The sequence below is a fragment of the Emydura macquarii genome, unplaced genomic scaffold, assembly GCF_026122565.2.
Source record: "Emydura macquarii macquarii isolate MOO-44397 ecotype Brisbane River unplaced genomic scaffold, CSIRO-AGI_Emac_v2 contig_729, whole genome shotgun sequence".
NCBI classification, from domain to species: Eukaryota; Metazoa; Chordata; order Testudines; family Chelidae; genus Emydura; species Emydura macquarii.
The window spans coordinates 763879-900524 of NW_027130866.1; the positions used below are offsets into that span (position 1 = coordinate 763879).

The window sequence follows — 136646 nt, forward strand, 5'->3', positions numbered from 1 at the left end:
CCGTCCATCCCCACGCTGCCTTGGTCGCTGGTGTGGGAGTTGCTCTGAGGAGAAGCGAGCGCTGTGCCTCTCCTCCCCCGCCCTGCAGGCCCAGGACCCCGCTGGGACGCACTGTGGGCCTCTGTCAACGATAGGAACTGTGAGCAATAACGGTGATGATCTGGTGAGGCTGAACTAGGTGACTTACTACTTAGATTTTCCCACTCCCTCATTTCCACTACACAAAATAAAACTAAAGAACAACAAGAATAGATCAGGGCTCTCCTTATCCCAGTTAGAAACAAAATAAACGGATCTTACTGGCTTTGAAATAGTGACTCTAGCAAACAGAGAGGCATTCTGGGATGCACAGATGCTTGAAGAGAGAGCTGCCAACATCTGATGAAAGTGAAAGCTCTGGGCACAGGCTGGGCCAGGGCCAGGCAGTCAGCCCAGCCGAAAAAGGATTCTTCAAATGGACTTTAATAGCAGCCATTGCAACAGATCTAGACCAAGATGAGAGTACAGGGTAAATGCCTAAACAACTTGACCTGCTCTTTTGCAAGGAACTGATTTATAAGCCATTTCTCTTGTTATGTTTTCTGGACTGAATCCAGCCATTAGTTACTGCCCCAGAGTGATGTGTGTCAGAGATTATGCCAGGTTCACCCCTTGAAGGCACAGTCATTGGGCATGCGCAGGGGCCAAGCTGTTTCTTAATGTTGATCATCGAAAGCACGCCAGGATATACATCTGGCAGGTCAGAGTGCTCTCAACTCTCAACATACCAGGTATGACTGTGTTATAAAGATATATTTCTTCCTTTCCTTTTCCTTTAAATAGTGGGCAGATGTAGTACAGGTTTCCCAGAGGACAGCTGTGACTTGCAGGAGCCCCTGCTGATCTGGTGTCAGGTTCCTCAACCACACAAAACAGCTTTCTTTCATCTCTCCCGCCCCCTGGAAAAAGCAAAGGCTGCTTCTTCCCAACAGAGAAGGAAGAAAGAGAGATCACTGTTGTCATTTTACTTAGGGAAGGTGCTCAGACAATAAGGTGCTGGTCCATAGGTAGCTTTGTATGGTGAGGTTTAATTTATTCATCTTTGGAATAAGCAATTTGAGGTCCTTATGTGCCAATGAAGGATGCTGTATTAGGCCAAATTATTCATTTGTATATTTCTTTAATACTTTGGTTAAAAATACACTCCTTTCCTGGCTTCATAGTCAGCAGCCAGAACACTGACACATCCACCAGCGATTGCTTCACCAGTTGTATCTGTAACTCAGATATCAAAGGCATGCACAATCCAGGAAGCAGAAGAGAACCATCTTCCAGCTGGCCAGCTCTGAGGCTGTGCAGAGAGAGGAGTAACTCTTTAACCCTTGACATGGAAGAATGGCAATGCAATGTATCATCCACTCCTGGGTTCTTCCTTTAACAATGTAGGACAGAACACAGAAGAGCCCTGGGACCTAGGTCATGGTTGCTATTACACTGCACCCATGGCCACTCTAGGATAGAACTCAGCTCCTCCTGCCCCAAAACCCCAAGTCCCTGCCACGTCAGCTGAAGGAGAATCTGTAGCAGCAATCAGCACAGTAGGGCGGATGGCACTAGTTGAGCAGATCAGATTCCACCCAGTATAGGGCAGTGGTTCTCGTTCTCTTCCCCACACGCCAGTTCTTTACAAGTGATCATAAATATTTCAGAACATGCAGAGTCCATGGAAGGTAGTGCATGAATTATAAACATGTATCTGTGACTGTGTGAGAAGAGGATTTAGTGTCATTTAACTTTGCAGCAGCTTCTACAGCCCTGCCAGGGAAGAGCCCCATTGTGCTAAGTCTATGCAAACATATGGTAAAATACATTCCCTGCCCCAAACGCTTTACAGTCCAAGCGTACAGCAGCACTTTGCTCTGGAGGGGTAATTCCCAGCTTGAGGAGACACACCCACAATGCTCTGGTCATACACAGCTGCTCTGAGCACATACCCATCTGAGGCCCTAACGGGGGTAGGTCTCCTCCCACTGTAAGTTACACCACTAGCTTCAAGTGCACAAGTAGCCTAAAAGATGAGATGACAGTGGACGAGACAAGCAGACCACGGTGGAATTGGGGGAAGTCAGTTAAAAAAAGAATAGGATGTGCACAATCCGTAGCCAGTCTGGAGTAGTGATTACACCTGGCCACTTGCCTAGCCATTCTCAGACTGCAGGATTCTGTGCACATCACAGAACAGGTGCGGTTGGAGGAGTGACATGAAGAGGGATGAGGTGAGGGCTTTATGGATTTTGACTGGGAGCTTTCCCATGCATCATCAATTTGGGAAAATTAAGGGTTTCCAGAGACCTGGGCACTGCCAATATTTATTGCATTGTATATTACGGTTGCTGGAGAATTGCCTGGAATTCTCCCTGTTCTTGCTGCAGAAACTGTCCTGGGGGCTCCATAAATAATAAGAAAAGATTTGCATTTCTCAGCAGCAAAATGTACCAGTGTGCATTGCTTTGGGCAGAACAATTACAGTGTATATGCAGGTGGGATGACCCATCTGATAGAGATACCGTTGTCTTCTGCAGATTCTTAATGGCATTGTCTATTTTTCTCTCAGTTAGTTGTTTACAGACTCTACCTGAGCAAAATGTATCTCTTTTAGCTTCCCCAAAGCACAGCAATCCCATCTTCTAATGCAAGTCTGGCTGTGAATGAATGTAATGTCTGTGAGACGTGCTGATTGACAAAGAACAGACATTGTCAAAAGAGCTGTATGCAAAAGAGTGACTGTATAGATGAGTGTGTGGTGATAGCTACAGCCACTGAAGAGCTTCGTCTACCGACAGGATATGTAGTTTTGCTCATATGTGGGTAGGTTCAATAAAGTTGTGACATTCAAATGGCTTCCAGGCTGAATAGCTGTTAACAGGGTGCTAAAAGCAAACTGGATTTTAGTGGTCGGTCTCGTTTTTACAACTCATCTAAAAGATGGCATCTCAGCGGCTCGGCCCCTTTAACACTGGGCTTGGGTTCGCTGGGATGTGACAAGCCCCTGCTGAATCACAAGGCCCACTGCCCATAGCACCTTTTATCTAGCTGTGCATTTCTGTGGACTCCCTTCTCTAATTCAGTAGCCATCCCTCAGACTGCAGAAGGCAACCATACCAAATGGCATTTGCATGTGCAAACTATGCTGAGTGGTAGATGAAGAACAAGTCTGCTTCTCTTATACTGCAGTGGGATCATCTATCCTCTCTGCTTGGGTCAAAATGACTGGGTCACTTTCCAACTTATTTTGCCTTGGAGCAAAACCACTGCTCCAGTTTTTATGCAAATCATGAGAATTATTTAGTAGCAGCAGCTCATTTTCAAAAGCCAGGGACACCAGTGCATTTTGCCTAAAGGAAACATTGTTCTTTGCAGCCAACATTTCTTTCTCCTCCAGGGCGGTGCTGGGAGATCTCAGTACTGTGCTTCTAAAATATTCATGTAATGACTGTTGTTTACTGATGCAGATTCGCATTGCCCAAGTCAATGTTATTGGCAGGCCTGTTAGGTACAAACAGATATATTAAGAATCCCCACATCACTTCCCCACAACCAGAACTCAAAAGATAATTGAGCTCTATGCAAAACTGCAGCTGTTTTAGTTCCAGCCAGCACAGCAACTTTTCCGTGATAATCAGAGAGAGGTTTCTACCAAAGGCTATTTTTACATTTTATTAAATGTGTCAAGGCAGGAAACTGATCCCCAAAGCCTGTGGCCAACTCAGATCAGATTTTGGTCCAAAGAGTTTATCAGAGACAGACAGGATGTGCATTGATAGTATGTATGGGCCACACTAGTTGTTCCTCCCAAGTACCTAGCTGCACTCACAGGCACTCCTGAGTAGCCACTGTGGTGGAACATCACTGCTTGGAAGAGGATTGTTCATATGGCTCCTCCGTAGAAAAATCCCACAAGTGACAGCAAACTGTTATAAAGCTGCCTGTCATTAACACTTATCTGGGGGTGACCAAAGCCCCGAATCCAGCCTGCAATAACACTCCCCCACATGATCCTCTCTGGAACAAACAAGCATGGAGGGCACAAAACAAGTTCAGAAGCACTGCCTGCTCTCCTCTGCTCCTCAGAACCGGCAGAGGTGTGGGGCAGATGGAGGTGGGGCTGGGAATGGGGGGGCAGGGTGTGACCAAGCCCCCAGGCTCAGGGATCCTGGCCAGCTGCATGGAAGCTCTCTCTCTCTCTCTCCTGCAGCCTGGCTGATGCTCTCGGCCAGTCCCTGCTTGCTCTCTATGACTCCTCAAGATAGGGGAAATCACAGCACGTGCATTGGGCGTGGTTGCTGTGCATTTGCCACATTGTTGAGGTCGGGTGGGGAGGGATCATGCTGCTTAGAGGGTCTCCTCCCGCGGCCACCTCCTCTGGAGTCCTTCGGGTTTGGCATAGAGGAAGTGCAGCTATGCAGAGACATGAGGCATCCTTCACAGACACCTTCCTCCCTCTGCCTAGCCCCACTGGCTTTCTGGGGGTTGCAGGGGCCTGTTCGCTTCCTGATTGCAAAGCAGGAGCAGTGGGGCCAGTGTTACCCTGTCGTAGGGCGGCTCCTGGCTGCAGTGTCCTGCTGGGGTAGGGTGCAGCATGACAGGCATGCCTGCCTCTGTTGCCCATTTTGGAGTCCCCAGTAACCCCAGACAAGCTCTCTTGTCACAGTAACACCCTCCTGGGCTCTGGTTTATTGTGCAAATGGTCCAGCACATAAGCCCCACACACATATAGTTCATTCCTCACCCAGTGCAAACAGTTATCATCTGCCGACGTCTCGGCCCACGGTGCCCCACAAATCACACACTGTTATCTTCAGCCACAGCTCAGCTCTCTGGCAGTCCTCCCCAGTCCCTGTATCAGGACAGCCACTCCCGCCCTTCCAACTGCAGTGCAACCCCACTCGTCCCAGTGGGAGCTTCACAGCCTCTCCGCTGGGAGTATCCCACACTCAGCCCCCTCATGGTTCTTCTGGGTCCAGCTCTCTGACCCTGGGGATGTCTGCGAGTCAGTTCCTCCCCTGCCTTCAGCCCTCTCCAGCTCCCCATCCCTGGCTCTCTGGATTCGGGATGCCAACCAGCAAACCCCTCTTCTGTTCTTCTGCCTTCAGCTTTCTCCTGGTCACAAAAGTACATTCTCTAGCTGCTTCACCTGCCCCTGCATCCCGTTCAGGCAGCTCTAATTTACTGGGTCTCTCCGTGTCTCTGATTCTCCCTGGTCCTTTATAACTGCAGGGGCTGCCTGTGACCAGGTACCTGGGATGGACCACACTCAGGGCAGATGCAAGGAACAGGGCAGACAATCCCCCAGACTGTTGGTTTACTCTGTAATTAGTTTCACCAAGCCAGTAACAAAACTGCTTCTGCAGTACCACACTGGTTAAACAGAAGCCAAACATAGTCCCCTTTTGGTATTCCAGCCCTTGGCCCCCATCCAGAAAACCAAGTCTAATATAGTTAGAGGTTATTGAAAATCCATCCCACCATATGTGAGGTTCTCACTGATCCCAAAGGATCAGACACTTAATCCAGATCAATCTGAATCTCAGATTTTACCCAAATATCACACTGTCAGCCAATCCTTAGTAAACAAACTACATGTTTATTAAGAAAAGGAAAGAAAAGAAAAGAAAAGAAAAGAAAAGAAGGTTATAAATGGCTAGTAGATCATATACATGCAAATGATGGCAAAGACCTTATGTCAGGTTTGTAGCAGTGATGGAATAGACTGCTGGCTTGCAAAAGATTTTCTAGTAACTTCCAAAAGAGGAAGATCCTCAGTCCATTGTTCAAGATGCTCCTTTTATTTGTAAATTCATTGCCCAGAGAATCAGAGCAGGAAAAGAGGCAAAATGGAGATATCTCAGAGGTCTTTTATATCCTTTGCCACGTGTCTGGAAATTTACTGTCCCAAACAAAGCCCACAGCCCAGGTGCATGGAGAGTTACTGGCCCAAAATGGAGTCCAGGGTCACATGAGCATATCACATGGCCCTACACGTCTGGCTGACTCACAGGGCAGCCATTGCCATATTCTTTCTGAGGCGTCCAATGAGCCATTGTGAGAATGGATTGTCCTTAATGGACCATCATTAAAGCTAGCTGGCTAGCCCGGATGTAAATCTACCTGGAGGGTGTCACCCAGGAACAAAACACAGGTTTAAGATACAAGCACATGGCCAATAGTCATAACTCCAGATTCAAAGATGATTCATGTGTGTGAACTGGATGGCCATGCTTAGCAATTCCTAACTTTTCCATTGACGCCTTATGTGAGGCACTTTGCACCAGATTTATGGGCATTGTGTAACAGTGGTAACAGCAGTGATGGAAATGGTCACCTTTCTTACACACAACATCACTCTGCCCCACCCTCTTAGCACCGGGCACTGGACTTGCTTCATTCACAGGGCCCAGCCACACTGGGGCACATCCCTGCAGCACGGGGCTGTTTCCTCAGTAAGAAGGTGGGCTGTGCTCTCAGTCTATGGGGGGTTGCAATTTATTGCTGGGGAACTTATATCTAATGGGGGGCAGACGATGTTTCAAGCTAGTGAGTGCCCTGTGGATATTATTTATTATTTGTATTATTGTAGTGCCCAGGAGCACAGCCACGGACCGGGAACCCTCTGTGCTCCGCACTGCATGGACACGGAGCAGAGGCGAAGGCTGTTCCCAGGACAGTCGATGGGATGAAAAGATGTTGTGGCTCACGTCTCTTTGGGCTGTTCTTATCCATTGTTTTAAAGATGACATAGCATCTGCCTAAGGAATGGTAAGCGTGTGTGCAAATCCCTGCCGGTGGTGCGGTGTGCAGGAGGGCCGTGTGATCTGTTCAGTCACTCCCACGAGCTAGAGAGGCAGAAGTAAGCACAGGGCTCTGCCACCGACTCACTGGGAGCCCTCGGGCACGTTACTGAAACTCCCTGTTTGCCTCTAAGCGACATGGCGATGATGACGCTCGCCTGGCTGGCAGGGTGGTGTGAGGGCTAATTAGAGATGTCTGTACAGGGGTTTGAGGATGCAATGTGTCAAGCAGCAAATTAACACAGTTTTTCTCTAACCGCCAGACCTGCCAGCTCTGCCTAGGCCCAGGGAACAAAGCCGTGCCCTTTCACTCCGTCTCCCACCAATGCTACCAGAAAGACAGAAGCTGCAGTGGAATCTGGCAGACCATTTGCTGCTGATGCAGGAGCCAGAGTAGAATCCAGCTCTCTGGCCAGAGCCGTGTAAACTCTGCACGGCGCACAGAGAGTGATGTTTGTCTGGCAGTGAGCGGGTATGACTCAGCAACACAGGAAGGACGGGTTAGGTAGCAAGGTGCCATTTCCCCCAAATGTAAATACACAAGACCAGTTCTGCCACCCCCCCTTGTTGTCTCTAGGACAGTCTGACAGGAGGAGGGGGTCAGAATGTGCCTCTCCTCCCACTGAGCAGTGCCAAACTCAACAGAAACTGCACGGGGCTATTCGGGGAGTAAGGTGCCAGACAGCGGAAGTACAAGTGGCAGGATCTGGCCCACACTGTTCTGAATATCAGCGAGTGGCTGTTCTAATTATAGCTGTCAGTGCAGGAAACGCCTCTTGGACCACTCGAGAGAATCCCCGCCGCACAGGAAGCAGGGTGTGCCTGCGCTTGGTGATCAAAAACAAACTCAGAGGATGCAGGCAGCAAACCTCGTGGTCTGGGTCTGATCTTACAAAACAGCACAACCAGGTGTCCCAGTGACTGTGGGTGCCACAACAGCACCCCTGTATGTATTACAACAACACCCCAGTATGAACCACAACAACACCCTGTGTGTACCACAGGCTGTATGTGCCACAGCACACTTCTGTGTACCACCTATTGTATATACCACAACAACACCCCTGTGTGTACCATACACTGTGTAAACAACAGCACCTCATGTGTGCCACCTATTGTATATACCACAACAACACCCTGTGTGTACCATACACTGTGTAAACAACAGCACCTCATGTGTGCCACCTATTGTATATACCACAACAACACCCTGTGTGTACCATACACTGTGTAAACAACAGCACCTTCTGTGTGCCACCTATTGTATATACCACAACAACACCCCTTTGTGTACCATACACTGTGTAAACAACAGCACCTTCTGTGTACCACCTATTGTATATACCACAACAACACCCCTGTGTGTACCATACACTGTGTAAACAACAGCACCTCATGTGTGCCACAGACAGTATATACCTCAACAATTCATCATGCACCATATCTTGTATGTACAACAACCCCCCGTGTGTATCACAGACTGTGCGTATCACAGCAGCTAAGCCTTTTCCACATTGTACAGATGGGCAGGACAGATGAGACACAGTGAAGTGACATGGCCAGGGCCAGCCTTTTGCAAATGGGGGGTCCTGACCCAAGAGGTTTGCAAGGCTATTGTCGGGGAGCTGCGGTATTGCCACTCTTACTTCTGCGCTGCCTGCAGAGCTGAGTGGCCGGAGAGCAGTGGCTGCTGGCCAAGCGCCCAGTTTTGAAGGCAGCGCTGCCACCAGCAGCAGTGCAGGAGGAAGGGAGGCATGGTATGGGTGGTGGGCTCATCATTTGGGGGGGAGGGCCATCACAGCCTGAAATATCTTCAAAGGGGGGCCCAGCCAAACAAAGTTTGAGGATCCCTGGCCTAGGCCATACATCCCCTGAGCACGGCGGGTCGCAGCTCAGAACATTCATTCCGAGGGAAACTGGACACTGCGAAACTGCCTTTTTCTTTTCAACAAGAGTTGAAATTTCTAGATTGAAGCCAGTGAAGGAGCTGGGATTAGAAGCTCCGGAGTCTGGCTCCCAGCCCACAGCACTGCCTCTGGCCTGCGGGGTGCAGCTGCACAACACGGTGACAGTAGCGCCTCACTCCCCTTTGCGGGGTGTGATTTTAAACAGACCGAGAACCATCCACTCCCAAGAGATGCAGTCATTGCACTGGGCAGCCTGCTCCAGCTGACTTACAGCGAATGCCCTAACCCACCACCTCCTCCAGTCAGAGTTCCTGTCTGCTTCAGCCGGACAGCGTCCAGCAGCTCCAGCTCCACCTCCGTCACCGGGAGCTGCCGGAGAGCAGTGCCTCGCAGGCCCAGAGCCTTCATCTTATAATGTGCTTGGTGTTTAATAAAATAGCCAGCACTAACAAATCCCAAACACTTACGGACAGTTTTCCCCAGAGTGATAATTAATTATTTCATTTTTCCCCAGAAGCCTGGCTGACTCATTTCATGCGAGGCACTGAACAGCCATCAGCGGGAAGCACCTGTCACTCACTACAGACGGGGACTGGCGTAGAACCAGGGGCTTGGAGGTAAGAGGCACCCTAGCTCATTACTGACCAGGCCCTGAGCACAGCTGGTCGCAGCTCGGAATTTCCATTTGGTGGGAAATTTCAACTTTTGGAAATTTCCATTTATCCTGACTCGGGGCAAAGAGTCAAAATGTCTAAACTGACGGAAAACCTCCAGAACATTTTCATGTTAGAAGTATCAAAATTACCTTATCGAAGGGCTTTCTTTCAACTTTATCATTTTGATACTAATCTAACATATGGTGAAATGATAACATTGAAACATGTTTCAGCCTTATTGCAATGAAATGTTCAGTAATTTGTTGTTGGAAAGGTCGATGAAGGCAGAGTGTGCCATGAAACATTTCAGTTTAGTCAAATCAGCATTTTCCAGCAGAAAACTGTTCAGCTGCAACACTTCTGACCAGCTTCACCTGAGCAGCTTCACGGCAAGCGGTGGTCATGAAAATACCATCTTAGAAATGCAGACTCTCTATCTCGGTTTTGGCCTTTCCCCTTTAGCAGATGTTGGTATTTCTTGTGTTCCTGCAGAGTAGAAGCCAGCCTGGCTACCTTGTATTTACTGCTTTGTCTGTGCTAGCGCTGCACCATACAGTAAGCAGACAGCCCCAGAACTAGCATGTGTGGGGAAGTCCCCACTTCACACCAGCAGGGGAATCACACACCCTGGCCACATCAGCCTTGCCCGTATCCGGTTCTTGTTTTCCCCGTCTCATTTCATGAACATAGTGGTTACTTCAGTCCCACTGAAGTCCCTGGGTGCGTTTCCATTGCCTTTCCTGCGCCTTTGCAGAGTTTCTACTTTGGAAAGGCAGAAATCAGCAGAAAGGGAGCAGAGGCAGTGGAAAGGAGGGTGTAGCGGAGTAGTGCAAGGGTGTGAGCCAAGTGTGGGCTGTGACGCTGAGCTGTGCTGCCTCCAGAGTGAGTCAGTTGAAACATTAGGGACAGATTATATCTTACAGATGTTCCCACCACGCATGAAAGCTCTGAGGCTGCCTGTACAGAGGCAGGTGATTTTCCGTTAATAGGGGTTTATTCATGACTGGAGTATGAGCTAGGTCGCATTTCAAGGGCAGAAAAAGCATTAACGCTGCTGGCTGCTCTTCCAGCAGCACACCGTCCTTCGAGGCAGGAGTAAGCCTGGGCATCCAGCACCCTGCTACAGCCTCGCTGTGTGACTTTGGGCAAGCCTCTGCCCTCACTGTGCCTTAGTTCCCCCTCTGTAAATGAAGAATTAACACCCACAGCATAGGGAATCCTGAGGCGTAAACCAGTAATGTTTGCAGAATGCTTTTATTATCAGCAGTGATAAGACAGTAGCACCTGGAGACGCCATCTGAGATGCTAGCTCCATTGTGCTGGGTGCTGTGCAAACACACAGTGACAACAGACAGTACTAAAATCTTAAGTAGCCCTGTTACCTCCCTGTTACAGATGGTGAACTGTGGCACAGGATATGTGATATAGCCACAGGCACGCAGGGAGTCTATGGCTGAGCCAGGAGTTACCCTGAGGTTGCCTGAGTCCTGGGCCAGTGCCTTCGCCATAAGACCCTCCTTCCTTTTGCCAGCGTACAGGAACCGGGTAGAATCCCTTGAAATAATTTGTGAGCCCTTTGGTGGCACTCACTCTGTTCTTTCTTTCAGTAGCCAGCCGGCTCATCAGGGTGCATGCAGCAAGGCCTGGCATGTTGGGTATTTAGTAAACATGGTTCTTGGGAGTCCACCACGTCCATGCAGTTCCTTCCTCTCCAGGTTGCTGTGGGAAGGGCAGAAGACAGCTCTCTGTTCAGGGAGGCACAGAGCTGCGACATGTTATTATTTCTCTAGGCTGGGGAGTCAGTAACATGGCCGGCGGGGAGGATGAACCTCCCAGAGTTGCTAATCCAATTGTGCGGGTGCAAGCGCTTGGATCGAGTACTACAGTGCTAGTTGCTTGAGGCCTGGTCTACTCTGAGAATGGAGGTCGACGTAATGCAGCTTACATCGCCCACACAAAGTCTGCGTCTCCACTGGCATGTCAGTTCTGCCAACCTAAATCACAGTAAATTTCGACTTAGTAAAACCACCTCCGCAAATGGCATAGCACTGAAGTCAAATTCTGTGGGTCGAATGAGCGTCAGTGTAGGCAGAGGGCAAGGTAAATCAACATCATTGGCCTCCGGGAGGTATCCCATAATGCTCTGTTCTGACCGCTCTGCACATTTGCAGTCTGCTGCACTGTGGCCATGAAAACAGGAAATAGCTCCTCTGCGCAGGCCCTGGGAAATTTTGAATTCCCATTTCCTGTTTGGTCAGCATGGAGAGAGCTTGCCAGCACAGCTGATCATGGCGACTGCACGCCCCAAGCACACTCCAGCCTGGAGTCGGCCTGAGGTCTTGCATCTCTTCGGTCGGTGGGGTGAAGAGTCTGTTCTGGCTCAGCTCTGAGCAAGCAAAAAAAATTGGGATATCTATGAGAAGATATCGCCCGGCATGTTGGAGAAGGGGCACAACACGGATGTGCAGCAGTGCCGCATTAAGATCAAAGAGCTGAAGCAGGCTTATCAGAAAACTAGGGAAGCTAACATCCATTCTGGCTCCTCACCCAAAACATGCCGCTTTTACAAGGAGCTGCATGTGATTCTTGGCGGAGACCCCAGCACTATGCCTCCACACAGTGTTGATACCTCGGGGGAATCTGAGGCCAGGATGAACAAGGACAAGTCCATGGATGAGGAGGAGGATGAGGAGGAGAACAGGGGGCAAGTGAGTGGGGTATCCCTTCTCCCTGAAAGCCAGAAGCTGTTTGGAACACAGGAGCAGCCAACCCAGATGCAGAAAACCATGACTGACCAATATGCCAGGGAAGGCACATCTGTTGAATATGTACTGCATGTCTTTGATTATATCCCTAGTCCGGAATCTTGTACCAGCGGGAAAAAGTGATGTGTGTGGCGGGGCTGTGCTTCCTCGTACTTGGTGTGCGTAAGCAGTGGGTTTACCCCGGAAAAGATTATTTATGTGCACAGGGTTGCTCCGAGAATCCTCCATGCATATCTCCAGGAAGCTTTCATGCAGGTACTCTGCAATCCTTTGCAGAAGGTTTCTTGGGAGGGCAGCCTATTTCTTCCACCACGATAGGACACTTTCCCCAACCACTCTGTTATTAATTGTGCAGGCATCATCGCAGAACACAGCACAGCAGCATAAGGGCCAGGCCTGTAGCCAGATGCTTGCAGCAAATCCTCCTTTTCCACCCCTGTGACCCTCAACAGGCTGATATCACTGATGGTTACCTAGGGAAGATGGCGCATATTTACAGTACCTGCCCAAGAAAGTTTTTTGAAGTGTGTCATTGCACAGCCAGGGATGGTTTCTTGGTTCAGCACACCACAAGTCCCTAAGCAGGATGTTGTTGCTATGGCCCTTGAGCATCTGCAAACAGGTTCCCATTTTTTTCCTCCAGAGACAGTTAACCCGTACCCACCTCTAACCCTTTCTACCACCTGTTAAAAACCTGATCAATTGGGAGCCTGACATCCATGCTGCTCTAGGGAGCATGGACTTGTGCAGCACGGGCACTGGGGATTTTCTTAACATAGATGCACTAGCCCTTTACTTACCATGGCTGGAACGGCACTCCAACCCCTGCAAGAGTTAGGCAACGGTATGTGGTTCTAGACTTCCCTCGGGAAGGCTAAGGGGAGTTATTTATAAATTGTAACATTGCTTTTCATACATGGGATGAATTAACAAGGGGTACCTTGTACTTTGCTTCCCTTACAGTGGACTACCTGGCCTTCAACACACTGTCTCATACTCCTGCAGAGCGCCTGTCTCAGATAAGGCAGCAAAACCCCTCCGTGGGATGACATGTTTAATGAGATGATGAACGCCTCTGTTGCTGCTGAAACAGAGCTAAGAGCATGGAGGATTTCATTATCTGACAGGCTGACCATGGACATGAACAACAGAAAGATAGCACAGGGGTATGAGCGTTCAACACAAGATGAGATGCTGCGTATAATGCGTGATCAGTCAGACATGTTGAGGCATCTGGTTGAGCTTCAGGAAGCTCAGCGGCAAGACAGACTCCCTCTGCATCCCCTGCAAAACTCTAAGCTAATGCATTCTTTCCTAGCCCTCACCCCAAAGTGGTCTAGGAGGAGGTTAAGCAGGGTGCAGTATATGCTACACTCCTCACCGGTTGAGGGGAACAGAAAGAGGCAACAGCCCCTTTAAGGAGTGGGGATGTGTGATTCTTTCGTGTGTGCACAGCCAAAATAGGCTCTGTATCTGCTCTCAGGTCCCACACAATGCATGCAGAATGTTCAATTATCCTTCCATTTCCCCCCTCTGCGAAGGATCACCAATAAAAAAAGGACTGCTTTACAGTTCATTTCTGTGTATTTATTGATTACAAGGGAATAAAGGGAGGGGGAAGTTGGGGGGGAAATGGATAGGTGGGTGAGGGGAAAGGAGAGAACTGGATCCATGGGGGATGGGTAGGGGATGTGAAGTGAAAGCACAGCACAGATAAGCAATACACATTACTGTTGTGTCTCGTTGCAAAAGCGGTTTTTCAGTGCTTCGCTGAGGTGCAGCGCTCCGCGATTGGCTCTCAGCGTTGCAGTGGCATCTGGCTGCTCAATATTTGCAGCCAGCCTATCTGCCTCCACAAAACAACCCAACATCCACAATGGGAACTTCTCCCCCTTTGTCTCACAGACATAATGGAGCACACAGCAGGCAGAGAGAACTACTGGGATGTTTTTTTCACTGAGGTCTAACCTAGTGAGCGGACTGCACCAGCACGCCTTTAAACATCCAAATGCACATTCCACCACCAGTCAGCACTTGCTGAGCCTATTATTAAAACGCTCCTTGTCGCTGTCCAGGTGCCCAGCGTATGGCTTCATTAGCCAGGGGAGCAAAGGGTAAGCAGAATCCCCCAGGATCACGATTGGCATTTCAACCTCCCCAATATTTATTTTTTGGTCAGGGAAGAAAGTGCTCACCTGCATCTTTTTGAACAGACCTGAGTTTCTAAAGATGCGTGCGTCATGTACCTTTCTAGACTACCCTACATTGATGTTGGTGAAGCGTCACCTCTGATCTACAAGGGCCTGCAACACCATTGAGAAGTATCCCTTTCGGTTTATGTACTCTGTGGCAAGGTGGTTCGGGGCTAATATAGGGATGTGTGTGTCATCTATCGCCCCCCCCACACACAGTTTGGGAACCCCACTGTGGAAAAGCCTTCCACTATGTCCTCCACGTTTCCCAAAGTCACTACCCTTCTTAGCAGAAGTCTGTTAATGGCCCAGCACACTTGAATCACAGCTGCTCCCACGATGGATTTACCGACTCCGAATTGACCCCAACCCAGAACCACATGTCAGCACATAAAGAGCCCCACTGAGTTCAATGGAACCATCCATGTGTGTAAGTGCATTGCTGGATCAGGGCCAGCATGTTCAGTCCCTCGTACAATCAGGTCTTGAACTGCTGTATTTCAGCCTCCTTTTCTAGGAAATGGGGTAATAATACCAACCCCACCGGGACCTTGTGAAACTGTATACATTTTGTAAGGTGTGCTGGGATCCTGACAAATGGCAGCGCTGTGAACAGCCAGTGTGATGCATTATTATTCCTACCCACCCCAACTGATTCCCCAGGAACTATGCCCAGTTTATAACACCCTTTGCTAGGCCAAGGCGGGTCCAGGAGATTGTCAGAAGACTTTACAAAATATTAGTTTTTTTAACATAGACTATATTGAAAGAATGCTTGAGTTTAATCCTTTTGATGTCAGTGAAGGGTGGGTATCTGCAGTTCCAATACCATCTGGAAGATGGCGCAGTGTAACAAAAAAAGAGCTTGGCTTTAGATTTGTTTTAATGGAAACTAACCTCTACAAATTATTTGGCAAATGATTTAAACATATGCATGTTTTTTCTGTTTGATTGGCTAATATTGCTCCCCTTTTGTGGAACATTTATTGAAGTACTGGGGAGCTGCTATTTTCTGCAAAAGGCTGTTTTTCTATCTGGGGATTTGATGCATAACATGAAAAACAGTAACTATTATATAAACAGAGCGTAACGGAATAGCTAAAACTCTCTGTCTCTCTGTATATGTGTGTGTGTAACCCAAGAAAAAAATTAGAATTCAGCTTTTTATTCTGCTGCTGCATAACAATAAGAAACAAAGCCTTACTCATACATAACCGCATTTTTACTTGCTGCAGGACTTTGTGATCTGAGAGTTGCATTAGCTAAACCCATTAAACCTATATTAGAGGTCTGAGATGTTAAGCCACAGTAACAAGAGAATCCACTGTGATGTGCCATCTTTAACTCACCCTGTTGGTGCTCCCTTGACGGGCATGGGGACCGATGGGGAAAACTGCAGGAATCTGCAGCATCCCACAGAACCAGACTCCACACTGGATTTCCTCCCCTGCAGATGGGTCCCTGAGGCTGCCTCAGAAGTTTATTAATTATTATTATTATTTTGAAAAAATTCTATTGAGGGAATCTAAGATAACAGCCACATCCCCTCCGGGATGAGGCCACTGCACCTCAATTTACTCCTCCTCCTGGCTGTGAAGGATTAATTAGGTAATGCCTGTGAAGCACTTAGAGCTCCTTGGATGAAAGGTTATACGTAAGCGTTAATTATTATTCAAATTACTGGTTAGGCAGACTTAATGAGGGTTATAACAATGCAATGCAGGACCTGATCTCACAGCCACTGAGTCAATGGGAGTTGCTCACGTGCAGCAGAACTGGGCCCAGACTGCAACAGTCCAAGCCCAATTCGACCCCCACTGAAGTTTATGGAAACACCCCACTTGATTTCAGTAGAAGCAGAATGGGGGTAAATTGAAAGCCAATCGATTCCAACACCCGTGACTTCCAACCCATACAGAAAATACTTCTCAGGCACCTGGGCTGGTTGCAAACTCTCCCTTAGGTAAATATTTTGGCCCGTCTCCTTTGAGCGTCTTCTCTTCAGCAGTTTGTGAACAAGACCAGCCCATGAACACTACAAGGGACATCTGTTTGTCTGGGGCCTGGTAGCTTCCCTTCCCTTCCATGGACTCTGAAACACTTTGCAAAAACGGCCTGTTCAGTCCTAGCTGTATTGTTCTTTGCCTGTGTTCAGAAGATGGTTGGTGACACCGGGTTAAGGTCACCTCCTCTCTCAAACATCTTTCCCTTCATTTGGGCATAGCCAGCCTCTGGGGGGAAGGGGGCAAGGAGGAGGAAGAGTGGGGAGGTACTTTTCATCTGTCAGTTTCAGCGGTGGATGGCGTTCACCCTGCTTTGGAGTGCAAAGATCCAGCCTGTGACCTGAATAGTCTGCAAGGGGGTGAAGCCTGACGGCAGCACCTTCTTCCAGGCACACGTCTTGAAATGGAATTCTTTTGGTGCAGTCATAGAGCCAAATACTCCCTCCTCCAAACATCTCCATTAGGTGGGGATAAAATCCCTCCCGCCTGGAGTAGCCAAAGAAGGGCCTGAACTCGCCAGGAACAGGACCATTCTCCACCCATCCCTTATTTACTGGTCCCATTCCTGTGAGCATTGGCAGGTGCAGCCCCTGGCTTTGCTCATTTTGCAATAACATCACTTCCCCCTCTCCCAGCTGTGGAGTAAATACAGCCTGTCCACTTGACTCCCCCCAAGTCCTCTGCTACAGCCAGGCAGGGCAGATCCCAGTCTCACATAGGGCCGGCATTAGCTGGACACCCAAAACATGCTCAGGGGAGTTCTTCTGACCCTAGAGATGAAGGCAGCCGAGGTGGCGGCTCACAGGGAAGGCTGAATGCACACTTGCACCTTCTCTAAACCGGCTGGGGACTCAGGCCTGGCCAGCCGAGCCAGGGGCAGGGGCTCCCCTCCCACACAGCTGGGAGCAGTGGCTGGGTAACAGAATTAGTGCTGAGTCAAGCTGCAGGCGGGGATCCCCTGGAAAAAACAGAGCGTTCCCCATACACCAGCGAGGGCTCACTTCCCCCCTGCCCACTAGCCTGACACCCTTGTCAATCAAATGCAGACCTTCCTTGTTCCTGCCACCAAGTGCCAGCGGGGGCGGGGAGGGGAAATGTGGCTATAGCTCAGAAACGCACCGTGCACAGGGCAGCAGGTGACCCCCCCCCCCACACACACACACACGCCTGCACATATACACGCACACACACACACCGCACACACACACACCCCGCACATATACACACACCCCTGCACCTACACCCCCCCACACACACACACGCTGAATGCAAACACTCGGCGCTCGGCGGCAAACACAGCGAGGTTTTACTCATCAGAGCCAGGGGTCCGAGCCGGCAGGGGCCGGGTCCGGGGCTCCCCCCGGGCGGTGACTGGATGCGGGGGGATGAGCTCGGTCCGCCCCGCTGCCCGGGGGGCGCGGCCCCGGTAACCCGAGCGGAGCTCGAGCCAAACCCGGGCTGCGGGTCGATCCTGCCCCGCCCCGCAAACTCCCCGCCGCGGGGGCTGCGGCATCCCCGGACTGCGGGTCCCTGCCGCCCGGCCGGGGCCGCCGGCACCGCTGCGCTGCGCTGCTCTGCGCTGCGCTCCTCCCCCCGCGGCCGCTCGCTCGGAGCCGCCCCTGCGCCGCGCCGCCAATGGCTGGCGCCCGCCTATATCTAGCGCGGAGCTGGCCCGGCCCCGGCCCCGACCAGCACAGACCATGCCAGGCGCAGGCGGGCGGCGGGGACGCGGCAAGGCGGCGGCGGCGGGAGCTGCAGCGGGAGCGGGGCGCCTTTCCCGGCGGACGCCCGCCCGGCCGGCCGGCGACTGAGCGCGGGCCGGGCCGGGCCGGGGCGCGGCCGGGGCGATGCTGCCTTGGAAGCGGCACAAGTTCGAGCTGCTGGCCGAGGCGCCGCGGCAGCCGAGCAAGCCGCAGGGCTACGCGCGCAGCCTGCGCCGGGCCGCGCTGGGCTCCCTGGCCCGCGCCTGCCCCGAGCGCGCCCTGCACCGCGTGGGCAGCATGTTCCGCTCCAAGCGGCGCAAGTTCCGCGTCAGCAGCGAGGACCCGACCTACACGGCGCTGTACCTGGGCAACGCCACCACGCTGCAGGCCAAGGGCGAGGGCTGCACCGAGCTGGCCGTGGCCAAGATCTGGGCGCGCAGCGAGGCCGGGCGCCAGGGCACCAAGATGAAGCTGACCATCGGCGCGCAGGGCATCCGCATGGCGCACGCCGAGGAGCGCGAGCGGGAGCGGGCGCTGCGCCGGCCGGGCCACCTCTACCTGCTGCACCGCGTCACCTACTGCGTGGCCGACCCGCGCCTGCCCCGCGTCTTCGCCTGGATCTACCGGCACGAGCTGCGCCACAAGGCGGTGACGCTGCGCTGCCACGCCGTGCTGGTCTCCCGGCCCGAGAAGGCGCGGGCCATGGCGCTGCTGCTCTACCAGACCTCGGCGGCCGCGCTGGCCGAGTTCCGCCGCCTGAAGAAGCGGGACGACGCGCGGCACCAGCAGCCGGCGCAGCTGGCCGGCGAGCAGAGCGCCCCGCTGCGCAAGCTGCTGCGCGCCCAGTGCTGCTACAAGCCGCCGGCCGAGCGCAGCCGCGGCGCGCCCAGGCTGGGCCCCATCACCGAGGACCTGCTGGGCGAGGAGCAGGAGGAGCGGGCGCGGCGCTGCGAGTGCCAGGACCTGCTGCAGGCGCTGGGGCCCGGCGGGCCGGGCGGGCCCGGCCGGCTGGAGGGCCCGGAGCTGAGCCAGCTGATCAGCGAGCTGGGCGAGCTCAGCCTGGGCAACGACCTGCAGACGCTGCGCGCCGACCTGCGGGTCACCCGCCTGCTGTCCGGGGAGAGCACGGGCAGCGAGTCCTCCATCGAGAGCAGCGGGCCCGGCGGCCAGGAGGAGGCGGGCGGCCAGGAGCCCGACACCGGCTGAGCCGGGGGCGCCGGCTGCCCGGGGCGCGCGGAGATGGGGGGGTCCCGCCCCCCCGGCTGGTTTTTGTTCTCGCCGAGAAGCCGCCGGCGAACAGCCCCGGGCTGCCCTTCGGATGCAGCGGTACTGCCTGCCCCGGGGCCGGGCCGGGCCGGGCCGGGCCGGGCCGGGGGTCTGCACAGAGCGCGGCCGGCCCCGCGGCGGGGGGAGGCAGGAGAACAGAGACAAAGGACGGCCGGCTGGGCTGGGAGCGAAGGGGAGATTCGTGCAATGCGCCACACTCTCGTGTGCACTCACAAGCCGGGGTTCGCTGGGGGGGCGCCGGCTGCCTGGCCCCTTAGCGGAATGCCCCAGGGATCAGTCACAGCAGCGGCCTCCCCGAGTCCGCGCCAGTTCCAGCTCTTTAAAACAAATCGGTTTTTCCCTTTTCCAGTAGGAGCGAAGGGTTTGGCTGTCTTGGTGCATGAGCCTTGGCCTGTTAATCTGAGAGCCGGGGAGAGCTGCCAAATCCTCTGAGAAGCCGGCTTGAGGGGAGAGTGCTAGACAGTGCGTTTTGTTTACAATGAAAGATTTAATATTCCAGAGGGAGTTTTCTTCCTTTTTATAGGTTTTTAACAAGTCATTCCATGCCGTGCTGTTGGTAAGAGGTGTTTGCACTGTTGTGAATCTTTGCAGCCCTTCTTCTTCTTGTTGTTGTTGTTGTTGTACCTGATCCCCTCTTTTCCTCTCTCAATGGTCTATATCTTTTGCTATGCAAAAGACAAATGTCAGTGTGGGTGTTCACGTGTACATATGGGGGAAATGTATAGCCAGTACATTTGGTTATTTTTAAGGACACCACCGTTGCGACCTTTTCTGTTTGCACACAAGTGGAGATAATAAAGATGACAGTAATTTAACAGCACTGGACAGGAGACGGCACTTTGGCATCTTTTGTGTGTGTTCTTGTAAAGAGCAGGGCAAAGGTCAGCTCAGCTCAGAGCCGCTCTGAATACCGCTGTAGTGTGTGGGAGTGTGGACAGGCCCTTTCCAGGTTTCTGCTGAAGCAATGCAACGTTGGAGCAAGGGGCAAGTGCTGCACGGTCCGACGTGAGGTGCCTTTTACCTGCCCCTGCCCCTGCCCCGTATTTTATCACACACTCATAATGGGAACGGTCTTTACCTACACGGTCATAAGAGGAATGTGTATAAGGCCTGGTATCCGTGCAGACTGCTTCTCCTCCTAGCCTTACCGCAGAAGGTTGGAGCGGTGGTGGACTTTTAACCATCTTAAAATGACTTTCTGGCTGGTTTGAAGACTTGTCACTCTGGCTGGCATCCGTGTGAGGCACTGTGTCAATCTTCGCTGCCCTGTCCCCACCTAAACACACCAGGATGGGAGGGAGGCCCAGTTTAGCACCGTGCTCCACCCCACGGGGGTCTCACAGATCAGAGGAACAGCTGCTGACCTGGGCAACTTCCTCCGAGCTGGCAAAATGTTTATTTCTGCTGTAAATCCCAAAGCGCTGTCCCTTGGTGGGGCTCCACTTGCAAACTGCGGTGACTCTGCCAAAGCAGCAGCCGGCTCCGATTCCTCAAACCCGGGCAAATTTCATAACCTAACACGAGATAAGCCATGAAGTCAATTAGCCAGATCCCTCCAGGACTGCTGGGTTATTTTTAGCTGTAAATCTGTTTGTAAGCAGCAGGTTCCCCAGGTAGCAGAGATCTTCCGGGTTTCATTTGTCCCAGAGTGGAGGTATCAATTAAGCAATTAATTAGTCAGACGTTTCCGATGTGTAAATATTTTCCACGGTGACTGTGCCATGGCTGAGGCAAACACAGAAATGCCAGTGATGACAGGAGCAGGCTGGCCATAAACGGCTGGTACAGTCCACAGTCCTTGTGCCAGGAGCCAGTCTGTGAGATTGTTACTACCTGGTTAAAACACGTTGCAAAACCCTTCGCCAGGCCAGTGCCCTAGAATGATCCAGTCCTAGGAAGGAGAGAGGGTGTCTCGTTTCTGCAGGAGGAATGACTTTAATGATGGGCGGAGGGAGACTGACCCCGGAACCGAGCTGTGGGGGTTGAACAGGTTTCATTCACAAAGGGACAGTGCATTCTGATGTCCTCCTTTTTTATAGGGACCGGCCTGGTATTTGGCGTTTTGTCTGAGATCGGTGCCTGTTACCCCCTGCCCCATCCTGGGTTTTCACACTTGCGAGCTACTCCCCCTAGACTGATCGATTGTCAAATACACAACTCATTGAAGTGAGTTGTAAAGGCATTTGATCATCACGGGGTAAGATTATTTAGAGCCACCTGTCCCTTAGGGCCCAGTCCTGCGGCCTTTAGGCAAAATTCCCCCATTTAATTTCCTCAGAGTGCTGCCTGAGTGAGGACTGCAGTGCTTGGACCATACTGTGAGAGAGAGAAATCGGGGTGAAGCTTTGAAAAATGAGGGGAATCCTGGAGCAGGGGTTAGGGGGCTCCTGCCTGCTACTCTCAGAGGTGGCTCTGAATTACCAGGGCATCTGACCGCTTTGGAGAATGTCTCTTTGAAATCTGACATGGGAGGCGCCACTTCACATTTCCCTCTGGCACGAAGGACACCACTGCATAAAGAGATTCTTGGAGCACAAAGTGAACAATCAGGGAGAATCATTTGTATTTATTTATTCCAAATTTCTTAGACATAACCCTAGGTGCCTACCCGCTGCTGGGGGCACCTGTCCTGTCAATTACAAATGGCAAAATAAACAGGGCTCCCCATCACCATATCTGTCTCGGGCCACCCCCTCCACCCTCAACAGCCTACGAGGGGAGAGAAAAAAGATGGGCTTTGCTCTGTTAAAGCAGTAAGGGGGATCTGTTTCTTATTAGGTGTGTAGTAAGCAAAGCTCCTTCATGGTCTGATTTACCCTCCATCCAAACACCAGCTGCAAGGGACTGATAAAGTAATGTTTACTTTTACATAATCTGTGTTTGCTTCCGTGCACTTCAGGGCACCAGCTCCATCAGTGTCTTTCCCTCCGAAGTACAGCGTTGGCCTCTGCAGCAGTAGGGAACAGCTGTGAGTCTGCAGCGATGGGGAAGCCTTTTAATGAAATACGGTGCAGTGCTATCGCACTCTGCAAGGATAGCAGCACCAGAGGCATGGCCCGGTTCACACTGACAAGGATGGAAGGGCTCCCGCTGATCTGATTTCACTGGAAACAGGTCAGGCCCCGCTTGTGGATGGAATCATTTGCAATAGACAAGAGGCACCAATTTGTTATTTTGCCTGTGCTAAAACCATCTCATTAAAGCATTTGAACGGGATTTATAAAAACCTCACCAAAACCAAGGAGAGTTCTGTGGCACTTTGAAGACTAACACATTTAATTTTAGCAGGCGTACGCTTTCGTGAGGCCCAGCTGACTTCCTCAGCTGCAGAGGTAGAAATGAGAAACACAGGATCATCATACACATCTACAAGTGCATAGAGAACAATGGGGGAGGTGGATGAAAGCCGGGTACTTGAGGGCTAATGACAGTCATTGAGCAGGAGGTGAGAATGGGTGAGCAAAGCAATTTACCTCCTGTAATGAGAGCCATTCCAAATCTCCATTTAAACCCAGTTGGAAGGTGTCAAGTTTGCAGATGGGTTCTAACTCACAAGTGTGCTGTATGTGGTTGCTCTGTCTGCCTGTACTGGCTGTAACCCACCTGTGGGGTCAGGCACCCTGACTCTGAGTGCACTGCAAAGAGCTGGGCCAGTTTCCCACATGGCAGGTTTGAAGAAGCATCCTTGGAGCTCCGGGAGGGCAGAGGGGCTGGGGGAGGAAAGGAAGAGCTGGCCTTTCTTCTAGACCAGCATCAGAGAACACCCTGAGCTGCTAATTGCTTTGCTTTGCACATCCAGCCCTGAGCGTGTTGGGGTCCATTGGACATGTGCGAATTTAGAAGTATCTCTAGGTAGATCAAAGAATGTAGCTAGCCCCGGGGGTTACACTTGTAATGCCGAGGCAGGACAAAGGGCTCCACGTCCTGGCAATGGTCTCTGGACGAGGCAGCTATTCCGGTCTCAGGCTATGTACACACTGCACGCAGCAAATCCAACACACTAAACCCAGCCCGTCCCGCGGCGTGGCGCTGCGTCAGCGGGAACACGGTTCCCACCGGCACGACGCAGCGCCGTGAAGACACCTCGCACGGCGGAAGTCAAGAAGTCGAGGGGGGTACTCGGCGTAGCTGCACACCTCCCGTCTGCTGCTAAGTTCTCAGGTAAGTGTAGACCTGCCCTAGACGGGTGTCCGAATGTGCTGAGATCATTGGTGGTGATCAAGGATCTGACCCTTACATAGCACCCTTGGGGTTTTGGCACTCAGGCCCTGTTGCTTCGGGGGGTTCGCTGAGGCACTCCGGCAGGAACAGGTTCTCAGCCCTCTGCTAAGCCGGCTGGATACTCCCCCCGCCCCCCCGGTGCAGTCTTGAGGGACGAACGCAACTCCGGAGCATCAAAAGAAAATAGACACATACAGCTAGTTCCATCCCAGCCACTGGCTTCTCTCCCCTCCGAGGGGCCCTGGGTGGGTCCTCGTTCAACTGACAGGCCATGGGCTGCCCAGCACGGTTGTAGGATACAGCCCCTGGCCAGAGCGTAGGCGTCCAGGCCTCGCTGGGAGCTCGGCACTGCTTCCCTTCCAGAGCTACCCACCCTGGCACTGGGCTGCCTCCCTTCCTGGTGTGACTTGCAGAGGGGTGGGGTGGGGCTACTCCAGCCAGAGCATCACCTTCACCCCTTGCAGGCTGGGGCAGGGTTTATACACCCAGCACTGGGGGGTGACCGAGTGCAGTTCTGTGGTCTCCGTGCAGTGGTGACAGGACAGGTGCTCCCTGACACCACCTCACTTGCACCCTGGTTCTCAGCCTCGTGGAGAAGCCTAGGACGGAAGGGGGTGGGGTGGGGGCTCGACTATGCTGGTGCTTCCAGGTCTGAGGTGAGGCACCTGCCCAGGCCACGTGGGAGCATGCACAGGCTCTGCTTGTGCTGTACCTGCTCTGCAAGTAACCAGAGCCTGGCTTTCCACCTCGCTGGCTCCGGGCGCCTGCACTTGCAAAAACCTCCACCCCCCAGCTGGGGACTCAGGCTCTGACGCTGCTTATGTGTGCGGGCCGCTAAGGGAGCCCACTGCTCCCTGAGATTCACCTTGGAGACACAGTGAGGAATCCCACCCCGGGCCCGGCGTCTCAGAGGCCAATCAGCAAAGGGGAAGTGAAGCAGGGTCACTGATGTGTTTGGGCTGTGGGGTGAGATCACCAAATGGGGAGCAGAGGCCTGTGAATTTGCCAGTCGAGCATCCCCATTAGCTACTGGCATAAATGACTTCCCTGGCCTAGGATGGATCGTATCAGCCGCACGTTTGGTCTGACTTGCCTCCTGCCCTATCCATCCATCCATCCATCTGTCTAGCACTAACTGCGCTTTGACAGGGCAGACAGCATGTGGTCGATTGGGCAGGAAACAGCCCTATCAAATGACACAACGACAGACAGGACAGTGATCCTGGCCAAAGGACACGCTGGAAAGATGTGGTTTATAGATTTTCATCGGCCGGCTAGAGCATGTGACTAAGACGCAGAACGGCTGGGTTCTATTTTTGTTTCTGCCACTCACTCCATATGCAGCCTTTGGCAAGTCAACTTCCAAATTACACATCTCTGAATTCTTTTTACCATGTTCTATTCAAAACACTGCCTACGATGCCTATAATTGAAAAAGAAGAGACAAAAATAAATACTTGTTTCTATTTCTTCCCCTGTTGGGTGACTGAGCATTGTCAGCCTCAGTTTCCCCTGTCTAATAAGGGCAGGTCTGACCCTGCACGCACTTAATAGGTCTGAGTAAAGTTACACACATGCAGAGATGTTTGCAGGATTCAGCACTAGTTAGTTTTCCTTGTCCTGTGTATGGGTCCTTCACATGGAACAAGGGAGAACGAAACGTGACGTAAACCCACCGAAAGGGGCAGGGGGAGAAGTGACAGTTGGGGGGCCTTGACATGATTTTGAAGGTTTTGTGAAATTGGTTTCAAGGTTTAGACTTCAGCACGACCTCGATTTCAAGCTGCCGGTGTCCTTTGAAACGTGGGTAGCACGATTCTGACCTGCCTGCGAGGGAGGATGTGAAAACAAACGTTTAAAAGGCGCTGTAAGAGCATCGGATGCGAGGCTCTGTGTAAGTGCCTGGTGTCATTGCACTGCCAGTCACAGAGCAGGCAGGCAGGGGGGAGGATGTGACTGGGTAGAACGATGTACAGCGTTCACGCTGCACGTTGGTGAGAAATATGGGGAGAAGGGGGAACGTGTCCCCCCTACAGCCAGAATGGAAATGGCTAAGCCTCCCCCTCCCCTCCCCCCCATGGGAAGGCAGCAATGCAGATGCTACAATTCTTTAAATATAGGCCACGATGACTCAAACGCCCTAGCTGGCAGCCGCTTGTGCTGGAAAACAGACCATCTCTGGCTGCCCTTTGCCTGGTGTGGGTTGGTCCCGGCGATGTAACACAATGCAATCCTCCCCTTCTCCAACCCTCGGACATCAGCCAAACCAGCATTATTAAAAAAACAGCCCCCCCAAACCGTCTGAGTGGAGGCAACTTTCCTGCAGGGGAGCAGGCCGGATGGCAGCAGTAGGTACGAAAGATTAGCTTTACATTCTACAAAGTATTTGGCAGGTCCCCTTCCTGGCAGTGCTGCCGGTGTTAGTGAGCTGGTGCCACGGGTGCAGACCAAGTGTGCTAGCTGTGCACAAGAATCTGCTCCCTGGACTGCAGCACCCCGCTGCTCTGTCATGGCTATGATCGCAAACCCTGTGTGCGTGTGGCCGTAGGAGGCAGAGCGTACGTGCCGGTGGGTGTGGTGTACAGTTTTTATTGGCACTGATTGGGGTGACCTGCATCACACAGCCCTGGCTCTGCCACTCATGAGTTCTGCAGTCGTCCCAATAGCACCCGTGCCAATGAAAACTCAGGACCCTGTGCCGCGCCGCTTGCTCTGGGGCAGGGTTTGCTCAGGCCCCAGACTTCAACACAGGACAAGTATTTCAGAACATGTTTAAGGAGTTTTTAGAGTGGGCCTGGCTCCAGTTCCTGCTCCGGAGCCCGTCCTGCCAAGGGCCCAGCATTCGTGGGACCTGACTCCGCAGGAGAAGAGAACAGGCCACACACAAGCCAAAGCCAGATGTCCTGCGGAGCACTGAGCCAGCGCCCTTCTTAGCTCTCTGACCCACCCTATAATTCTCCAGGGCTCCCCAGCACAGGCCACTGCCAGCCAGCCGGGGGAGGAGGCCTGCAGCACAGGGTTCTGTGATAGTTCTTTTAACCTCTGTGTGACAGAAGGTGAAATGCCAAGCGGTGCGTGTGCTTGTTACCTGGAGCGTCAGGTCTGGCTCTGTGGGAGGATTGGGTAGGGGTGGGGGGTCAGAACTGTATATGGGGAGTTTGTCCAATGTAGTGCCAGAGGGGAGGTGTGAATTGTTACACAGAGGCCCTTTCTCCCCACAGTTCATTAGTCACTGGAGTTAAATAAGAGCATTAGGCCATAAATGCCATCCTTCCCAGGCTCCCACCCTTCACTCGCTGATCATGTCTCAATTGTGCTGCTTCTCCAGCACCCGTGAGTGTTCCAGGCCAGGACAGACTGGCATGTCAAAAGCCCTGCAATGTAAAAGCAGCAGAACCTCCCTGCATTGCATTTTTTTCTCTTTAAAAAAAAGTTGGTCAGCCCTTCTTTCTACATCCCAGAGAAGCTAAGAGAGCATGAGCCCAATTCCTTCTCCCTCTGCAGGTCAACTCTCATATCAATACGGCCCTCCCATGGGAAGAGGAAGATGGTGTTTGTGCATACAGGCAGCTGGGTGGATGAGCTGACCACACAGGAAGGGTAGAAGACACCCAGGAGGAGTTAGATGACTAGGCAGTGTGAGATTGCAAGGGCAGAATCAGGGCAGTTTATTCACTGGATTGCAGTTCATTTAGCATCCTCTGCCATCCTATATAGTAACAGACAAACCTCAGATGGTGTTTGTTCGTTGGTGACTGAAAAGGGGCTGGTGATGTGAGTAAAGTCATCAGGATTTGGCCCTAGTCTTTGAAGCGATTGGGATCTTTCAGGGTGAAAGGCTCATGGACATAAACAAAATCAGCCCCCTTCGTTACAAACAAAATGTAGATGTTCCCTCAGCAAAGAACAAGGCAGTGCGGGATTCCCGGCTTATCGCGTCAGCATGCAGACAGGGCAGACAGATTCATGTGATAGTAATCACCAGTGGTCACATGGTGATCAGGATGGTGGCTGCAAATTGTAAAAAAATTTCTTGCATTAAAATATTGCTAGTGCTGTATTTGAAAAAGAAAAGGCTGCTCCCAATCTGTGGTGACATCAGGCTGATTTGTCTGGGAGGCTAGCGCAAGATGAGCCCTGTCCCGTCCATCGACTCAGCCCTTCCCAGCCCTTCCCAGGTGCTCAGGCCTGACACGAGCCTGGGAAGCGTTTGGCTCAGAAAGGGGGTTTGGTTAAAAGCAGCGGGTGGGAGAAGGACCAGTTCCTGCTCCTCCTGAACTCAGTGGTAGAACTAGTGATGTCAGAGCAAGCGGGGCCGGCTTGCGTTTTCCCTAGCGCTCTGGATAATGATTGAGTCCTTGGAAACCCTACTTGTCAAACCGGCTGTCTGCTCCATTGGCAGCAGGAACCTCTGCTCTGCGACTGCGGACATGGGCCTGATCCTGCCTTCAGCCAGACAGCGTGACCCTGTCAGGGGCTGAGCACGCACAAGTCCCACAAGGCGAGCGGAAGGGACTCAGTATGGCAATTTCCTGCCCCACCCTTGGAAACCCTCATGGGGTTAAGTTTACGTATCTCTGGATCCATTCTATGAAATGGAGAAGTTGGGTCTTATTCTGGGCCAGGAAGAGCAAAGAGCTCCATCGAACAGGAGAGTCTTTGGGGACAATGTACGTGGCGTGGATTTCCTGGGAACGAGGGGGAGGTGAATTCAAACCTAGCCTTTTCCAGCTACGCCTGAGACAGGGCACGTGTCTGCCTGGAATCTGAGGAGAAAAGCCGGCAGCACGTAGGAGAGGCTAAGCTGTTCATGGGGATGCTTGTTCTGAGCTGCGGCTGTTCCCAGCCTGAACCCACAGACAAACCCCGGGGGTTTGCAGGACTGCCCCTGGGAGGTGTCAGAGTCGAGGTGATCGCTGGTAAGCTTATTAGCACGGGGGAAAGGCTCTTTTCTGGTTCTTAATGTCTTCTCGGGAACGCTTTCACTTTAGGAATAAATACGCTTGCGTCCACCTGCGTGGGGACAAAACCATCAGCTGTGCCCAGCTAGTTTTGCAGCCCTTCTACACGGGCTCGTTTATTCCCCTGCACACAAATACCAGAAATATGGAAAGTAAAAGTGACGGTCCTGGCCTGGACTGATACTGCAGGGTCCTTTAGACCCCTCAGCTCAAGGATCACAGCCCACCCTTCACCTTAGAGGGACCCAGGGTCTACCTCTCACTCAGGGGAGTGTGTAGGATTTACACAGCTGGGTTCTCAATGATACCTTCCAGCTGGGACTTGGAGCCAGTCACTAGCTGCTGCTTCGCTGATTCCCAACACCTGTCTGCTGGGCTGCTCCTCCGGCTGGGACTGGCTGTGCCCTGGCTCTGCAGACCCTGCTCCAGCTTGCTCAGCAAGGGCTGTTTGGCACCTCTGCTCCTGTCCTGCTGGGGCTACGCCAGCGTAGGCAGGGAACTGTGCGGCTTGGAAAACCCTCTCTCAGGAAGGAGCGAGATGTGGGTCTCTGCTGAGGAGAGGTGACATCTGAGGAGCCGGGAGCCTAGAATGGGTGCCTTGGAAGGACCACGGCGGGGAAGACAGGTGCAGTTGCCTGAACTGTGATTCTCGGCATTGTGTAGCAAGCTCAAAGGAACGCCCGTTCCTGGTATCTCTCAGGAGAGAGTTGGTAGACGTGAATGTGGGGTGGGGGAAAGGGAGAGACGAACTTTGGTGCTTTTTCTTCCTGTTTCCCTATATAGGGATTTTCCAGGAGCTGTTCTGGGGCAGGGGCTGGTCCTGCCATTTCTGCACTCAGCAATCTGCAGACAGAAAGCAAAGGCAGACTCCTGCCCTCAGCCTGCTGCCTGCGCTCCCCCCAGGCCGCTAGCTGAGATGTGCTGTGTGCACGCCAGGGGGAACTTGGCCGCAGTGAAGAGCTGAGGGTGCATCATTGCTGCTGAGGGGAACACCCCGGGCCTGAGGAACAATGCACTTGTGCGGCTTGGTTTGCGTTAATTAGCGAGTGCGCTGCTGGAAGGGAGCTGAGCGTCTCTTTAGCAAAGAGGTAATTGGGGCGTGTCGCAGAATAAGCCCAGACTAAAATAGCCGGGCGTAGGGGTGCACGGCACGCAGCGTCACCACCTGTCTCCAGGAATTCATTGTCCAAAACTGGGCCTCAGTTAGAGATGGGCCAAACCCCGGCCCTTGGCTCTGACCGATCAGCCATCCCTTCTCTGGAATTGCCGGGCACGCTTTCATGTCCGGCTGTCAATTTCCTGGCCAAACCCCTGCCTACCTGTGACTGTTCAGACAGGAAGTAGATCTTCGCGCTGGTTTGTAGGGGCACAGCTGGCAGCGCTGGTTTGTAGGGGCGCCGTGCACGCTCCCTACAGCCCTGTGAGCGCAGCACTCGGGACTGGCAGTGCCCAGAGGCTGCTCGGTGAGAGAAGAATCTGGTTTGGGAGAGGGGTGCCTCCCCCGCAAAGGCAGTGAGTGAGGTCAAGGTGGGCAGGAGAGAGCAAGAGAGTCCCAGTGTGCATGACCCAGTCAGGCCTGGATTTAATTCCCTAAACCAGTAGGAGCAGAGCCATGGACCCTTTGACAGGCGGGCAGAGATGCCCTGAGCTTAGAGTGTATCTTTCCCTCGCTCTCGCCGCTCCTGGCACTGGACCTATTATTTTACCACTGGGGGGCTGCCAGCCTCTTCTGCCTCACGCTTGGGAGCAGATCTTCCAGAAAGCCCACTGAGCTGGGTGCAGCAGGAGGAGTGCAGGACACGGTGCGGTGGCCTTTGGCGGACAGAGCTCACTTGAAATGCGAAGAAGGGGTGCAGCAGAGGAGCAGCCCGCCACTCTCCATGCAGCCCTGCCTCTGCAGCAACCCTCTGACCCATGGCCAGATCGGTCTCGTCAGGAATGAGATGGTAGCGCTTCCATCAAGGGGCTGTACAGCTAGGGCCAGGTCCCATTGACTTCTGTGGGCACCGAAGGCGCTCACGCCGCATGGGATCAGGCCGGTATCTTGTGTGGTGCAAGCCGCCCCGTCTCTCCGGGTGCCACTGTGTTACCACCCTGTGCGAAGCGACTGTTGAGGGTTTTCGTGGCTCATTCTGTTAGTTTTACTATGGAGGGAGCTGATAGTCCAGCCAAAAGTAACACAAAGACCTTCGAGGGCACCTTGGCACCCAGGAGATGTCCTGTCTCTTGCTGCAGTCCATGAGAGGGGAGGGGACTCCTTCCTCCGCAGCACACCTGCCCTGCACGTTCAGTAGCATGTCTTGAATCTCGCCCCTAGGACTGCAGTAGTGCATTTTATTTTCCTATGCAGTGATTGGGCTTTAGATGATGTCTGTTAATGTGAAGAGCTTGGCTTCTGTGCTGAGGGGAAAGTCCTTATGTGAGACCATAACAGGTAATGCAGCTGTTCCTTGGCTGCCGCAGATCTCTTAGTGACACAGAATGTGGAAGTCTGGGGAAACGCGGGCTATGGCAGCACATGCTCCGCTAGCAAGGCTGCTGCCCTGCTAATAAGTGCTCTCCAGAGTCTGTCTGAGGTGATGGGCAAGCAAGCATGTGCATGGTCATTTTTTAGGACGGACATTTGAAGGGTCTCTGATCTCCTCCTTTCTGAAGTTTTATGCTCAAACGTTACTTAGCTGGAATCCTTTCCAGGAGCTGTTGTCTCTGTGTGGTGGTAACGTACTGCCTTTTTGTGACTCTTTTTACTGAGGAGCAAAACTCAAGAAAACTAGAACCCTGTTTCCACCCAAATAGTCTGAGCGTGGCAGAGATGTGAGGGTCATTCCAGGCAGAGAGCGGTATTACAAAGCATTAGCGTCCACTGGCAAATCGGTCCTTTCTAAGAGCTCTGATCTTCTTACGAGACAGCGAGATTAGTGGCGATCTGGAGTGCGCTGGCTGGTTTGTGTAACAGTCATTCATTTCTGCTCAACTTCATAGCCTGTTGGAACTGCAGATGTTGTTTACTTCTTGTGTGTTCTTTGCCCTAGAGCATTTGTGTGTCCTGTGTAACACACCCCTTGCAGGCTGCTCAGTGGTATTTATGCCCGTTGTTCCTTGTTAGGATCTTGGCAATAGAGCGATTTCGGTACCCAGCATGATACTCTCAAATGTCAGGTCTAATTAGTTCTTTCCTACAAGAAAAATATATCCCCCTGGAACCGGCTCTGGCAGAACAATGCCAGTAAGCAGTGCGTGCTGCTCATCTTTGTTACATGAGCAAACTCTGGGAGCTAAACAGAGGCCCTGGAAAAGGTAAGGAAGCTATCGTTACAATCCACTGCAGATGATTGTTCTTAAAGAGGCTTGTTCCTGCAGGGGGGTCACTTCTCTTCTGTAATCCGACCTGCCCTTCATCTGCTTCTAAATATACTACGGGCCAGAGCCTTCCCCGGCAGTACTTTGTTGACTTCAGAGGAGTCACACCCAGGGATGAATTTGGCCTTGTGTTTGTAGGACCAATTTATCATCTTCGCTCCTGAACTTTCATCCTGATCTGCACAGCAGCAGCTAACTGGCTAACGGGAGCTGGCCTGGAGGGAGGAGGCAGGCTGGGATCTCTGTTAGCTTCATTCCCTGTTTCAAATGCCAGCCCTACGTTACTACTAAACTGTCCTTATTTAACAGCATGCTTTATTGGCCTGAGGTTGTTTCCTTGAAGTGATCGGGACTGACCACGTCCCCCGTGCACCCTGGTCAATGAGATCTCGGCTCCAGTGGGGTTTCCAGGATACAGCTCAGTCAGAACATTCTGGGCATGTCACTTTTTCTTTGTCCCCTCCACCCCTGGAATTATCATTCTCTAAATATACACTGAGTCAAAGACACAACAAACTCGCTGCTGCCCCAAAATAACCCAAGTGAGACAAATAAAGGAAGCCGGGGAGGGTGTGTCTAAAGTGATGGCTCAGCAGTTAGAATTAACTGTCCGCTCTGCATCAAACCAGATGTTTAGATCTGAACAATGGTGCTTTGCAGTGCTCTGGACCCGGACCTGGGGTTTCTATGGTCTCCTTACAGTACTTCCATAAATAGCCTTAAAAGCCTGTGACAAAATACATGCAAATATAAATATCAAGATGTTTGGGTTCCTGCGGATCCTGAATGCACAGCCCCAGGCTGAATCAAGACCCAGTGTTGCAGACTTTGTGTGTGTGAGAAGACCTCGCTCATGAGAATAGTCCCACTGACACTGTTGAAGTTGGGAAGGAGGATTATGAGTTTGTAGGTCTGGATCTTGTGATCTCCCTGGGGCAGGGCAGGGCAGGGCAGGGCAGGAAATGTTCTGCAGAGGTTTGCACTTATGGTGCTCTAAACATAGTACTGATGGATCTAGAAGAGATACCACAGAGACACTGTCAGCTGTGGGGCCCCTGCCCCGTGACTCGACTATCTGAAACTTGCCAGATGCTGATAGCGTCCTGTCCAGAGATGCTCTTCAGCTGTGAGTCCCATACTCTGCAAAAGGCTGGGAAGTGATTTAGCCAGACAGCTGTGGCTGGGTTTTCCTGCTGCCTGATACCACACGTTTTCATTTACTCATGTGCAACGTGGATGAGATGCTCCATTTTCCCTTGGCAATATCTTACCCTCCCTACGCACAGGAGAACCTGATGATACACTGTGCAAGCCAGCAAAGAGTGAGGCCTGTAGCACCTACCAGGCAGTCTGCCATCCGCCCACAGCAGGGGGATTCTTCACCTCTGGCTCCGTGGCATGAGGGGGGCTGTGTAGAATGTGCTGAGCTTCAAAAAGTAAAAGCATTTATTGCAGGCAGAGTTGATGTTGCCATCCCTAGTTAAGGTTGCCCGACATGTCCTCTTCTAAGAACCTGTTTTCAGTTGTTTATAACTTTGCCAAACTTTAACGGGCTGCAGCTTTCCTTGCCGGGTATCTGCCTCCTGGAAGGTTTGAGCTGAAACATTGCAGCTGTTTCTGAGGGCCAAATTAGGGGGAAATAGTGTTTGTTTTTTACCCATGTTATAAACTTCTCATCGCTATTTGTTTGTAGAGTTTTAGCATCCCCAGGTTCTGGGGTAGGGACTTTCTAGTTGGCAGAGGGTATTTGCAGGCAGGGGGTGCTTTTTGCTGCTCTTGTGACAAGCCACCCAGAGTTAGCAGTTATGTGGCTCTGGAAAAGTCCCCCTTTGCCTGGGCTTTGTCAGAGCTTGTTACGAGACTGGCAGCTAAAATCTGGGGACGTTTTGTCTGCCGTGGGCATTCTGCATCCCCACCGGGCACACTGAGCATGCTCCCAGCCCAGGTGCTACCGTCAACCCCGGCTCTCTGCAGCCCTCGGCTCTCCCCCACTGGCTGCCAAGGACCAGCTGGTCCCTCTATGTTCTCCAGGCCGACAGTCGCCTTGGGCCCGTAGACCATGCGTGAGGGGCAGGATCTTCCCCATCCCCACCCCGCTGTGCCCCAAGGGGGGCTTAGCTTCCCCAGCCCACTGGCGAGAGGCCTCACGGGGAGCTGCCCAGGGCTGGGCCGAGGGGAGGCTGAACAGGCAGCCCAGGAATCTTTGCTCCAGCACTGCCACTGTCTGGTGTCCGTTATCCTGGGCCCCTTGCACCCTGCTGCTGAGCATGGCTGACGTGGCGATCCAGGGAATCATGCCATATGAAGGGTGGCGTCTGGTTGGTGACATGGAGTTGTTGTACCAGGAAAGGCCTCCATGTGGATTCCGCCATTCGCTGACGGGCTGGTGCACGTCTCTCCCAGACCGGGGGCAATGGAGAGTCATTTACCTTAACCACCAACGAGCAGGAGCTAGTTCCTCCAACTTGTCTGCAGGGAGGGGGAACTTGAGTGACGCGAGTGGGAAATCCCCAGCCGGGCAAAGGGCCAGAGGTGACAAAGCAGGGATTTAAGAAGGACGTGCAGCGGGAACAGAGGAAGGCTGTCAGAGGGCCAGGAAGTATGGAGCAGGAGATGGAAAAAGATGAGTGTGGTTTGTAGCGGTGGAGTTTGGTTTAAAGGGGAGACCAGCTCGGGTCAGAGGATGCTTGGCTTCATGGTTCTGAAGAGAAGTCAGAAGCTCTGGGGAAGGATTCTGGACATCCCAGATAACTCTGCCCAAGCCCAAAAAACTCTCCAGGGGGGTGAGGAGCCTGGGGCAGGGAGATGCACACAGGTATGCTGCTTATTTTGTATAGCTATGAGCATTGCTCACGCTAAGTACAAAGCAATGGTGTGTTAGGATCCTGCGCCAATTCTGTCTGTGCAGCTGTTGGCTTCACGGTTGTGCACCCCTGAGAGGTGAGCTGTAAACCAGGAGGGCTCACACCTGTGGTGGGGATCTGGAGAACATGCCGAGCTGCTGGGTGGCTTGGGGGATACAGCAGTAGTTTCAGGGCCTAGCCATTTGCACTGCAGAGTCCTCACTGCCAAGAGGCGTGTCAGACCCCAGGTCTGAATCTGGAGTGAATGCATAGGGGCAAATGTCAGGAACCATGCTAAACTCTGCCCAACCCTGGAGAGCTAACGGCACGCAGGATCCCCTCATGACAGACTGGCAAGTGACCAGATCTGTGACAGCCTCCTCCTCCCACCTTGGGAGGCAGACAAGCGTCATTCACCCATTTTACAGATGGGCTAACAGAGGCTGCACAAGGTCGTATCAGCAGGGCCAGGTCTCTAACCTGGCAGAGCCCAGGCTCCGCTCTCCTGCTGTCAGAGTGAATGTGCCAAATCTATGTGAGTTTGGCTGGGCGCTTTGTAGCCATCAGACCACGGAAACCCTAACTCAGGCATTTCCCAACACTGGAGAACGTGACTTTTGTTGTCTGGCTATTCTTTTAACGTAGCGGTGGGAGGGGTTATGTAATTTCTAATACAATCTCCCTTTGACAGTGGCGGCGGCTTTGCTACATCGCATCTTTTGAAATGCAGTATCTGATGTTCTTTAAAGAGCTGTGCTGCGTGCACACTGTGTCAAAGGCTTCAGAAAACTCCCTGGGTTGCTATCAGGACGAGGTTTTCATGACTGCATCGATATTTCATGACCTTCTTTCTGCAGCTCCTGCCCTCTACCTGCTGCCTTCCTTCATTGCTGCCCCACTGGGATGGTTGGGGTACCCAGCTGCTGTGGGGAAGGTGGGCAGCAGGTAAGTACCAGAACAGATGGGGTTTCATGTGCCTTAAAAACAGGGCAATTTCATTTCATACCTTCACAAGCGAGCAGAGCCCTGCGCCAACGGACAGCTCTATTTCAGGAACATCTGAAGCCTCAGTCAAACCTGAATTCTGCTGAAATATTTAAGTGAAAATGAGCTGCTTCAATTGCAAATTTTCCTTTCAAAGACGTCGTGAAAGAATCAAAGGATGAATTAGCTGATTTTGGTGCATTAAACCGAAGCCAGGATCTGGAAATGCCTGCTACAAATGTTGTACGCAGTCCTGTTGTAGCCATGTCAGTCCCAGGATATTCGAGAGACAAGCTGGGGGAGGGAATAGCTTCTATTGGACCAACTTCTGGTGGTGAGAGAGAGAGAGAGAGAGAGAGAGACAGACAGACAGACCAGCTTTGGAGCTTCCACAGAGCTCTCGCTCAGGTCAGGCAGATGTTAGCCCAATAAAAGAGATTTCCTCACCCACCTTGGTCCCGCTACAAATGGCAGCAGCTCCACCCCAGCTGAACATAGCTGCAAGTGCCTGGAAATACACCAGCCTGACAGGAAAGAAGAAGAGGGCTCTGCCTACCCCATTTGTATACTGGATAGTGGACGGAGCAGGAACTGGCCCTCTGGACCCAGTGGCCCTGTTCTCAGCTCCATCGCTGACTTGGCACGTGGCCTTGGGGGAAGTCCGAGGTCAGCATTCTGCAGAGGAGTCGCTCACTCTGGGGGAGGTCTCAAGGTTGGCTGCCCAGGGCCTGATTCTCAGAGGTGCTGAGCTCTTGTGGCTCCTGTTGAAGGCGATTGGAGTTGTGGGCGCACAGTTCAGGAGTTTGTTATGGGGTGCAAAGCGATCCGTGGGCCTTGGACACGACGTATTCCCTAGAGCCTGCCCCTGCACTGTGATCTGCCTGGGCAGCCTCTCTTGTTCCAATCAGTAGGTTCCCCAGGAGAGCAGAAGTCTGCCTGTGTGAATCACGGTGGAGGAGTGAGTCCTTCGTGCAAACAGGATTCCTGGCGCTGAAGTGACGGATGCTCGTCCAGCAAAATAAAACGTTACCTCCCCAGGGAGTGACCAGCCGGTTCTCTCACATTTGAACCCTTTCGGCGACGTTAGAGAAGGAGAGGTGCGAAAGGCAGGAGTATTCCCGGGCACTGACACCGAACGCCGTGCGGCTGCACAGGATATTTTAGTAGCTGCTTTGCCTTGCAGTCTGACTCCGATGAAGGTTGGTCAGTGACTGTGGCTATGGAGCCCAGGGACGCTAGGTGTTATTGATGCTAGTCCATTATTTCTGTTACAGCCCTTTGGGGAAATCTATCAAGCAAAAAAGATATAATATCTGGAGGTGGAACACTGTAAAAAATGACCCGACGTCTCTTGGTCTGTTCCAGGGTTATTGCCCATCAATCCATGTTCCCGGAAGCGTCGTCTGGCTGAGAGCACACGGCTCTCTTACTGCGAAGCGCCATCACGTAGGTTACGGGGAAGTTGTCATTTCACAGCCCTCTGTGCTGCTATCCTCTACCAACGAATCCTGGTGAATAGCAGGACTCCTGGTATGTGAATGGGAGACCTCTGGGGACATGGGACTGGTGCTGAGGACTGGGTGGGTGGTGCTCTGCCTGATGCAATACAGACCCATCCCTCCAGCCTGGTGTTCCAGGGCCCACCATCTGCGGATGCTGGTTTTCAGATGAAGATGTAAACCTGAGAATCTTGCCAGCTTGTGGACGTTAAGGATCCTGAGTGTGAGCCTGGAGCCATGGCGCCCCGCCTGAGAGAAACCTTGGGAGGGGGTACGGAGGAGGCTGCCTTGTTCCATCCCTTTGGGAGTGAACCAGAGGCCTGACTCCCCTCCCCTGTGTCAGCCCCACATCCCCCAAGGCCCTCCTTTAAAGAGGATGGGGAGTTCCTCGGACAAACAATCAGTAAAGCTCCAGATTGGAGGGTGGAAGAGGAACATGGAAGGCCCCACCCTTAGCCCCCCAGTCCTTGTCCCTTTCCCCATGTTGATCTCGGGGTTCATTCAGACTTCTAGAAGTGGGGGCACTGCCATGGAAGTGGCTGACCTTCACCCCTTCCATCCAGGAGAGGAGAGATCCAGGTACAGAGAACCCCTCCCCACCGGGACTATGGGGCAACATCTAGCCCTGCGTTCTGCCTATTCCTGAATCCCTGTGTGTTGTCAGTCAGATACCGTGTTCCCTTCCACTTCCTGTCCTAAACGGCTGTGCTGTGCAGCTTACCCTCACTCCAGGGAGGGGCGTGTGTCAGTGCTGGGGAAGTGATCCTCCCCTGTACCCCAGACTCCTGTCCGTATGCTGATTTGCCATCCTTGCATGACCAGTGGTAGAGCAGGGCAAAGTTCATCAGCCCCGTTTTCTGGTTCCGCCTCAGCTCACAGCATGGGACTTAAAGGTGCATGAGAAGTACTGTGGGCCACTGAGATCTGGGGAGCATCTGCGAGGAATGGGATTTATTCGCAGCTCCTTAAAGATTAATAACTGGGATTGAAGTGGTGATCCTGTGATGAAACAGTTCCTCCAAGCAGGGTCCAAATGCCAGAGGGAGGGACGGCTCCAGTCCTTTCGTACAGGTGGGCAGAAATCCGCCTCTGCTTCGCATTGTGCAGTCACATCTGCAGCTCTGATTAGATGAACCCAAGACACAAAACCTGGATCCAGACCTTGAAACCCTGCGAAGTGCAGGATGTTTGGATCTGGGTGGGTGGTTCAGGCCACTACGGAGAGAGACTGGGGTGTCCCAGCTTCCACATGGCTGATGTTAATATTGAAAAGTTACACCAATTTGTGGAGCATATTTTAGGCAAATATGAAGCATCCATTTTGTAATTAAAGCCCATTTAGGACTGGTCTAAATAGCTTGTTCCGCACACCATGAGCAGCAGTAATGCCTGTTCAGATCCCAGGTTTATCACATCATTTTAAATGGATCAGCCGGAATCACCAATTCTTGTGTAAACCTTGTTGTGTAAAGCCTTGCACCTTTGCCTGCGTGTACGAGAGCCGTCCTGCTCTCCTCTAAGAGCGCAGTCATGCAGTGCTGAGCGTGAACGCACACTGAGGACACGCAGCACCATGCAGGCTATGCCATTGGTGGATCTCCTCTGGCTCCAGTGCTCAGTCTAGAATACATCCCATGTGCTCCGGTGGTATTTTTCTGTTCTCTTGCATTTTAACACGAAGCTGCCAGTGCACTGTATCTGTATCACGCACGGGGTGATGATAGGAAAGAAGGCTGCGTTCAGTAACAATGCTTTTAGCTGTAAGTTGCTGTATGTATGTAATCTCTCTCTCGCCATCCCTATCTCTCTAACGCTTTTCTAAGGCATCTGTTGCTGTGGTATAGACGACAGGCATGGACCTTGCATCTGGATTTGAATGTTAACTTCCCCAGATCTCCGGAATCTTTGGATCCACAGGTTTTGGTCTGGTCATCCCAGACGATCAATCCTTTCCTGCCAGTTCACTGAACAATGGGGTTCCGGTCCCGATTTGCAGGATCTTGAGATACAAAAGAGAAAACAAGCTTGTTCTGGGGTTAATCGAAAGGCAAGTTGAGAGCATTTGAATCTCTGCCTGTTCTGTTGCGATCAGAACTGAGGCGCAGGTCCCACACGGGCTGCAACCTGCATGACTGCTTGGGGGAAGCCCCCTTGCTCCGTAAATAATGAGCGGACTCACGGTTTCAATGGCAGACTAGTGGCCGTCTCCCTTTGTCTGCTAGTCACGGAAGAGGTATAAGCTCGGATGTTCACTCTAAGTTGTTGAAGGATGTAATTCAGGCCGGGGTACTCACGGCAACAAGTCAGCTTCTCTGCCAGCCTGAGTCACAGGGAACACGCAAATAGTGCCACGTGAACTCCTCAGCTGTTGCTTTGCAAAGATTTGTGCAACTCTTTTCTTTAGTTTCTGGCCAGTTGGGTTTCTTCCTCACGCCAAACTTTACACTGAGTTTCTTGTTCAAACTAATTCAGAGTTTTCAGGTGAAACTTGGTTGAAACCAACAAATTTCATCTGCTTTCATGCTGAGCCCACCCAAAACAGTGAGTGTTGCATGACTTTGATATCAAACCACAAGCCATCTTTGATTCGCGTGAAACTGGGTTTGTTCAGAACTAGGTCTGGATCCCTCCCGGAGAGAATTGCAGACTGTTGGATCAGAGATGGACCCCAGCTGTAAAATTTGAATGTGGATTTTGAATGCCCCCAAAGTTGGGAGTTTGGGTCCAGGGCTTTTGTTCAACCCATTAGGGATTAGCTGCCAAATTGAGGTTTCAGTCCAGGTTTTTATGCGGGGCTGTGGTTGTGATTCAGGCCCATCTCCAATTTTTATGAGCCTGGTCTGATTTTGGCACTAGCACCAATCACAGAAAGCTGTTACCGATAATTACATACTCAGGAACCTTTGTCTAGTCCTCTGTAATGCCATAAACAGCAATAATTCTCAGGCAGGTATAGTTATTTCCTTCTCTAAGGAGTATTATTATCTGAAAAAGTGCAAATGCAGTGAAATTGCCCAATTAAGTAGTTTGGTAATTCTCCAAAAGAAGAACTTGTTTTCTCTGGATTGCGACACAAAATTGCATCATGCGACTTGCAGCATATTCGGCTCTGCGGGGTCTCAGACAGAGGCTTTGGAGCAACTTAAAGTTCAGGCTGTAAAAAGAAAAATAATGCTGAGACTTACGGACAATTGGGGGATAATCTCTGTAAGAAACATACAACAAGAAACATCAAAACCAGAGCTTGGTCGCACACTAATTTGCTGTGCCATTATTACTTTAGTGGCTGTTCTCAGAACAGCAAACACAGAAACCACAGAACCCAGAATCCAAGAACTGTCTTAGAAAAGAAGCAAAGGCAATTTGCAGACCGCTGCACACGAGGCTGAATGCTGAAGTCTTGTTTTAAAGGAGTTTTGCTGGAGCACAGGTGAAAAGATTTGGCTCGCAGTAGTTACTTTTGCCAAGTTGTGTATGTTTGTGTAGACAGTTGTCTAGCTCAGCTGTGCATATGTGAGTTGCAGAGATGGCATGGAACACATTTCCTTGTTTCCGAGTCTTATTCCCAGTTGCAGTGTCTCATGTTCTGAAAAATATTCTCCTTTTCTCAGGGGGGCCTTAACTGATGCCTGCAGGGTTGTGGCACAGACCGTCAGAGCTGACCTGTCTCCCTGGGGAGGCGATCACTCGCCGCAGGTGCCACTCAGCGGTTGGGCAGGTTCTCTTTTTTTCCTGGCACCTCCCTGTTGGCAGCCACTCTGGTCCTGTGGTGATCTGCCCCCTTCAGGACTCAGCCTCCGGCCAGCTCACGCGTCCCGAGTCTGCCCCGTTCGGGGTACAGAAAAAGTCTTGCAACAGGGGAGCCCTCTGGGTTTGGCAAGGAGTCTCCAAATCTGCCCCCCTGGGTTGAGGTCTCAGGATCTTGTCCCGTCTGTACTCAGGGCCTTGTTTGCCCTAGACTCACCGTATCAGGGGTTGACTTCCATCTTTGACTCCTCCTAGTGATTGGTAGGGGAACGTGGGCCCACTCTGCACCGGATTACGATCCAGGGCCCAGTGTCAGCAGCAAAGTTCTGCACCACTCAAATGCTATCAGCTGCATCCCTAGATCACTTCCTACCAGACCCTTTCTCCCAGTGGGCATCAAATACCGGGCCTCAGAGATCAAGCCTCCGATTGTCCAAGACTCACAAGTCCCTTAGAGTTTGGCAGCATCGCTCCTGCCAGGTGCTGGAGCCTCCTCAGGCACTTGGCAGCCAACAACTGATAGCACTGCTCACTTCACCGCCACGGTCTGTGCCCACCTGAGCTGGGCTGCTCACCGTCGGAGCTCCTCCTCCGAGCCATGGTGCTTTGCAGGTCTGACGGCGTGGGCTGCCTGGGCCCAGAGCCGCTTGCTTAATCCTGGCAGGCTTGGTATGCCCTCATCCCCTTCTTGATCCTGGCTCATTAGGTGAGAACAAGGGGTCACTCGAGGAATTCAGCAATGGGGGAGCTGAAACAAATAAGGACTGTTTCCTCAAGGAGCAGGTTGTCAGGCTGGCGAGTTCTGAGCGTTACTTGGTGTAGCCGGAGGGAAGGCTGGTCTGGTGGGTAAGGGAAAAAGCTGGGACTCGGGAGACCTGCATCCAGTTCCTGGCTCTGCCACAGATGCATTGTGTGACCTTGGGAAAGTCACGTTATCTCTGGTCTTGATCCTCTACCCACTGAAGTCAGTGGTAAGGCTTCCACAGGCTTGACTGGTGCCCAGAATAAGTACCCTGAGCCTCAGTTCCCAATCTGTAAAATGGGGATAATGCTGACTGTGATGGGCTATGAACCCCACTCAGGGGATGAATGGGTTAATGGGGGCTTGCGATCAATAATGTTAATTGCCTGCACCTGGAGGGAGAGCCCCGCTCAACTGATCATGAAGCCCACCTGGCGGGGCAGGCTGGTTAGCGTGGGGAGAGGAAAAGTGTTGCGGAAGGGAGCTGAGTGCTAAGCGAGGCTTTAGCTGCCCATGGCCATCCTGTCCGAGTCCTTATCAGGGCTGCAGGCATTTCACAATGGCGAGTCTGACAGCAGACGTGCTGTTCAGAATGAAACATTGCTGCTAACAGCCACGCTGGTGCACCCGGACAGCGGCATAGCGCCAGCCTACAGCCCAGTGCATGCAGGGAGGGCAGGCAGAGCCGGCAGCAAACCGGCTGGAAGTGCTGGTCATCACAGACAGGTCGAGCCCCTCCAGCAAACTGGAATCCAACACTAAGCAGAACTGAGCTATGGAAGGAATGGGAGCAAACACGCAAGACGCCTGCCCGAGAGTTAACGTGTGGCTGTCCCCCAAGGTGCTGAGAGGAAGAGCGAAGCGGCTCTTTGGAATTCGGACCGTGCGCTTGGATTAGGCAGTAATGTATTGCTAATGAACGAGCATAAAGATGGATTATGCGTAGCTTGTAGAGTCTGGGAAATTCTAGATCATCTCCTCTGGGATTGTAAAGGCTGCCCCAGTGACAGGAGGTGTTTAGATAGAGGACGCAGAGGTCTTAAAGTAACAATTTTCCTTGCAGCGTCTACCAAGAATACAAGGAAAATGGGGCTCCATAAGAAAAGGGCTGCTGCAATTCTTCAAGACTAGCGGGAGAGGTGCAAAGATCTAAGTCATGAACAGAGCAGGAAGTACTGGGCATGACGGTCCTGGGCTCAGGAAGTGAGTCTGCTACGGCACAACACCCCAGAAGAAGGGAGCTGCAGAGAGAGGCTGCAGTCACAGTCTGGGAGCAGAGAGGTGGTGAGGCGGAAACCTGGGGGAGAATAAGTCCTGGATCCATCCTAGCCCTGAAAGAAGGTCAGCCCAGAGAAGTAGCCCAGGGACGGCAGCAAGGGGTAGGACAGTGTAAACCTAGGTTGCCGGTTCTGGAGTCCCTGGCCTGGATCCCCTGCTTGCCCCTGGCAAAGTGGCGTGAGTCCAAAGTCAGGGGCCAGAGACCTGGCACAAGGCCTTGGAATTATTTGTTGGGTTTTTGTTTGGGGAACTTTGCTACCTGGAAAAGGGCAGGCGTTAATAGTGAGACCTGGCTGGAGGCTGAGTTACAGAACTGAGACCACTGCAGCAAAGGAGTGGCTGTCAGCAAGGGTGCCCGAGTGATAGACAGCAGCTACACGACATGACGGGCTCTTCCCTGGATCCCCCATGCTTCCGCCTCACCACCTCTCTGCCCCCCCACTGGACGGCCCGGGGGCATCTGCCCTTCTTGCTCCCTCTCCCTGCTACACCTGCCGCACCCATAGCGGGGGGGAGCGAGAAATGGGTGCTGCTGCCACCACCGACGGGCGGTGCACATGTAAGTATTGGCTCCTGGGCGCTGGAGACCCATGGCACAGCACTGCTCCAAGAAAGCAAGTGAGAGGGGCAGTCTCACACGCATGCCCAGCCCTGGCCCCTGATCCAGGTGTGGGGCAAACAGGCTCAGCCTGGCAGGATCCAAGTGTGGGGGGATCCAGCTGTGGGCTGAGAGGGTTCTGTGTGGGGCAGTCTGGGTGCGGGCGGCTCGGTGGGAGGTCAGGGGCGGGAGGGGAACTGGACGCACAAAGGCTTATTGGGGCAGGTTCCGCATGCAGGGGGAATGGAGTTCTGCAGGGGGTTGGGAATCAGCGGGGGAGTCTGGGGCCCAGCTGTGCAGGGGTCTGGGTGTTGGGGAAGTGGGGCGTGGTGAGGTGAGGTAGGGGTCTGGATGCAGCTGGTTGGGGGTCTGGTTGGGGGGGCTCCTCGGGCTAGGGGTTCAAGTGCGGAAGACTCAGCAGATGGTGGTTTGGTTGCAGGGGGATGGGACTCGGTGGCGGGTCTGAGTGTGGGGGGTCCAGATGCACGAGGTTGGGTGGACAGGGGAGCAACACCTCACGCAGTGACCACTTCCCCTGAAGCTGAGGAACAATGAGAGCAGGAAGTGGGGGGAGGGAGACCTTCCTGCACCCTGGGGAGGTTTTTGGGGATGGGTCTGAGCCAGCTGCTCTGGGCACCAGAAACGACGCGCCTGCAGTGCTGGGAAGGGGCGCCTGACCCCTTTTGTGACTTCCCTTTGCTTCCTGGTCAGAGAGGCATTTTTCTGCAGGGAAGTAAAGAAATCCACAGGGGACATGAATTCCATGTGTGCGCAGTGGCGCAGAATTCCCCCAGGAGTAATGGGAGCTGCACTCCCATATCTGAGTGTATTGCCTATGATAAAGAAATGCTAGTAGCACAATAAACGAGAGACACTTTTAGGAGCTCAGTTTGTTGGGTTGCCACGAAGAACGTTACAATGATGATGTTGCTTTCCTATCACTTGACATACAAATAATCCAAAAGCAATGCGAATAGCAGCCTTCAATTACAGTACCTGAAAGGGGGTTCTAGGGAGGATGGGGCTAGGCTGTTTTCAGTGGTGGCAGATGACAGAACAAGGAGCAATGGTCTCAAGTTGCAGGGCGGGAGGTCTAGGTTGGGTATTAGGAAAAACGTTTTTCACTAGGAGGGTTGTCACTGGAATGGGTTACCTAGGGAGGGGGTGGAATCTCCATCCTTAGAGGGTTTTACAGCCCAGCTTGACACAGCCCTGTCTGGGATGGTTTAGTCGGGGTTGGTCCTGCTTTGAGCAGGGGGTTGGACTAGATACCTCCTGAGGTCCCTTCCAACCCTTATCTTCTGTAATGCTACGAACAGATGTCCTGCAGGTAACATTGGCCATAGAGGGGAGTGAAACTCACTGGGCCAACTTCAGACTTGGTGTGATAGTGCCTGTTTTATTATTTATTAATTATTTCTTGTATTGCAGTAGCTTCTAAGGCCCCAATCATAAATCAGGGCCACGCTGTGCTAGGCGCTGTACAAACACAGAACAAAAAACCAGTCCCTGCCCCAAGGAGCTACTATCTAGGGCCACGCCTATACTAGGAACTTTTGCTTGTATATCAATGTCGGTTACGGGTGTTTTTTTTTTTTTTTTTTTTTTTTTTTTTTTTTGAGCCACATTTCTGTACTGGCAAAGTACACAGTTACAACAACACAAATACTTTGGCTGGTATAGCTTATGTTGTTTGGGCAATTGGTATCAACTAGAGCAGCAAAAGCACTCTGTTGCTGCTATAAACTGTCTCTGCACGAGAAGGGTGTGCGGGTGTAGCTACATCAATCCCCCCGGCTGGGGGTGACTTATGGCAAACAAGTTCTGATTTTTGTCCCATTTCCTGTTTGTAGCAGGTACAAATGATGATGATACAAATAATCCCGTTGGCAACAGGGGTTGTGAGAGCAGCACCCAGCACTCCACCAGAGACAGACTGGCTGAATCACAAGCCAAGCTGCTTGGCTCGGGCTGCTCTGTGCACATTCAGGGGCTCGGTGCTCCGAGCAGACTCTGCCATCTGGCAGCAGAGTCCAGCCTGTCAAGTTATTAACAGCTGCTTTCTCAGAAATGGGAAAGACGGCTGAATTCTAAAATCCCAGCAGACATTGTTCTTCAAGTGCCCTTCAGACCTGTAGAATCCGACTTTCCTGGGTTTCTCTGGTGGGAAGAGCTGTGGAGGAAGCTAACAATCCTGGGAAAATGATTTGAAGTCTTAGTTGGTAGGTGCTTCAATGTGGCTCATTAAATGTGGCTGCTTGGAAATTCCTGATGAAACTGTGTGTTGTTGGAAAATGTTGGATTGTCAGACTTGAAACGTCTCGAGACAATAGGGTTGCATCAGTCCCTTATTACAAAGGACGTCCCTTATTTTTCATCTCTGTACAACAAGATTGGGAGGTGCTGAATGCTGCAAGACGCAGCAAGAAATCCCCCTAGCGAATGTAGGAGAGTCCTACTTGTTGTTAATAACACGAATGATGATGCTGATATTGGGAGATGGGGTGAGGCGGGGTGCTAAGAAAACAGGCCCTTATTTTTGAAATACAATGTGGCAAGGCAACCCTACATGAAAGTGAGTCAGGTTCAAAGAACTTTTGCTGAAATACAGGCAGAGTTCTGCTAGAAACCTGGCTGGTTCCCTGCCAGCTTGCCTGCCTCAAGACAAGCGACTCTAGGCTTCTAGGGTCCATGGCTCCTGGGTTGCCCTGCCATGGGGCTTGCCCAGGTCCCCCAGGGCTTCCAGACTCCTGGCCCAGTGGGCTGCCAACTCAGGAGTCAGGCAGTCTGGGAAAGCAGCAGGCTCGGGAGTCGGGAACCTTGGGGCCTGGGGCCAGCCCGCATAGTGGAGCTGCCTTGAAGCCGCAGGTCCTGGGAGAACTGGCCCTGCTGATAAAATTGAAACTTGTCAGTGTCGCTGCATTGAAACGACAATTTCACTCAAGGGCAAATTTTGTTTTGGAAAGAGAATCTGGGGTGGTTCCAAATTATTTTTGCAGGGGAGGAGAGAAAAAATTTCCAGTTCAAAAGACATTTTAAAAAATATGGTTTTGTTCCAATTCAGAAGGAAAGCGAGTTTCACAGTGCCAAAACGTCTCGTCAGCTGGAAATCCCAGGTTGTGGCCAGCTCTGTTTACTGTATGTGAAACGTTTTCTTTGGAAGTGCAATATAAACCTGTGCTTCCAACGTGCTGGCCAGCAAGTCTATGAAATACGCCGTAGGCCTATTTCCACCATGTTGCTGAAAGTCAGAAGGTCAGGTCAGATTATAGACCAGACATAGAGACAAATACTGTAAAATAAATAACACCGAACAATGGAGCACTTCTGCAACCCCGGGTTCCCGTGAGCATTGACCGCGGGGCCTTAGTGCATGAAGGCACAATCTAGCTGATGTCCTCACTGTTCACATCAGTTTCCTGAATCTGCATCCCTTACTATGAGATACAGCGTGCTTTGTTGAGCAAAATTGTTCACAAATAGTTCTAGCCATCACCCGTGGCACGAGAGCGGGGGTGCGGGCCTGCTCGCCCGTGTAATTGCTGCTTGGCTGGAGTAAGGGCTGTGGAGTGGAGCTGAGATTTCAGAAGCATTGTTTTATACCCGTCCGAGTGCACTAAAACAAGAGGAGGGGGAGGCTGGTCCTGCAAGGGTCTGGGAGCCCTGCGCTGCCGGTGACATCGCTGAGCAATGCAGGTGTTCAGCATCTCTTGGGACGCGCTCTGTGCCTTGCCGGCCAAGCCCTGGGACTGCAATGTGTCCCGGAGCAGTCACATTAAAACTTGCTGCGTGCGCGGCCCAGACTGCCGCAGCCACTGCACACGCCCCAGGAGAGGCGCCATCCCTCTGTCTGCGAAAGCCTGATGAGCGTCTCATGGGTAGCCCCACCCGCCTTCGCGAGGGGGCGGTGCCCAAGAGAAGACATGCCCTTGTGTGCCCGCGGGAACGGGGCAGAGCCCTGCACTGGTGACTTCCCCCGCAGCGGGGGGGGGGAAGTGACGGCGACCCCCCAGGCACCCTGGCAACCCTCCTTCCTCAAGTAAGGGGAGGAGGGGAGACAACAGCGGCCCCCAGCAGCCAGCCAGAGGGCAGGAGACAGACCGGCAGCCTGCTAGCAATCTCTGACCCGAGCCGAGCCGTGATGCCTGGACTAGCAGAGGGAGACCGTCCAGGGTGGAGGGCAGAGGGTCTCCTTGCAGCTGGCCAGCTCAGCACTGCCAGGCCCAGCCCCAGGCCTGTCTGCACCCCCAGCCTGCAGGCAAGCCTCCGGCGGGTGACATACTCACACACACTCACACTCACTCTCTCTCTCAGCAGTTTCAAGTTTCTTTTGACTGGATAACCCTGCAAAGATAAACCGTTCCAGCCCAGTCGTTACGAGGGACCCTCGTTAGCGAAACTTCACTATCTAGAGAGATGTTATTTTCCTTTAAAATGAAGACAATAAATACCAGACCTAACCCATTGAATACACATTTAAACCTCCCCGAATACATACAGCGATGGGGACTTCTGACACTGGAGATCTGCTTTCCTGTGGACTCACCCTGGGTATTACACTGACAACTCGATCAGACATTCAGCTGTGCATGGCAGCCAGCTGTTGTTGGGCACATACGCGGCATACGAAAACCTGACCACGACTGTAGCTGTTAGGCTCAGACAGTGTCTGTCACACACCTCACCTCATGAGGACATTTGGCACCCAGGCTGCGATTGCTCGGTTACGGTGTTGTCCCAGGCTCAAACCCACTGACCTCTGTAAAATTGCAGAGAACTGAGCTGAGATGCACCCCAGAGATCAGTCTGGGTTGCCCCTGGACGCTCTGTCTTCTCCCTGCAGGGCTGGGCTGGATCTTACCGTGTTGTACCCTGACACGACTCAGGAGCTTCCTGCCCCATCTAAGAGGTCCGTGTGTGCAGGCAGGCATGAACGTTTCCACACTGGCTCAAACCAGCTACTGAGCATGGTTAACACCTTCCTGCACCCCCCGTGTGCTGAAATAGCAACTACTTGTTTGTAGTCACTCAAGCCTCTGTACTCCCACCTTGTCTGGGAATGTTTCCATGCTAACTCGGCGCAAGCAGAGACAGCAGCTGCAATCACAGCACCGAGGTTGTCGGCTGAATACCCGCAAAGGAAAGGCACGTCCGTAACCACCATCTTGCTCGGCAGTGTGCTGATCCCGGCGAGGGCTGGCGTGGCTGGGTGACCGTGCGGTCTGTATGTGCTGTGAGTATCCTCTGCACGGTGTAGGCAGCTGTGCTTTCTCCAGGGAGCTGCTTGTAACTGGTGAGTAGCAGAGGAGAGAGGTTGAACCTGAAGGGCTCAAGAGAGGAGGGCCGTAGTGGCAGGGCAGTTCCCATCAGTGCCCTTTGAGTAGGGCTTTCAGTGAAGAAGCCAGATGATCTCTGTGCTGCGCTTGGCCCCAGCACATCGCTCATCACACAGGACCTCCTAACCCTGTGTCTGAGCATTGTGGAGGCTCTGGACCTTCTGTCCTGTGTGGAAAATGCCCAGCACGTGGTAGGTGCTGCTTGAATCACAAAGGCAGTGAGAACCTGCCGCTCGAGGCAGGTCCCCTTGGTTTTATTCTATATTCATTGAGGTGAAAGAGGAGGAACCTTTTCCCTTCAGAGCAAGGACAACTCAGTCCAGCTTCTGAGGCTGAAGTGTGTAAGTGTTGTTTACCCAGTGCCCCCAGCACACACTGTGCTGTGCTGCGGGTGAAGTTACCAAGCAAATTACACGTGCCCCGTGGACGAGTCTGCTGTCTCAGGGCGACGCTCTGCCCTGAGGGTGTGCATGGCCTCAGCCCAAGCGGGGTTGGCCTGGGGAGGCCACACGGGGCTCTGCAGGCGCCAGCAGGTACAATGCAGAACCACGTCCCAATGGGCTGTGGGCACGGCAGGTGAAGCTGAGCAACCCTAATTGTTTTCGATAAGGAGCCCGTGGGCCGAGAGGGAAGAGGGAAATCCTCGCATCAGCAGCTCTTGCAGCCCTGACGAGTGAACAAAGATGAACTTCAGTGTGAGGTGGAGGCTCAGATGTGCCCCTTCATTGCCGACTATCAAATACTCAAGTTGCCCACCTAGAATTACTGGCTGGTTTCTGGAGCACTGACTAGGTCTGGGACCTGAGCTGCTACCCTTCGCCCGTCTAATCTAGCTGTATTTGCTGTGGTTTTTCGAGAACACCCCTCACCATAGCTTCTGAAGCTCACTGGTCCCATTGATACAAATGGTCCTGATTTTCCTGCCACTTTCTCTCTTGTAAATCAGGAATATCGCCACTGGGCAATAGAAGTACTCCAGTGTAGACGAGATGGGGCCTTGTATTCCTGAAACCATTAAGCAGGAGGCCAGCTCCTTCTCTCCCCTTTGTCTCATGGCAGGCGGGCTGGTTCCTCGGGCTCATCGAATATGAGAGGAACAGAAACAAGAGGAGTAAAGAGTTCAGAAGAAGTTTCGACTCTCCATGTTCTTGGCTACACTCCACTTTCTAAAGAAATCTCCCACCCTTTGCTGACCACGGGAGCAGCTGCTGTGCTGGGAGCGGGAGCAGGGGCGCAGAGAGGTGTTCTTACTGCCGTCTCGTTTGTACTGGCTCCCAGGAGGTTCAGACAATGAAGGGTAAAAATCAGGTGCCCTGTCTACAATAGTCTTCACGCGGCTGCCACAGCGTGTGGAGCCGCAGGATGCTAGTGAAAGACTGGGTGGAGTGTGTTGTGACAGCCGGGCCTGAGCCTTTCCCCTAAGTGTGAGCTTCCTTGTCGGACGCATTTGGAAGTTGCTGAGCTGTGACAATCACCCCTCTAACAAATGGTGTGGAATACAGGTCAAGTGGTTTTCTGTGATGAAAGCTATAAACAGATGCAAGAAAGGGAATTTGAATAAACAGACGGGTCTGCTGATATGGGTCCAGGACTGTGTTAAAAGCAGGGCTGGTAAAAACCGAAGATGTGGAACCAGAAATGAATGAACCAAAATTGGTACATCAGATATTAGGCCAAACTGGTGGACAAAATAATAAGGGGTGGGCTAGTCCATTCCACACGCCCTTTTTAGGGTCCCTAAAGAAAGAGACTTTAAAGGGGGGAATAAGAACAGATGGAGGCAACAGAAGCAAGCTTAAACATCAGGGCAGTCACCACCATTGTCTCCTGGGACCCTGGGCCTTTATTGTACTAATCCTGAGAGGTGTCCTGACGAGACCAGGCCAGAGAGAGGGACCCTGGTGACATTGGCACCCTACCAGTGCCACTTGAATCCCAGACCACCACCCGAGAGGCAGGAGGATCAAACTAACAGCAGCAGCAGCAACATCAGCGCCAGTCATCTCAGCCAACTTCTCTTTCCCCAGATCGACATCTCATAGAATCAGAGAAAATGCGGGTTGGAAGGGACCTCAGGAGGTATCTAGTCCAACCCCTGCTCAAAGCAGGACCAACCCCAACTAAATCGTCCCAGCCAGGGCTGTGTCAAGCTGGGCTGTAAAACCCTCTAAGGATGGAGATTCCACCACCTCCCTAGGTAACCCATTCCAGTGCTTCACTACCCTCCTAGTGAAAAACCTTTTCCTAATATCCAACCTAGACCTCCCGCCCTGCAACTTGAGACCGTTGCTCCTTGTTCTGTCATCTGCCACTACTGAGAGCAGCCTAGCTCCATCCTCCCGGAACCCCCTTTCAGGTAGTTGAAGGCTGTTATCAAATCCCCCCTCACTTTTCTCTTCTGCAGACTAAACAAGCCCAGTTCCCTCAGCTTCTCCTCATAAGTCCTGTGCTCCAGCCCCCTCATCATTTTTGTTGCCCTCCGCTGGACTCTCTACAATATGTCCACATCCTTTCTGACAGTTGTTACCATCTAAGAGCCTGTCAAACCAGGGGTGTTTCCTTTCTAAACTCTCTCGGGCTGAAAGGAAGGGAACAAGGGATGTTGTTAAAATGAAAGCCTTGTTTAATACTCTACCGTTCAAAGCCTTTAACTGTTTCCTTCTTTTCTGTATCTTTGATGACAGATTGCAAGGGTTGGTAATGGTGTTTGCACCATGGCACTAGGCAGGCTGACGTCTCTGCAAGTCAAACCTACGCTAACCTGCTGCTTGCCTCAGAAACCTGAAGTACGTGAACATTCCCCAAAAGTCTGTAACTAGGAGACTTGTCTCTGAGTAGAGCAGGGCTAGCAGAGTGGAAAGCTGATCATTCCCCAGGGAATTGCCTGGATGTGCTGCTTCCTGTGATAACTACACGGGGAGCTGATTACACTTCGCATCTGTGCACTGGTTTCCCTCTGACGGATGTGGCCTAGAAATGACTGGATGCTGCCTGTTGCTCCTGGCAAGATAATGAATGTTTTTGAACTGGCGTGGAGACCCCCCGTGGCTGGCTTTCCACCAGGCAATAGCACCCCTGTGGCCGCTGGCGTAGGCTGGTTTTATTTAGTTAAAATATCTGCATCGGTGTCTGATTGGTGTTTCGTTTCGCTCTGCGGGTCGTGCGAGCTGCAGGTCACTGGAAATGGAGATAAAAGGTCTGGTCCTGCAAACACTCAGTGCGTTGGACTCCCATTGACTTCACTGTGTGCAGAGATCTTCTGGGATCAGACGCTACCTTCTGCTAGTCTTTTAGGATGACCTTTCCATGTCACATGAGATCATGGGGCATTAGAGGCCTGGCCTGAGCGGTGCAGTGTGCCTGCAGTCCCCATGGACGTTGGGTAAGCTGCCCTCAGCAGCAGTCAGCCCCTGATGCTTTAGGGAAGGTTAAAAACACCCAATACCCCACTCCAAAGATCTTCAGAGTGCTCCCCGCTGACTGTGTAACCCAGCACGGGGGACTATGCAACGGGCCAATTGTCTCTGACCTCGCCCCTGCAAGCGTCAGGCTATGCCCTGCAGCATGGGATCTGATTACTCTTACCTGGCCTGGTGCATTCTGCCAGCATCAGCCCCGCAGGCACATGCAGCTCGTTTCTTTGGGGGTTTCCCATTTTTTAAACCATGTCAGTTCAGTCGGGTAGAAATGTCAAGAAGAGAATAAATTCTCCCCCCTTCAAAAACAGTCACACAAGGAAAAAGCAGGCCGTGTCCGAATGGAAGCCACTCACCGCCCTGGGATGAGGGGGAAAGAGAAGCCCTGAGCACCCCTGACCAGTCCACCTGCAAGGATCCGTTATTCCAGGAGAAGTGGGAGCCCCTGAGGATGAGGTAGCTATTGATATCTGGCTAGCTAACCATAGCCATCGTCAGCAGCCTGCGTTCATCAGCAGGACCAGCCCTACTGCAGACTGGGCGTATTGCCGTCTTAGTCTGAAAGACATCAACCGTTCTGCAGCGAGCTGGGGCGTCTGGTCTGGGCTGAGCTGTACGATCTGTATTTCAGCTGCTCACAGAGTACGTTTCCATTTAAACGTCTCCCGGAGCTGGAGCGAAGCCGGCTTGGAGCCGCTGGGGAGGTGTCCGTGTGTCTCCTGCCGGGCTGGTCCCACGGACCAAGCCCCAGCCTGCAGGCTGCTCTGACTGGCAGCCAGCACACGGGGCTTGCAGGGGCCATGCCAGCAGCCGGGGATCATCGCCTGCTTGGCCCTCTCAGAGCCCCCTGCAGCGTGACTGCCCTGCTCTCTGACCCAGGCAGCCGCCATAACGCCCTGACCCTGTCTGTGGTCTGCCCGGCCGCATGTCCTCGCGCGTGCTGCACAGGTGCGGGGCTACGGGTGGCACGTGGATGAAAGGCACCAGGTCCTACTCCTAGTCCCAGCGCTGACAGGGCCAGTCACACGTCCGCGCCATGCCTCAGATTTGCCGCCTGTAAAATGGGGCTAATGGAGCCAGTCCGGGAGGTGGCAGTTGCTCTCCCAGGCCGAAGAAGGATGATTTGCGTTTGGAATCGGGTCCACGGGTGGCTGTTAAAACCCCTCGTCGTTTTCCGCAAGGCTCAGCGTGTTAGCTGGGGTGTGGCTGGATGAAGCTGGGTTAATTCCATTCTGCTACGTAATTTCCCCTACTCTGCTCTGTGTCTGTGTGCCCCGCTGCAGTGTCAGATCGCTGCGCAGCGTTAGCAGCTGCCACATGTCAGCCCCGAGGCGGCTGCAGTTCGGTGGCGGGTGAAGTGAATCGTATTGTTTGTCCATCGTTTGTGAGCGCTGGGGGGTGAAGTCATTAATCAAGTGATTGCAGAAGGTGGAGGTTGCCCTGCAGGAGAGAGCGGGCCCCTGTCGTATTTCCCCACAGAGGGGTAGGGATGGTGCTGATGTCAGGCAGGTAACAAAGGGAAGATCATTCACCTGTCAAGTAGCTCTGTGCAATTATCTCTTATTATTACTGTGTTTTCTGTTCCTTTCCGGCTTGGAGCAATCGGTTCCAGCCTGTGACTCCCGCTGCTCCAAACAGCCAGGCGGCGAGGTGTTTAACCGGGAGCTGTACATAACGAGCTATCAAAGCCCTGCATTTTGATACCGGTGAGGGTAAACGGTGACCTCTCTCTCCCAGCTCCCTGCAGCAGCACAGGGCACTTCCATATGGACCGGGCCTCTGCAGAAGAGAGAGTGAAGCTCTGACAGCAACGTGCAGGGCCTGGTTGGATTTCGCCCTCCTGGGCCTGGCAGACAGACACCTGGACAGCTGAGCTCTCCTTGTGGGAGGGCTGCATGGGTCATAGACGCTCTCCCTGGGATCCTGGGCGTCTCTTGTGGTTACCAGGTAAGGGAACAGGCACTGATGAAATAAGAGCCAACCCAAATCTTTGCCCACCGTCGGCCAGCCCACTGGGCATACTGGCACCCCCCGCCCCCGCCTTACATCTTTCGAGTCAATAAAACAGGTCATTTCAACGCTTTCCTTGGGACTCCCATCTCTTCTTGTCCCTCCATCATCTGCCACACGGGCGTGTGGGGGCGGGTCTCCCCAGCCGGCCAGGCCTGACTGACACCTTGGACTGCTGCCTGTCCAGTCTGTGCCCAAAGCTCCTCCCGCCTGAGCGTTCTGGGGCTCAAATCCCCTCCCCACATGTCTGCATTCCTAGCTGTGCACAGAGCTGGACGCAGAGCGCCCGGCTGCAGCGAGACTCAGCCTGGAGGTGCCAGAGAGCGGCTGGCCTGGTCCCCCCCACGGGAGCACTGCCTGCCGCAGTCAGCAGGAGAGGAGGACCCTTCCCCAGGAGCTGCTCAGTGCGTTGTAGGATGGAGTCTGCGTTGCACGGAGGCTTGTGCGCCCTGCGCTGCAGTCACGGGTGAGGGATGGGGGTGATGCTTCCCAGCTGGTAGCAGTGTCCAGACCCCTGGGGCCCATGGCTGCCCCTGCCCCACTGTGTGCACATGTGTGAGGCTCCACCTCTCTGGACTATGGCTTTCCAGCCGCCAGCAGGAGAACGATCCCTCCTGGAGACGGTCGGCAGCTCAGGGGGCAGGTGCTCTCCACCTGCGGGATAGGCATTCCCTGGGGGGCAGGTTCTGAGTGTCCCCCCACCCCAGGATCCCACCCGCGCCAGCCAGCTGACTGTTAAACAGGGGAGGGCCCACTCTGGCAATACATGCCGCTGCTTCCTAGCACTGCCAGCCACAGCTGCGGGCACTGAGACGGGTCCTGCACTGCAGGCTAGATGCACCAGCCCCGTGGGCTCACTCCTATTGCACACAGCGCTGGGGAAGTGGCTAAGAAGGCTCAAATTCGCCTCTCGGGCACGCGGTGCAGCTGGGTTGGAGCCACAGGGCCTGCACCACGTCAAGCCAGAGCAGGAGGTGCCTTCTTATCTACAGACCGAACCCCCTGCCGCACGGAGCTCAGCAACTGCAGCGCCTCCTGACACTAGCATGGCCTCGATGGCTGTGGTATCCGAGCACCTCACAGTCTTTGCTGTCCTCACAACAGCCGCTGTAGGGAGGGCAGCGCTGTTCTGTGCTGTTAACAGCTGGGGAACCGTGGCACAGACAGACCGAGTCACTTGCCCAAGCTCCCGGAGGAAGAGCAGGGCTCATAGTCCCAGGCTGGTGCCCAAAGCACTTCTCTGGAGGAGGAGGGCGCACCAAGCGGGATTTCGCGTCGGCAGCACTGTGAAACCAGGCTGCGTTAGTGATATACGAGGGACAAGGCAATAAATAATACATTGCCGGTCTCCCTTTGCGTGATGCCTCGAGAGGAATATTTCACTCCCTATGAATAAGTGTTGAGGCTTGCTGGTAAATAAAAATCACCAGCTGCTTTATCGGCTGCTTTTCAATACGGTTCTTCACTTGCATCCAAAGCGCAGCGTGTACCGTGGGTGCAATTCAGAAACCTTAGATTAACTCCCCAGACAACTGCTTTCAGTGTATCAGTGCAGCTCCGTGGGGCAGCAGGCCTGCCGTAGCTTGCTCAGCCTCCGCTTCTCACCAGAGCACAATCATTTCACATCCCTTCGCAGCACTTCTAGTTAGTTATACAGCAGCGCTAATTACAGCTTGGACTTTTAAAGCACAAGGCACAGCTTTTAAGCTTCCAAATATTTGCAGAGAGCCCCAGTGGAGGGCACTCATCCTTTGTTAAGTGTCACCAATCCCCTGCATTCAGGAATGGGTGGCAATTGAAAGCCTGGGGCAGTTTTTCATTAAAGCAGGTGCTTGTTCCCGTTGGAAGAGCTGGCATGTGAAAGCTGCTCCTGCTTCTCCAGCGTGATTTGCCGGGACTGGAAGTTCCACTCGGAGCCAGACCCTGCTTTCAGCTCCCCACATGTGCCCCAGCCATGCCAGCGAGTGGAGTGGCATTTCCCGGGCGTTACTTCAGAGGGAGGGGCTCGCTGGGTCTCATTCTAGCAGGAACACGCCTACGCCAGTTACATTTCAGGGCCTCTTTCTTTTCCTCAGGCTATGGTGTCTTTGGGCCCAGTTCTGCTCTCAGTGACACCAGCCTATGGCTACATTTCTAGTGCGAGCTGGGGAGTGACTCACGTGCTTGTGTTGGCTCGCAGCGAGCTAGCGTGGGTGCAAACAGCGGTGTAGACAGCAGCACTGGTAGCAGCAGCGGAGGCACGGCTGAGCCATGGCAAGCTGATTTCAGGGGGGGGTTGTACTCGGCTCAGCTCAGCCATGCCTCCGCTGCCAGCACCAGCGCAACCGTGGCTACCCGGCTATTTACACCTACGCCAGCTCGCTGCGCGCCAACGTGTGCATGTGAACCTGAGCAAGGAAATCACACCTCGAGCTCAGTGTAGACAGAGCCTACAGCAGGAGTCACTGCACTGCAGTCAGTAGAGTTACAGCAGAGTCAAAGCGGTGTGAAATCAGGACCAGGCCATTTGTTTATTCATTGATTTCATCGTGGCTGATGGATTGCCTGCGTCTGAGGGAGAATCACTGAGAATGCCGACCGCGTCTCATCAGCGTACGCCTGTGGGAAGCACAGCAGAGCAACGGGATTCAGTCTAAAAGGATTTTCGAGTTACAAGCGGGGTGCAGAGTAAGGATTGACCTGTTGCACTGGTGTCACTGCTCCACAGCGGGGCGACAGCCAGGGGATTAGTGGAAACCTCAGGAAATGGCAAGTGTCTGTGGGAATGGAGCTAGGCCTGCTCAGTACCTGGGGGGGAGCCTCCATGGAAAACCCAAGAAGACAAATTTTGCTCCAGGATGCCCAGCAGCAGGTGTGAATGAGGGTATGGTTGACCCAGGAAGCACTGATGCTTTTCGCTCTGAGTTAATACCACAACAAAGACTGGTCACGTCCCTGCACATGGTCACTTTGGGAGCTCGCAGCAGCACAACGCTAGAGCTCAGGTCCTTCGGCTCCCAAGGCATAGACTCCACTGGCACCGGCCCCCCCAAAGGGATGTTGTCTGGGGGATTGAACCCTGGACTCCTGGAACTAAAAGCCTGAGATTCTCCTGCCTGAGCACAAGAGCCACCTTCTGTAGCTTGACTGCTTCTGCGTACGCCTACCCCCGTCGGTGTACTCTAGCCACGCCGGTGGTGTGTGCTACACGGGGGCATATCTGGACTGCAGCCACGGGTAGGACTGCAGCTCCAGCTCACAGACCCCAATTAGCTTTAATCGAGAGCAGTGACTCCTTGGCAGCGCAAGCTTCAGTGTGGTCTGTACGAAACCGCCCAGACAGCTGGGTTACTCCTCCAGGGTTAGCCTGCGCTGAAGCGGGTCCCCCCCCCATCACTGTTCTGGGGCCTCAGCTGGCTAGATTAAAACGAGCTCTGGGACACCAGCTCAACCTGCAGTCACATCTAGTAACTGCAGTCCAGACATACCCTCAGAGCAGCATAGGGCCTATGACACACACTTCAGCCGTTCTGATTCCATCCAGGAGAGGGCAGCGGTGCACATCCTCACCAGTATACAGCAGCGTACAATCCCGAACCAATAGCCTAGCGTGATGTCAAAGGCAGTTGGTTGACGCAGACTGAATCAGACGGGCGCTGCCCCTCTCCTAGCAGCAGCACCAGTCAAGAGGGGGCTGTGCTCCAGCTCCAGATCAAAGGGAACTGCGCTATTGACAGTGCCACCATCTGACCAGTAACCTGGACAAATTCCAACTCCAGTAGCTGCATTTTGTCCCTGCAGCAAATCCGACAGAGTCGAGCACGCGTTACACACTTCCCCTCTGCACTTGCTGTGCACAATTGTTGTGAGCCGCTACCCTCCATCCTATCGAGCCCGGCCATGCACGTGCGTTGGCGTCTGTGGGTGCCAGGCTGAGACAGGTGTGGGGTGCTAGTATCCCTGCGCGGCAGAGGCGTGATTATTTCTGTGCTCAGCTGAACGCAGGACAGCTCCGCACTCTTTGTGCTTTGCTGCTGCTGCGGGATTCGATCTGAGCCCCGGATTCTCTTGTGTTGGGTGACGCCATTGGAAACAGGAATGTGCTGACTATGGAAACTGGGGGGGGAGGGCTAATGGTTTCCTTTTTCAGTAACGGGCTTAGAGAGCGGCCACGCGGTTAATTTCAGATTAGAACGGAAGTTAATCCATTTCTACAATGTGCATTACAGTGCATTCATGGCGGGCATGGCGGCTCATCACCTCGTGGTGGTTGTGCCTGCTGGCACCAGCTCTGAATTTGGCCCTGTGTTGCCAGTGGAAAATGTCAGGAAAAAGGGAGTTAATCATCAGCCGTAGATTGCTCGGGAGAAGTCAGGGCTCAGCGGGGGGAGTCAGAAGGGAATGGGGGGAGGCTGTGCAGAAGAATTAGTGCAGCTGACTCTACTGAGATAACGCCCATTCAGTACTGCCCTGCAGCTTCTGTGCCCCTGTTGGCATCAGGGTACCCACTCCATGAGATGTCTGGCAGAGGAATTTCCTGGCCCTCAAAGAACAGCGTTTGGGGCAGGCCGGCTGGTCACCCAATGAAACCAGCACAAGGGAGATGGCAGCTGGTTGGTCTCTGGAAGGCGAGGGGCGGAAAGACATTAGGCCACCAGACTTCCCCTCCTACCACAGTAGCAGGCCAAGGGCAAGGAGAAACCCAGAGTCTGGCCTTGGGGAGAAGGCGGGGTTTACAGAGGGCCCCAGTCTGATCTGGGCCTAGCCAGACACGTCTCGAAGCTTGTTGGAAGTTTGCTTTGAATGGGCACAAACCTGGGCTGCCTTCGGAGATTTAAAGGGTTGGCGCAGCTCTTGTCCTGACTCTCTGCCCTGCCATGAATACTTGACCATCCCACCTCCCTGCTCTACTAGGAAGAAATGTGGGGGGAGCTCCACGCACAGAGCCTTCCGCCAGTAGCCTACCAATGGAGGCAGCAGCCGTGTCCGTCCCCCAGACGCGGGGTTAAACCTTATTATTGTCCTTGTAACAGAACTGCTTTATAACATCCAGCGTGCCGGGCGGCCTAGTTCAGATCGGCGTGCACAGGCCCTTCAGCAGTGAGTTCAGTGCAGCCGTGTCTGCTTCAGCCAGGCGGGTGCGTTGAGAAACTGGAGACAAAGCAGTTGGGTTTCCCAGCACAATGGAAGGCAAGGAACAAGGTTGGATTCTCAGACGAGGCTGCTCACTTTGCTGGCTCAGGAATCAGTCTGGAAGAGGAAGGATTCGGTGGGGTGTTGTGTAGCTTTCTCTTTGTAGAGAAGGTCACGCACTCCACACTGTTGATGGCACTGCAAGAGTCTGGAGCATAATGCTTGTTTATCTAAATGCAACTAGCCTTGGCAATTAGCGAGGGTATGCGGTGTGTCCAGGCAAACAAACACAGTGCTATTCTCAGCCTCCCTGGCCAATTTGGCCTTGTTTCCTGGTAAACACAAACATAACATAATGACATATTTGGATCCGTTCCAGTAACTGGGCTCTTGCGTCACTGACTTATCATTTCTTGACCTACCACGTGTAGTTTGCCAACTCACTGTAATTAGCCAAGAGTTGTACAATCCTGGTTCGACACCCGAGTCCTCCAGTGCCAGATGGTGGAGGGCACACCGTACCGTAACTAACGTCAGGCCTGGTACACTGCTCAGCCAACACAGTGCGCTCATAACCTGGATCTAAAATGGGTCCTGTAAGGTGTCATAAGAACATAGGAACGGCCAGACTGGGTCAGAACGATGGTCCATCTAGCCCAGTGTCCTGCCTTCCGACCGTGGCCAGCGCCAGGTACTTCAGAGGGAATGAACAGAACAGGACAATTATCATGTGATCCATCCCTTCGCCCATTCCCAGCATCTGGCTGTCACAGGTTTAGGGGCACCCAGAGCATGGGGTTGCATCCCTGACCATCTTGGCTAGCAGCCAGTGATGAACCTATCTTCCATGAACTGATCTAATTTTTTTTAACTCACTTGTATTTTTGGCTTTCATAACATCCCCGGCAACATGTTCCACATGCTGACTGTGTGTTGTGTGAAGAAATACTTCCTTTTGTTTGTTTTAAACCTGCTGCCTATGAATTTCATTGGGAGCCCCCGGTTCTTGCTTTACGTGAAGGAAGAAATAACACTTCTTTATTCACTTTCTCCACAGCTTTTATAGACCTCTATCAGATCCCCCTTAGTCCTGTCTTTTCTAAGATGACCAGTTGGTCCCAGGCTTTTTAATCTCTCCTCATATAAAAGCTGTTTCAGATCTAATAATTTTTGTTGCCCTTCTCTGTACTTTCTCCAATTCTAATATATCTTTTTGGTGATGGGTTGACCAGAACCGTATGCAGTATTCAATGTGTGGGCGTGCCATGGATTTATATAGTGGAATTATGATATTTTTTTTCTTATCATCTATCCCTTTCCTAACGGTTCCTAACAGTCTGTTAGATGTTTTGGCTTCTGCTACACATTAAGTGGATGTTTCAGAGAATTATCCATGATGACGCCAAGATCTCTTTCTGGTGTGGTAACAGCTAATTTAGACCCCCTCATTTTGTGTGTATAGTTGGTCCCGCAAGGACTCCCAAGGGATCGGTGAGCTAGAACAAGGGGTATTGCATTCAGGGTGTTTGTTGTGTTGTGTGATCTGTATTCTGTGTATTTCCTGTGCTTAAGTAAAGTGCACTAATGTTAGAATCCTGTGCAAAGTCTCCATGCATTTCATGCGTTTACACTTACCATGTGCTCCCTGAGAGAGTTAACTCTTCCCCAGAAGACTCCGAGTTTTGGTGGGATTCAGGGGGTGTGTTTGGTAAGTTATAAGGGGGAACTGAGGGGTCAGAACAGGTATTGGACAGGGCACCATGTGGTCTAAGCTCTCAGGACAGGGTGCTAGACAACGGATCTGCACCCTGGGAATGTGCCCATGCACAGCAAGCCAGGGCCAGTGCCTGGACTCTGCTCCGACTCCAGGGGCTTAAACACCTAGGAATTCAGGGGCTGAGTCCCTTCACGGCAGCCTGGTAAGTGGCCAAGAGGGGGCACCCAGCTGGCCCTGTGACAGGAACTTACATGAAGTTTGTTGCCATCTCATTGCTCACTCTGCCTGTACGTTGTTCCCCTTTCTTGTCTATTGCAAGCTCTTTGGGGCAGGGACCACCTACAGAAATGGTTTGTGCAGTGCCTGCCCCAATGGGGTCCCAATCTTGGATGGTCCATAGACACTACCGTGATAAACACGATTAATAGTAAAGCCCCGAGAAGCTCATTGCCCTTACACACACAGCCCTGTGCACATTATTTTGTGCCCTCAGCAGGGATAACCTGTGCAGTGGAGTGGGAGTTTGGGGAGCTGCCTCCATCCAGACCTGAGATGCATGTTCACATGGCTCTGGACCCCTGCATGTTTTCCTCTCCCCAAAGCGGCAGCGTGTAGTGTGTCTGTGAGGCAGTCACTTGGCGGATGGGAGCTGCTGACGCTTTGACTAACGCCACCCCCATGTTCTGGATCAGCTAAAGCTGTATAACTGAGAACGAGCCAGGAGCCAAACCAGGGAAAAGATGCATCTGTTAAAAAATAGCCGGCTGACTCATCTGTTTCTCTCTGACAACATGCAAGAGACGTCCCAGCTCCCCGAGCGGCACTGCGTTGGGGCGGGAACAAGAATGAGATAAAGCCAGCGTTAGCGTGCGTGGGCCTGATTCTCCTCGCGCTCACTCTGGTGTCATTCAGGAGCAGCCCTGAAGTCAAGGGAAATAAGCCAGTGTAAAAGGGTGTAAGAGAGAAATAAAGCCGGTGTAAGAGAGAGCTGACTAGACGACACTCTTGTGGGGCCATAATAGGAGCATTTTAGCACACTTGGCAATGCCTCCTCCGGACTCCCTGATTGCTTTATCCCTGTTTTATGATAGCCAGCAGGTGAGCGGGTCATAAGAGCAGAACTTTGTTTCCTGTGCTGGGAAGATGCTGCCTAGTTGACTCTTAATTCAAAGGCCTGAATGGCTGGTGTATTTCCATCTACACTGAGCTCATCTTACCAGCCTTCCTGGGCTCCAGGTTATTTTGTATTAACGAAATGGCTTTTACGCGTGGTTGCAATTGTGACGCTCCGTGGCTCCAGGGGGGTTTACAATATTTAAAGGGTCTAGGGTGAGAGGGTTTGATGTCAGGAACCTTCACACCTGCCTTTGACAAGCGGGAGGGCCAGTGTCTTGCAAAGAGGCCCCAGTTGTCTGACCTGCCTTATCAGTCTGAACATCCCACCCTAGTTTTAAAGGCCTTCTGGGATACACCCCTGCCAGCGAGGCCATTTCCTCCTCCCAGGCCCATTTTCACCTCTTCCCTGCTGCTCACTGTGCGCTGCAGGTTCTCCCCTCCCACCCGCTCCTTACTCAGATATTTCCCAAAGATCCATGTCTTCCAGGAGGCCTCAGCAATAAAAATAAACCTGGTTCTCTAAGCTGATCCCTTCCTCTGGGGCTCTCAGACACGTGGCTTTCTCTGCCTGACTTCTCGACTGCAGTCTCTTTGGGGCAGGGCACTGTGGCATTTGTGCCTTGTTCAGCTCCAGAGCAGGGCGTCAGCACTTCAGTAACAGCGAGAACAATAACTTCCCAGCCCTGCTTGATACCATCTGCAGTTTAGTTTGCACACTAGCAATGAGGACAGCAATGTATTCCCCACCCTGGGATAGAAAGCGTCAGGCCTATGTTACCTGCTGGTCTTTGCAGCTCATCACAGACTTGGTTTCAAGAGGTTTATCCTCTCTCTAATTAGAGGGCCCTCCCTCTTTGTGTTGGTCACAGCTACCATGCTTCAGCAAGAGAGAGCTTTCCCTGTCCTGGCTCCCCTGGCAGAGATGCTGCCAGCTGCACTAAAGCCCAGAGACCACAGGATCAGGTTCATGGCAGTGTGTCCTGGGTGCCCATGGGGTAAGGATCCTGCTCTTGCAGTCCTGCTGCTGGTCACACCCACAGAAGTCAAGACTTCGGGGCTGCGGCTACGGAGCCAGCTGCTGGAAGCAGACTCTGCTCTCTGGGTCACAGCAGCCTGGGACAGCTTGTCTCTGGAGCCGTGTCTCACTGAGCTTTGTGTCTGAGGGCATGTCTGTAGGGAGAGCTAGCGTGCGGCAAGCTGGGCCATAGATCTGCAGCGCTCTTGCCTGCTCTGCCCGAACTGGCCGTGTGGATCTGACTACGGCCAGCCAAAGTTCCCTGGTGCGCTCTGACCTGTCGCTGTTTCAGACCACAGGAGATCAAAGCTCACTGTGGAACTTTTAGAACTCGGTGTCCGGGTCCACGGGTGAATTAATGCGTGGCAGGCCAGCACGCTGTCCCTTTATAACCCAGCTGGCTGGGCACTGGCTCCCCGCTCCTCAAACCCCGCGTCTCCCACTGCGGCCAGCTCTGGTGGAGCTGTACCTGCACGGCAGCAATAGCGGGAGAATCTGACGGGCTGTCAAACACAACTCAGACACAGCCTAGGAAAGAGAGACGAAAATGGACTTCCTGGTCTCACTCCAGGCACGCCGTGGCTCCTGGATCAGGTCTAGGGGGAGCTTTGCACCTGTCAGTCTGCTAAGAGGTGAAAAACATACACTCTGCACGATTCAGAGTGGTTTCCGGGATAGTCACGCGGGCAAGCCTGAATTTTTAAAAATGGAACCATTGAAAAAATGTTTCGTTTCTCACCGAGCCATCTTTAAATGGTGTGCCCTGAATACAAACAGGCGCTCCAGAAAGTTCTTGTCCTCCAGCATGCCATGGAGACGCTGTCATGGACACTTCCCCTTCCAGGCCCAGCCCCACATCTGTCAGCCCTTGTCTGCGTGGCGGAATTCTACCACCTTTTAGCACGGTTGTGTGGAAATTGCATGATGTGCAGCTTGAGTTAGCAGGCAGTGAGCCCAGGAGAAATCACGTTAAGCATCATGTCAGCTAATGGGAGTTACAGCCTAGTCAGCTTCTATTGTCATCCACGGGGGATGACCCACATAACTGGTCTGTGGCTTCACCATTTGTGAGCAGTAAGGCCATCCCCAGCTCACCACTGCCAGGCCGTTGTGTAGCTGGTCGTAGTCACTCTCCTAGTCTGTTCCCTAGAGGTTCTGACACGGCAGTCATCAGCGTAGGACCTGAGCGCCTGCCAGCTGTGCCGTGAGAGCGTGGCTAAAACCTGTCACGTGGGCTTCGCTCTTTGTCCATCGTCTCTCCAGAGGCAGACGAGTGCAGCGTGTGGTTTGTTTTGGAAGGGTGCTTTGATTTATTTTTTTCTGCATGGCCCATCACCTGTACACACACAGACACACACAAAACATAACAAAATCTCAAATCAAAGAGTTATGTAGCTTTAAAATGAGAAATGGAGAAGTTTCACTTCTATTCAAATCTTTTTGTTAAGCTGCAGCTCCAGTTGTTGCAGCCGCCCTCGAGAATATCCAGATGTCTTTTTAACTCGCTAGGGAAAAGGAAGTGGCTTCGGAGGGAAAGTACTCAGGCTCTCATGCCCTCTCTCCACAGGTTCATATTTGTTATCACACTGCAGGAGCTGGAGTATCTTTGCAGGCAGTTGCTTGCTCTACACCAGGAATTCCCATGAGGAATTTTTGTTCTAAGCCCAGCCGCTGGCTGCAGCCAATGGATGGACGCGCCCAGGGAGAGCTGGTCTCCTGTGCCATTGCTGGTGCTTCTGCTGCCCAACCGCACATTGCCTAGTCTGGCTAATTGCACCAACACGGCCCGAGCCACTCGCCTTCGCTGGTAACTAGAGCACAGCAAGGACTCTGTCTCTCTCTCTCTCTCTCCTGGGCCATCCATGTAACAACTTTCATGACAACTACATTAACTCAAAGAGCAGACGGACCGCCTGGCTCAGCAAACCCCAATTAGCCAGGTTTCCACTGATAAGAGCTACTGAAACCTACCACCACGTCTATCGCAGAGTTCTGCTTCTTTTCAGCCGTGCAGCTGCTCTCTTGGCTGTGACAGCTGAGATGGGCAGGAGAGGTTTTGATGGTACGTTAACGGCTGTTTAGATGAGGAAGCTGCACCGGCGTGACCACAGTGATTATGATTTTTATTTCTCGTGTTATGGTAATATCTCAGGGCCCCAGCCAGGGCTAGCACCACCGCGCTGACGCGCACTCCCTCCCTCCGCTTCAGGGCCTGAGCTCCAGTCTCACCCGCAGCTTGAAAGTGCTTCCACACAGCTGTTTTCACAGCGCTGGTGTTAGTCCCGCTAGCCCTCGTCTGCCGAGGTGGGCTGTGAGTCTCCCTGCTGCAGGCTGGGTGCAGGTACCTGCAGGTCTCTGCGCCGGTGTGGGGCTGTTCTCTCTCACCCCGTTGTCCCAATGGGCCGTCAGAGGGTGTGTGCTCTTTTCCCTGCCGTCAATCTGACCTCCCACCACAGATTGATTTCTGGGCTGATGCTGCGTTCTGGTAGGTAGCCCAATCTAAGAACCCGCCTCCCATCTCGAAAGCCTGGGAAATGCATTTCAGCTGGTTGGAAGATAATGTTTTAGGCTAAGGCAGCCTATATTGGGCCTCTTAATTCCATGTGCAAGCCCTGAAATGGTAGGGGCCTGATTCTCAGGGGTGCTAAGCGCCTGCATCTCTTACTGACTTCAGCCCCTCTGAAAAACAGGTGACGTTGATTTCAGGACCCACAGTGGAGTTAGGGGCCCACGTGTGGGTTTGAAACCTTGCCTAGATTTCAGAATCATGGTGGATAATTTCCTGTGCGTTTTAGCAGATTCTTCCAGTGCTGCTTGTCCCCGTCCCAGGGCCAAGTTGTCCAACCCTGTTTAGATTGTTTGTTGTTTTATGGCATTTCAGACACGTGGGAGCTAGCGACTTGCTTTCCTTTCTGATCCCACGGAGCGGTTACATTTCTCCCTTCTGTTACCCTGGGAGTTTCCTTTCTGCCCATTAGCAATCTCAGCCTTTCTGAATCTCTTGCAGTTTGTGCCTTATTTCCTGGGTCTCTCTGTGTAGCTCTTTCCAGCATGTCGGACTCTGCATTGCCTTCAGTGGGATTTGGTGCTGGTTTTCATCTGGAGCCAGTCAGTAATGCCTGCTTCTTTGTGCAGTACATGGGCTGCTTCGTTACCATATTATGTATGCAGAACATCCGAACGGCCACACGGGGCCAGAGCAATGGTCCATCCAGCCCAGCGTCCTGCTTTCCAAGTGTGGCCAGGGCCAGGTGCTTCAGAGGGGACGGTTGCTTTCTGCCATGGTTTGCTGGCATGTGACAACGGGAACCCCTTTTCTGCTGAACTCTCCAGTTGTGGAGGGAAGGGAAGTGGGAAGCAGCTGATGCTTTAGGGGACGTAAAAGCTTTCACTGTGCCGCGCTGCCCCTTGCAGTCTGTGCCGCGCTGCCCCTTGCAGTCTGTGCCGCGCTGCCCCTTGCAGTCCTTCCTCTTGCCCCCTTCGCCCCACTTTGGCCACCAAAGGCCGTTTCCTGGCCAAACCTCAGGGCCTCTTTTCCCTCCCACGCTGTTTTCTGCCTTTGACCTAGCCTGGCTCCAGCGACACTGGGACAATTAGCAGCCGGTGGCAGCAGCATACAGATGCAGGATGGCTCAGCGCAGGAGGGATGACTGCTGTGAGTGCGGTCTGCTCTGCCTGATATCGTTCCCCCCGGTGGTGCAGCTGCACTGAGATGGGCATTTGCTGAAATTTGGGTCCATGAGGCCCTAGCAGCAGCTCTTTCCCAAGGCCTCAGCGTCCTGGTGGTGCTCATCCTGCTCTCCAGCTGGTCCTTCAGTGTCTCCTTTGATGGCTCCCAGCCCTTCTCTCTCCGGCTCGGTGCTTGGCCTCTTCTCCTTCTACTCTTCATACCTGTGCGATCTTGTCTGGTTACGTGGGGTTAGCTACCCGCTCTGCGGACTATTCACAGATCTACCTCTCAGCCACCCCCTCTCGCCAGACTCTTCCCCGGCTTCCTCGCCCACATCTCCTTCCGGATGTGCTGCCACCAACTCCAGCTCAACACGGCCAAAGCTGTCCTTGCCTTGTCTGTGAAACACCCTGTGCTTTTATGACTCTGTATCAATGATAACGCTCTGGCCTTTCCAAGGGCCTCTGTGAAAGGGAGAAATTGGTTCTTTCAGACCAATATGATCCTAGTGCGGGCCAGCTCCTAGTGACATCCAGGTGTGGCCAACACAAAAACCGCCATCATCCTAGCTGAATGGGAATGGGAACTCCCTAGAGGTGCTTCCCCCACGTCCCAGCAAAGCACACTGTTCAGGTGTGGGGGAAGCGTGCTCTGCTAACTACGCTGTCCCCAGGTTCTCTGGACAGCAGGCTTCAGCCTTCGGCTGTTCTCATACAGATGAGATTGTAAGGAACGACCATGTATCTGTCTCTGGCAGAGCTCCAAGTCAATGTTCCTGTGGCAATTCCCCAAGAGAACAGGAAATGACGGTAATGTCTCCTTTCCCGGAAAAGAAACAAAGCCCAAGCCAGGGGGTGAGCCACGGTGGAGCACACAATGGCGGAGGTGTTTGCTTGCATGGTTTGTAAGATACCAGACGAACTCTTGACTTGCAAAATGCTTTACTAGTGACACGTACAGCACTCTAACAACAACTGAAGTCTATTTTTGTGGATTAATCATAGGACCTCAGCATGCTGCCAGGAGACGCTCTCTAGTGACTCACGCTAGTGCAGAGTAAGTGGATCAGGAAAGCAGCATTTCTAAACAGAATGGTCACATCTGTCGAGATACGCACCTGTAACAAAAGCACACTCAGTGCTATTCTCTTCTTTCCTTGGGGAGAGAAACGCTGCGCATGCTGGAAGGGTGACATTGCAGACGTGCGAGTACCACACTCCCAAGGTGTGGGTGTGTTCAGCTGCACGTCTCTGATTTGGTTCATTATGGGCCTGACTCAACACGTTGACATCAACAGAAGTTCCAGGGACTTCAGTGAGTCTCGGGTCAAGACTTAATCAGACAATGGCCGTGTACTGAGTGTGGCTCTGGGTCTGCACTTGGAGCCCTCGGGAGCTCCGGGATCTGGACATGGGGCTCGATTGGAGCCATCCACATGCATGGCGGAGGGAGACTGAAAAGCACCAAGGTAGTTAGCCTGCTTGCCAGCTGGGCAATCTTCAGAGAACACTTTCACAGCTGGCCAGAGCTGAACGGTGCTAGCGAGGCGAGAGAGGCTGGCCCGGTGCTGGAAATGCAGCAATGTGGTGCAGGGCTGGAAATGCTGCCTCCAGCCTTTTTCTTCTGTTCTCTAGTGGCCTGAGCCCTGCTGCTCCAAAGGCTGTAGAGAGCTCGTGCTAATAAATGCAGGAATTTATACCCTTGACTTATTGGAAAGTTTGAATTGTGGCCTGTGGCCTGGTAAGAACGTCACTGGGAACGTGAGTTTCTTCATCCCAAGTCAGGAGCTGTTTGGGCTGGGTTGTCTAGTGCCTTTCTCTGGTCTTGGTTTCCTGGTCTGAGCTGTGAGACAAGTAAATTCTAGCTGAGACAAGCTTAGCACAACTCCCAGGGGGCCTGGTCAGGCAGATTCCCCTATCCTTGCTGGCGGGGCTTCTGCCTACAGACCACAAAGGTCCTGGTTGGAGTCTCACGAACAAATATGAGAATATGCAAGTTTGTACATGTTTAATATAAAAAACTGATCTGTGGCCAAATTAAACTGTGAAATGCAACCATGGTGGAGTTTTTCTCTCTAAAACTGGTCCACTTTTCACCAGGACCACTTCTGAGACAAAACAAACTATCTTCAAGAAAAACTCCCAGAAATGTCTGAGATTTATCATGAATTGTGTCCATCTTCATGAGTTCTATTACAGGGAGAAACCTCAGACTTTGAGGTTCTCAGATTTTTCTGCGAGTATTTCACACAGCCCTAGAATCCATAAAGATGGGTCCCGACCCTACAATCAGGCCCATGTGGACATAGGTCCACCTAGACAGACCTAGCTGCAGGTTCAGGGCCATGGTGAGCAAATCCTAAAGACTCTCCTGCTTGAATGGAGAGTGCAAAGAGTGAAGGCACCAGCAGCACCACGTAGGCCTTGTCTTCTCTGGGAATTTGTCCCCAAACCAGCCACTGCTGTGAGTGCCCCAGTGCGTAGCCCAGATGTAGACCAGGAAATCTCTGATTATAGCCCTGCCTAAAAGGAGGGCAATCTCCACGGGTGCCAATCACAGCTTTCCTCATCCAGTGCAGCTAGATTGGTGACTCATACTGACGGCTGGATCCAGGCCCATTCCCAGAGCAGACACGGCTCTGAGATAGCAGAGGGAGGAAGGTAGTTACTGGAGAATTTCTGGAAAAGCGCTGCGCTTCATTTCTGTCACGCAGAGCCCTCGTTTAACACATTGCTTCTCTCAGATGGAGTGACATGGAAATATATGTTGAGTTCAGTCCTTTAAATAGGATCTTTTCAGGTCCGTTTACGCAATGACACATCACTTTGTTATCATGGAAATGGAGGAATCCCTGGGACAGTCAGGAGGGCTGTACAGACCTTTACCTGAGCCTTTTCACGGCACACAAGTGGGAGAGAAAAGAACAGGGCAGCAGAACTCCTCTTTGGGAGCATTGGCTGCAGGGGAGAAGGGAGACCACTCGGTGTGTGGCTGCCAGGAACCTACAACGGTGTGTGGGTGTGAGCGAGTGAAAGAGACCATCCACTAGACTGCAGAGTAGGGCCTGGCTCCAAGGAGGCATTGTGTTGGTTCAGCACAATTGTTTTCTTTAGAAAGCACCCGAGCCTGCTTGGGGTACCAGATTTACCTGCACTGCATGAAACAGAGATCAGGCCAGAAAGCAGTACCCAGCCTGTGTGCTATCAACAAGGGAGGGCAGGGGCCAGAGACCCCGGATGGTCAGCTGCATGATCTGCAGTGTTAACATCTAGGAGCATTCAGAAAGAACAGTGCTTATAAACCTTTATTAAAACGGGGGAAGGATGGACAGAGGCAGCTGCCCAGATGTGAGCGGTCGCCTGGTGGAGTGGCTAGCGGAAACCAGGACTGCTGCTCTCCGACTCTGCCAGAGACTGGTGACCTGGGGCAAGTCACTAGGGCCAACGTTTTGGAATCTGGGGGTTACATTTTCAAACCTAGGCATCTGAAGTCAACAGACGTTTTGGGTGCTCTGGACTCTGAAAATCAAGACACTTATATTAGGGAGCCTAAATGGGGAATTGAGTCTAGCTTTGGATACCCAGGTTTGAAAATTTTGGCCTAAGACTTTCTCAGGGTCTCTCAGCAAATGGGGAGAGAATTCTGGTCTCCTGCTGCCCGGTCATGTATATTAAGTACCAGATTGTGCTCTCCAGAATAAGCATGATAAAGGCATTAAGGTAACTGGCCATGGGGTCAGAGATTTTCTATCTGTAGGGTCGTAGCATGTCTGTGTGGGATGTCTCTTTGCTTTGTGTCTGTATAGTACCTCGCACAGTGGGATCCCAGCCCACGATTGGGGGTCTGAGGTGCTATGATAATACAAATAATAAATAACACGGTGTATTTCTTCCATTCTTGATCTACTGCAATGTCTTTCTAAGCTTGCACGAGATATTCGATGGCACGAAGAATAGGTTATCTTTCCAAAGCTGCAGAAGTTCTCTTAAAAAGTAACTTTGATTAGATACACATCACAGAGGAAAGCCAAAGTCATTCATATGCTTGTATCTTTACCCCTGGAAATTGGATTTAAAATCCTGCTTGATCCAGCATAGCCAGACTCAGCACTGCTTCAGAGCTGATGGAGCCAAAAAATTAGCTGTAACTCACTACTATGCAGAGAAGCAACAGGATCTCGTGCAGGTGACTAACTCTAATTATGGTGAGGCGTCTTCCCAGGATGTTTGATTAGCTCATAATGGACTGAAATTCACTCTGAGGCCAGGCAATTCCTGGATCTCAGCATGGTTGCCTGGAATGCAGGCAGGCAGCTCTGGTAACAAGTCAGCAGTGGATTTCAAAAGACTTAGAATCATTGAATCATTGAATATTAGAGTTGGAAGGGACCCCAGGAGGTATCTAGTCCAACCCCCTGCTCAAAGCAGGACCAACCTCAGCTAAACCATCCCAGCCAGGGCTTTGTCAAGCCACAGCTTAAAAACCTCCAAAGATGGAGATTCCACCACCTCCCTAGGTAACCCATTCCAGAGCTTTACCACCCTCCTAGTGAAAAACTTTTCCCTAATATCCAACCTAGACCACCCCCACTGCAACTTGAGACCGTTGATCCTTGTTCTATCATCTACCTCCACTGAGAACAGCCTAGCCCCATCCTCCCTGGAACCCCCTTTCAGGTAGTTAAAGGCTGCTATCAAATTCCCCCTCATTCTTCTCTTCTGTAGACTGAACAAGCCTAGTTTCTTCAGCCTCTCCTCATAAGTCTTGTGCTCCAGCCCCCTAATCATTTTTGTTGCCCACCGCTGGACTCTCTCCAACTTGTCCACATCCTTTTTGTAGTGGGAGGCCCAAAACTGGACACAATACTCCAAATGCGGCCTCACCAGTGCTGAATAGAGGGGAATGATCACTTCCCGTGATCTGCTGGCAATGCTCCTCCTAATGCAGCCCAATATGCTATTAGCCTTCTTGGCAACCAGGGCACACTGCTGACTCATCTCCAGCTTCTTATCCACTGTAACCCCCAGGTCCTTTTCTGCAGAACTGCTGCCTACCTTGTCGGTCCCCAGTCTATAGCTGTGCATGGGATTCTTCCGTCCTAAGTGCAGGACTCTGCAGGTATTGTTCCAGGTATCGAAGATAGGCTGACTGGTCTATAATTCTCTACCTCTTTTTAAAGATAGGTGCTATGTTTGCCCTTCTCCAGTCCTCTGGGACTCAATGAGTTCGCAAAGATAATTGCTAACGGTTCTGAGCTTGCTTCAACTAGTTCCTTAAGTATCCCAGGGTGAATTTCAATCACTGTTCCCTGTAAACTGAGCACACACACAGCAATCTTGTATCTGCTGTGCAGGTCACAGGGCTGGGAGCGTGGCCAGCACTGGGGTCCCCCCCTGCATGCCGGGCCATCAACCTGCCAGTACCGTGATGGCTTCTTTTGGCACCAGGGACCAGGACATGGGATGGACCTGAGCCAGCAGGGTGGAGCAAGGAGCAGGGTAGAGGAGCTGGGAGTTCATGGGGAGGCTCCCTTGAGGGCTGAAGCTCCTCGGAGAGGTAGGGGGGAACGGCCAAGGCTCTTGGGAGTCTAGAAGAGAGGGCTGCGGGCCCAGCTGGGGAAAGGGGCCCTAGGCTGGAAGGCAGCTACAGCAGCACAGACTTCGCTACCTGCCTCCCCTGTGTTGCTTCTTAAGAGGCTGTGTCCCCAGTGCTTTCCCACCACATGGGCCGTGAGCCCCTGTGGGTTTCCTCTACCCAGCCTGGAGACAGACTATTCATAATACAAGCAGGTCTGAGCCTGATTATCCCTGTCCTAGCAATTCTCGCTCTTTTGTCTTGCTATTGGTTTAGTTATTTACATTTCCCCAGATCTACAGCCCTTCACAATGAGGTCAGGTTTGATGCTCAGAGGCTTTCCCTGGCTTTCATCCAGCACGGCCGTTCAATAAAACCCTCTTCTCATTTTGTAAACTCTTAAGTTTTGGCTTGGAAACTGTCATGAGTTTCTTTTGCAAAGATGGCTGCTTGATCTCCAAATAGCACATCTCTTCCTCTGTGTAATGGTTGTTTCTACACCCAGAATCCTTTGCTTGCTAATGCAACAACTTTTTGGAAGCTGCGTGGTTGCTGACAATCGTTCGTGTGTGTGTTTTGGTTTGAGGCTGCCAGAAAGGAAAGTCAGACTGCAAGCAACAGATGGGATATATTGCACTCTCAGCAAGTTTGCAGATGACACTAAGCTAGGGGGAGTGGTAGATACCCTGGAGGATAGGGACAGGATACAGAGTGACTGAGACAAACTGGAGCATTGGGCCAAAAAAAAAAATCTGATGAGATGCAAGGACAAGTGCAGAGTTCTGCACTTAGAACGGAAGAATCCCATGCACAGCTATAGACTGGGGACTGATGAGCTAGGCAGCAGTTCTGCAGAAAAGGACCTGGGGTTACAGAGGACAAGAAGCTGGATATGAGTCAGCAGTGTGCCCTGGTTGCCAAGAAGGCTAATAGCTTATTGGGCTGCATTAGTAGGAGCATTGCCAGCAGATGGAGGGAAGTGATTATTCCCCTCTATTCGGCATTGGTGAGGCCACATTTGGAGTATTGTGTCCAGTTTTGGGCCCCCCACTACAACAAGGATGTAGACAAGTTGGAGAGAGTCCAGAAGAGGGCAACAAAAATGATTAGGGGGCTGGAGGCACAAGACTTATGAGGAGAGGCTGAGGGAACTGGGCTTGTTTAGTCTGCAGAAGAGAAGAATGAGGGGGAATTTGATAGCAGCCTTCAACTACCTGAAGGTGAGTTCCTGGGAGGATGGAGCTAGGCTGTTCTCAGTGGAGGTAGATGACAGAACAAGGAGCAATGGTCTCAAGTTGCAGTGGAGGAGGTCTAGGTTGGATATTAGGGAAAAGTTTTTCCCTAGGAGGGTGGTGAAGCACTGGAAGGGGTTACCTAGGGAGGTGATGGAATCTCCATCCTTAGAGGTTTTTAAGACCCAGCTTGACAAAGCCCTGGCTGGGATGGTTTAGTTGGGGTTGGTCCTGCTTTGAGCAGGGGGTTGGACTAGATACCTCCTGAGGTCCCTTCCAACCCTCATCTTCTATGATTCTATGATCCACAGATGGAAGAGAAGGTAATACAGGGAGGGCATTTGTCAGTCTCCTTACGGGCTGGCTTCTTGAAACAGTGCCAGGAATGTGCATGATTATCTCATTCCCCAGGAGGGGAAATTGGAGAGGAAGAAGCATTGTCAGCAGGTCCTAGTAGGGGAGGGAGAAAAAAAAAGTTGCAGCAAAATAGCAAAGAATAAAAAAAATGTTCCATTCCATGGCATTTTGGAAAAATAGCAAATGCCATGGCCGCAGAATCCCAGAGTCCATAGGGCGTTGATTGAGACGAATGGGGCACTTCACCCTCTGAGTCATTGTTTCAGGCTGTCTGCAGATTCAGGCAGGGATCACTGCTTCTCTTTATGCTGGGGTCACCTTTCTGAGGTTCTCTCCAGAACCAAAGGGCTAGACGCGTTTTTTTAAAATTAAAGGGCAAGAAAGGGAGAAAACTGGAGAGTGCGCAGGACTCCAGCAACCAGTGCACAACCTCCAGGGCCACGACCCACAAGGTGAGATTCCCGCCGTCGGCTGTTAAGATATCTTTATGGGTGAAGAAGTTCTGAGCTTGTGGGGTACCACCTGCAAATAGAGCACCAGTAAGGAGGTCGTGGGCAAGGGATTTCAGGGAGCTGCCGTTGCTGCTCCACCTGCACGGTTAAAAGGCTAAAAAACCTGGGCATGCTTATTCTTGAGAAAAGCTAACTGAGGGGAGGCCTGAGAACTGTCTCAAATATGCGAAGGGTCGCTATAAAGACGAGAGGGCTATGAGCGTGTGGCCCGGCCCAGCAGGGGCATTGCAGCTGTTCCTCAGCCCAGGCTCCGAGGAAGGCCACGGCGTCTCGGTCTTCGGCGGGAAAGAGCTAGTGGTTGGTGAGTCTGTAGCCACCGGCCCCCAAGCGGGGCGGAGCTGACGAGTAGTTTATAGCCCCCGGCCCCAGGCGGAGCGGAGCGGAGCGGAGCAGGCAGGTAGTCTATAGCTCCTGGTCCTCAAGCAGGACGAGGACTGGCCAAAGTAGTCGGTACCCCCCAGCCCTCAGGCTGGCGGGCTGGTGAGAGGTCTATAGCCCCATCCCCGGGCAGGGCGAGGCAGGCAAAGGAATCTATGGCCCCCCGGCTCAGTTTCCTCAGCAGCAATAGATCCGAGGGGACATGCACTCCGGGGTGGCTAGGGAAGGGGGCAGGGGACGCAGGCCCACCCAACTCCACCGCGTCCCAGCCCAGGGCCCTGGCCATGGCACAGAGACTCTGCCACCGTCTCAGCAGGGCTCCAGCCGCAATGCACTGACGCTGGTGTGAATGCAAGCTCAGCCGGACTGGAGTCGGCTCCCCTGGGCTATTTCCTCCCATCCTGAACCCGGGCACCTGCCGCCAGGCGCCCGCCTCCGACTCTTCGGGGTAGACGGCCAGCGGGAGTCCTGCTAGCCCCTCATGGTCGGCCGGCGGCAGGTCCGGGAACTCCTCAGGGCCGTCAGCCGAGGGCAGCTCCTCCAGGTCCCAGGGTCCCGGTGGGTCCTCAAACACCGGGCTCAGGCAGCTCCAGCGGCTCCCCGGCGAGGGGCAGCAACTCCAGGTCAGGGCCGGCCTCGAGGGATTCCTCCCAGCCAGCAGCCCCCGGTAGCGCTTCCCAGTCATGAAGGCCCGGTGGCCCGATCCAGTCAGCAGGGCCCAGCCACCCAGGCAGGCCGTGGAGGCTCCGGTCGGTCACACCGCCACGGGGGCTGGGTCAGGCCTAGGCTGCAGCTTTAGCGAAGGCAAATCCTTCTCCAGCAGCTTCTCTCTGAGTGAGCCGCTAGGCCAGCCTTTTATACCTCCCCTTCCTGTCCAGGCCCCGCCTCTCTGTCCCTGCCCCCCACTCCCGGGGTATTTGGTTTGCAGGGCCTCGATCGCCCCAGCAGCGGCGTTGCAGCTGGTCCTTGGGCCCAGGCTCTGAGGAAGGCCACAGCCTCTTGCTACAAGGGCGCTGATCAGTTTGTTGCTCTCTATGTCCAGTGCCAGCAGGACAAGAAGCAAGGGGCTTAACTGGCAGCAAGGAAGAGTTAGGTTAGATGTCAGGAAAACTTTCTCACTCTCAGGGCAGTGCAGGTCTGGAAGAGGCGTCCAGGGAGGCTGTGGAATCCCATCCTTGTGGGTTTTAAGAGCAGGTTGGACAAACACCTGTTAAGGCTGGTCCTAGGTTTACTGGTCCTGCCACAGCGCAGGGGGCTGCACAGATGACTAAAGTCCCATCCAGCCCACAGTCTGGGCTTCTGTGATTTCTGTCTCTCTCTAAGATGGTGGGTGAAGTAATTGCCCAGCTTGCTGAAAGGAGTTTGACTTGGAACAAACATAGCAAACTCTCCTAATACCATATGTAGAGGTTCCTATAGCTAAACCCCAGTGGACCCGATGTGTAGCGGTCTGAATCCCAGCCACAACATCTATACCATCTCGTCAGGAAAATCCTAAAGCAGAGATAATCCCTAATGGTATTTGTGGCCAGATATGAGCTTCATTAAGTTCTGCCTAATGAAAAGCTTGAGTGAAATTACACATTGTGCGTTGTGTGCCCCAAGAGTGTTTTTGTAAATAAATCTGGAGGTTTTGGACTGTACTTTAATACACTCTGAATATCTGTCTGTCAGGAGTGTAGCCTCTGGCTGAGCAAAGGCATAAAATACCTTGTGCAGAGCACAGGAGCAATCCAAATGAATTTCCTCAAGTGGCTCCAGGGGCTGTGGAACAGCCTGTTCCTTCTGACTGCTGTGAGCGCCAATTCCCACAACTGGGCTCCATAAATGATTCAGTTGTTTGCAAGAGGAGAAGCAGCCCTGGGTTTCCTAATGCGAGTGCCGTGTTACCAAGCCAGGACTGGGACGCTGCAGTGCAGACAGCTATGCTTCCCCAGAGAGAACCGGAACGTGGCCTTTTTATCCATCTCGATCCCAGCTGTGTTCTTCATTGGCAGAAGTGAGAACTAAGAAATCTGAATTTACCAGTTCATGCCCAAGATCCCACCAAGAGCCATGTTCTTTTTCTCATTAAGGGCCTGGTCCCGAGGAGAGAAGATATAGCAGAGCTAGGAGCCCAAAGAGGGACAACAAACATCGTACAGGCACTGGAGGGTTTCCGTTGGAGGAGAGAGCGAAACCCTGTGGAATACAATATTGAGACCACAGCATGAGGGCAACACGAAAAGCAGCTGCACAGACACAGACTTTGCGAAGGTGCCTCTAAGCGTGCTTTCGCAAAGCCTGCACGTGGACGTTTATTTTGCACACATGCTGCAGGATGAGTGCTTTTGAATCCCTGACCCGCACACGCGGGGCCAGCTAGTCTCAGTGCAGCACTAGCACTGAACAGGCAGCGTGAGCATGCTCAGAAATGCACAGCCGCTGTCTTGGTGAGAATCAGTCCCCGTCAATAGAAACGTGACCGCAGGCCTGATCTGGAAAAGTGCAGCACACCCACAACTCCCAATGATTTCAATGAGAGTCGCAGATGCTCAGCACTGCGCAGGATCCGGCCCCAGATTCCCAAACTTCCATCTGGGAGTAGCATGTTCCTCTGGACAATATGGACCTAATCCTACAAGCCCACGGGCTGTGTTTACACTACGAGGGTAGGGTGTGACTCCCTGGTTCGTGTACACACGGTTGCGCTAGACCTCATTGAGCTAGTGGGAGTATACATAGGTGGGTAGCCACGGTAGCGTGGCTAGTGGCAGCGGAGGCTCGGCTGAGCCATGCCGAGTAAACGGGTGGGTGTGTACCCAGCACAGCTCAGCCAGGCCTCCGCTACCACAGGTCCCAGCGATTTATACTCACCCAGATCCGTGAGGTCTAGTGCCAGTGTGTGCACACGAGCCATAGTCACGCCGGCTGTCCTAATGAGTCAGTGGCCTCCCGGCGTGACGGGGTGTGCAGGATGATTGCTAGGGCCGCTGTGCACTGAATGTATACACGGGTCCAGCGTACGCTACCCAGTTCCTTTAGGCTGTGAAGAGGATATGGAGGAAATCTGTTCAGCAAAACCAAACTCTTTCTTGTGGTGTTAAATATCATGCAGATTTCTAAACCTAAAGGAGTGACTGATTACAAGCTATTTAAATATTAACCATGCAGGTACCCCAGAGACAAGCGAACAGCATGAGTGTTAAAACAAAGCCAGGATTAGTCAGCTCTCCATGCACCACAAGTGTTCACTCAGGCATTCTTGCAATGAGATTTTTAAATGAAGGTTGATGATAGCTTGATGTAATAAGCTCCCTGCTTTCCATAATGGGACCTTTATTGCATTAACTCCTGCCTCTAACAGGATGATAAATTCATTCAATTCACTTGACATTTGTTGATGAGCCCTTTTTCTTGCAACATATATTTTTCACAGATCCATTTTGTGCGATGTAGACTGAGCTGGTGCCAAGAGCATTTACCAGAAGTCCGTCCTGTGGAATTGAGATTTAATGACTGAAAGGCTGATTGGCTTTGCTATCAGGTAAGTTTTGTTCCCTGAGATCAAAACAAATGGGCTACGTCTTTCTCTTTGCAAATCTGTGTTTTGCCCATTCTTTTTCATGTTGGAGTAGTGACTGTGAATCATCAGGGAAGCAGACTGGTGTGTCTGCACTGCTGGCCCATTGCTCACTATTGATCTGTTTTCATGTCATTCATCTCATGCCGTTTATGTTACACTGTTACATTTACTAAGAATTTCCTATCATCCCTGTCACTGGCTAAATCGAACGAGCCTGATCCTCCTCTCACTTACACCAGCGTTACTCCATTGACTAGGACAAAGCTAGGCAAATGAGCTGCATGCTGACAGATGAAGCTATTTGGAATAGGGGCCATGCCTTCTGGTATGTGTGTACAGCACCAGCTCAATGAGAGCCCGATCCCAGCTGGGAACTTTGGAAGCTCCCACAGTAAGAACATGAATAACAGAATGATTCACTGTAGACACGCACTTTGGAAGGAATACTTTGCCCTGTTTATACACAATGCTGAATTCTAAAGTAACAGCTTCCCCTCAGAAGAGGGATCTAGGGTCACTGTGGACCACGCGAGGGAAATATCTATGTAATGCACAGCATGAGTGAGCAAGACGAACAATGTTCAATAGGAATTGGGCAGGTAGCGCTGCCTGTTATAAAGACCCTGTTTTCAGGTGCTTAGAGAATTGCCAGACTCTAACCACTTGGGCTGAAATGTTCCAGGCTGGGTCTCTGCCTCGGGCTGAATGTTTCTGAAAGCTTCAGCCACAACGAGTCTGACATTTCTGAGTGTGAAGTCAGGGAAAATACGTTCTTTTCAATTTAAAAATAATCCTGGTGCCTCTGCTTTGAGAAGCCCTCGCACCCGTGCTTTGGAGCCAGGACTTGAAATGTGGCAGGGCGTGGCCTTTGGGTTAGCCATGTGCCATTTGCTGTTCCCAGGAAAATCTGTTCAGATTTGGCCAAGTATAAGCCTTTGAAAATCCTGTGTTTGCACACACTCAGCAGAGACTTGTTAGACCTTCGCAGCTAGAATCTCCCAAGATTCTGTCCTCGCTGAGCATGCTCCAGCCCCTCACAGTCCTTGCACGTGGCTGGAATGCACATGCACCGTCCCCGTAGAGCCACTAACGTGCTCCATCCCAGGGCTGTAGGTGCTGAGCAGGATTTTGGCTGGATGACAGGATTTGACTGGACGGCAGGGGATGGAACACTCGATGATTGCCCGGTTTGTTTGTCCCTCTGAAGCACTTGGCACCGGCCACTGTTGGAGGACAGGATCCTAGCCTAGATGGACCGTTTCTCTGACCCAGTCTGGCCGTTCTTATGTGGCCGTTGGCTGGCAGTGGGTCCCTTTCTTTCCCTTCCTTGTCACAGCACCTGCATTGCACAGCTGCTACTGAGGATAATCGCCCTGCTCCTCTGCGAGCACTGACACGGGACCGTGGAGCAGCACTGAGCCGTCCCGTGGCTAGTCACGACTTCCAGAGGATAAGCAATCTGGAAAAGCAAAGGGATTGGGATCTTGGCCTTTTGTTGGTGCAGGGACAGATCCTGATGTCTTAGGGTTGCTGATTTCCACCCAACCCAGAGGAGGCAGTGGGGTCCGCCTGCTTCTAGGGGTATGTCTACACTGCTATGTAAGCCCAGGGTTTGAATTCAGGCTCAAGCCTAACCCCACTTCCATCCACACACAAATCATGCTAAGCCAGGGCTCAGACCCAGGGTCCCAGGACGCCACTGAGGTGGAAATAACAAGTCTGGGTCAAGCCAGGACACAGGGTTCAAGCCCTTTTGCTCTGCATTGTAGACAGAGCCCCACTGGACATGTGCTCTAGGAGTCCACTACAAATATTCCAGGACCTGACTCTCTTTGTCCTCTGGACTGTCAGGTCGGTGGACAGTCAAGTTTTCCCACACTTTTCACCATGAACACAGAGCTCCAGTGGCCACGTTTTGGGAGGACACGGGGAAGTCTGGTTGGACTCAGGTCTGCATAATGCAGTGCAGGATTAGAAATGAGTGTAGAGGCTCCAGCCCTAGGTTAACAAACCCAGGATCTGCTAACATGAATTCTACTAACCCTGGGCTGCATGGTAGTGTAGACACACCGTAAGGGTCTGTCTTCTTTACAGAGTTAGCCCAAGCTCCTACTCAGGTATTGCCCCAACTGCCCTCCCATCCACACACAAAGCCCTCTCAGCTGAGTGTGATGGTCCTTTATAGCTGGGCTAACTATCCCATCCTGGGCAATAGATGGGCTCATAACCCACCCACTTTGCAGGGAGGACTCCGGCTGAGTCACTCAAGTGCTGATAGTCCTCCAGTTCCTTCCCACAATTCCCCTCTGTGTACAGAGGGACAGACGAGGTCTCCCACAATTCACCGGGAAAGAATCATAGAGCTGCTCAGTAAAGCTGAGCAAAGAACAGATTTTTTGGCATGGGGGCTGCACCAAAAAATCCAAAAAGAATTCCAGGTCAGTTCAAAGTGAGAATGAATTTTTCCAACATTTTTTGTTGAATTGAAAAATTCAGTTAGAAATAATGGAACCATTTCAAGCGAACTAGCAGCCCCAAGGCATCGGATCTGTGTCTGCCAACAAAGGGACAGTGCATCCATTTCTTTGCTTTCCCAGATTGCTCCGCATGACCGAGGTTCAAGTGCCGGGCGTGGTCAGTTACCCGGATGGGTCGTGGGTGTAAGGTGCTGCCAGATCAGACACACACACTGGTGGCAGCTGCGTGTTCCTGCTCGGCACTCGCTTTGCTGACTCTGCAGGTGCAGGGCAGTGGAGAACTGGCCTGGAACACAAACTTTCCTACTTTGATCCATTTTCTTTGTAGTAAACCCTGTGATCACAAGGCAGCTAGATCTCTGGTGAGGCTATTCCGAGTGAGAGAACCACGGTACTGCATAAAAGAGCCAGGAGCAGAGACCACTTGGGCACTCGTCAGACGATGGTCTGTGTGCTTGGCTCTCAGAAGAGTATCGCAGGTGGGGCGACAGGCACATTCTCGCGAAAGGGAAGGTAGTGCCCGTTGAAGGAAAGGAATGGCCTTTGTATTAAACTGACAAGACAGTGACCTGGTGCTGTTCCCGCACCAGGTTTATACCGGTGCAATAGCTGGGCGTAGTGAGAACAGCATCCAGTTTCTATATTGCAAACTACGGCTGGGCCCGAAACAAACCTGGAACCGAACACCTGAACTCGAGTCGTTTCTGACTCTGGGCCCAATAATGAGCTGAACCAAACCCCCCGAACAAAAGACCCTCAAACTTTGGAACAACACTGAGCTGGGTCTGGGCTTTGGGCCCACCTCTAAGACCGTTATTCTTTGCATCTCTTCTCCGCTCCCTTGGGTGGGTCATTACACCATCAATAGGCGTCTTCTCTCCAAGTTCCTGGAAAAGCTTCCCTAAGTCCTGACAAATAAACTGTGGACATCATCTGATTAAGAGCAGCATCGCTGCTAACGTGTGCCTGCTGCTAATACAGATTGGAGAACACTGATCGAACATTGTGATTAAGCGTCGTTACACACAGGGGTTCTAGCATCTCTTGCCAGGCGACGTTATCAACACGCTCAGTACACAGCCATTCTCCACTGGTAGCAGGAGAGAACACTTGCATATTAATGCAACATTAGGGGGAGAGGAAATACATTCGTCTAAAGATAAATGCAAAGATGGCCATGGCTGGCGTCCACAAAACACCCTCCCCTCTTGCCTGTCGTTAATCATTTACTTTGAGTACAGCTAGTACTGCAGGTGGGATTATTCCTGGCCAAGGTACCCTGCGGAGTTCTGAAAGGGCCTCCCCTGCTGAAGAAAGATTTCTGGCAGCTTTCCTGACATTTTGGTTTGGAAGACGGACTGGGAACCATGCTCTGAGAGGGACAGGGAGAAGGTGTGGAGGGAAGATTTCACACACAGTCACATCTCCTGGGTTTATCATTTCCAAACAGCACCTGGCTCTTTGAGGTGGATGGGTGGTTTAAGGTGATGCACTTGGAAGGCTGGCTGGAGTGCGGGGCCTAGCATATGAGTTGTGCTGTAAACACAGGTAGGTGCTCCTGACACAGCAGGTGTGCAGCAGGTGCACAGGAGAGAAGCTGGCCCCGCACAGCTGACGCGGTGTCTGTGCCTCGTCATTGGCTTGCTGTCTGTTGTCAGCCTGTGCGCCCAGGGGAGGGGTGCGCCCAGAACCCTGCTGCCGAGAGTCCCAGCCGCTCCTGACGAAGGGGCTGTCAAAGCTGCTGAAATGCAGCAGTTCAGAGCCTTGACAGCCGTCCCCCTCCCGCGCCGCTCGCGCCCCACCCCGGACTGATGCCTGACTGGTGCCTCTGCAGCCTTTGCCCACCCCAACTTTGTGCCTTCATCCGGCCATCCATGTGCACTTGCCACAGGCTCCCAGTGCTCATCAGTCTGCATCCCCCACCTCCGAGCCCAGTCCACGCCAGCTGCAAAGGGAGCGACACTCCAATCCCTTCCCTTGCACACTGCACTGGTCCCGCCTTTGGCCTGCGAGCCTGTGGGGCAGACAGGGAGACCTCTAGGTTCAGTGACTCCCCAGTTGAAGGTGGGGTTTGGTCCCCCCCCCCCCCCCCCGTCCCAATTCCAGTCTCTCCCCAAACACCCAATCACCTTTTGTTGGGTGCAGGGGTACTTCCTAGGTGGCTCCGCAGTAGATGTTTGGGAGCGTCTGTCTCTGTTTGTGAATCGCCCCCCTTCACTGTTACAGTGGCTGCTCTCTGCATTTCGCCCCTTGTTATCTGTACCCCACTGGTGGAACTGATGGGCCCCCGGTTTGGGTCCAGTCCCTCCTGGCAGAGCTGGTGGCCTGGTTACAATAGCATGAATTACGACCGCAGGCTTTAGGCAAACATACGCAATTGTGTGGGATGATGGCAGCACATCACTGGTGCCCAATGACAAATTCAGTCTATTTTTATGGAAGGGCTCGAAGGGCCAAATTTTTAACCCCCCACCCTCACACACGCATGCACATGCACACACACTCGCACGCACACACACACAGGCACGCACACGTGCGCACACACGCACACGAATGAGCTCACGAAGCAAGCACTGCTCACCCCTTGCCCTTTGAAGACATAGGCCTGCTTGTGAGGTGGAGGGCCACGCGGGAAGGAGCAGGAGCAATTCAGCCAGGTCGTCTCCTCTTCTGTTCAGGATCTTCAGCTAAGCAAAAGGCTCTTTCCAAGCAGCCATTTGTTCCGGACTCACCGTCCAGTTAGGAAGCTACACAGCTCTCCCTGCACCCAGGGAAGCTGTGGTGCATGTCTTTACAGAAGACATACAGGAAAAGGTGCATCCACTGTGCAGTGGCTTTTGGGAACTGCTATGGGGTGGGAGTCACTCCTGTACAGAGACCTCGACACCACTGGAGTCCCACCTAGGCCCCCCCAAATACAGCATTGGCCCTCTGCACACTAGTGATCTCACCCACCGAACTTGGGGAGGGAACTGCAGCCCCTCGACTGAGCAAACACTGGAGGAGTAACGCTTCTGAATTCACTGGCATTCCTGCCAACTGACGCCCATGTAACTGAGACCAGAACCATTCTCAGACGGTGCATTTACGGACGACAATAAAAGATAATCGGGACAAGCATATCCAGCGAGCTTTAAAACCTTCATTTGGGGCCAAGTTATGCTCCCAGTCTCCTTTGAACTCAGTTCTCTGATGTATAATTAATAACCCTTGACAGCTTTATTCATCCAGCTTAAATAAACACTCTTGAAAAGCCCATGGTGCGAAAACTATGGCGCACAGCAAAGCTTCGCAAAATGTTGTGGCATTCGGTGAAGCCCCCAGTCCAAAGTAAATCTGAGCTGCTCATGAGAAGGAGACGAGCCACAGGAAATGCCAGCCCTAAGAACTGTACTTGTTGTAGTATTTGTGGCACTGAGACACAAGAGGGAAGGGTTCGGAGGCTGGGAGTTGCATAGAATTGCAGTGCAGCATCTCCATGTATTGGATTTGTGTTTCCCGAAGGAGAACATCTTTCTTGTTTTCATGCAGTCCAAGCATTTGATTTCAAAATAAAAGCTCTGGGGATCTGACTGTTCTCTCACATTGTCCTTTTAATAAGAAGAGAGGCCAGAACTCCAGCTTCTCAGGCTGAACTGCACAATTGTATTTGTGTCCTTTCCTGCTGCTTTGAGTTGAAGAAATGCCCTTGTAAATGTTATTTCTCAAGGCAACCATCTCTTTCTGCTGGATTTGTCACGCCTTGACTTCCCTATTTTCCCTGGGGGACTTTGATAATCCTTGGAGCACCCAGAAAGCAGCATCGCAAGGAGGTTGAAAAGCAAACCCGGCTCTCCCAGCCCGCAAACAAGAGCTCTTAGCCCTGATCTTGCAAACGTTTCTGTACACGAGTAACATTACTTGCAGGAGGAGTCTCATTGAACATGAGTTTGCTACCCTGAGCAGAGTTACTCACATACACCCAGCCAGCTGCTGGGAAAGCTGCAGCTCCATTAGTGATGCCAATTTCAGGTCCTCTACAACCATCAAATGGCCTGTGGGTAGGAGAGGTCAGCCAGGGCCAGAGCTCCCGCGTGTAAAAGACAAGCAGAGAACAGCTTTGGGATTGCACTCCGAGACTGGGGCCTGCTCCAGGCAGGGTAAAGGAGCAGCGGTGGGCACCAGCGACGTCGCTCGGGATACTCCCCAGCGGCCGAGTGGCACTACTGCACCACTTAGGCCTGTTCCTGATGGGTCTAATTCTGCACTCGCCCCGGTGCTGTGAACCAGGAGTGACGCCACTAAACAGGTGCATTGCATTGGTCTGAGAGCAGCTCCGTGAATCGCAATCAAGCTCCAGGTGCGACACACACCGTCATGCAGCTCTGCCAGCTCCCTCAATACCGTGTGGGCTTTGCTGACATCCCAGTGAACCCAGCTGGGTAGAAGGAGCTGCCCCTGAGCAGCTCCTCTGCTTCCTTTCTAAGAGAGCGCAGTGGGCAGGTGTGGGAGCTCCCCTCTGTCCTGTCCACGGTGTGAATCTGGCTGTGAGGAGGCTAGGCAGGACGCCTGGGCTGTGTGCCTGTGACACTCACGCCAGCTCACCCTCTGCCCAGCTCAGCAGGCCCATGCTTTGCCGAGCCGACGCCTTGCAGTGAGCCAGCTGTCTGGAGCAGGTGCCACCGTCAGCACTCACGGGGCAGCTCAGCTCTCTCCACCGACGGGGCAGCGTGTCTGCCCTTTGCGATGGAGCCAGGGAGTTGTAGCACCACATCAGCTAGTCTGCCCTCCTGCGGATGACAGGCCCCCCACACCACCCGCTACAGCACCCGCACTCTGAACCCACCAGCTGACAGGCCAGTGTCTGGCAGCCCGACGGAGAGCAGAGCGTGTGCAGCAGGGACCGAGGGGCACCAGTGCCTGAGGCCAACACAATGGCTGGGACATGGTTACATGAGATACACCCGGGCAAGTGATCCGCACACACATGCGGCAGGGCAAGGCGAAATGCCCCTAAGATCACAGCCGGTCTGAGCCGGGGGAAATCCCTTCCCGACCCCACACACAGCGATCAGTGAGACCCTGAGCAGGGTCCAAGGGTAAGGGTCCTGTTGGACGGATCCTTTTCTGCACCGTCATCAGCCAAGAGCCGGTTCTGGAAGGTACCATCTCTCCTTTTGGCTGAGCGCTGCACTTCAGTTATCTGGCCAGATCCTCACCTGCTGTAAATCAGTGTCCACACCTGATCTGCCCAGATGAGGACCTGGCTTTTCCATGTCTTTGTCACCTGGACACTAAGTTTGTGCACTGCATTCTCTGGGGTGTGTGTGTGTGTGCATTGCACTCTCCCTGAGGGGAGGGGGTCGTGGTTGTGCACTGCACTCTCCAGGGGTGAGCGGTGTGTGTGCACTGCACTCTCTGGGGTGGAGGTGTTGTACACTGCACTCTCCGGGGTGGTGGTGGTTGTGCACTGCACTCTCTGGAGGGGGGAGGAGTGTGTGTGCACTGCACTCTCGGGGGTGGGGTTGTGCATTGCACTCTCCCGGGGGGGAGAGCTAGGGATGGTGGTGCATTGCACTCTCTGGGGGGGGTGTTGTACACTGCACTCTCCAGGGAGGGGCGATGCACTCACTCTCCCTGGGGGTTCCACCTGACACCTCTTTGAAACGTCATCCCGTGCAGAACGCAGCTGCCAGCAGAGATCACTTTACACCCGTGCCTTCTGATCTGTATTGACACCCAGCTTATTTCCAGGTAGACACAAGCTGCTGATTCTAACCTCTACAGACTTGGCTGGGCTGGGACCGGACTGTCTAAGAGACTGCCTTTCTGCGCATGGTACCATGGCAGCTGCGATCACCTGCAGCCCTCAGGTGGTACATTTTACAGAAAGGAATAATTAAATCATTCACAGCGAGATGAATCTCTACACTGAGAGAGCAGGGCAATCCCAAGCAGCTTCATCCTCCAGCGCTGCAACCCTCCAAAGGCAACTTCTTTTGCACTAACGTTTATTTGCATCAGACCGTTGGTATTGCGTTAGCGATCACGCTCTGTGCCCCCGCCCCATCCCCGCCTCTGAGATCGGGGGTGTGAGGAGAGAGTAGAGATGAAATACAGGCTTCTCTAAAATCTACCTAGCGGCTCTGCGTCGCTGTAGTTCATGCTCCATGTTTCGTTTGCCCGCGATCGAGGCTCTAAAACCAGATCCTGGTGTATTGAATGTCCTGCTGTCACTCAGAGAAAGATGAAGCGACGACTGTTCAACGTACTGTTCAAATTACACAGCGAAGTGTATCAAAGAAACTGGCATGGCTGGCGGAGCAAACTGTGATCCATGCTCTGCCACTTGCCCCTCTCTGAATGATTGACACAGGGCAGGCTAGCGGGACGCTCAGTGCACCGGAGAGAAGCTAGCCCTGGGTCCTTCTTCTCGTGGAATGAAGTGAAATTGCTGGGCAGGCTGCGCTGACGTGTTTGCAAAGTAAGGAGCAGAGCAACAGATGCGGGGGAGGTGAGAGGACTAAACCAGGCAACAAAACCTGGGCAGATACCAGCTCTCCCCACTGCCCCGCTACCTGCCACCATCGTTCCACTAACGCCCGTGGCGCTGCGGTAGCAGCGGGTGAGGAGGAGGAGGGAGCAGGGGAGGGGCAGTGACCTTGTGGCGCTGGGCCCCGTTTCAGCGCAGCACGTAAGCATGCAGGGTCCACTGATGGCACGGAGACTCCAGCCACGCTTCAGTGCTTGGCTGGGCCGGGAGGGGCTCTGGGAGGCATTACCAGGAGGGGACGTGGCGCCTGCTCTCAGGCGGCAGAACCGGAGCACAGCCGCTCTGGTGGCAGGGAGTTACACAGGCCTCCACCAAGGGTAACCCTTCACCCACACGCCTGTCAGCTCCCTCGCTGCCCAGAGAGCTCCAGCCCGGCTCTGATGCGACGAGGACGCTGAAGCAGCTCTGGGGAGGCAGTGCAGCGTGCAGAGCCCAACGCCAGCTGCTTTCATTTGCCTGCTTGCGTAGGGGCAGGTGCCAGCAGCTGTTGTCAGGCAGGGCATGCTGCAGTAGTCCCCGGCTGTGGCTAGCTCAGAGCCTGCGGGGCGGGGACCCGTTTCCTCGCTAGCCGGCCACGGAAGGTGTTTGCAGCCCCAGTGTTTGTGACGGCAGGCCCAGCAGCGGCAATGAACTCAATGTGACCAGACACCCGGCCCCACCTTTCTGATGGGGGGCAGAAGCCCTCTGCAGATCCTGCAGTCACAGATGCTGCCAGTTCCTCTTCTTCTTCCCCCGAGCATCACCGCCACATCCCAGGAGCTGGCGCGAGCACCGACTGCTCTTGCTCCAGGAACTCACTGTGGAGGGGTACAACGGATGGGATAAAACTGAGCAAAGGAAGGGGGAATATCAGGAGAAACTCCCTAGCAGCCCCAGCTCAAAGGGGACAGAGTACTGGCTTGGGGGGGTGTGCATGGGATAGGGGGCCTAGGAAAGGCGGGGGACTGGCTGCTCAAGAAGGGCTGTGACACCGTGGAAATATCTGTCACAAAGGGAAGTGATGGGCGCCCCATCTGGCATTTTCAGGTGTGCCTAGAGGACTAAGAGGCCCCGATCCTGCTGAATGTCAGTGAAAATTGAGACACCAGCCCACTGGGCTCCTTTGAAAATCCCACCACAGAGCACGGGGCCCACAGATGGGCTGGATGAACTAAGGGGCCTTGCCCGGCTCTGATTGCTACGATTTTGTGGCACCATGAAAAAATGCAAAACCTGAAAGCCCCGGCCGGGGTAATGGGAGACAGCCGACCTTTACAAACACATGGGACAAATCTCGCTTCTGAGCCGCCATGTGCTCCGCAGGGCCGCATGGGCTCTGGTTTTGTATTTGTTTTCCTAAAACTGGTTTGATGGCGGCTTGTGAAAGCGTTGCTTGAATTGACACTGCACAGATCTTTCTCTGATTCAGTCGAAGCGCAGCCACTCTCCTGGGCAGCATCAGGCATAACTGCTGCGGCGCTTGCAAGCCCAGGGCTGCATGTTAATATTTATCATCCTTGACCTAATGTTCCCGACTCGCAGTTTGATGCTGGATGCAAAAATTACCTGTTTGATTCATGTGTTTTTCAGCATAACTGAATGTAAAGCTCTGCCCTACAAAGCTGCCACTAATTCTCTGGGATTGTTTGATTCAGAGGATGAAAATGGAGGTGAGCCAGGGAGATTGCAGTCCATTCAGCTTGCGAGATTGCAGTTCATTCAGCGGTGAACCTGGGGGTGTTGTTCAGCAGGAAAGCATTTCAGCTCTCTGCACTTTGCTGCCCTGGTGCTGTTTTATGAATTTGTAACTGTCACAGGGTGTTACATAACAGATCACATTACAGCAAGATCCGAGCATCCTGGTGCAATGTGTTCCAGTGCCTCTTCAGCCCCACAACAGCAAGAGACAAACTGTCCTGGAAGAAAATGTTTGGGAGGAGATTTCTCTGCTCGGGAGTGCTGGCCACCAAGGTGCTATTACACCAACAGTCACTCGCGGACCTGCTCTCACCCCTGCCGTCTGTGAACAAACACGGACGCTTCCAAGTGATTATCCTCCATCTTACAGCCGGGTCACAGGGCGACAAAGTGACTTGCCCAGGGTCATGCCCAGTGCGGCAGTGGCAGAGTCCAAAGTGGAACCTGGCTTTCCAGCTACTGCGCTAAGTGCTGGCTCACAGCAGACGCCCTCAGCGCTCCCCAGGGGGATTTGAGCACTAACAATAGTCAGACATTTTTTCCTTAAAAACCGTATGGTTCTGTCACTGGCGAAGATGTGAGGCGTGGCCAGCTGCTGTGCTCTGCTCTCTGCTGTTCGTAGACACACGCCTCAGACCCTCCTTCCCTTCCAGGGGTGCCTGCCTGGTCCAGAATTACACGGAGTGGGGGGGGGGGGGGCTACACACAAATGTGCACCAGTTCAGAACATAAAAAGATAAGAACGGCCAGACTGGGTCCGACAGCGACCAGGGCCAGGTGCTTCCGAGGGAAGGAACAGAACAGGGCAATTAGCGAGTGATCCCCCCCCTGCCGTCCAGTGCCAGCAGTTGAATGACATGAAGTAAATCCAGTGAGCCTGGTGTCAATGACTCTACGGGCATGGCTATATGCAGAGAAACACCCAAAGCCCGGCTCCAGCCCCAGCCTGGACAGCCACTCTGCAATTGTAGAGCCCCGCGGCCTGGCCTCGGGAGCCTGGGTCACCGGGCAGGGGCCAGCCAGAGGTGGGAGGGTCCCAGCGTCTAACCCACAATTATATGGCCCTGCCGCCCAGCTCAGCTGGCACAGGCCGGCCACGGGTGTCTAATTGCAGTGTAGACACACCCTTGAAGTCACTGGGAGTCTTTCCACCGACTTCAATAGGCTTTGCCTGGACAAGAGCCGTGTGCAGAGACAACAACAGAAGGGCCGTCTGCATGGCCCACACGCTGCCCTTAGCCCTGCCGCAGCCGCCCCAACGATTCCGTTCAACCTCCTTTGTCATTTGCTCGAGCAGCAGGTCTGCCAGTGTGTGTGTGTGTGGTGTGTGCATGTGGGTTTGTGTGCATGTCGGTGCACACGTGTAGGTGTGCGTGTGTGCATGGGCGCACACCAGGCATGCTGAGTTGGCATGGTGGGAGTCCTTCCTGCTGCCTGCACCCCCGGCGCTGAGGCACCTGTCACCACCAGGTCACTGGCTGACGCCAAGCAGTGCCCCTTCCCCCCCCCCCCCCCAGATACGACAGCTCTTCTGGGGCCTTCTTGCTCTGCGTGGGCAACGCGACTCACTCCTGCGTGTTTGCTCAGGGGCGTCCCCGGCGCAGCCATGGTCTGAATAGGCAAGAGCTCCAGGGCATCTTCCCGCGCCCCTGCCTGGGGCCCGCCTGGCTGCTGCGCCAACATCTCCTCCCGGCTCAGAGCTCACGTCACCGCCTGAGGGGTCCTGTCTCGTTTCAGGCTTCGGCCCTGCACCAGGGTTTGCAGGGCTGGGCCAGTCTCCTTTGTGCTTGTGAAGCTCCGTGCCCCCTCTGGCCTCTGCGTAAATAGCCAGGAGCCCAGGCCAGTGAAAGCTGGCGTGTTCCCTGCATGCCCAGCCGGAAGGGCCGGCATGGCTGGCATGGAGGAGGCGCCTCTTACAGCCTGGCTTCCCAGCCCCGTCACTCCATTTCACACAGCACCTCGTAGAAGGGGCCTGGGGACAGGAAAGAAGCTGGAGGAGGAGGAGGGCCGGTTCCAGACTTTCCCAGAGCTCTGACTGCACCGCGTCTTAGAGGGGTGGCAGCACCAAGAAGAGCGTCCCGGCTCTGTAGCCCCTCACTGCTGGGGCTGGCCGCCTACTGCAAAGCATTCCTAGTCACTGAAGGCACGTGCATGGCCCCTGTCACCGAGTGTCTGAGCACCCTACAGCCTGTCCCCAGAGAGAGGGCAGGGCCCTTTTCCCCAGTGTGCAGATGAGAACTAGGGCACAGGGAGACTAAGTGACTTGCTGAAGGCACACAGGAAGTCTGTGGCGGAGAAGGGAATGAAACTCACCCTAACCCCTGGGCTCTCCAGCCCCTCCCTTAACACTCACCCCCATTCATCAGTTGAGCCTGCGAGATAGGACGATGCCTTTACCCTCACTGACAGCCGGGTAGTGGACCGTGGGCACAGCTGAGCTCTGAATCTGGCACTGAGTTTAAGGATTTGCCCAAGGCCATTGGCAAAGATGAGAACAAAGCCCAGGAGTCCTGACTCCCTGCTCCTGCCTAACCACTAGATCCCGCTCCCCGTGGAGAGCGGAGGAAAAAGAGTGATCTGGGAATGTTTAGAGAGAATTACCCGGGTCCCGTCCATTATTTCTTACGATAACCCAACAGGACCCAGCTGGGGAAGCGAGGAAGGCGGTGAGCCAGCTACGAACAGACACCATGTTCCCTGCCGCTGTCCTGTCCTGTGCAGTATCAGAATCAGAACCAGAACCAGAACGGATGGCTGCAGGAAGCCAAGGGAGGGTAGTTAGCTGGGGAAGAAGCTGCCCGATCCGGGCGATTCGAGGTAGAAACACAACTACAGACAACAGACAAGCCAGCAGCTTTCATTTGGCAGTGGGAAAAGCACCGGCTGTGGTGATGCATGTTTCCAACAACCCTGCCCCCGTTGCTGTCACGCACTTGGCCCTGGGACTGCCCGGCAGCAATCTGTGAAAGTCTGCAAACACGTCCCCAAATCCAAGACACGCGCCTGCTCCTGGGGGAGTCAGTGCTGTCCGTGTGCGGCCCAGCAAGCACTGCGAACTGTAAGGCGCTGATCCTTGTGAAAGAGGGTCCATTTTACAGACAGGAGCTGAGACAGAGAGACACGAACTCATCCAGCGAGGCCGGGGCAGAGATGGGGTTTGACCCGTTCTCTCCTGAGGCCAAGGCTTTATCTACAAGCCAGCCTCCCACTCACTGCCAGCAGCCGCAAGGCCCAGCATGCGCGTGTAGACGGTTACTTGGCCTCTTTCTTGCTGCTCCAGGAACCTGTGGGTTCCCAGAGCTGGGGTGAGAGGTGGCGCTGCAAGAACGCGCCAGAGGCTGCTGGGAAATAACAGTAGGCCTTGCCCTGGGGCGGACTCTCCCCTTCCCAGTGGGTTCTGCTCTGGTTTCTTGTCTTCACATTTTTCCTTCATTTCACTGATGTTTAGAAGACAGAAGGGGGAAAGGAACAGCTCAGCCGACAGGGGACGGAGCTCCCAGTTTATTACACCCTGAGCCATCTGGACTAAGCGCCCGGGGTCAGACTGGGTGATCCCTCAGGCAGGGCGAGCCCACAGGCCATGGATTCCCCTGCACAGCCGACCATCCATGCCAGCAATGCCCAGCCAGGCTCGCGATTTACCGGACCTCTCACGTCCATGTCCCACAAAGTGGATTCACCCCTGGATTGTGTGGAGGGTGCTGAGCACACTGGCTGGACACTGGCAAAGAGAGGGTTAACACCCTCGCGCGCGCGCCCCCCCCCCCCCGCAGAGAATCCACTGCAGGTGCCTGTGCTGATTGACGGGCTGCCAGGCCAAGCAGGGTGCAGCTGGAGCGAATGAAGCCATCAGGGGGCTATAAAAGCAGCGAGCTAACAGGGTGAGCCGGTGACTTGCTGGGGAAGTGGGGAGGGGCTCCTCTGTTGGTTGTTGCCCTGTGGCCTGCCTAGGCTCTGGGTTTCCCTGGCCTTACATTTTATTCAGCAGAAACGCGTGGAGCTGATTTTTAAGGAGTAGGTGGGCAGGAGCTCTTCCTGCAGGCGCGTTAGCACTCACCACTGCAGCATGCACACAGCACAGTGCTTTGTAAATGTCTAAACTCTTTGGTGACTGGGTGGCAGTGACTGTAAAACACCATCTTAGGGCCTTGGGTGCCAGTGACCCACAGATCACAGGGGCTTCTCAGACCCTCCCACTGAGAGACTTTTATTTTCCTTTCCTCCCATGGAAAATTGATACATGGCCATGGTAATGCAAGCAAGTGAAACTTCCACATGCCAGCACCAACTGATTTAGCCCCAGGGGACACTGCCAGGGAGTCAGCTACTCAGAGATAAAGGTTGCATCCACAAACTAGATTTCTAGGCACATCTGAGAATGTGCAATGCCTGGAATGGAGTCACCACCCCAAGGGAAGATGATTCATGCCCTGCTGTGGGCAAACTGCAATGGCATTTCCATCTGGGTGGGTGTTTTGCTTGTGGAAGCTGAATGAGCAGTGCAGAAATAGTCTCAGCTGCTGGGAGAACCCTGGGAATACAGGGTGATGGTGCCGACGCTGCCTTCCATTCACGTCAGCACAATGTTGCTGGCAAAAACGTTTTCAGAAAAAGGTTTTGCCTGTTGCAGGGCCTGTGCAAATACAGATCTGTGCCGGAAGAGCTTGTGTGGCTGCTTGGAAACTGGTTTGGGAGTTACCCAGTCAGGGAGCAGAGACCTCTTTTGACTTACCATGTTCAGGGACACCATAAAAACCTTCAAGAGCAAATTCTCAAAGCAATAGTGGGCTATCTGATGAGTGAGCCATAGGCAGAACTATGCTGCGTGAACCGTTCAGTGAATCATGGCAAAGAACAAATTCTTAACGCTCAGCTTGTAGTGGATAGTTTGCAGACAGAAAGCGGGACTAAAGACATTGATTTTTTTGTTTGCTACAAATCCTTTGCCCAGCTTAGTTTGCTATAATTAGCGAAGCACAAACCCATGCAGACGTTTCCTGGGAATGGCAGTTCCCGGGAGACAAAGAACCTTAAAATTCACTTGCTGCTCCTCTGACTTAACGCTGGCTGAGCGCTGCCCTGGAGGAGTTACAACCTAGCAAGAACGGCTACAGGGGACACTTTGTAAATGTTACACAGCCTGTCCCCCGACGCTGTACTATGTGTTTTAACCAGCGAGACTTCGTGGAGACACAAGAATCAATGCAGGTTAGCTCAGTGCCGCTCATTTGCAAGCCAGTTCCACAGCAGTGGCCTGCAGGACGTGTCTAGGGAGTGCATGTTATCTCTGTGCTCGGTGGGGATGGGTCAGCCACAGGCATTTAGCCTGGATTTGGTTCTGAGCTGCGATTAGTACATGTGAGCTGGAAATCCACCCAGAATGGGGTGGTCTTAAATGGGCTTTCTGGTACGCACGCTGCTTCTGGCAGTATTTCAGTCTCTGCGCTGTGACAGGCAGAGCCATGAAACATGGGCCTGGGCCCAGAGCACTGGGGCAGCCAGGTGAGCAAAACCAGGTGAAATGGTGAATCTTGCATTGAAAGCAGGTACTAGTCTGACTGTCAGCTGGGAAATGGCCAGCCCCCTCTGCTTGGAATGGGCCAGCTTCCCACATGACTGGCGTGTTTCACTGAAGCCAGGATAACCCCTGGAATGGGGTGAACTTCTCAGCAATGGGCCAGTTCCATGGTCAGGCCAGTCTGGAAAACCAGTAGCTTTGAGGTCTGAGTCTCCGGTGTTTCCCAGATTGTGGATCGGGGGGAGTTAATGGATGGAGGTAACTGGGACCTACAAGCGTTTGTCACCTCCTCTCAAAGCCAGGTGAAACGTGAGTGCTGAGAGTCGATGAAGGGCAGGAATGGAGCTTGCATCAATCCATGGAAATGAACTGGATGCCCTGCTAACCTCCTGCCAGCCTTCCTCGGTACAGGCATCTGGCAAACAGCCAGCCAGCCCTGAACGGGTTAGAAGCTGATCTGTTACCATGAAATCATTACACCTGGGGAGAAGAAGTCTCTACTGGCACTCGGGCAAAGCCTGCCCATTAACATCAGTAATGTTTACTGTCTTTAGGGGTATCTTAGCACCCCATCCTAGCAACGTAGTGTGTCCCACTGAACCAAACACTCATTCTTCTGAGCAGAGTCCAGCCTGGAGCCTGCATTTCCAATCGTATTTCCTTCTCGCCTCCAGTGCACCCTCATGTTGGGATTTACAGCCGGGCTCTGACATGAGCCACTGGCAAACTCTGCCAAGACGTCAGAATTCGGCACAAGCCCAGACAAGTCACATCTATGTGGAATGACAGGGCATGGCGTGCAGGGAGGGTGCTGGCACCAGAGGCTCAGCCAGAAGGTCTCTCTTTTAATGAAGCTTTTGGATTTCATTGTGTTCCTTCCTGCTTAGTGTGAGGACACCAGCTAGCTGTGCAGGGCTCTGTAATGATAAATACCTGCTCGTTAAAGGGTTAATGGTGGGAGAAGAAACAGTAGCCAGCCCAGGAGCTGGGCTATTTGTAGAGAGCAGCCCTGGAGATCCAATCCACCATTTGAAAGAGTGGCACGTATTCCTACACTGTCGTGCCAGGCTGCGAGGGGGTGGGGAGCGGGCCGGAGCAGACTGCAGCGTCACTGGCCATTCAAGCTGGCGGAATTGTATTTCTTCTTGGCAGCATCTCCCGCGCTGAGCGTTAGGACAGGCCGAGTGACCCAGTCTGTCCTCTGCAAACGGCTAATACTCTCCAGTAGAAAACAGGCATTCACAGCTCTGCTTTGTCTCGGGGAGGAGCAGAGCCGTCGTGATCTCCCCGTCCCAGCACCAGGCAGAACCATGCCCTCTGTTTCACTCCAGTTAGACGTTACCAAAGCAAAAAGATCCCGCCAAAGCTGCCAGGGGAGAAGGGTGCAGCCAAGCAGAACAGCTCATCTTTAAATGAGATGCAAGTCTGAGGCCCTGACCTCTCATGGGCATTGAAAAGGGGTTACCCTGGCCAGGTTGCAACTCGTGTAATTCTACCCAGTGGGGCTCTTAGCTGGATGTGTGATCCCCCTTCACTTCCTGTCCTAAACTGCTCTGCAGCGTCTGTCTGCCTCGGAAAGCTGATGTGTTCCCCCACAGAGATGGCTGCCTTTAACTGGTGGCTCAGAGCGTGTGTTGGGCTGATAAAGCACTGAGAGCTAAGAAGGAGACTGGGTTTGACTTTGGGGAAGACGCTGCAGGTACTCTGAGGCCAGAAGGGACCTTTGGGACCATCTGGTCTGACCTGCATCGCACAGACCCCAGGAATCTACCCTGGAGTCCTGCATCCAGCCTTTGGTTTGAGCTAGATCAGAGCTTTCAGAAAGACACAGTGGGTTTGTCTACACTGCGGGGCTGCGTCGAGCGCCATGGATCGATGCAGTGGGCAGAGGCGACCCACACAATCGATCCTGGAAGTGCTCTCTGGCCAACTCAGTAAATCCACCCCCCTGAAAAGAGTAACACTGCATTGACAGGAGAGCGACTCCCGCTGACGCAGCGCTGTGGAGATGTCGCGGTCAGGGAACGTTAGTAAGTCGACGGGAGATACACACGTTTCAGTACGTAGCCTGCGTGTCTCCCGTCGACGCCACCGGCAGTGTAGACCAGGCCTCGGTCTTGATTCCTGGGCTTTGAGTGACAAGACTCCACCCTGTTTCAGTGGTGGTTAATCAGCCAAATGCGCACCTTATTTGTCTGCATTCGTTTAGCTCCAGCTCCAGAAAATTGTGTTTAAACAGGTGTATTTCACTTCTTGAGGGATGAGGTCTGACTGGAATGCAGATCACTGCATGTCCTGGGGTTTATGAAGCTCTGATGCTGAGCTGTGTTTCAGGTGTGGCTGGGAATTCTGATTAGGCCATCAGATTGCGCCGTTTCTCATAGTTAAGACTTTAAAATTGTGGTTTTCAAAAGAACCTAGGGCAGGCAGCGTGTCCTGCAGCGTCCTCAATCCGCAGATAGCATTGGAAGGGGGAGACTGGTGGGCACTGTTCCCCTTCCTCGCCCCAGCCCCGCTCTGCAATTTCCATTGCTTGGTTCTCCAAATATTTCATTCTCAAGACCTTCTGCAGGCAGACTCTGCAGCCACAGAGCAGAGCGAGAGCAGGATGTTGGAGCCCTGCTCCCAACTCTCCCTGGGCGACCTAGAATGAGTCAGTTGTCCTCCACCTGTCCCTCCATCCCTCTGTCCCATACAATGGGTATAATAATAATTTGCTCCCTTTGCAAAGGGGTGCTGTGAGATTTAAATGTTGCTTTCAGTTGTTTAAGTGCCTTGGTGTCCTTGGATGAAAGATGCTGTGTATTAATGTATTAATAATAGCACAGTTACATTTATACAGACAGAATTGTAAGAGAAATATGAGGTGGAACCAACCACAGCTAAGGGGAGCCTCTCTCAGGCTTTTCTGACAACCTGTCTGAGTTACGGGTTTCCAGAGCCCCAGACACGTTGCTGTTCTGGGTTTGGTGTTTCCCGTGTATCACATGCCATTTGGAAGGCTCGTTACAAAGCAGAATTCAGGAGGATCCGTTGATGCTAAGTGCCGCTGCTGTGGATATATGGGCATATTCACAAGATCCTCTACAGCTGGGCCTTCTATCCCATGATCTCACATCTGTGCTAAGACCAGGCTATCGCTGAACCTACTAGACGGCATCCTGTGTTCTCTCACCTCCCAACGCACTGTGTCTGGGAGTGAGCATAGCAGTGGTAGAAGCTGCTAACTGGCCGATCTGTCAGTGTTACCATATCTGGGAATATGGGGTCAACTCACTGCAGTTGGTGCACAGATAATTCTGTGCTGACTAAGATAATTCTGCTCTGGGCTCAGCAGAGGTGCCAGCTGGCATGTGTAGGTCTGAGTTCCCTCTCCTATGAAGGGATGGCTTTAATTCTAAATTCTCAGTTGGTCTCGTGCTGCAGCCTGGCTCCGGGCCATCTGGATTCTCGCTTGCCTTAGAAGTCCAAAACGTGAATGGATGCAGAGAAACGGCATCCACGTGTGGCAGACATCTGTCTCCCCGTGCCCCTTTGGTGATCTCCTCTAAACCTGACATAAACACAGAACTGCAGGGAAGAACAGCCTTTGAGGAATCTTGTTTTACAGCTGCTCTTCCCCTCATTAGCCAAGACACGTGCCTGGCCATGCTCCTGAGGGATCTGGCTTTCAGCATGATCCCACAGGAGTCCTGCCTGCATGCTGGAGCTGTCCCTTTGAAGAGCACTTGCCCTCTGACAAGAAGTAACAAAAGGATGCTTGGCTGGTTGATGCCTTGTCTTCTCAGGCTGATGTGTTCGAAATAGAATGTTTAATAAACAGGCCCAGGATTAAAGGCTTAATTAAAGCACCAAGAAGGAAAATCAATGGTGCGCATAGCACTGAGAGCAACAATTGAACTCGGTATTAAAGACAATTATCCTAATTTCGTTCTGTCGAGCAGAACGTACCTAGTGTGAGCACACTCACTGCCGCTCCCGTGCCACGGTCGGTGACACAAGCTAGACGGGGTCAGGTCTGCGCAGTGCCTGCATGGGAGACACCCGTCGCACACTGGAATGCTGCAGGGCTGGCCGTGTTCCACGTGGTATCACTGCTCTCTGGGTCCATCGTCGTTCTCACCTGAGTCAGGTATGGCGAGTCCCAGTGTCCTGGTGTCATTCCAGTTCAGATGCTGATTCCCCTAAATTAAATTGCAGCTCCAGTTTGGTTTGGTTGCCTGTGACATTCTGCTTTGCCTCCTGCCCTGAGCCAAATTTGCGGTGCCTTGTTAAACAGCTGCACGTTTCACCCCACCTGAGCAGTGGGTGGGCTGACCTCTGTATGTTGAGGGCCTGTGCCTATCGGAGTTCTGCCGTTGATTTCAATGGGAGCAGGGTTGGGTCCACGGTCTGCAAAAATCTGGGGCATACTCGAGATGAAAGGCCCTGTGTAGACGATATTGGTACACCAGAGGGGGTTGCTTTTTATATAAGCTTCTCCCTTCTCTCCTAATGGGAAGAAGGAAGAAAGAAAAGTGCCTATTCTAGCCACTGCACAATGTTAACCTTGCTCCTGTACAGTGAGCGACTTACCCATTCCTTGCTGCTCACCTTCCACCCATGCGGTGGGCATGTGGTCCAATGGTCCATTAACACTCCACCGCAGCCAGTGGGATGCCTGTAGGCCGTACCTGGTAGCTAGCAAGCAGCTTTATGGAGCTGAAAGTAGGAAAGGAAAAGCAAAGCTCTCCGGGCGTGGGCGGTCTCCGGAGGGGAGCAGTGAGAGCCTGGCTCCTGTCTGCTGAGGAGCACGTTCCTAGCGCAGGGATGGTGCCATTCCTGTTATCACAGCTGGAGAGCTGGCACCTGGGTGCCCCAACTCTGATGATGATGATTATCGTGAGTCACATGATCTTTTGGGGGGGGAGATTTTAAAGCCCCCTGCTCCTGGAGTCCTGTTAGGCAAATAGCTCAGCTTTCATTTAAAAATGCAGTAAGTTCCTAGCCCCCGTGATTGCAAAGTACAGCTTGCAAATGGGACGCCTACGGGTTCAGAAATGAGACAGCAGATTACAAAGAACCTCAGATTTATTAGTTCTTAAAATCAGGTGACGGGGGGACTGATTGACAGCTGTGGAGTGCTGCAGCTGGCACTAGCCGTGGTGAACACGTGGTTACTATTTGTACTGGGCTAGCGCCTCACGGCCCCAATCTGAATTAGCGATAGCCAGCAGCACCCTGAGCCGGGTCTGAGTGCAGGAGGGGCTGCCCTTTGACCTCGTCACATCTCCCATACCCAACGTGGCAGCCGCTCTGCCCAGAGGGATAAGCCTTCAGAAAGCCACAGGGGCCTGGTGCCAGGAATGGATATGCCCAGGGGGCCCAGGCCAAGTGAGAGGCTCACACTAGAGCTCTGGGCGCATGTCACATGGTCGCTGGGTGCTGCTGACTGAATTCCTCCGGCCCCAGGGCCATGGCAGGGAAAGCAATCTTCCTCCCCAGGGCCATGGCAGGGAGAGCGAGCGTCCTCCGGCCCCAGGGCCATGGTGGGGGCACTGAACATGCCCCTACAAAAGCCGTCACATTTGTATTCCTGTGCACGCCTCTGCAAACCAGCATTGTTCCTGCGGATGTAGTGCGTGTGCAATTGCTGAGCTGGGCGTCCTGTAGAGAACCCCAGCAGCGGGCTTGTTAACACAAGCAGGGCAGGGTCTGTTTCCAGGGGCTGGAGTCTGGTCTCGGCTATACCAGTTTACATTTCTGTAGCTCCATTGTCTTCGGTGGAGAGGAGAATCTGGACCTATCGCTTCAGAGCCTCGTCCTTCTGCAGGCAAGGCACTGCCTACGGCCTATATGTCTTCGTAGGAGTCTATGAACGTCCATGTAGGGATCCTCGCCGGTGAGATTCCCTCCTGTGCAGCGGGCCCGCCCAAAGCCCTGCCTCCCCGTCTGTCCCGTTTAAGCTTTGTCCAGGGGCGAGTCTCTCCCAAGATTCCTCTAGCTTCTGGCTGTGCTTACTGGCAAGAGAAAGCTCCTTCTGAGACTGTGAATATTCACCAGTGCCTAGATGCGACTGTGATGAGAGTAGTAGAAATGCCGAAAATAATGAGCTCCGGCTATTTTATGTCCTTACCAGTATTCACAGCATCGCAAGCTGTCCTGTGACTCGCTCCGCTCAGCATGCAGCGCCACTCTCAAACTTGGCCGCAGAGCGAGCGTATGTAAGTCATTATCTGGCAATCATTTCATTGTCCTCCACGAAGGCATTGCTAGTGCAGACAGGCGTTCAGGGCTGCGGTTAATCCGTGGTCTATATTCATAGCCAGACCGAATCCCTTTAAATCAGGAGGTTGCAGTTAGTGATCATTTCTTTGTGTTTCGTCTCCATTGGTTCCTTTGTAAACAGACGTTTTTTATTAACTGTTCTTCAGCTGCCGGAGATGGTCTTGTCATGGCTGGGGCACCTCGCTGCCTGCTGGCTGTAATGTAAAATCATTATTCAGCCTGGTGATGCTTACTCACTTTAACGGGGCGATAATGAGCCTAACGTCCCCTTTTCCTCTCATTTAAGTTCAGTGAAAGTGGGTTTCATAAGAACAGCCATGCGGGGTCAGCGCAATGGTCCTTCTAGCCCAGTGGCCTGTCTTCCGACAAGGGCCAATGCCAGGTACGTCAGAGCAGGCAGCCATCAAGTGATCCATCCCGTCGGCCACTCCCAGCCTCTGGCCAACAGGCTGGGACACTTCTGCGCCTGGCCTTTCCTGTATGAAGACCGTGACTCTGCTCAGTGGGCTTGTGCTGCGCAGCGGGGCAGGGGGGCAGAATTTTGGCCCAGGCTGATGGACTGATCCCGAGATGCTCTGGATTGTTGTCTGCGGCGGGCACAGCCTCCAGCTGCCCTGCCTTGGTGAGAGCGCACAGGGCTGGTCCGGGAAGAGTGACCCGCTGCCGACAAAGGGAACTCCGTCGCCCTGTGTGTGGTGCGCAAGTGTACGGTGACAAGCAGGCGCCAAACGGCCTGTCAGTAAGTGAGGCGCTGAAAGAGATTAAAATGGCCCAGGGGCTGGCATGTCCCAGCTGTTCCTGCTCTCCCCCCCCCCCCCCCAGCTGCAGAAGTCACCTCCCTCCGTCTCCAGGACTTGGCTGCACACTGCTGGCTTGGTCTGAACCCTCCTCACTTTCTGGGGCTCGCAATGAACGGTGTTTTCTGAACTTGCACCTCAGCTGTACCTGCGAGGTCTGAGAGCACGAAGCGCCCCCGCGTGAGCCTGCTCCCCCGCCTGCATGGGCAGCACGTTCAGGGCAGCCTGGCGCTCTGGATTGGCTTTGGGCCAGGTTAGTGCTCATGGAAGAGGCTGGATTGAAAGGAGACTCATGTTCTCACCTTCTCTCCAGAGCAGGTCCACCAGGGAGTGGGGCAGTAACACAAGCTTTCCCTCTGCGTGTAAGTTGCACTGAAGGGCTGCAGCTAACGGACAATCCCGCACTGTTGTGATGTGTGAAGTGCTAACAGCTGTGGCAGCTCCACCCTGAGACGCACTGCATCCCTGCTCCCTACGCTGACCTAGGGTGCCTCCCAGAAATGGCGAGACCTGCAGCAGGCTCTTCATGGACTGCAACGGGCAGCTCAGGGCACCTGTGAAGAGCTCTGGGAGTGAGCTGTGAGCTTGGGGAAAGATCAGCAAGAAGCTCTTGCTCCTGGCTGTCCAGTGGCACTTTCAGCCTGTGCTGAGGTTCTTTACATTTCAGGTCCCTCGTGCTGGAGGAGGGGCTGTGGCCCGGGGCTCTCAGAGCCCTAAGGGCAGCTGGGGAAGGGACATATCACAAGGCCCCTGTCCCCTATAACTAGGGCAAATCTGTCTTCAGCAGTAAGAGATGCACTGCTCAGTCCCACGGGCTCGTCCATGTGCCCAGGGTTCAGAACTGACTGGGTCGTGTTTGCTGCCAGAGAGAGGGAGGGGGCTAAGGAATCGGCACAGAGTTTCCAATTCTGACGCCTTCTCCTGATCGGATGGTCGCCTGACCCATCCTAGGTCGCAGATCTGAAGAGGAAGACTGCCCAGGACGTGTTTGTGTGACCCAGTGTCAGCAGGGAGAAGGAAAGAGCCGAGGCCAGGACACAGCAGCAGGCCCTGCCTGGGCTGCAGGGATGATGAAACACTCGAGTGCCCAGCTAATGTGGCTCCAGGGCCAATGATCTTTATTCTAGCCCATGGGATGGACTGTTCTGTGCAATTCCAGGCGCACTGGGGACCAGCGGGGACCGGTCCGACAGCAAGGCCAGGTCTCTGCGCAGAGCTGCAAAGAAGGACTGCTCTGTTTGGCCGTGGTGCGTTTCCCGGAGGAACCCTGGACACAGCCTAGTTAGTGCTGCTTGTCAGACGGGAGAGAGAGCACGGAGGCCTGCTGCTGCTGCCGCTGAAGTCAGTGGCAAGGCTCCCGTTGGTGTCAGTGGCTAGGGGATTGGGCCATGGGTGGCAGGAGCCAGGAACAGCAGCGTAAATACAGCAGGGCCTGTTAGGAGCTGGAAGAAAATCTCTTAGAAATTCAGTGGCAATTTGCTCAGTGTCGGCGGTAAACAGCTGGATTTCACTGCACTGTCTAATCGTGGGGAGTGCTTACGACTGTCTTTGTACCGTGCCTGGCCCCTCGGAGGTGGCTAGTACCGTATCTCAGAGGCTGCTGAAATGCAAGAGCGGCAGTTCTTCCAAATGGGGGCTGCACTTCCCCGCCGCACTCTCGGGTCAGGGCAGCGGCAGCCCAGGGCTAACCAGACTACGCTGTAGACATCGTCGAATGGACTGGGCTCAGATTCTGATCTGTGGCCCTGGTGTAAATGAAGAGTGGGGCAATGGAGTACCTCTGGATTTACACCAGGTTACTAAGATCAGACTCTTTCCTGGAATTGTTACCAAAATTGACTTTCTGCCGTACGTCCAGGGCCAGCCGCTGCCCATGTGTTTACAGCAGGTGTCTGGACTGACACACAGCCCCCGGGAGGTACAAGCAAGCAGCTGTTCATAATGCAAACACAGCAGCACAGCACATCTGTACAAAACAGGAAATGGGGCGGACTCTATGAAAGGGAAAAGCAAAGAGGCTCTGAGACCGATTGGTGGATCAGTTCTCACTTCAGCCAAGCCAGTTCCTCATCCTAACTGCAGCGTCTCTAATAAATCTTTCAGCCGCTAGACGCTGCTAGGCAGAGCAGCACCCGGACATTTCTTTACAGTCGGCAGAACACTCTTCAGTGGATTTGTTTTCTTTTTTGCCAAGATTTTTGAGCAGCTTGTGGCTGTGAATGCCGAGCGGAAGTTAGCACAGATCAGTCCACCCCATTAACATAACAAACAATCAGAATCTTCTTTCCCGGCAAAGCAACCTAAAGACGAACCATTCCTCCAGGCAGACCTGGACTCACAACAGGGAGGGGTTTCATCTGGGCGCAGTCCAGTCTCTGGTCGTCGCGGACAGTCACAGAGAACTGGCTGGGTTGTCGTAGTGTATGGAGGTTGTTTGCCCTCTAACAGAGCTGATCTCCCTGCCTGGCTCTGTGCTCTGAGGCCATTAGCTATTGTGGAGTCTAACACCCAGCTGCATCTTTGCAGACAGTCCCCACTGGCATGATTTCTGGTCCTGCTAGAGAGGAAGAGTTGAGCTGTCCCAGAACTGAGCATGTTCAGACTGTCTCACCGGTCTGAATTATTCAGGATGATCCTGAGCTGTATCCAAGATCTAGTGTCATTGATGCTTTAGGAATTCCCCACAGATCTGGGGCTAATAACCAGGGAGTCCTTAACTCTCCCACTGGGCCCCATTCAGTGGCATTCAGTCTTGCAGCGGAACATGGCGCAGGGCTGAGACCGCGCCCAGGCAGATGGAGCTCGGGGTGACTCCTCTGAAGGTAGTCTCTGGGGAGGGCCATCAGCTCTTACTCCCGTTTGGAACATCACCTTTATCTCCATGGCAACTCATGGTGACACCGCAGGGGTCTGGTGGGAGGGGAAGTGACAGGCAGGAGCAGATGAAATCCGACAGGTCAAAAATCCTGCTCCAGGTTCCGCTGGGCTCACAGCAGTGCAAAGCAGACTCAGATGGAGGCCCACCGACCTCGGCGGGTGGAAGCGACGCAGGAAGTCACAATATTGTACTTTGGAAACTTGCCTTTCCCAGGCTAGAAGAAAACACACTGTTGAAGCAGAGGGGCGCGTAGAAGCCTCTGGCCCAGTTTTCGGAAGCATCTCAGCTCCCAAGAGCAGCTCTGTAATCAGGCTCTGAGCTGGCGTACGAGCGTGTTTACCAGCGTAGCAATGCTGTACGCTGCAGCCTGACCATGGGATAACAGCCTGCTGGCAAGCCAGTGCACGCTGCAGACCAAGAGACTGCTGCTCCCGTCAGGGAATGGGGAAGATGTTTTGAGCGTACAGCAGGCAGGAATTGGAGCACGCTCTGTACTTAGCTTCATCTCTGCTTGTCGTCTGAAATGCAGCTCAGCCTGCAGAATTCTTGGAGGAAAGTGAGGGCAAGAACATGGCTGGAAACCAGGCCCTCCACCTGTCTGTGCCAATCCTCCACCTTCCCTCCCTACAGCCAACGGTCATACTTTGGAAATCAAAGGGCAGTGATGGGGGCGGGGGGTGACTTAAGCCGATCTGATAGCAGCAAGACGGCAGCCGGCAGCCCTGTCCTGTCCCCTGGTGCTTGCCGGTCTCTGGTGTGGCAGCCAGGGTTTCTGGCAGTGCGGGTGGGGCAGGGGCAGAGGTGCTGTCCCCCCAGCAGCGTGCATGTTGCAGCTCAGCCCATCCAGGCTGCTCAAAGCTTTGCACCTTGGTGCGGCTGCAGCAAGAGCTCAGGGCAGGTGCCTTGCTGCAAGGAATGGCACTGCCTCCCAGGCCCAGAGGAGGAGAGGTGAGTGCCCCTCAGACCATCTGGGCCTGGCGTTGAGCAGCAGAGCAGCAGTGACCTTGGCAAGGCTGGCACAGGGCCCCTGGGAACTAGTAACTGGGTTGCTTGGGAAATCAGTCGGCCCCATGCTGCCAATATGGGACATTAGCTCCTGGGGAGAGCTGGCGTTGGGCTCAGCCTTGGCGAAGGAGCACTGGGTCTGCCTGCGTCCTGCAGGCTGCGGGAGAGTTGGGGAGCCCGTTTCTGGGTCAGACGCTGCAGGCCAGAGCCCCGGCCATGGTGGTTCATGGTCCCACTGTGAGGTTCAGGCTGCAGCCCCGCCCTAATGCGCTGTGCCAGGTGATTGGCCTGCCCTGGTCCAAGCTGTCCACACACCTTCCCCTCAAACCCCTGTGGTCTTACCGCGCCTTGGTGGGAATGAATGACTCTCCAGGGCATGGGGCTGACGGCTGCTGTCAGGTCAGACTGACGGACTGGCCAGAGGTCAGATGCCCTGTATGTGTGTTAACTATGTGTCTAAGGAAGGCTGCTGTTAAATTTCTAGTGATGGATTGTTATTAAGTTTAGTGGATTACTGGAGTATGAAACAACACAGGGCAACTGGCATGGGGGACGTGATCAAAAAACTGGAAGAAGTTAAAAACCCTGAGGTAAAAGTTACTCAGGAGTGAAAAACAAGTCTGAATGAAGTAAGATGGATCAATTAAGAGTTCTCACATTTCTAAAAGTGTCAAGAAACATTGCAGAAAATTGGAAAAGGTTTAAGCAAGAATTTGATTTATTTTTGAGGGCATTGGGAGAGGAATAAAAGACAGCCATCTTTTTTAATATTGCAGGTAGTGAAGCAATTTCATTACATAATTCATTTGAACTTAATGTTAGAAAAAGAGTTGCCTATGAGTTTGTCTTAAAAAAAATTGAGAAATACTGTTTACCAAAAAGAAATTAAACATTAAGGGACAGATAATAAGGCAGAAAGTCTCACAATGCCACTATATAAATCTATGGTACTTCCACACCTTGAATGCTGCATGCACTTCTAGTCATCCCATCTCAAAAAAGATATATTGGAATTGGAAAAATAACAGCGAATCATAGATGTGTAGGACTGGAGGAGACCTCATTAGGTCATCTAGTCCTGTCCCCTGCACTCAAGGCAGGACTACATAATAACTAGACTGTAATGATTAGAAGGGCAACAAAAATGACTAAGGGCATGAAGAGAGGTTAAAAAGACTGGGACTTTTCGTCTTGAAAAAGAGATGACTAAGAGGGAATATGACAGAGGTCTATAAATCATGAATCATGTGGAGAAAGTGAATGAGGAAATGTTATTTATTCCTTCACATAACACAAGAACCAGGGGTCAACCAATGAAATTAATAAGCAGCAGGTTTAAAATGAACAGAAGTACTTCTTCACACTACGCACAGTCAGCCTGTGTAACCCATTGGCAGGTGATGGTATGAAGGCCGAAACTTAATGGAGTTCAAAAAAGAAGTAGCTAAGTTCATGGAGGATCAGTCCATCAATGCCTATTAGCCAAGAGGGTCTGGGTGTCCCTAGTCTCTGACTGCCAGATGCTGGGACGACACGGGTGGGTCACTCGATGGTTGCCCAGTTCTGTACATTCCCTCTGAAGCACTCGGCATTGACCACTGTCAGAAGACAGGCTATAGTGCTAGATGGACCATTGGTCTGACCCAGTCTGGCTGTTCTTATTTGAAAGATTTAAGTTTCACTCAAGAAATCAAATGAAGTCAAGGGCTTCTGAATCATTTTTAAGAAATCTAAAGATAAGAAGTCAGACCTTGTAATTTCCAGAATCTATCTGAGTCAGTGACAAGAGATCAAATTGTGAGGTGTAAAAGATATCAGTGTAAGAAAAAGACTGAGAAAAGCCAGATCCAATTCTGGAGAAGACAGGGAGAATTTGCCAAACTGCTGAATGTAATTAACAATGATTGCACAATTTAGAAAGAAAGCAAACTGATGTATATAGACTTAGTAAGGAAAAGAAAAACAAGTCTATGGAGGAAAACAGTGAAAGTATTAAAGTTAAAACATAGGCACTAATGAAAGAATGTTTCATATGTGAAGGAGGCACCAACCTAGACAGTGTCCAATGTCAAACCTGTCCCATCTGCAAGAAACAGAATCATTTTGCAAAACTTTGTGAAGAGAAGTGTCTGGAAAAACTTAGAAGTATACATTTAGTTCAAAATTCAAAAGCCTCTGAGAAGATAGCGAAGAAGGAATACAGAGCTGGCATTGCAGAAGAAGACAATTTTCTGAGTGTTTTGAAGCAGCGTCACTCTGTGAACTACAAGGAGGATTGGACAGTTACACTATCTACTAGTGGAACATTTCTTTCCTATGTAATAGATACAGGTGCCACAAACTAATGACATTTCAGAAGAAATTATAAAATGTCTAACAGTGAAAGCTGTAGTAAGAGAACTAATACATACTAATTTACAAACTTACAGTGCTAAAAAAATTCTGTTATGGGTATTGTGAGTTACTGGTCATAGTTAAGATAATTTGGTAAACGTAAGATTTGTAGTAGTTACAGGACAAGGTTTTTCTATGTTAGGTTTAGAAACATGTTTAGCACTAAATCTAATTGGTAGAATTCAGATTATTCAGGATTCTGAAACACTAGAAATAGCATTGGTAAACTGGATGCAATGTATAAAATAGAGTTAAATGAAACAAAGAAACCAGTTATACATGCAACTAAAAAAATACCCTTAGCTTTAAGAAATAAGGCAGAAAAAGTATTGGAAAGGCTAGTTAATTTAGATTTAAGTCACAGTGGAAGAGCCGACAAACTGGGTGAATTCATAGTAGAAAAGAAAGAGGGATCCTTATATTTATGTTCAGATCCAAAGGACTTAAATGAGTATGTTCAAAGGGAAAATTGTAAAATGCCTGCCAGGGAAGGAATAGAATCCTAGACTCATAGCAGATTAGGGTTGTAAGGGAGTTCAGCAGGTCATCTAGTCCAACCCCCTGCCCAAAGCAGGACCAACCCCAACTAAACCATCCCAGCCAGGGCTTTGTCAAGCTGCACCTTAAAAACCTCTAAAGATGGAGATTCCACCACCTCCCTAGGTAACCCATTCCAGTACTTCACCACCCTCCTAGGGAAAAGCTTTTCCTAATATCCAACCTAGACCTCCCCTACTGCAACTTGAGACCGTTGCTCCTTGTTCTGTCATCTGCCACCACTGAGAACAGCCTAGCTCCATCCTCCCTGGAACCCCCTTTCAGGTAGTTAAAGGCTGCTATCAAATCCCCCCTCACTCTTCTCTTCTGCAGACTAAACAAGCCTAGTTCCCTCAGCCTCTCCTCATACGTCTTGTGCGCCAGCCCCCTAATCATTTTTGTTGCCCTCCGCTGGACTCTCTCCAACTTCTCCACATCCTTTTTGTAGTGGGGGGCTCAAAACTGGACACAATACTCCAAATGTGACCTCACCAGTGCTGAATAGAGGGGAATAATCATTTCCCTCGATCTACTTGCGATGCTCCTACTAATGCAGCCCAATATGCCATTAGCCTTCTTGGCAACCAGGGCACACAGCTGACTCATATCCAGCTTCTTATTCACTGTAACCCCCAGGTCCTTTTCTGCAGAACTGCTGCCTAACTCGTCGGTCCCCAGTCTGTAGCTGTGCATGGGATTCTTCCGTCCTAAGTGCAGGACTCTGCACTTGTCCTTGTTGAACCTCATATAGAAATGCTGAGTCTAAACAAGCCCTGACATTCATTCAAGAAAATTTAAGACCTTGGTGTAAAATATGTTCACATTCCTTTGCATATAAAGGATGTGCGTATGTTATAGTTCTTGATTTTTTACCTTTTGCTGAAATATCTATACTAGCAAACAATGTGCAAAATAAGACATTAATAAAATTAAATCAATTTTTGCAACGCATTTCATTCCTGATACAGAAATGACAGATAATGGACCTCAATTTCAGTCAAAAGTTTAAAAGTTTTGCCATAGCCTATATTTTCAAACATATTACATCAAATCTAGGTTACTCACAACCTAAGGGGCTACTTGAAAATGGTGTTAAAATAGTGAAGATTACTAACAAAAGCTGAAGGAACAAATACAGATTTATATTTGGCATTATTAAATTATAGAACAAACCCATTACAATGAGGTTTATCACCCACACAGTTGTTGTTGTTTAACAGAAAGCGATTACCTGTTTCTCCAAGAAGGATAAAAGGAAAGGAATAAGTATAAATATCAGTCAAGTGTGTATGAAAAGAGAATTATGATAGAATATCACAAGCTATATTTGAAACTGAGTATGATAGAGAACGTATCTGTAATGGAAGGAACTAGGCTTAGAAAGCCACTGCAACAGAAGAGGTAGCGGAAGCACCTCAATCTTATGAGGTCATGACTAATAATGGTCAAGTGCATAGGCCAAACTGCAGATATTTGAAAGTGTTGCCTGCTAGAACAGGCTGAGCGGAAAGAAGAAATGATACAGTCAGCACTAAGAGTAGCGAGAAAATGAAAATTACATCGTTTCTCGCAGTAATAAAAACAACTCCAATAACACAGCAACTATAGATGTTAGATGCTCATTGCATCAGAGACCTGTTAAAAGACATCTAGAAAGCTGTTAAGATGATTTGTGTGTGTGTGTGCATGTGTGTACACCAATACCTTTGTGTTTAAACAATGAAAAGGAAGGTGATGGAGTTCCTATGGCTTTCAGAGACCAAACCGAATGTTCAGGGTGTGGGAGCTGCCGGCTGGTTGGTTTTAGTTAGACAGATCGAGTGACCGAGTTAAGATGCTCTGGGTATATGTTAACCCTGTATCTAATAAAGGCTGAAGTTACTAGCAATGAATTATTAAGACGAGTGGCTCACTTGATTGTAAAAGCGCACACGGCACAGCGCAGCATTGTGACACCCCCATCCCACTTCCCGCCCCCCAGGGCGCCTGGTGCGCTGCGCACTGCCTGTGGCCTGCTCACCGGCGTGGTCCTTGGGCATTAGGCCTTCGCTTGTGCACTTTTCCCTTGCACAGCAGGGCCCAAAGAGAGTGAGGAGCGGGAGCTGGTACAACACAAATCCCCTCTGCATGCACGGTGCCCTCCCGTAGCCTGGCTGACTCAGACACACCCATGCACCATGCCCCTTCCACTTCACCTTTGCATCTGGCCCCACCTGAGCTGCTTCCAGGCAGCCGTGGAGTGGGGAGGACGGGGCAGACAAAGCAGAGGGCTCAGAAGGTGTAAGTTGTAGCAGATCACGCTCCACCGTCGCTGTTACCATCACCCAGCCTCCATTTCCCTGGAGCCTGGTTCTGCTCACACACAGAGCAGCTCTGCTGGTTTACTCAGGGTGTAACCAAGGGCAGAATTGGGCCCCATGGCACAGAACCAGCTTTAAACAGCTTTGCAGGCTCCCTTGTGTCAAGCCAGGCTCCTGGACCTGCTCACACACGTGGGCTGGGGTGAAACTCTCCCCATTTGCCATGCCCCTGGGAACCTGGGCCACAGAAGGAGCTGAGCCGCATTTGTCTTTCATTAGCTGTCCTGTGAGTGCGGGGAGGGTGGAAGGGTGGGGGGAACGTTGTTTGTTCCCTGGGCCTGGCCAGTTCACAAGCTCCCCGAGGAGCAGGGCAGGAGCGGGTTGTTTTCTCTCACACCCGGGAATCTGCTGATCTTAACTCTCTTCTCCTTTGATAAACAAACTCAGCTGCCTAACGTGGGCAGGCCAGAGTCAGTCAAGGTTAACCCACCCTGAATTCTGCTGAGTCAACTCCCGGTGGAAGCTGCCATGCGGCTCCCCGACTGGTCAGGAATGTACCAATCACCCAGAAAAGCTCCGACTCGCGGCAATGGATTCCTCGTCTTGTGATGATTTGCAAACATTTCACTTTGATTTTGACCCTTTAAATCTTCAAACCTTTTTTAGTATAAAATTTCAAAATGCAAAAGTTGTCAGCCGTCAGATGGGATGTTTCACGCATCTTGAAACGATTGCAAAGCGGTTTTGACTCGGGAGATGCGGCGAGACGACCCTTTCCCGGGAACGCTTTCGCTGTCCATGAACTGAAACTTTCGGATGCAAAGGTTGGCTGGAAAATTCCTGCCCAGCTCTTGTCTCCATGCTACTTCCCTGCTCCCGCCCTGGGTTGTTCTGCAAGGCCACTGCCCTGCCCCCCACCCCACCATCCTGCTCTCTGGTGCCAAGTCCTACGCGGGAAGCCCCGAGGGGAGCCGTGCATCATGGACACCGTGTCTATGGCAGGAGCCCCGCGGGGGAGCCGCTTGCTGCCTGACATCCGTTTGTCGATGCCTGTACAAACGCAGATTTGGCCAGAACACAAGCGTTGTTTCCCAGCACTCTCAGCTGTGGTGCAGGGCATTTCCTGGGCATTAACCACATGCTGGGAGCAGCTGATTCGGCCCAGCTGGTCTCTGATTCCAGGAAATGCCCTATGCCAGGTCTCTACTGCTATTCTCAGCTAAGAAGGGCGGGGGGGGGGGAATGTGGACCCAGCAGGGGCAAGAGCAGGAAGGCGTGGGAGTGCTGGAGCGCTGCAGAGGGTGGGGCCTGTTGCAGCTGGAGCCCATTGCACGGCAGCGTCTCCAGCCTCGCAGCGGGCGCAGCCGTGCTGAGCACATGGGCAGCTCTGCAGAGAAGAGGGTCAGGGCTATAGCCCGAACTCGCCAGCCTCCTGCTGTGGGGCCGGCAGAGGCAGCGAGAGGGAGCACGGCTGCTCTCCTGAGTGGGTTCTGGCCCTGCGCTGTGCGGGGTGCAAGAGCGGGGGGTGGAGGCAGCTTCTGGTGCCCTCCCCACTGGGGAGCCCCCCGGGGGCTGGCATGGCCCTAGCCCTGACTCTGTGGGTCTCTGCTCCCTGGAGCAGGCAGCTGAACTGGAAGCTTTCTTGTGTGCAAGCGTCACCCAGCAAACCCGAATCGAACCCCAGGGATCGCGGCCTCGGTCATTTCACCCAGTTGAGCCCGAGCTAATTTCTCCATTCGATTGGTCAGAGGGAGGGGGCGGTTTGTTTCAGCCAGCCCCCAGGGCTGTGTGTGATCCCGGCTGTGCGGTTCCCAGCCAGGCTCCCGGTGGCTCTGCTCCACGGGCCCCGGTGTAACATGCTGGCTCCAGGGAGCTGCCACCACAGCCTGGCCCGAAGCTCTGAATTCCCACCCCGGCCAGACAGCGACGTTACCAAGGCCCGGCCTCTTATCGCTGCCCAGCAGGGGTGCTGGGCCGTCCCCATCCGCGAGTGCCCTGCGCCTGCCCGGGTGTTGAAGGGTCTCGGGGGACGGTGGCCAAGGAGGCAGGTGTTCCAGCAGGGCCGGGCCAGGCTTCAGTGGTCTGTTAAAGTCACTTGCCATGAGAAATGCACCCAAAGGCTCAGACGAGCAGCGTCTCTCCCAGCTGGCGGCTCTGCCCCCCTCCCAGCTAGGCCTGGCCGGGCTCTGGCCTTTCTCACACACACTCTGGCGCTGACACACGCAGTGCGGGAGGCGTTCTCACCTCCGCGGTCCCGTCCCGTCATGACCTGGCCCTGTGCTGGCCCAGACAGGATCCCCACTGCCTGCGCCCACGGAGGTGCCAGGTGCCGGGGCTGAAGTGGGCTGAGATGCACAGAATCCAGACCGGGTGTGCAGGGCTGGCTCGGCCCAGCACTAGCCCCCTGCTGTGGGAGCGGCTGGCACCGCCGCTGGGGAGGGTGGCACAGGCTCAGCAAGCTGAGCTGGGGAGAGCAATAGACCTGTGTGCTCAGCCCGAGAGAGGCGGGGGGAGCGCTTGCCGTGTGCTCTATGGAGACCTCATCAGTCGTTCCAGGATGCCCTGTCCAGCAATCCCCAGCCGGGCCGGCCAGGCGGGGGGTGGGGTGCCGGGGGGGCCCTGCACACACAGGGCAGTGCCCAGCAGTTGACAGCTGTGACTTTCCCCCGGCACAAAGGCCATCGATCGGCGAGTGGGGGCGGGGAGCAGGGCGCGGGGGCTGCCTTCTTGGATTGACTCATCAGAGGGAGCACGTCTGTCCTGCCAGCCCCGCAGCCTCAAGTCCGAATGTGGGACAGCCTCACCCTGCCCAGCCCCCCTCGCCTCCATGGGTCCCACGGTCTCAGGTTGGGGTACGTGCCTGCCCTACCTGCCCTGCCCCACGGTCTGAGGTTGCGGTGTGTAACAGCCTGACAGCCCCACGTGCTGCATCTGCCGGTTTTCCTGCCCCGGTTGTTGGGCTGCTCGTTGAAGCAGGAAGGAGCCTGACCACTGAGGATGCCAGGGGCGGAAGTCGGAGAGGAGCGGGTCTCTGCAGGGAGAGGCTGACAATTGCTCCAGCTAGACGCGCCCAGCCAGGCAAGGCAGACTCGGAAACGCAGGAGAAGCTGCTGGGAGGCAGCTGAGCTGCAGGGATCCAGGCAGGCCAGACCATGTTCTGTTCCCCAGGGCTTTGTTGGGGTCAGTTTTAAAGGCTTAGCCCAGAAAATCTCTTCTGTGCATTTCTCAGCAACCCCTCCTAGGATGAGCCCTGCTCGCTGTGCAGGACCTTTGGTTACAGCACACAGCAGAACCGGACCCTGGGTATTGCCACATCGGGTCAGACGTGGTCCAGGGAGCTCAGCATCGCATCTCCAGCCGTGCCCAGAGCCAGCTGCTTCAAAACCCCGGTGGAGAACTTGCCTCGCAGGGAAGCTTTCCTTCCAACCCAGCAGGGACTGGCTCGTGTCCTTCAAGCTATTTAAACACAACCAGCCTGTTCAGGCGCACTCTCTCTCCCGCAAAAAGAAACCAAAAATAAGGCCACAACCTGAAAAAATCCTTTGCAGGCTCCCTTTAAAATGGGCAGTGGCGTAACGAAGGGCAACGAACTTTTATGGGCCTTTTTGTAGGACAGGATTCATCAGTTTTGCTTCCAGCAGTCAAATCCCCTCCTTCCAGTGCAGCTCCTGGTTTGCCATGGAATCTCTCTCTGAGCTTAACAGTGCAAGGGGGTGTGTGTGTACACGTGCGTGTGTGTGTGTGTGTGTGTGTACACACACACACACACACACACATAATACACAACTAGCATGTTTAAGCAGAGAGAGGAGTTGCATGAAAAATTGTGTGTGTAACTGGCAAAAAGTGCTTCAGACAGGAAAAAAAAGAACTAAAGAGAAGAACCCTCTTTGACCCAGGCGGAGTGGAATGCAGTCAGCAAGAAATAGTGCAATGATTTAAAGGCTTTTGTTCATAATGTTTAACAGGCTCCAGAAACGATAAAAGGTACTTCGTCGTGCACATGGGAAGTAGGAATAAATCAGGACCAAACATCAGCCTTACATTAGTGTGAAAGCTGACCCTGCTGTTAACATTTAATGCGCAAAGTGCCCACATCCCGAAAGAGCTCCTTGCACTGTAAACAAGACCAGTAACTACTGTGGGTAATTCATGCCTCCTTCTGGCTGGTGTGAAAGTGGCTCGCAGTATTGTGTTCATGCCATCATTTCCCCCTGGAACCGTAGGTTTGGAAGGCGTGAACATAAATCTATATAAATAGGCTTGGCAGAATTAGATTTGTCTTTTTTTTGTTATTTTGATGGGTAATATTGATGTTTATTTTTAAGCATTTTTAAAAACTTTTTTATCAACTTAAATGTTCACAGTTGTGGGAAATCATTGGGGTGTCAGACAATAATTATTTAATGATAGTAGATGTTGAGATTCAAAGAGCTAAAATTGTATAGCCGTTAAAACACAAATCGACAACATCACAGCTAAATCTACAGAGTAAATATCCTTAAATCAAACTCCACTGAATTCTCAAGCAGCGTTTTTCTTACTCTGCCTCCTGGCAAAACACTGCCGTTTTGATGATGATTGATGGCGACATTTTCCTTCAGCCTGTGCGTATACGATGAAATTGATGGTTACCAACATGTCCTGATAAAATGTCGCATGAGCCTATGTATAAAGTGCAATTCATAGTCCCTTACCACAGAACATACAGGGCATACTAGAAGCCCTGGCCACAGCATGTCCTTGAACAAAGGGTAGGCAAATGTGCATCACCCTTGTCTGTGAAGATACACTCGTGCATCCTATCCTAGTAATAATACGTTGCACGTCCAGAGCATGTTGCATCAGAGGATCGCAAAGCACTTTCCAATCATGAGATGAGCATGATAACCCCCCCCCCCCCCAGCTAGGCCCATTGTACAGATGGGTGAACTGAGGAGCGTGAAGGGACGTGATTTGTCTAGCGAGTCAGTGGCAGTGGTGACGAGGCGTGCTGACACACACTCCCTGGCCCCCCATGCCATGCCCGCTGCTGAGGTGGATAGTGCATGGCACCAGTGAGGGCATGTGCCATGCACAGTGACATTCTGCTGCCATTTTTCTCTTTAATTTCCCTGTGGTGAGAAGCTGCAAATCTCACGTTACCCAGGCCCATGACACTGCGGTGGGGCGCAGCACCTCGGCGCTGCAGAGACTCCCAGCGTGACTGAATCCTGTCAAGGGCTGAGGTGAGCCCGGGCCTTAGCCTGCCTGGCTCCTGGGTGGCAGTGGGGCTGGTGTGCAGTTCTCTAGCACAAGGTCCTTGGAGAGGACCCAGCATCACCTCCAGCGAACGTGTCACAAGAAGACTCCCAGGAGAGGGTTTGCCAGGGCTGCTATCTAACCTGCAGCCCCTGCAGGGGAGGGGAAGCTCTGCCCAGCACTGGTCCTGACAGCCTCCACTCCTCGTCTCTGGGCCAGGATTGCCGCGTTGGAACAACCCTGCCTTGTCCCGGAGCCCACCACCCATTGGCTCGGGGGGCGCGGGGGCCACAGCTCTGGAATCGGCCACAGGCAAGCGTGGGGCAAAGTGGTAAAAATGCTGCAGGAATTCCTGTGGGGCAGTTGTCTTGTTTTGATATCAAAGAAACAATAGGAAGATTTCAAAAGAGACAAATTTCCAGTGACATTTTTTATTTCCTTCAAAAACCAGTTACTGTTCATCAGAACATCAAAACCCGTTCAGCGGTTTCTTCACCACCCTCGTCTCCGTGACAGCCTTGGGCTGCTCCGTGCCATGTTCGCATGAGTGCACGGGTTCCCAGATGTCAGAGAACATCTTTTCTATGGGCCGTTTTCTCTTCTAAAGCCCCCCCTCACCCCCCCAGTCTGTGCAAGGTGGTGCGCACGTCACCCTGTGACACGCCTGCTCACACAGTCACAGCCCATGCCAGGTCTGCCCCTACACGCACCAAGCGCCCACCTGCGTCCAAGGGGAGTTCTGCATGCACAGAGGAGCAGGATGGGCCCCGTCTTGCTAGGCACACGGCGATGCCGGCCTCCTCCCGGCCTGAGCCCAGAGGGAGGCGTGAGCAGAGCAGGCAGCGGCCTGCTGTGGCCATGGGGAAGTTACGTAAGTGCCCGGCGGGTGTCAGGAGACAAGCTGTCCTTTGCCTGGCTCGTGGCAGCAGGCCGCGCTGTGAGGGGCTGGGCTAGCTGACACATGCAAAGTGCTGAGCACCACCGTTGATGACACTCCAAGAGGCTCCAGGGAAGTGAAACCAGAATTCCTGAGCAGGAAACCGCCCGAGCAAGGGCTGCTCTGCCTTTGATTCTGAGAGGAGCCGGAGAGGGATGGGTTTGGGAATAATTATTGGTATAATCATTGCTAGCACCCTCTATCTTTGGACAAGACACGGTAATTTAAAAAAAACGCAGGCCAGATTTATCCCTTGTGTAACGCCAGAGAGACTTTGGCCCAGTACTAATACCAATAGCAACTTCCCCCTAAAGAGCTCAAAGTGCTTCGCAAACCCAGATCTGACTCACACCCAGTGTAAGTTGGTCCAGCTCTGCTGGTGTCAGTTATGCTGGGGAGCCAAGACTCCTAAAAGAGTTGGCTGAGGAGATCTCTGGCCTGCTGATATTTTTCAATAACGCTTGGAATACTGGGGAAATTTCACAAGACTGGTAATGTTGTGTACATGTTCAAAAAGGGCAAGCAGGATGACCTGGGTAACCATAGACCAGCCAGCCTGACATCAATCCCAGGCAATATAGTGGAGTCAAGTGTTAAAGAAGTAAAGGATGGGATTGTAATTAATGCCAGTCAAAACGGCTTTATAGAAAATAGGTCTTGTCAGACAAGCCTGATTTCATTTTTTGAGCAGATAAGTTGGGCTGATAAAGGTAATTGTGTTGTTTTAATATACTTCCTTTTGCAAGGTGTTTGACTAAGTACTGTATGCCATTTTGATTAAAAAGTTAGCACTATACAATATCAATAAAGCACACATTAAATTGAATAAGAACAGGTTAACCGAAGGAGTTCAACAAGTAGTTGTCACCAGGGATTTGTCACTGAGTGGGGCCCGATGCTTTCCAATATTTTCATCAATGATCTGGGACTGGATGTAAATATAAAATCTGTGGATGACACAGAGATTGACAGGGCCGTTCTATGGAGCAATCTGGGTGAGTTGGTAAACTGAGCCCATTCAAACACAGTGTGTTTTAACACAGTCAAATCCAGGGTCATACATCTAGGACCAAGGAATGCAGGCCACACCTACACACCGGGGGACTGTGTCCTGAAAAGGATTTAGGGGTCAGAGTGGACACACACAGTCCAACAGGAGCTGCCAATGCGATGCTGCAGCAGAAAGGGCTAATGGGATTGTTGGATGGAGGGGATTTTTTTTTAACCGCTGTATCTGGAGCCTGATGCTGGAACACCCTGTCCAGTTCCAGGGGCCACATTTTTAAACAGGTTGTTGGAAAATTAAACAGGATTCGGAAGAGAGCCACAGAAATGATTCAAGGGCTGGAGAAAATGCCTTCTAGTGGGAGACTGAAGGAGCTCAGTCTGCTCACCTTATCACAGAGATTGAGAGGTGGCTTGAAGGACCTTCATGGGGCGGGAATCCTAGGGACAGAAGGGCTCCTCAGTCTAGCTGACAAAGGCAGAACAAGAAGCAATGGCTGGACGCTGCCGCCAGACAAATGCAGAGGAGAAGTAAGGCGCACATTTCTAACAGGGAAGTGGTAGATTTTCCATCTTTTTATGTCTTTACATCAAGACTAGACGCCTTTCTGGAAGATGGGACTTAGCCAAAACACAAGTTATTGAGCTCCCTACAGGAAGAACAAGGTAAAATGGAATGGCCTGTGATTTACAGGCAGTCAAGTGAGATGATCTAATGGTCCCTTCTCACCTTAAATCTCTGAATGTCTGTGCCCAGAGATGTACTTTATCTCTCACTTTAAATGCCCTAAAACTACTTTTGGCCAAATTCACCTCTGGTACCAGGCTGCTGGTTTGCTGTGTTACATGAATGATAGTTTTTAATATATTGAAGCATCTGTTTCAGGAACGACTAAATCAGCAGAGCGGTAATTCCATCTCCGTACATGCCAGCTATGCCCAGAAGATGAAAGGTGCTGATGTGGATTCTGTATTGTCCGCCCTTCATTTGCTGAAGGATTCGGGGGGTCAGTAATTCAGGCTAACGTTTATAGGAGGTGTTTCAACCATCCCGACACTGACTGGAAAGATTCATAGGAAAAATAACTGAGGAGAGACTGAGAAGCTTGGAGATGTTTAGTTTTGAGAGGAGGTGAGTCACGGGGGACATGATAAAGCTATACAAAGTAATGAACTGCACAGAGCCGCTCCTATGTTCCGTCTCACTGCCCAACAATAAGGGGGAAATCACTGAAATTAAAAGGCAATACATTTAAAACTGATCAAAGGACATACTTTCTTACACAATGCAGTTAGCCTGTGGAACTCATTGCCACAAGAGATCACTAAGGTTAAGCGTGTAGAAGGATTCCAGAAAACACACACATACGGCTTGGAAAAAAGACCTGATTCTGATCTCTGTTGCACTGAAGTGACTCCAGTCAAGCCAATAGAGTTACACCAGTTATGTGGAGGTGTGAGATGAGAATCAGACCCTTTACTGATTCATTTTAGAAAAGAGAGAGCCAGAACTACCTTTCCCATAGAGTCGCACCCTGATTTTTTTTTATTTTTATCTTGGCAGCATGAAAATCTGCCGTATAAAACGCGCTTCTCTGTAAGTACCCACGGCTCCTAGCCCCCAGCTGCGCCAGTGACAGGCTCCGCAGCAACCCCACTGTCATCTGCAAACATAACAGCCAAGTTTTGCAAAGTGTCCAGTGATGTGGGAGGCCTCAGGTCGTGGGCACCTACCTCCAGACCCCGTAAGGGAGCTGCTGCTCCTATCCAGCCAGAGCGTTTAGAAAGCGATGGCCCGGTTTGATTTCAAGACTCCACCCAAGCGAGGAAGAGCCCAAGCTCACTCGTTGCTGCTGGGTGATAGTTCAGTGAAGGACACATTGCAGAATTAGGAGTTATTGAAAAACGCTGTGGTTTTAAACTTAAAAACCTACCCAAGTATTTGACCCCCACCCTCCTGTCCCCGACCAAGTATGAAATGGAACAAAACTGTTATGAAGTGGAATGTACCTTCAATACTATTATGAAGGAGGAAGAATAATAGTCCATACCTCTGGGATTAGATGCCCTTTAATTGGACAATCTATGTCATTGTTAATACAGCTCCCTCTGCAATGTTTCTGTCCCCACTGAATCTCTGTAAATGGAGAGCCGGCTTTGATCATCTAAATGCATTTCCCCCCATTGCAAGTCAAGGTCTTACGCGGCATACAAATTTTGCTTGGGCAGAGAAGTTCTATTGCTCGATCAATAAAAGAGAGATGTTGCGGATGTAATAGCTGCTTTAAGACAAGATGTGCTGTTATTAGATGCTCAGATTGAAATTCATGGCAGCAATGTTAGAACAGGTAACAAATGATGAGTAACATTCCTCCTTGTCTGTGCACAAAAGGAAATCTGTTACATCACAATTACAGCACGACTCAGAAACCTTCTAGCCCGTTGCTCTAGAGAGCAAAGGCTGGCTCCTTCTGTGCCATGCTGATGTGCTATGAACATGGTTTCATCCCCTGCCATAGGATATGGGTGATTGTTTGTAAGTGATACGATCAGCTGTGATTATCTGGGGAGCTGTCTGTGCTGCTTATGAATTCTGGTGGATGTTATGAAGTTGTTATGAAATTGCTGTGTCCTCGGAAGCCCGTGTGTCGGTTTTATTATGTTTGTATAGCTCTGTGTATCCACCATCAGTGACAGGACCTGCCACACGGCGCACCAGACTGAGGACCACAGATGTGCTGAGGGGTTTACTTGAGGTAGGAGAAGGTACTTCCTCTTCCTCCTTGATGGTGGAATGGAAATAGGAGACTGGAAACACAGTCCAATCACAGGACAAAGAAGCCAGGTGACCAAGCAGGAAGCTATAAAAGGACACACAGGAAAGACACAGGACAAAGCAAGGCCACACGGACTGGCTAGGGTCAGAGGAATCAAGCTGACCTAGCGAGAAGGCTCCATGTTCTAGAACACAACCCATGCACTGGAGCAGAAGGACTTTGCACGACCCTGACGCCAGCCCAAAGAATGCTCTGGAGTGGTGAGAAAACTGAGGCAGGGAAATGTGAATAGGGTTTATTATTGTTGTAGAAATCTGTGTATTTCTTGTGTGATTAAGTAAAGAGCAATGGTGTTATAATCCTGTGCAAAGTGTCAGTGAGTTTATATGCTATACCTACCACAGGACCCCTGAAGAAGTAAACTAGATAGCTCACACCTTAAGATGGAGTTCCATGAGAGCTGCAGGGGACTCTGAAGAGCCAGCACTGAGTCCAGAGGGTAGGCAGATGGAGTGCATGGTCGCAGCTTTCAGGAGGGGGTGCTAGACTGAGTGTCTGTACGCTGATGGAGTACCTAGGGACCCCAGGACTGGGACAGCCCCTGAGCTCTGTTCAGACTTTGGTGCATAAAAATGCAGAGGATGCAGCAGCTGGGTTTCATCCCAGCAATCTGGTGAATCACTATTAGAGGTAGGTTGATCAGATCTGTGACATGGTGGGAGCGGTGGGATCAGTGTTGTAGTGTGTAAGCCTTTTTTAGATGCTTTTGCAGAGCCTACACTTTTGCTCTTTATTTGGAAGCCAAGAACACGTTGTTTAGTTAATTTGGGGTGAATGTGATCTGGAAGCATGAATTCTGCCCCACTCAAGTTCAGTGAACTCAGTATGCTGCTGCTGCGTTAAAATTAGAGTTGGTAGCCATGCTGCACTCCGGTGACTCATGCCTAGATTGGGTACCCTTCCAAATGAGATCAGGAGAGGCCCTTTTTCCTACTACTGGGCAGTAGACCACATGGTCTAAGCTCTGAGGATGGGATGCTAGATAGATGATCTGCACCCTGGAGAGGCTCTGCTGAGACTCAGGGGCTTAAAACACACAGGGATCTAGAAGCTGGGTCCCCTCAAAGCAGTCTGGTAGGCTACCAGCAGTGGTCACTCAACTAGATCTGTGCCACCGTACATCTACTGGGTGGGACCTCAGAACTGTGCTTGATTCCCAAGGCAGAGCAGAGTGAGTGTTCTCTGTGCTGGATCCTTGTGCATTTTGCTGTTTGCAAGAACAGAGCAGAGTCAAAGAAAGGGGGAGTAGCATAAAGCCCACTGGGTGCAAATCCAGAGGTATCAGGGGAGGCGTTAAGCCACTTCTGCAGCACCCAAGGCAAGGGGCGATAACAGCCACGGCCACTGCATAAGAGTCGCCAAAAGGCAGCAGCTCTTTTTTACACCCACTACAAATAGCCCGTGAGGGCAGGTCTGCAGCTGGGAACCTGCTGAACACTGCAGTGCTCTGGTCATGCCCTATATGCCAGGGCCTGGGGAGCAGAGGATGGTGTCAGGCTGCTACTCCAGCAGAGGACATCCCCTGCCAGAGGCATCCCGCCCTGCCTGGATCCAGCAGGTAAACAGCTGCTTTGTGCTCATGGACTGGTGCATGGCCATGGCAGTGGCCCTTGTGTCACCTGTGCTCCTGTGCCCTTCACAGAAGGGAAGACGTCGAATCCATTATGTAGATGGTGCTGATTGCTTCAGTGTACCCTTCCCTCCACTGTTCACCCACTCGGCTGCATTTCCTGAGCTCATTTCCCATTTTGCTGCGTATCCCAGAAGGATGCTGCTTCGTTTCCTTTCCTGGCATCATCAAGCAGCCTCAGCTTCGCTGTTTTAGGACTGGTTTTTCTTTTTCACATTTTCTCCCTTTATGGCTGTGTCCCTGCTGCGGTACATAGCTTCATGCGGCAGTGGAAGGCAGGGGAGGAAGCTGGGAAAGGCTCTGGCAGCCGGGATGCAGCGAGACACTACCCTGCTAAAAGCATCAGGACACAGCTCTGAGCCAAGTGGGCGCGGGGCTGTGCTGGTGTGAGGACGAGCTGGAGCACAATGTCGGTTCTCGTTTCTAAATCCCACTAGGTCCAATTCCGTTCTCACTGGCACTAGGTGTGACTCCACAGTCACTCCAGTGATCTCCCCAGGCCCTCTGGATCGGTTTATGTTACTCAGATATTCACTTGTCTGGCAGCAGTTCCATTCCTAGCCTCTCCTGCGTCTGCAGAATCAGCTCTACGTTTTTCAGTGTCACAATAAAACCCCATAGAATAAAAACCGGCATCTCTCTCTTCAGTTCCACTCCCTTTATTAAAGAAACTTAACTTGAAGATTAGATGAGAGGAGGCCACGTTTCCCTCTATACCTGGCTTGGTTTTGCATTCTTGTCTCTGCCTTGTTGCCTGTAAAAAGACTATTTATCGGGAGGAAGAGTAGTAATTTACATAAATTGCTTGTGCCATTTGAAAGAATGTTATAGCAATCAGCAAAGCCATTCTGGAAGGCTTTAGATTCAGGCATGCAGCATGCTGCCTCTTCATAGCCCCAGTTTCCCATCTATTAATTAGAACATTTCTAAAGACGCTTAGGAGAGGCTAGGAACAGCCATTATGACTTTCTCAGCTTAGATGGTTCTGCACAGGCACTGGGAAGGATTCCACTGACAAGGGACCTCCAATTTTTTCTTTCTCCTAAGAAACCATTTCCCCACTTTATTGGTGTAGTAAAGAGGAAGCAGACCCAGCACCCTGCAGGGGTTCCTACTGGAATCAGGAAAAGAACCTGGCACACAAATGTTCCTGTATCTCACAGAACGCAGGGCTCAGTTCCGCATGTTTACTCACACAAGGAGCCCTGACTCGCTGCCGTCAATACAAGCTGCTCACATGAGCCAGGATTTACTTGCATGAGTAAAAGCTGCAGGGTTCTGTCCACTTCACAACATCCTTTTTTTACCTGTAGTTTTAAAAAAGCCTCTTTGGTGGAAAGCTGAAGAAAGGCCAGCAGATGCCAGGCCCCTTGTAACCACAGATAGCAGGAGCGCGACTCCGATCTCACTGGCGTTGTGTGATGGGGCCCGACTCCTGGTACCTGGTCACTGAGGTTGCTGCAGCACCGGGAAGAGGGCAGGCTTCGTTCTGTTAGGGATCACTGACACTTGGGTGACAATTGCTGGGCTAACCAGGCAGTTGGCTCAGTAAAGGGGAGGGTAGAAGTGGGAGGAAGAGGAAGCGCAGAGGGTGAGCCTGGGCTGAGAAGAGAAGGCTGCCTGGAAGTCTTCTCCTGCTGTAAGCCTGCAGTATGCTCTGTGATATATTGTACGTGAGGAATAGATACACAGGTGGTGACAAGGTAACAACCTGGTGTGTGTTTGTGGTTAAGAGACCAAGAATCAGGCCAGGCAATGCAGCACGCTGGGTAGCGACAGAAGTGCCCTGTGTCAATCAGAAGTGCTAGTGTCAATCAGAAGTGATGGCCATGGGGTTCACTGTTACGCCCATGTATCAACAATGGCAGTAACACCGGAAACAGGCCTGAAATGTTGACATCCAACGTCATTTTCTTGTAAAACCAGGAAACTTTAGCTGTAAATTCACAAACTTCTCCAAAGAACAGTTCCCAAGGGTTCGCTGTCCAAGTGGGCGGATGTATCAAATGGGTCTCACAGGGGGTCTGTCTTGGGTCTGATACTAGTCCATATTTTCATTATGTCTTGGCCAATAGAGTATTGAGTATGCTTATAAAATTAGCAGATGACACTAAACTGGGAGGGATTGCAAGCACTTTGCAGGACAGGATTAGAATTAAAAATGACCTTGACAACTTGGAGAACTGGTCTGAATTCAACAACATGCAATTCAATAAAACAGGTGCAAAGTACTTCACTTAGGAAGGAAAAACCAAATGCACAGCTACAAAATGGGGAATAACTGGCGAGGTCGTAGCACAGCTGGAAGGATCTTGGGTTTACAGTGGATCACAACCTGAACATGAGACAACAAAGTGATGCGGTTGTGGAAAAGGCCAATCCCATTCTGGGGTGTATTAACAGGAGGGTCCTAGGTAAGACACAGGAGGTGATTGTCCTTCTCTACTTGGCAGTGGTAAGACCTCAGCTGAAGTGCTGTGTTTAGTTCTTTAGGAAAGACGTGGAAAAATTGATTCATAGAGTCCAAGGCCAGAAGGACTATTGTGATCCCTGGTCTGACCTCCTGTAGAAACAGGCCAGAGACCTAACCCAGAATAATTCCTAGGCAAATTTTTTGGGAAAACATCCAGTTTTGGTTTAAAAATTGTCAGTGATGGAGAATCCACCACCACCACCACCACCGGTACATTGTTCCCAAAGCTAATTACTGTCACCATTAAAAATGTTTGCCTTCTTTCCAGTGCAAATCTGTCTAGCTTCAGTTTCCAGCCATTGGATCATGTTAGAGCTCCCGCTGCTAGGCTGAAGAGCCCAGCATTAAATATTTGTTCCCTGTGTAGGTATTTATAGACTGTCATCACATCACCCGTTGGCCTTCCCTGTGATAGACTCAAGGAGCTCAGCCTAGTTAGCGTATCGCTATCAGGCAGGTTTTCTAATCTTTTTAATCATTCTCATGCCTCTTCTCTGAACCCTCTGTCATTTGTCATCATCCTTCTTGAATCGCAGGCATCAGAGCTGGACACAGGATTTCAGCAGCTATCACACCAGTGCCAAATCCTGAGGTCAAATAACCTCTCTGCTCCAACTCCTATTCCAGATCCCTGTTTATGCATCCAAGGATCGTATGAGCCTCTTTGGCCACAGTGCCACACTGCGAGTTCATGTTCAGCTGATTGTCTGTCACGCCCCCCAAATCTTTTTCTGAGTCACTGCTTCCCAGGATAGAGTCCCCCATCCTGTACGTATGGCCGGCATGCTGTGTTCCCAGAGCTATACATTTATACTTAGCCGTACGAAAATGTATATTGTTTGCTTGCACCCAGTTTACCAAGCAACCCAGATTGCTCTGAGTCAGTGACCTGCCCTCGTCATTATTTACCACTCCCCCGGTTTTTGTGTCATCCGCTGTCAACTTTATCAGTGACGATTTTGTTTTCTCACAAGTCATTTAGAAAAATGTTAAGTAGTGTAAGGCCACGAACCAATCCCACTAGAAACACACCCATTCAGTGATGATTCCTGGTTAGTTAGATTTTGAGATCCAACAGTCAGCCAGTTTTTAATCCATTTTATATGTGCCATGTTAATTTTATATCATTCTAGTTTTTTAATCAAATCAAAATGTGATGCAGTATCAAGTCAACTACCTTTACAGAACCCTAAGTATGTTACATCAATGCTATTACCTTTATCTGCTAAACTTGTAATCTCACATCAACAACAACAAAAAGATATTCACATTAGTTTTACAAGATCTATTTTCCATACATCCACATTGGTTGGCATTAATTATATTACCTTCCTTTAATTTTTTATTAATTGAGCCCCATACCAGCTGCTCCATTACCAATGTCAGATTGACAGGCCTGTAATTACCTGGTTCATCCCTTTTACTCATTTTAAATATTGGCACAACACTGGCTTTCTTCCAGTCTTCTGGAACTTCCCCAGTGCTCCAAGACTTATTGAAAAGCAACATTAATAGTCCAGCAGGCTCCTCAGCCAGCGATGTTAAAATTCTTGGATGCAAGTTACCCAGCACGGAGGACTTTAAAATGTCTAACTTCAGTAGTTGCTGTTTAACATCCTCCTGGGATACCAGTAGAATGGAAAGAGTGTTCTCATGTGACATGACTACATTATCTGGCTTTCCTCAATCCCGGAACAGAAATAGTTACTGAACACACCTGTCTTTTCTGCATTATTATTGATAATTCTACCATCGCCATCTTGTAATGGACCAATACCATTGTTAGGTTCCTTTTTTTCCTAATGCACCTAAATAACTCTTCCTTATTGTCCTTAACTCTGCTGGGCATATATTTCTCCTTGTGACCCTTTGCTTCCCTTCTCAATGTTCTGCAATACCTAGCTTCTGATTTATGTTCATTGCCACCAACTTCCCTTTTCTTCCATTTCTTACATATTATGGTTTTATTTTTTATAGCTGTCTTCACTTCCTCTTTAACCACGTCAGTTTTTAACCAATATGGTTGCCTTCCTCGAACATGGGATTATGACTTCTGGGGCGTCTAGTAAAGTTTTCTTAAATAATTTTTAATTATCATTCACATTTTTCTGATTAAAGTCTTCCTCACAGTTGATTTGGTTCATAATTGTTTTCAGCTTTATGAAATTCTCTCTTTTAAAGCACCGAGTATATTTAGATCACTGGTCTGGACTTTATTTTGTTTGCACATTGTAAATGAGATCAAGTCATGATCTCTTGTACCTAAGTCACCATTCATTTTTAGTTCTGTGATCCATTCCTCTTCATTTGTTAGGACCAGCTCTAATAACCAATTCTCCCATGTTGGGCTGCAACATATTTGGAGTCAAGAAGTTCTCATCTTTAATGTTTAGATTTTCCAGGGATGTTTTAATACTGGCAGACTGAGACCTCCAGCATATGTCACTCAAGTTGAAATACCTCATGATCACACAGGACTTTTCCCCCCATACAGACCCCTGGGGGACACCACTATTTACCTCTCTCCATTTTGAAAACTGGCCATTTATTCCCATCCTTTGCTTACTGTCTTTTAACCACATTATCGATAGGTGTGTAAGGAGATCCTGTTCCCTAGCGTGATTTGGTGGTCTGTAGCAGACAGTAGCTAATATCCCATCTTGCACTTAGTTGTATAGAGCCCAGAGGAGAGCAACACAAATGATAAAAGGTTTAGAAAACCTGACCTCTGAGGAAAGGTTGGAAGAACTGGGCAGAAGGTTGAAGAAGACATAGAGCCATAGAAATGAAGGACTGGAAGGGACTTCAAGAAGTCATCTAGTCCAGCCCACTGCACGGAGGTAGGCCCAAGTAAACCTAGACCTGCCTGCCTGACAGGTGTTTGTCCAGCTGTAAAAGCCTCCAGTGGTGGCATCCCTTGGAAGCCTCTTCCAGAGCTGAACTACTATTATAGCTAGAAAGCTTCTCCTAATATCTGACCTTAATCTCTCTTACTATAGATTAAGCCCCTTACTTCTTCACCAACCTTCAGTGGACATACCATAAGAACAGCCATACTGGGTCAGAGCAATGGTCCAACTAGCCCAGTATCCTGTCTTCCGACATTGGCCAATGCCAGGTGCTTCAGGGAGAATGAATAGAACAGGTGATTATTGAATGATCCTCTGTTGTCCACTCCCAGCTTCTGGCAGTCAGAGGCTAGGAACACCCAGGGCATGGGGCTGCATCCCTGACCATCTTGGGTGATAGCCATTGATGCACCTATCTGCCATGAACCCCTTTATAATATTGGCCTTCACAACAGCCCCTGGCGACAAGTTCCACAGGCTGACTGTGTGTTGTGTGCAAATGTACTTCCTTTTTTTTGTTTTAAACCTGCCGCCTATTCATTTCATTGGCTGGCCCCTGGTTCTTGTCTTATGTGAAGGAGTAAATACCACTTCCTCATTCACTTTCTCCACACCATTCATGATTGTATAGACCTCTGGCATATCCCCCCTGAGGCTACCCAGAAGCTGAGGCTGGGACGTGCCAGGTCAGGGTCAGGTCCTGCTCCTGGAGCATGCGGCGGGGCCACGCTGCATGGCAGCAGTAAGGTTAACACCCCGGTCTCGCTTGTCCCTGCCCATTGTGACACGGCGGGGCCGGTGCCTGGTCCTGCTCTATAAGGTGCAAGTCACAAGGCAGGCCCTGAGTCCTGGCTAACGCGGGCAGTGGCAGACTTGCGCTGCGTCGGTGCGTTCGGGGAGGGTCTCCTGCCAGCCGGCTCCCGGGGGAGTCACACTCCACACAGGCTGGTGCCTTCCGGCCGCAGGCCCCAGCCTGGAGCGCTGGGCTTGGACTCCTCTCCCCGGCTCGTCCCCAGCCCCCTGCTCACAGGAGACAGCCCTGGACTCCTGAGATGGCTGCTCTGCTTTGGCCCCTTACAAAGACAGGGGCACACGCAACCTGAGCTTGCCAGGGCTCAGGGGTGAGCAGAGCAGGGCCCTTGCCTCTAGCCCATCCCTGACCAAGTCTCCAGTTTCCTCCGGCCTCATCTGGACCACGGCACTCAGCCCGGGGCTCAGAAGGGGATCCAGGCATGCAAGCACCTTGACTGAAATGGTTTGTAACGGGAGACTTATGGGGAAAGGTCAAGAGAACTGGGCACGCTGAGAGCTGAAAGGCGACATATCTGGGAGCAGATTTGTAGAAGGATGTTAGAGGGTAGAGATCAATTAATCTCATTAGCCAGCAAGGCCAGAACGAGACGCAATGGTTTGAGCAGCCGTGCAGAGAATCTGCACAGCTACAGAGCCATAGCACAGACCGCCAAGAGAGAGATGATGGAGTCCCCAGTAATGCAGATCTTCCAGCCTGACGCCCACATCTCAGGGATTTAAATCAGGTCCAGGCCTGGCCCCCATGCCCTGGGTCACAGCAGGAATAGGAAGCATGTGGGATATTAGGAAATGCAATATGCCTTTTATATCCCCAAACACTTCAGAAATGGGACGTGCTCCAGCCACAAATGACGGGCGTCCAACTCTGGAGGAGCACAGCAGCTGTTACCAGAGCACAATAATGCTGCCCTGCATTGAGAACAGGAAGGGAAACGATCACTGCAGCCACTTGAAACTCTAGAAGGAATGCAGATGGGAAAGAACTCAGCTTTTCATCTCATTAAAAAACCAGCACCTCCACGAACAAACTGCTGGGGCATGGCTCAGGGCTGAGTCAGAACACCCCCCTCCCCCTGAAAGTCCACGTTCACACTCCGATGGCTCCCTGAGTTTGATTTGCGGGTCTGTTCAAACACCAGCCATGCCCTGCCGCTGTGATCTCCCAATGCTACAGCCCAGGCTGGCCTGTGCCGCGAAGGAACAGGGTACAGATGCACTGAATAGTGGCTGAAGCCAAGTCTAGCTAGCAGGGAACTGAACGCAGCCTGTGCTGTCTGCTGTGATCTCAGAGGGTCATTCAGCATTGGAAGGGAATGCTAACCCCTCCTCCCCCACGAGTTGTTTCTGTCTGCACTTGAGGCTGAGAGATTTCATAAACCTGGTCACTAAGTGGAAAAAGGCACAGCAGAAAGACGGGTGTCGGTGGGTCAGAGAGGGGTGCTGACGCTGCGGAGAGCCTGGAGAGGCGTCTGTGTGAAGGGAGACTGAGAAGGCTGGAGCTTTTTACCTTAAAACGGAGACATGATAAAAGTCTATAAAATAATGACTATCTAGAGAAGGGAGAGCCGGAGCGTCTGTACTTCTGTCTCACAACTCAAGAACAAAGGCACATTCCATGGAACAAAAAGGGGGCAAAATCAAAACTCATAAATGCTTTTTCACAGAACACACAGTTAGCCAGTGGAACTCATTGCCACAGGATAGTTCTGTGGCCAAGGACGTATTCCAGAGTTACATCAGTCAATATTTTTTAAAACAAGCGAGCTTTTCAGTGCTAATAATCCTCTCACTCCAGAGCTGGAAGGTCAGAAGGAAACAGGTTATCCCAACATTACCTATGCTGTGGGATTCTTGTACCTTCCTCTGAGGCCTCTGAGGGGGACAAGATTGGCAGAGAGGCATCACAGAAAACGCCACTGGATACTCATACAGGGGAACTTAATGTAAAAACATATTGGCCCCAAAGTCAGGGTTATACGTTTGCCTTGGGCTTTTTGGAGACTGAACCTTCCTTGCGAATCTCCTTGTTCGGCACCCGCAGCCAGGCTGGGTGGGAGAGCTACTCCGACTGCCCAGCAATGAAACGGGAGCGCCAGGGCCTGCCCACACAGGCTGCTGCCTAGCAGCTCCAGGCAGGAACATGTGGCAGTGCCCAGGGTTGCATAGACCCTGCCCCCCATCCACTGGGCAAGGAGCTCCACGGGATCTCTGAAATCAATCACAATAAACAGAGACTCTCTTCATCCACAGGGGCAGCAGGCCCTCTGCTGACTGCCCCGCAAAGCAGGGCAGATGGTGTAAGTGTGGTGCAGCAGTTACACCCAAGGACCTGGCAGCCAGGCTGGTGGGACTCCGGGTTATTACAGCCTCCCTGGTAGCAGAAACTCCCCACGCACGGTCCTGAGCTGGCCATTCACTAACAGCTCAGAGGCGTTCGCCATGGCGACTCCGCACACCTTGCCTGCATCCAGGCTGGTCCAGGGAGGGAAGCAGCCGTGCGCTCTGTCCCGGCTGGACTCAGGACCAGGGCAGCGTGTCAGATCTGCGCAGCCTGTTTCCTCCCCAAGACGCAGCGATTATAAATCAACACGGGCCTCGTTAGAGCTGCAAACTGCAGTAAGTGCCTGACACGCGAGCGGCCCAGAACCATTCCTGGGAGGGCTGGCGATTCTGTGCTGCTCCCATCTAACTTACGTAAGGGGGATGTTTGCCCTGCCCAGGGGGGAGGGGACCAGCCATCAGCCAAATGAGTTCATTCCCAGCAAACAGCCAAGCTAGTGAGCATGGAGGGGCCAGACCATGGGGTGGCCAGGCTGGCGGGCGGAGACCCAGGCACAGGGGAATGCCAGCACAGCTGCTCCAAGGATACTGTGTGGAATCATAGGGTAGAAGGGACCACAAGAGTCCTCGGGTCTAACGCCTGAAGTGCATCATCTGCATCGGCTGCATTCCCTGATCCGGAGGGTGGGTGGATGTGCACAGGCGGCACCCCTCCCTGGAGGGCTGTGTGTGTGAGGAACGCTCACTCCTCCTGGCCCTGCCCAGGCCCCAGCTCTTCGACAGTGTGGAAGGGAGCTGAAGATGCTCCTGCCATCATGCCCACCCTGTCAGTGGGAGAGCGAAGGGATCCGAGTCACACCAGTCGCTGTGCTAGCTGGGCGTGGCACTAGCCACCACTCCTGCAGGCCGTGCGGAAAGGGCGCTGCCGGGCTCTCGGCTTCGTGAGCCTCACTAGGTAATCTGCGCTGGGATGGCTACAAACCGAACCCTGGACGCAGAGACTCCGGGAGCGAGGGGTGCTGGAGATCCAGGCCTGAGACTCACCCAGAGAGCGTACTCCTGGCTAGTGTTTCTCATGCACGCAGCGTTGAGGCGATGCCTGTAGCAATCTGCAGACTACCCAGCAGCCTCTTAGTGCTACTCATTTGCTGGAAGCTAGTCTGCAATCTGCCCAATAAATCATTCAATGCACAGTGCAGCTGGCATCCCCCTGTAATCACTTTCTGAGCAACCTTTGACCAAGCGAAAGGAAAGGCATGCTGGAAGCCGTCCAGGGCACAGCAAAATGATTCCTAGAAAGACCCACCAGAACTATTCCAGACGTAATGGAGCCATACGTTACCCGGGGAGGGTGAGGGCGACAGTGCCAACAAACAGAAAGGCTAAAAGGAGGCAGGGCGTTCTTGAAGCAATCGGGGGAACCAGCCAGCCAAGGAGCAGCTGTTTGAGCAGCAAAGCCAAGTCCCTCCCTTGGCTTCTGCAAGCGGGTGCTGAGAATCCCTCACGAAGAGCCCGTGCGGGCTGGGCAGAGCAGGGAGCCAGGAACTACGTATGGCTGGTGCAGAACTGACACACTGGTGCACTCTGCCTGCTGCAACGGCCAAGGGAGCTAGATGCCGTGCAGGTGCCCCGGTCTGCCTGGAGGTCACAGGGATGTTCTGGCCACAGCCACAGGCCCTTTGGACCCATCTGGCATTTAGTGAAAGTAGCTGCACCTCAGCTCTTCCTACGGCCACGTGGGGTGGCTGGACCAGCCAGCGGCTCTGCATGGCCCAGTCCCACAGAGCTGGGAGGGAGGGGATGGTGCCCCCTGCGCCTCCTAGGCCATTGCAGAGGGGACATTCGCTCCCCTGGACTGGAAGCAGCATCCAGTGGAGACGCTATTTTAATTTCCCTGGAGGCTCTCCAGGAAGGTCCCTGGTGGGAGCCTCTCTGGCCACACCCGTCTCAGCCGGCATCGCCTGCTTTCCAGAAAGGGAGAGGTGGCGGCTCTGTGCTGTCCCACCCTCGCCCCCAGCACCCTGTACCGCTGGTCGTGCTGGGCGAGAGAATCTGCTCCCAAGTCACCCGCCGTGGGCACTTACCCACTCAGGGCTCATGGACAACCGGGGGCTGAGTAATTGCCTGGCCCCACAGACATGCAGCTAACGCCGCCATGGGGTGACCCCAGCCTCCCAGAGCTTAGTGCAGGGGAACTCGACCCTTAGCGAGAAGGAGCAGGCAGCGGTGGGGTGTGACGGCAACGGGCTGGGATCACCCCGAAGGGCAGAGTCAGCCTCTCCTGCCTCCAGCTCCTCCCCTCAGCCCCGGGTCAGCCCCAGCCAGAGAGCGGTGTCGCAGGAGGGGCTCACCGGGCCCGGAGCCGCCAGCCGCGTTTCCCAAATTGCTCCCCGATAAGCGGACAGTAAGAGAGGCAGGCTCGGGGGGAAGGGAGGCAGGGGCGCGTTGGCAGCTGCCATTGAACAAGGCGCCCCAGGTTCCCTGGCGGGATTCACCAGAGACAGGCCAGGCTGGAACCCCCCTGCTTCCCCCCACATGCTGGCCCCCTGCGAGTTGGTTGCCCTGGGCAGATGCAGGAGCCTGCTGGGCCCTGCTGCCAGCTGTTCACACGCATGCTGGGATCCCCCATCTCCGCATCGGCCCTGCACCCATCCGAGCGCCAACGCGCAGCTTGACGCCCCTGTCGGGGGCAGGTCTAGCAGGAGCATGGGGGAGCACTTTGCCCTGGCGGAGGTGTCCGCGTGATGGCCATGGAGCTGGAGCCCTCAATTCACCCACAGCACAGACAGTGACAGGGCTAGCAGCCCCCGCCTGAGCACGGGCAGGGCAGCGCGAGGGAGTCCGGCCTGCACAGCCCAGGAGATCCCAGCCTCTCTGCTGAGCAGCCTAGGTGGTGACAGTGTACGTGACGTGAGACTTGCCCACTGTCTCCTTGGCTGAGACCTACGGGCCCCTCCTTTCCCAGACCCCAGCCAGCGGGGGAACATTCCTGCCACTGCCCACGAACCGGAGCTGTCCGGATCAGCAGCCGAGAGGGGAAGACACAGAGGTCAGTGGGGGACGTTGTGCAAAGAGTAGGAAGCAGGAGATGGTGCAACCCCCACATGTTTAATGAGAACATGAGCACGGCCGTGCTGGGTCAGAGCAACGGTCCCCCTAGCCCAGGGTCCTGTCTTCCCACAGCAACCAGTGCCGGGGGTCAGAGGGAATGAACAGAACAGGGCAATTATCGAGTGACCCACCCCTGCCGTCCCGGCCATGTTATGCTCTGTCAGAGGGTTGGGGACACCCAGAGCATGGCCCTACCCTCCAGGACCTTACGAAGTTCTTTTGTGAGCCCCAATATATTCTGGCCTTCACAACATCCCCTGGCAGCGCGTTCCATGGTTTGAAACAATCCCCTCCCCCGACACACACACATGCACCCGACACACACACACCCGACACACACACCCCCGACACACACACACCCTGCCGGTCACCTTGAGTGGACGCTAAAGAGAAGCAGGTGCCATGTTTCATTGACTCTACCAAACAGGGCCCGGGAATTGCTGCAGTGCAGCATTCCTCAGTGACCGCCCCCAGACCAGCACTGGTCCCTGCGATCTCCCTGCTGGTTTAGGAAGGCAGCAAGCCAGTCGCTGGTGCCCAAAAGGCTGAGAAGCGCTGGCGTGCGCAGGGCCCACGAGTGGTGCCGCGCAGGGCCATGCTCCTGAGATGCCCACCTCAGAGAGAGGTGCACAAAACCTGGACTAATCTTCCCTCTGGAGCGGCTCCAGCCCGGCCCAGGCAGCTCGTGGCTGGCTAGAGCCCTGGGGGTTTCTAGCCCCAGGGATGTTGTTCACTTCCAGTGAATGTGGACGGACACAGCAGCACATAGCTAAAGGAAACCTGATTGTAATGATTATTTCTAACCAGAGCACCAGGCAGAGAAGCTCATTTGAAAGCAGAAGCAGATTCGCTTCCCTTCCCTTCCTGTCCAGAGGGGTGGCACTGGACTATGCTCCAGCTCCAGCGCCCGGCGGGGGACAGGAGGCTGCGCACACCTTCTGGCCAGGTCCTCCCGTCAGCCGGGCTCAGTCCCAGTGTCAGCACGTCTCTCCTGTGTGCTGCTCAGGCTGACGGCCGTGGCTGGGGGAGTGCACGCCGGCCCTCAGCCATGCCCTCAGTCGCAGAGGAGGCGGTCTTCGCGCAGCCCTGCAGGACCAAGCCCCCGCGCCAGGTCGGAGAACCTGGCCGAGTCGCAAGGAGTGGCCACCTCCCCCACTTTGCTCCCGTCTCTCCCTTTTGTCCCCTGCCCGGAGGAGTTACAGCGAGTCAAAGCAAAGGGCCCCTAGCAGAACACAGAGCAGGCGCGCTGCCCTGCAGCACCGTGCACACCCACAGGAAGCCTGGCAGCTCTGTGGCACACGGCCACGTGTGAGCTGTGTCCTGGTCTAGCTACCCCCTCATTTGGCCTGATTGCTTAAGAAGAGATCCCAGCCCCGGAATCCAGGCATCCGAAACTGGTGCAAGTTCTTCTCTTTCTTGAATGTCTGCGGCAGGGGCAAGGAGAAGCGGCTGTGGCAGCGCTGCCCCGGGGCTGCCGGTGTAATCACCCAGGACTTGTTCAGCCCTGCAGCTTTGGACAGACCTGCTCTAGGAGACGCTATTTCTACAGGTGACTTGTTCTGCTCAGATCAAATTAACCTTTTCCCCTCTTTCCTTCTGCTCTTATCTGGAACCTCACAGGGCCCAGGAGCCAGCGGAAAGCTGCACAATAACCTATGCTACCCCACACAAGCAATGGGGTGCTGTGACGGCAGGTGCATGGCTAACAATACCTCACCCAGACATCACACTTCTCAGCCAGGCACATCCAGAAGTTTTACTAACCGAGGAACATGGGATCTGCCATTTGGATCAGACCCGAGTCCACAGAGACTGATATCCAGGCTCCCACAGTGGCCAGCACCAGATGCTTCAGAGGAAGGTGCAAAAGACTTCATAGTAGCAGCTGGGGATGATCTGTTCCCCAGGAAGGTCCAACTCCCACAAGCTAGAGATCAGCGTGAGCCTGAGCAGCAGTTTTTGTCTCCCTCGCAAAACCTTTGTCAGGTATTCTGGTAAATGTCCAGCCCGTCTCTGAATCCTGCTAAGCTGGGCATCAGTTTTTTTACAGATAAGGAAACTGAGACATAGAGAAGTTAAGTAACTTGTCCGAGATCACACAGTGGGTCAGTAGCAGAGTCATAAATGGCTTCCCAGTTCAGTGTCCTGTCTGTCTCCAAAAGGTTCAGGTCTTGTGGCTGAAGTAAAGTCCAGAGAGTCCAGAGACGTGGAATCCACAGACACTCTGTCCTTTTCCAGTGCCTCGGTTTCCCCTCTCAAATCAGAACAGAAACGCTTCCCTGGAAAGTTTACTTGACTAGAAGGAGCTATAGAATTGCAAATGACCAAGAGCGATTAGCTGTACAACCATGACTGGCGTTTACACACCACGGAGTAATTTTCAGCACCTGCATGAGGCAGCAGACAATGTCCTGGATGCTGCAGAAATCCGCCCCGCTTTGCCGATGTCTCTGTCCACAGTTAACTGACACCTTGGTTTATGAATAAATCTACCACTCCGTTGTT

General features: G+C 52.5%; 1 protein-coding gene and 2 long non-coding RNA genes across 5 annotated transcripts; all 3 read left to right on the forward strand.

Moving 5' to 3' along the window:
* Positions 1–6645: 6645 nt before the first annotated feature.
* Positions 6646–13697, forward strand: LOC137149361 (uncharacterized). Its single transcript, XR_010918758.1, has 3 exons — positions 6646–6795; positions 9249–9351; positions 13119–13697. It is a non-coding gene; the product is annotated as an uncharacterized lncRNA (long non-coding RNA).
* Positions 13698–18186: 4489 nt separating this feature from the next.
* On the forward strand, positions 18187–20910 carry FAM43A (family with sequence similarity 43 member A). The gene has a single exon (XM_067542825.1). It carries the CDS (start codon positions 18198–18200, stop codon positions 19257–19259), a length of 1062 nt encoding a protein of 353 aa, XP_067398926.1. The 5' UTR covers positions 18187–18197; the 3' UTR covers positions 19260–20910.
* Positions 20911–28769: 7859 nt separating this feature from the next.
* LOC137149362 (uncharacterized) lies at positions 28770–91182 on the forward strand. Of its 3 annotated transcripts, none has more exons than XR_010918760.1 (3): positions 28770–29147; positions 78437–78544; positions 90857–91182. It is a non-coding gene; the product is annotated as an uncharacterized lncRNA (long non-coding RNA). The 3 variants fall into 3 exon arrangements; XR_010918761.1 differs by lacking the exon at positions 90857–91182 and adding an exon at positions 89162–89880; XR_010918759.1 differs by lacking the exon at positions 90857–91182 and adding an exon at positions 86794–88290 and having other exon boundaries at positions 28772–29147.
* The last annotated feature ends 45464 nt before the right edge of the window (positions 91183–136646 follow it).

Bases quoted from the DNA above. Each gene is read 5' to 3' on its own strand.
- FAM43A (XM_067542825.1), top strand. From the start codon at position 18,198: ATGCTGCCTTGGAAGCGGCACAAGTTCGAGCTGCTGGCCGAGGCGCCG.